Raw genomic sequence first — 117,019 nt, 5'->3', positions numbered from 1 at the left:
GCCTATATTTTGCAAGATCTGTTGCACTCAGTTTTTTTTAAACTTCTGTATGTGACAGAACTACATTAATACGACACAGAACCAAAATTTAGTTGAGAGAAAGTGAAAACTAGTGGAGATATGAATTTTTGAAAATGATCTGCTTCATTCGTTCTGCTACAAAAAACAACAACTTCCTGTTATTAATTTGATTACTGTTACCATTCAGCAACAACTATTTAAATTAATGAATGTTGTCAAGTTTCCTCAGGGTCTCTTGGATGTTCAGGACAAATTTCAACTCAATCAAATGAAAAATAAGCGATTGGTGAGGCTGAGATACACATACACAGACTCACAAAAAAGCTGAAATTTAGCTCTGAGGTTCCATGCATTATTACATTTTATTCCCTCCGTATTCCTGTGATAACGAGTTAATTTCATTTGTTTTCTCAAGATCTTGAGTTATTATCTCGAAATAACAACTGCCGTTTTCCCGAGATAACGGGATAATTTTCTCGAGATCTCAAGATAATGAAACTTTGTTTTTCTGAGATAACGATATAATTAATTTGAGATCTTGAGATAATGACTGTGATATGACAGGCCTGAGATTTCCATCACACACAAGTGGCATGGCGTGCTGACCAATGGGTTTCTTGAACACTACTGTAGGTAAGTCTATTCCTCCGTTTGTTTTGTGCGTTTATGCTTTCTATACTAAATTATTATATATTTGTTTGATTGACTTTTCAAAGCATGTAACAGGGCAGATGTATGCCAAATCATATCAAATGTAATCAGATTCTCTGGTTTTCATCACATCCTCTGCACGTCCAAATGAGGCCACAGTTGTTGTAGTGACAGACTTTAATGTTACTTCCTAACTGGACCACTAGATGACAGATTCATCCCATTTTCTCATTCTGCTCCTCGCTTGTTGAGGGTGCAAAGACATTACAGTGTGACATGGTGAGAAAGTTATCCAATTTTATGAAGGAAATATTTACCACCATAAACAGAGCCACCTGTTATCACAGAATCATGTAATTGCATGAAAACATCAGGTGCACTTTTATTAAAATAACTTGAAGACTTTAAATGTCCTCTTTATTACTAAACTGCCTCGAAACCTGATACTTGTATGATTACTGCGTATTAAATTAGTGTGCACTGCAAAATTTGGAGTAATATGAAATTGTCTGTAGTCACCAGTGATGGGATTTTCTCAGTGAGAAGCTGCAAAGCTTTTGTTCATCGCCTCATCTGAGCTGTTAATGTTGTGAACTCATTAAAGCCCTTCAGGGGGAATTAGCATAATGATGAATATGCATGTGGAACTTTTGTCTGGTTGACAGATATGACAGCTCAGTATCTATCACAAGGCTGAGTGACACACGGACACACGTACAGAATAACAAGTCAACTCGCACGCTGACACGTAGCGCCCACGCGCACACATGTACACACGTACAGTATATGTACACAAGGAGGGAGTTTGGTGACGTTGTTGTGGGCCGAGGCGGTCATCGTCATCCTCATTTTCTGCAACACAATCCTCTATCACATTACTCCAGGTCGTGCAGCTGTCTGACATTCGGCCATATGGTGTGTGTGTGTGTATGTGTGTGTGTGTCAGCGTATGTGAGTGTAAATGACTGAATGTTTGGGAGATGGGGTGATAAAACAGTATCTGTGCATGTAAGGAAGAAGGGAGTCAAGGTCTCTGACGAGGACAGGTGTAGAATGTAGAGGGGGGAGTTCATTCATGGTCACAGAAGAGATCGACTTCATTTAATTCACTTGACCTTTACGACATACGAGCTTTGTAGAGTTCTGTCACCATGGAGGTCCACTGGTGACCTGTCAGAATAACGTTATGGGCAGGCTACAGGTTTAATGTTAGCATGTTACAAACAGAGTGCAGAAGTCCTGGCGTCATCTCCAGGTCGGATGTCAACATTGATGGTGTCCTCTTCATCTGAGCTACAATGTCAGCTAGCTTAGTTAGCCTCTCTTCTTCTTATGAGAAGATGCCGATCAGAGCTGATCAGAGCCGGCCAGTTTGGAGGAGAGTGGCGGGTGCAGATCCAGACCTTCTGGAGGAATAAACACCCGGTCACATCAGATTGTACTTTAATTCAGAGACGTTTACAGGTGTGAGGAGAGCTGAGGGATTGGTTTTAAACTTTTGGGATTGCAGGCAAACTCTGCCATACTGTCTAACTTGCAAAGATGATCGTTTCACCTAAGTGACCTGTTGATTGTGTCTATTTATATATGTATGCATTGATTCTGCATGTTTATTTCAGTCTCGATGTCTGTTATATCTATTCATTGTCTAGCTTTGACTCTAAACATATCTATTATTGACACTGACTTTTCTATTTTCTATGTTTCTATGTTCTAACATTGCAGATCAATGTATTTTTGCAAGTTAGACAGTGTGCAGGGGTTAGTTGTGACTCCTGTTCTATAGTTGTGTGAAGTATTTTTCTGTTTTGGAAAAGAAGAGAGAGAACCGGAGTCTCCGGTGAGTGCTAAGTTTAGTGATTGACCTGATTGCAAACACACCGAAACAGACACGTCTGCATGTCATTGCTTGCTAGCTTAAAGGTGCTATTTGTAAGAAAAGTTGATTTTTTAATCTCGTTCCCGACTCGGCAAAAACTGATGAATTGGGATTGCAGGTCGGCTGGCCACCATCCTGATGTGGCAGTATTTGATGAGTTGTGAGACTCAAAAATCAACCCTTTACAAAAAGCACCCTTAAGGCTAATGTACAGAGAGATATCTGGCTGTTTGGGGCCAGCATAGTAACGCAAATATACACAAATTATCCTGCAGTCAAGCTCATGTCACTGGTGGTGAACACACCATTAAACAACCACCACTGCTGATAAAAATCCATCTGACATGACTAAGTCACAAATGTTCTTGGACAAGATGATGTCAGGTACATGTTAGGTTTAGTTGCATTTATAGACGTCCTTCCTCATTCTATCCCGGAAGTTATAGCAACAGGCGACTGAATGAAATGCACCGTTACCCTGGGGAAACGTGCGATTTCTCTGGGTTTGATCCTTGTCGGAAACATTTGAAACAATGTAATGACATTTAATGCCGAATTCTTACATATTATACCCTTCACACAAAATGAATCAAATGCATCACGGGCATAAATCATGAGCATCCATTTAGAGCGACAGAGAACCTCATCAAATGAATTCAACTGAGACGACAACATCGTCCATTTAGAGTCAAAATCAGAACAATTACAGTGTTTACAGCCTCTATTACCCATGTGATGACGACTTCATGCTAAAGCCACCAGAGGCCCTTTATACACACCCACTCCTAATCCTGAAATACCTGCCTGGCAGCTTTAATTAACTGCTGTAGCACCCTGCCAAGCCAGACCCAGACACCCCCCCTCTGCACTTCCCAGTATCCTCGCCAATGCCTCCATTCCAAATGGAGCTGTAGCTCTATGGTCACAGCGTGCCAGGAAATCAGAGGAGAAAATAGACTCTAAATCACACATTCAGATGTAGCAGTGTAGGTGGAAGGCTTCTTGTACAGCCTGATCCAACATTGAATCATTTTGTCCTCCATCTTCTCATACAGTACCACCTGTGGTTGCGCTGCGCTTTTAAAAGCTACCTGTGTTCTTGAGTACCACCTCCATCTCTCGTCTTTAACAACATCTAAAAGCCAAACTGAGTGGGCGGGGTTCGTCTGCTGCAGAAGCATCTCCCCCCAGGAAACAATAGCCTGACTTTTCTTTTTAATTGTCGTCAACTCTTTAGTGTCATTTTGCAGTTCACACGCAGTGCTTCGACTTAGCTCAAAGAGAAAAGAGGGATGAGAAGAGTGGATTGATGGTATTAATGATGTAGCCACTGTTTCATCACCAAATACTCTGTGAATAATAAATGTTGCATCATCCTGTTTTCATGACTTAACACATACATCTTATTTTGGCTTGATTTAAAGCTGCACTCGTTGAAACCCAAATTAATCATCACGTCAGCTTTATGAATTATATTACATACATACATACATACAAACATACATACATATATATGTATTTTTCAGCTCAGCATCTAGCAGCCTAATATTCTTCCTAATGAGTTGGTGGAGACCAAAACAGAGACAGAAGAGTGAATATCAGCTCCAAATAAATGCCAATGATGCTCCATCTAATGGATGTGTAAATACTTCAGGAAAATGAACTAACAACTCAAGCCACCAAAAATCAGTGAATGTTGCTTTAAAGGGTAACTCTACCAGTTTTACACGGTAAAGTGTGTTTACAAGTATTAGGGAGTACTACTGCATATGTGAAAAAAGTATTTTAAAGCCTTTTGTGGCTCCAGAAGAAGCTGCATGTGATCTGATAAATTGAGTCCTGTGATGTCACTCAGTGGCTGAGATGTATTGTAGGTAATGTAGGCAGAATTTGTGAAATTAAGAAAAATGTGATATCTCTAATTCTGCAGTATCGATTATGATCATTTGCTTTTAAACTGTCCATAATTAGTCCAGCAGTGTTATAGGAGTGCGATGCTAGACCAGTGGACTGCTTTTCAAAACCTGCTGCCTACATTACCCACAATGCAACTTAGCCACTCAGTGACATCCCAGGAGGCAATTTATTGGCAATTACATGCAGCTTCTTCTGGAGCCACAAAAGACTTTTTCACATCCTCAAGACCTGTAAACACACTCTAATGGTTAAAATTGGCAGAGTTTCCTTTTAACCACCAATCAAATGCTACACTAACAACGCCGAAAATAACCTTCGCTGCTTAATGGTGATAACAATGCAACTAGAAAAGAAACTGTTTTCCAAACACTTCAGTCTAGAAAATACAGGTGCTTGAAACCTCCACACTTGAAAATATAACAATTCAAACTAGTCAGTTCTCCCATCATCCCACCTTCGTACACACAAGAAAGACACCTGATTGCAGCGATTGCATCACATAACAGGTGACATGTTTTCACCTGGAGTTCTGAGTGTGTGGATTTTTATGACTCAAAAGAATGAAACCCTTGCATTCCAAGATTAGAAGGAGCCGGCAGGCAGTGGCACACTCAGGATGTTTGAGGGGCAGGGGTGAAAATAAAAATGAAAAGGGCAGCAGCTGTATGTGGTGGGGCACCAGCACGCAGAAAGGGGCACCTTAGAGGGAACCCTAGAGGGCACTTTCGTGGCACTTTTTCGAACATGGGGGCACCAGATGGGGATATCGCGTGGAAAAACAAAGTTATCTACTAGCGAGTGCAAGCAGCCAAAGAGACAGATATTTGTCTCAGGAGTGTGTGTTAGTTATGAGTTAGTGTTGGTGACGTGTGTTGAGCAAGACGATATAGTTCACTGAGCAGTTTAACACAAAACTAGATGAAATCTTGATTTAATTATGCAAAATTACGACTTTATTGACTTGAAAATGATCTTTTAAATTGACAAACATCATATGTGTAGTTCATGGCACAATTCAATTCAAAACATTATTTGCCTCTCTCCATTCACTACCATACAAAGTTTTTCCAAAAAAAGGTCCCATGAGGTGGGGCGTGACTTAGGTGCTCTATACCCAACTGATTGCTAGCAAAGTTGCCATATTGACTTGATAAGCTATTTATATATCAGTGTTGAGGTTGCAGCATGTTCCTGCTGCCCCCTAGTGGCCGAACAATCAGCTACTAAAGGTTGAAATGTCATCTGCAACTGAAGATCACGTCATGTGATTAAAAGAGGGCTAACAGCGACTGAGTTGCCCTGAGCCGAGATTGTTATTGTTGCAAGCAACCCTGTTTGCATGACTCAAGCGTGTATTTGTCAGCCGCGCTTAACTGTTCTTAATCACTGCCGAGGAAGACACAGTAGTGCCCGTTGGAAGCATGGTGAAACATGTTGTTGTTGGTGAATCACTGCATCAGCAACTTGTCTCCCAGATCAAGCTCTAATCCTGCCTCCTTTCCTGTCAATCGCGTTAGAAACACCGAGCATGTGAGTGTCTTTGCATGTGAATGCAGTATGTATGGGGAGGGGGGGGGATCTCTGTTTGTCAATTAATCACACTTCCTGTCTGCTTGTGCTCTCATCACAGGAGCTGGAGCAGGGCCCGAGCAGCAGGGGGTGAATACGTATGCACAGACATGCAAGAGATTGGTGGAGTTTCACAGCATCTGAGGTGGATGGCGCCTTCTCCTTTCAAATATCTATTTTTTTTGCAACCTCGGCCCCCAAATCCTGTCACGGCGTGTCCGTATCCCAGCCAACCATTGGCTCGCCGCTTACCACCCCCACCCCCGTCACATGAAGTTGGAAATAAAAAGCACAACGACTCCGAAGTCTCCTCAGGACAACCACTTTTATTTCTTGTGAGGAAACGTTCAGTGTGTGTTTGTGCTCACGTGCAGTGGGGGCGGTTGCTGCAATTGAGAGGCGGCGGAGGAGGAGGAGTGTGTGTACATATACATGTATAGGTGTGAGTGTACGTGCCCTTATGTGCGTGCTTGAACAGGGTCCAACTCCGAGGCACTTGTTCTTCTGCAGGGTGCTGTGATGTCATCCTCCCACTTCTCCACTGTGTTTTCACACCAGCGTGAGTCACACCGCTCCGGCTCTCTTCGTGGGGAGGTGTGTGTGTGTGTGTATGTGTGTGTGTATGCGTGTTTGTGTGTGTGCACGCACAGTGCCAAATGGGAGGTATTTTGAAGTTGAATTCTGTCTGTGCCTCTGCCTTTTCAAACCTATCTTTAAAGAGTTCTCTGTAAGTTCCTGTACTCTACAAAGGGAGGCTGGGATTGCGAGGATCATAGTGCAGCGGCAGCTTTTGACAGGCAGCTCCGATGTTAATCCTCTGAGAAGCAACCTGCCCCTTTACCACATGCAGAGACGGAGAACAATATATATTCGGTCTCTAGCAGTCTCTTAATAAGAGAAACATATCTCTGAAGGAGTTTGCATGGAGCATGCACAGCGATAACCCAAACTCCCGTGGGACAGACCTGTAGGTCCCTGTAGCTGAGGAGAAACTGAACATGAGAAGACCTGTGGAGAAAGATTTTACTTCTGCAAAGTTGCTTTCACTGCGCAGGGGAAAAATCCAGCTACGTACATTTTTCAAGTAATTTCTCTTTACCCGTTGTCAGACTGAAAGTGAGGGGGGAAATGAAAGAGGATAAAGGTACAATAAGGGGGAAAAGCCAACTTTTACTCAACAGATTAAATATGCTTCCCGTATACAGTTGAATCTGAACCAATAAAACATACACAGAATAAATAGTTAATGAATTATGCATTCTCAGTCTTGTTTTTGCTTTGTTTGTTTGAGCAACTGGCATTCAACTTACTGGATAGGCGTGTACAAATAGACGGATTGCATAGGACTTGTGATGAAGTGGTTTATTTGTCTAGCTCTAACTGCTTCATACCAAGTATGTCTGGGCCACGTGCCCCAGGCTACAGACTCCCAACATATGCACTGGTAAGACTAGAATATCCATAGTTGTTATGATAATATTCCAACCCCAACCAATCATCCATTCTCTAAAGTGTTTATCCTGCTCATAGTATTGGTGTCAACATGACTGACACCATCAGTTTTAATGAATCGGTCACTTATCCCATGAAATATGTCGACATTTATAAGTTGATTAGAAGGATATTTGGTGCAGACATCCTTGGTGCCCAGAAGATGATTCCAAAAGATGATGATGAAAGCGTAAGCATGTCTGAAATGGGTGCACAAGTTCTGAAGACTCAGCAGGATAAGCTACATGGAGTCATTTTTGTTTCATTGGAGTTCTTTTGTTTGCTTTTTACATTTTAAAATAAGTCATCATCTACTTCAGTTGTTTAGGAGAACGCTGCAACGTTGTTTTGCTGTGAAATAGAAAGAAATGTTTTGTGAACTGCCAAACTCCACCTGACTTTCCATCGGCAGGGAGGTAGAGTAGATAATGAATGAATTTTCCTTTGGGCAAACTTATCCTTTAAGCATGACGAATGCTTTTTTTCGGTGTTATTTGTGTTTCTTTTTCAGGTGCAATCAGTGCAATTTATGATCTTATTCTTTAGAGAGTAAAAGATGAAAACAAAGTTGTCCGTCTTTGAGCATGTGCAAGTCACGACTGGACTAAACATCATCAGTTGCTGCTTCTCCTCTGGTCCGTCCTAAAATGTCTGCAATTCAGTCGGCCGAGCAAATCACTCCAGCAGTTTACCCTCACAATAACAATGTGCAACAAAACACTAATTGCACTCACACACACACACACTCCAATCAAGACACAGTGGTCTCCACTTAATGAAAACAAGCGCATCAAATTCTGCCTATTTTCGGAGCACACTGTCTGCATAATGCCCCTTAGCAAAGGAGACAAAAGAGCCAGTGTATGTGAAAACTACTTGTCGCCTTTCTTCATGTCAATCTCTATTAGTGTAGGAGCGCCGCTTGAGTGGAACTTTGTGAATGGGGCCCATTCTTTTCATTCCTCCGCTTCCAGGGGCAACAGAGGGAGGAATTCCTCCACTCTCCCTCTCTGGGTTACAGCGGTCATGTATCCTTTAGGTGGTCGCCCCATGTCTGACTTCACTAGTTGACATCTTAATATAACTCAGACAGAATGCAACAGTCATCCGCTGCAGTGTCGCATCAGATATAATGACATCATGTCTGATGCCTTTAAAAGAGAAGGGGGGAAAGACTGAGCTTCAAAAGCAGCCTTCCTCATTAAGTTTTTTTTTTTCTTTCCCCACAGATTTGCCTATTATACCACCAAGGGAGAGCGTTAAAGATAAAAGTGGAGGTATAGGCCAAGATGCTGCAAGTGCAAATTAAAGGGACACAAGATAATCTGAGACATTTATTAAGTGGGATCTGCAATGTTGTACCAGTTTCATACCACATATTAAATGTAGGCACATTTTGAGAATGTAATGTGTCCATATTGAAAAATTGATAAGTATATTCAAGTCAAATATGAGTAGAAAAACCTTCGATCTTTAAGTTTGCTGTTGAAGTACACCGTTGTCCCACAATGCAATGCACAAAGGAAATGTAGGAGTAACCCACGGGCACTAAATGTTGAAAACAAAGCAATAATAATAATAACAACAATAATATTATTACTTTCCCCAGTAATGAGTGGGGTAAGGGATTACAATTTCCATATCAGTAATTACATAACAGTTACTATGTTAAGTAAGGATGCATTACTGTGGCGCCAGAACACGATTAGTATTTTTGTCCTAGCCAGGTTGTCTGGGTGCGAGGCAGGTCACGTTGGCTACTAGGCCAAAAAGCTGAACGAAGGATGAAGGATGAGGGAGACAGATACTTTCAACAGCTGGAAGTGTTGTCATTGTTTTGAGTTTCTCTCAATCAAAGATGTAAAGAACACTGACGTCTGTTGCAAACTTTGTGTGAGCAGCAAAACGCTTTCAAACGACAAAAACTATAACAAGTAATGTAACTAGTTACTTTTGATACCAAGTAACAAGTGAAGAAATATTACTTTTTAACAGAGTAATATGTAAAAAGTAATTCACTACACTTCCTGAAACTTACCTAAAACTGAAAGCCAAGACAATTTGTATATAGCACACATTGTATACAATTAACAAGTAGAATGGAGTCAAAGGAACAAAATCACGCCGCTCTCTCTCACTTATTCAACCACCTGTGCAGACGTACTGTATAAAGGTGAGTCTAAGAAGGTCCTGGATTTGAACTCGTCCTGGGTCCTCTCTGCGTGGACTTCGCATTCAAGTGCTTGCGTGAGTTCTGCCTGGTGCTCTGGTGTCTTCCCATCTCAGTATTTCTTCGAGATGTGCCCGCAACTTGAGTCTCAACTCCTTCAACCCCAGTCATCCACTGTACACGACCCTCATCCATCTACCTCAAATCTTCATGTCAAATAAAACTGGTTTACATGGCATGATCGTTGTTAGTGAATTGTATCCTAACAGAACTAACATGTTACAATACAATTAGTATCTACATACTGTACATAATTAGCTTGTCGTATGAAACGGGGGACACAGTTTTTGGTTAAACAAAAGACCTGTGTTCCAACTCCAAACTATAAACTGTAACCATGTTTTGTTTTGTTTTTTTGCAGTTCTGTTCTTCACAATGAAAAAGTGACAAAATATCGGATGGACATTGTCTCACAATACAACACACAATGGAAACGGTCCCGGTCTTCTTCTACACAGCTGTTGATCTACAGGTGTGCAAAGGCTTTGCTCTGTGAATCCTCTAAAAATCTGACAATTTCAGTTGAACACTCAGATAAAATGAGCTGGAAAGTTAGTTTTGAGAGCAAGAAATGTCAGCAGCTGGTGAAGTGTCTGTTGCATCATTGACACACACACACATACATAGCCACACACACACACACAAAGACACACATGCTTCTCTCTGCATCAGGAGTCAGTATTTGGAGAGTCTGTGTCTGTGCCTTCATCTTTTAATCTAATACTGTAGTTACAAAAGTTAAGGGAGTTAAGAAAAAAATCCTATTTCATTGTTCCAAGAAACAGGACACTTCTCCAGCAGTAAAAAAAAAACCTCATAATTCCCCCACTAGATCAATTAAGTGTTCTCAAGTTGTCCCTTTTTTCTGCCACCAAAGTAACTGATGCCTCACTGTTTTATTGGCGTAGAAAACAGTAAAGTTTCAGTGTTGTTTATTGTTGTTGATGAGTCTTTTCTACACTTTAATCCATGCTGAATTTCATTCTGTGGCTAACCCAATTAGAATACTTGAGCTAATCCTGGGGGAGCAGTTTTTCACCAGAGAACAATACCAAACCACCCACACAAATATCCGCCCCATGACAGAATGGGGTGGGTAGTGTTAGGACCCATAGAGCTACAGGAATAGAGAGGTTTTAATCACGGTAATCTCTTTTCCTTTGTCTTTATTAGATTGTTATGTAATCCTGGATGACATTTGAGAATAATGGATGCATAGACGGAAAGTGGAAATCAAAGGCAGGCAGAGGTAAATGCGGAGAGATCGAGTAAATGAAGATGAGAATGTGAACTATACTGTCACCTGGAGCAGAATGAATAATTATTGAGAAGAAATGGCAGACAGAGGACAGAGAATACACAGAACAGGAATCTAACTATTCACAGGTGATTATGTAGGAGAGAGAGCGATGAATTCCTGCGACTCCCATACAATTCACCCACTCCTTACATTGGTACCTGCTGAGCAGCTTTAATTAGGGCAGTGCTCTCTCTCTCTTATCTAATTAAAATTTTATGCTGGAATAATTAATGTGTGCGAGCGAAGCAAGCAGGTGGATTTTGCAAAGCTGGGCTTACAGCGTGTAAGTTATAAGCTGTCTTTTCACATACATCCAGCAAATGTGTCTTTGTTGCTGTCTATTTCTAACTGGTTCACTCAAAAAATGCCTTTAAAGGGGCTCCGTGTGACAATTTGTAGCAATTATTTGTAGTATTAATAATCACCTATTATCACCCATATATGAGCGGATTGTAATGTAATGTGATAAATGTGACAATTGTGTTGCCCTTTAAGTTTGTCAGTTTGCTCGTTCTGTCATGAAAACAAAGAGAGTTTGTTTATTTAGTTGCAGTTATCTTTCTCTTCTGATTAAAACATCTTCCCCAGAACTACTTAATGCACCTTTAGGTTGTGTGATGCTGCTGGACTGTGGATTTCTTTGTGAAGGACTCCAATGGTTTTGACTTTATCTACATTCATCAGTGCCTCATCCAGCACAACACAGAAGTTCGACAGAAGTATTAAACTACATATAAAATGTTGTTTCAGATTCTATTAATTAAGTTCAATGCAACGTTTTTCTGTCATGTCGAGTCAATGTGAATAAATTAAATAACAAGATGGGTGATTTATTAAAGGATATAGAAAAACCCATTTGAAGTGCATCACTTCTATATATAATACTTGACTAACTAATACTTGAAAAACACTCATGTGTTTATGTTAATGTTCAAATTAAAGCAACAAAAAGTAACACAGTAATGCAATAATTAATGTAAACATATTGGTGGTTTGGAGAAACTTGCATTGCCAACACTTATTCTGGCTCATTATGATTTTGTTTTCATGAGTAGCACAAAGGGACTTCAACCATCATAAATAGAATAAATAAATAGAATATCATAACTAAATAGGGTAGCTACACTGGTCCAGTTAAATAATGGCCCTGATTCATACAGATGTCTTTCTGAAGATTTATTTGCTCTCTCCCTTGTTGTTTCAGCAGACGCCGTGGAAACTACAACAAAAATAAACCAGGAAAAAAAAGCATACAACTCCCACTCACTGTTAAAGTCTCTCAAGCTAGTGTCCATTAAGCAGTCCGGAACATATTAGCACAACAGAAATGTGCTGGAGTAAAATAAACACAACTTTAAAATGCCTCACTAATGTCCATCTAAGGGCACATTAACAGCATTATACATAAACATGAAACATACAAAGGAAAATTACAGAGTGCGCCTCTTGGACCACATGTGGAATATTGTTACTCTGGAGTCAAATGTTCTCCATCTGCAGCCAAGTTGTTCTGACCCATAATTTGACCCATAAGACATCACTAACCCACAATGCCCTCAACTAGACAGTGATCCTATTAAAATACCTAACATAACAAGCAAAAAAAATGTTAAGTACCCTTTAGACACATTTCTTATCATTTTAAACACCTTATTTATTACATTTTTTACATCACATTTTGGCCACTTTATGAACTTAAATGATTATGATTTTATGACTGAAACATACACAATAAACACATCAGTGAAACTCTCTCTGAGAGTGTTACAAATGATATCCTGAGTCTTTTTTTTTGCTACACCTGTATGTAAACTGTAACAGATAGCCTCGATGATGTAACTCTTCATCAACACGAACACACAAACCTGCAGCACAAACACCAGTTGCTGGAAGAGAAAGCCATCGCCGAGAAGCCAGTCCGATTCTGTTGCCAGAGCAACGCTTTCCCTCTCTCTCCCATCCTTTCACCAGTCCGCTCTTTTCATTCCACCTCCCTCTCATATCGCGAGACTGCGCAGTCGGCTGATCCGACACAACGAGCGCTCCGGTTCGTATCGCGAGAGTGGAGCGGAGAGAGGCGGTGACCTCATCGCCGTCGCGAGGCGGAGCGAGACGCTGTAACTTTGGATGAACTTCTGATTTGAACGGACCGAGAGGCGGTCGGTGGGTCGGTCGGTCGGTCGGCAGGCAGAGTGCGCGGACCACAAACAGCCACAAAGGTGAGGAGCTCCAGAGGTTTTCTGCTCCGAAGTCTCCACATCCGCTGCGTTGAATCTTTGACGGTCTTTGAATGCCGGTGACTGACCAGCGAGAGCGTTATTTTCCCTCTTGAGAAACGCCGACAAGGTGGACATTAATAAAGGTGAGTGCGCTCTCTCCTCTGCTGGTCTGCCCGCTGACACAGGCGACACAACACCGTTAGTTTTGGACGAGCAACCGCCGAGTTGTTGCTTTATTCGATATGTGTGCTTTTCAGCTTTTTTGCCAAACCTTCATGTGATACATTCACGTATTGCAGGTAGCGCCTCGGAGAGGAAAACTACACTAAAAAAAGTTTAGCTAGCGGTCGGATAATGTTGATAACATCGCCGTGTGGCGTACCACAGCTCGTACACCGCCTTCAGTTTAAGCTAATATCTGATTTTGTTAGCTCTATCTCTCCTCATGTCATGTTAGCTGACTAAACATTTGCTTTTTGCTCAACATTTCTCTCCCTGCGCCTCTCCAATGAGACACACCGCCGTTTAAAATTACAACGATTCACCATGTCTCTTAAAGAAACAGGAAACAAGGCAAAATGACCATCAGATAAAGGTAATTGTTGTTTGGATGACTGCTGTGTAATTGGGATGGCTAGCTGCGGTCTGGTTTCCTGTCATCCTCCACCTCGCTGTCCATCGTTTACTTGGTGGATCGGTCAACCAGCCATATTCACATCAGAGACATGTTGTTATACTTCTGGTGGAGGCAGCTCTTTAATGCACAATCGTGAGTGTTGCAATGCAATGTGTTGCCATGCATGCGTTGCTGTCGTGTGTGTGTGGGTTGTTTGGACATTTGCAGCTCTGTGAGGTGTGGATCCACATAGAAATCCTTCATAGAGGTGCGACCGTGTGTTGGCTTCTGCAAGGAAAGTTTAAATATTGTTTCTCTTAAAACCAGGCTTCTAGGTCATTCACATGTTATTGATTATGCAAAATAGATGACTGGAGAAAACAGTGCATACTTGGGAACTTGCAGCAGGGAAATCAAATATGAAGTTAAAGCATAATTTCTCGCAGTGCTCTGTCAATACCAGTCTCATTAATCAAAATGGCCGTCTGTGTAGTGATTTGGGTAGTGATGTAACTCTGCTACATTTAAGTGATGAAGGTGCTATAAAGGCATTCATCAACAAACAATTATACCTCAAACTTTATTTAGTTTTAAGTTAATTGAGACAAGTAAGCCCCGACACTAACAAAAGTTTTCTTACATGCAAGTTTGAGCTTGTGTCCGAGCTCTCCTCTGCCATAATGACACCCTGAGAGGGATTTTTTATTGTTAAGTGGACTCCCTGTTGCTGCTCTGTCTTCTGTTATTGCTGCCATCTCAACCTGTTGAGTCTGTCCTCAGGCTACCAGCTTCAGCCCTGCAGGGGGCTTAGATACACACACACAGAAACACACTGCTTCCTCCTTTGACAAGTCCTAAATGGACACGTCAAAGAGAGCTCATCTCTATTCATCTGGTGGCCGGGCTGGGTCAAATTCTCAACTTGAAACACAACAGCAGCTTTAGAGATATATTCCCCACCAAGAGACAGCATTTCAGCTGCTTTGTCCGCCTTGCTTTGGCTACCTCATTCGCCATGTCAAAACCCCCCAAAACGCTCATGTGATAGCAGTCGAACATTTCATGCCATCAGCCCTCCCTTGTCGGTGCTTGTGAATGCCAAGGCTGAGCAGATCTGGAGGCTGTGTTGCATTTACAATATTAAGTAGGCTATTGAAATTGAGTGTGTAGGTGGAGGCGAACATGTTCTGCAACACATGTAGTTGCCGAATTAAAGGGGAGGTATGAGAGAGGAAAAATGTCAGGGTTGCTGATGGGCAGCTAAAAGATTATCAAAGGGGTTTTGGGTTGTAGAGCAGCTGAAACATCTCTCCAGGTGTTCCCGGATTAAGCAACTGGAGTTGGCTAAAAACTTGTCTTCAACCCTCTCCATTGTTAGTACTGCAGGGGCTCTTACTGGGAGTTTCAATAGAAGATTTTCCTAGGGTGTAAGTTGGTGCTAGCGAGCGAAATCTTAAGGTTTTAATTCATATCAGATGCGCTGTGATCGTGATGTGGCCGCCCTTCCAAAAATTCTGTAATGTGTAGTCTCGGCATATCTGGAACAGAAGTTTTTGGCAGCGCACACGAGAGAAATCTGGCTAAAGCAAAGTCAGGAAAAAGAGGACATTTTAATCTCATAGCAGGCCAGCTTGCACTTTCACTGTCTACATGCAATGCCTTGTGCTGACAGGAGCTGAAAATAGGGTCTTACCTGTTTACGACCTCCCACTCTAGCCTCACCGTTTTCCCCCCTCCCTTACCCGGCTACTTTCTTGCATCTCTGCCTCGTCTTCTCCTTCTTTCTCACTTCTGTCACTAGTTCTTTACTCTCCACCTCCCACGATTCCCTTCTCCCATCCCTGATGGTGCTTTTTCCTCTTGTCTTGCTTCCTTCCTGTTGTCGAAAGCATGCCAGGACTCTGACATTCTCATCATTTCTGTCTACATCCCTCACCTTATCTCTCCTTCTCTCTTTCTCCCGTTCCCCCTCCCTTGTCTTCATTTCTCCTTTTCTCAGTGTTTCTGTTTCCCTCCCCTTGTTCTCCGTCTCCCTGCATGCTGGAGATTGGAATGTGAGTTCCCTCTGTCTAAGGTCTTGGGGTGGGCTGTCTCTTGAGAAATACCAGAGCAATAAATACTCGTTAACAGTGAATAGATCACACTGCAGGGCAGGATGATTTAATAAAACTGCTAGGCCCTGGTAAAACAGGGTTTTTCCTGCACAGAGAATTTAAAGGTGGTCTTCTCCCTCAAATACTGCATACTAATACAGATTTTTACCCTAACCTGAACATAATCACACCTTTCAAAAGTGTTATTATACATGCATCACTGACAACTGTAATTGCAACAGCAGGATCACTCCAGGGTGGCTCCAGGATCATACTGTATGCTAGCTAATTAGCACTGCTCATTGTAAGTTACCTATTCACACTACTAACAAGATATATTTGTATCAGGTCTGACAGTAGACAAAATACATAAAGGAAAGTTTTGATGTAGCATGATTATTTTCATTGTTGATTAATCTGTTCATTATTTCCTTAAAGAAACCAGAAAATATTCACATTTGAAAAGCTGGAATCAGAATTTAAAGAAACAGGAAACAAGGCAAATTATTTATTTTTTTCTTAAAAAGTTACACAAACGGATTATTGAATTATTAAAATAGTTGGTGACTCATTTAGTAGTTGACAGCTAATCGAGTATTCAATTAATTGTTGAAGCTCTAGGTTGACGATGGAAGTGAGAGTCATTGCACAGGTGTTATGGATCAACACCTCAAGTTGGGGATTGCTTGTAGTAAAGGCTGATGTTGAAAACAATAAGATAATAAAAGTTGATTAAAAATGCACTGACTCACATTAATTCAACTTATAAGGTCAATTTACAATTTATTTATATATTAATTTTTACAATCTTTTCATTTAGCTATCTTTGTAAATGGCTAATTGTTAAAGGATAGGTTCTTTCAAAAATTAGAATTCAATCATTATCTTCTCACCGTCATGCTGATGGAAATTCGGGTTAAGTTTAGTAGTCCACCAAACATCTCTGGAGCTTCATAGCGAGACAGCGTTGCAGCATTCTCCTTAACAACCAAAATGGATGGGGACTTGTTTTAAAAGGTAAACAAAGTACATAGAAGGGCTCCATACTGGTTGTCCGGCGTAATCTGAGGCTGTGGAAGCCCCAAGATCCCCAATTGATTTGAAAAGACATTATTCACACCATGGTGGCGCAGCAGAGTCTGTACACCCCGTTTGTAGCTGCTAACGCTTCTAGCTTAGCAGCTACTGTAAAGATTTCTACTTTTAAAAAGGGTGTAAATAATATTTTATCAAGTTAGTTTGAGTCTCAGGACTTTGTGAAACATGGATTACCCCAGACGAACTCAGTTGAGTTACGCTATGAATGTGAAAACAAACTCAGCATATGGAACCGGAGAGCACCACCATATAAAGATAATTAACACCACTAGTGGATTCTCAGCCACCTGTCTTGAATGATAATACTGCCAGATGAACTTGTGACCCTTCTATTAATTCAAGAGATGGCTGAGCATGTCTGGCTATTTTTCTAAGAGTTAAAAATCCAGAAGGTATTTTTAAATATTTTATCCCTAAAGACTGAAGTGCAGCGTTGTTAGAAAGCCTAGGTCTGTGTGCTCTGACACATTTGAAGTTCAAGCCAGCGTATTGTTTTCACTTAGTAAACAGCCCTTGCGGTGTTTTCTCTGATATTCGAAATTGCGTATCTCTTTTGATCTGTGGTCTTTTGCAGAGGATAAATCGGAAACCCTGTTGAGGCTTTCATTCGGCTATTTCGGGGCCTTTCATGACAGCCAGAGAAGGATAGAGAGGGCACAAGAAGAAGTGGTTAATTTTAGCCATTCCACCTGAGGTGAGGGGACTTAAAAGCTAAATTTTCCCCGCATTTTGGATCCTTTCTCTGTCTCCATTTTCTCCCTCTCTGCTGGTGAAATAACTTCTTAATTAGGGCTGTTAGGGTGGATTATAACCCATGAAAGCAGCATGGATTATAAAAAATGCTCAGATTTCAGTTGTGACAGATGAGCAAAAAAAATCTATACAAACATCATGAAACAATGACGAGGCAGGCTAATCCATGCAGAAGTAAACAGAAGGAACATACTGTACAGATGGAGAGCCTTGAGAGTGAAAGAGAGAGCAGTATATAATGAGAACAATGCTTGAATGCTGTCAGCATTAGCTAGGAATCATAATTTTAACAGCAGTACAAGCCAAATGCTAAAACCATAAACTTTAACATAAAGATAAAGAGACTATACTTTCTATGTGTGGCTATTTCAGACAACATCAACATTAGTCTGTTAAGGATGCATCAATCCAATTATTTCTCTCGTGACGCCAAATCTTACACCTCAACTGTGAATGTAATTGTTCCAAATTTCAATTTGAAAGTGATTTAATTTAAGACATTAAATACTTAACTTGAGTTGAACCTTCTGAAGTTTACTTTTTGATCTAGGCTAACTGAGTTGAATGTTGAATGTAAACCCAAAACGTTTTAGATTTATCAATGAAACTGATTGCAATCCTGCTGCAGGGAGAACATCTAGTCGAGGATTTTGCCCTATTTCTGTTTTTTCCGTCATGTGGCCTCCCTAGGCCCCTTTTGAGATGGATGCATTGATCCAGAATAAACCACTGTTTGGTTCAATACATATTACATCTGGTTTTGTGAGTCTGCTCCTGGTCAAGCATTTAGTGTAGGTCTGACATTGCTCAGCTTTAGGTAAAGCTGTAACGATTTGTTGATTAATTACTTAGTCGACCAAAAGTAATTTGTCAACTATTTTGATAACCACAGGTTACAATGTTAATGTTTTTTTACTTGTCTGGTCGGGGGGGAATGGATCAGACATTCACTTGCCCAAAGTCGATTTTTATTTGCCCCTTTATAGAAGGAAAGTTCCATGAAGTGATTCCCCTTTGCCTGCACCATCATATATCATATTTTCAAGTTAAGAGTGGTCCTGTGATTTAGTTGTGATCTGTTATAAATAGTTTGTAGGAATAGGAGAAGAACGCGGCAGCTGTCTGGTCTGAAATGTGAAGTACAGGTCGAACATTTGTTCAGTAATCTGCATCAGAAATGGGTTTGGGTGTGAAATGGATGACTTCCTCATGATGTCTTCAACTCTTCCTCTCTTCGACTCAGTGATGACATTGCAAGAACGCGACTGTGCAAAAGAATTGTAAATCTTATCCCCAAGCATGTATGGGAGCATTGCCGAAATTCCCACCAACTGCCTTGCCATCTGTTTCCAAGTAGACAGCTCTCAAATTTCTGTCTTGCTGGATGACTAAAAGGATGTCGCTACTGTTGGCTGCCCGGGCTGGTATTAGTGATAGAAGTGATTTTCTGACCTTGCTGGATTTGTCAATTGCAGCCGTCTCTCCTGTGCCATTTTGGGAAAATTAGTGTGAGTGTGTGAAGCTGCAACCTGAAATTTATGCAAGCTATTTGACAGGAAATTACATAGCCATTCCAACACTCAAGATGTGATTTGAAAATGATTGTTGTCATCCTGGAACCAGATTGAGTTTCTTGCATGACTTGAGTCTAAGTAGAATTAATCTTTGGTAGCTTCAGCTTATTCTCCATCCATGAATTAATTGAAATATATCACATGCTAGTTGCAAAATCTTGAGACATGGTTAGTATGCTTGTTTCTAAATATTTTTAGAAACAAGCATACTATTTTTTGCGAGTGGTTCAGTTTTTTGTGTCTTGTTTTAGACTTCAATACTCACATCTTTCTTGTAGCAATATGTGATATGAACTTAGATCATGGGCAAAGACATGGCATTTCCCTTTTTGTTTTCTAAGTAGTTAATCTTCATGAAATGTAGACAGTTTGAAGGACTATATAAACTGAAACCCAACCACCTACTTCGTTGAAAGAAACAAAGAACGTAAGCAGTGTCTACCTCTTATCTATGACAGCCAGCTTTCCACCCTGCCTTCGAGTGAAGCTGTTCAGAACAGCTATAAACACAGTATTATGAACAAGTACTGTTTAACCAAAACGTGGCTCTAAATAAACAAAATCTAACAAGCAGCAGCCTTATCTAAATAAGCATTAGACACTTTCTGGTTAGGTCTTTGCTCTCGTGTTTAGTTGCAAATAGACTTTTTTAAAGAAGTACTGTAATCATATGTTAAGAAACTTGCCTTGAGTCACACATTATGCAAAATTGAAGTTGGTGTGACAAAGATGATGAAATTCCTGTTTCAGGATTAATGTTTATAGTGTTAAATCAAACCTTAATCCTTTATTCATTACTTTATTACATCTATGTGTGTTGTGTTCTAAGAATTGGAACTGAACTTGTGCTTGATAGATTTTATATTTGCTATTAAGATAACAGACTGCTTAAAATTTTTAATGTTGCTTTGGTTAACAAGAACAGGAAAGAGGAAACACAACTTTTTTTACAGGCTTGTTGGAATACGGATTTGTTACCCCACATATAGTCAGCCAATACATAATGTTTCCTGACAGTGATCACCAACCTGAAAGACATTCATGTATTGTGACAGAACACAATGCACCATTACATCTAATGCACAAATGATCCTCTACCCATTACCAAACTCCCTTTAGTCATTCTGGGTTGCTCAACATAGTTTGACACAAGATAGGCTGTAACCACAACTCTACATAAGAAACATGACCGAAAGTCATCAGTCTTTACTGCAGAATCCTTGAAGGACTGAGTTCAACACTTTAGCCACATCTGTCAGTGGTTTCCCTAGGTTGTGGAAGGCTTAGGTGCATCTATTTGATGGGGGGGTCCTCCCTCAACCCAAATGTTTTTATGTTTTTCAACATAAAATATGCAATTTTGTTTTAATTCTCTCCACATTGATTTAACTGTACGTTAATTTACCCTAGGTGGTGCTTAAAATGGCCTGGGTGCTACGCCCAAGCCTTAAAATTGCAGGGACAATCCTGTGTGTTGTAGAGAAATTGACATTTTAACATCACATCTTGAGTATATATGTATAACTGATTGGTAAAATGGCACCCTGAGCAAAATCAAACAATCATGCTATCTTGGTAAAAAGTAGCGAAAAAAAAACCGTAATGAAAGATAACAAAGAATGATTTAGACAGTTGCAAAGGACAATTTATTAAGGGATTAAAGCACTTTTATTATGCGACAGGTTTTACCCGAGGAAGCTATTTAATTGGAAGTTTAAAGCATCACAGACCCATCCAGACAGGATTTGTTTTCTCACAGAGATGAATAGTGATTCGAGCTCTAAATGCCCCGCTTTTTTTTGCGTGCTTGTAATTATTATATTTTGTTGCTTTTTTTGGGGACTTTTGGACCTTGAACTGACATAATTGAAGTGAAGGCCAACGAGACATCTTGTTTTTTTGCAACATATATTTGAATTTAAGTGTGTGCTTCATGCTGGTACATCCGCTCTGCATGTAAATTGAATTCTGTGGGTTGCAATGAAACAAACAAACAAAATGAAAAAAGAAACTCTCTACTATAATTTCGCACTGGCTTACATTTTGTCCAGAACAATGTAATTAGCAGGGAACATGGCTAGTTTATATCGTCCATATCCCCCTGGAACATTCGAACCATCCTCATGGGACTGTGTTGGCATCCAAGCATTCTGGTGTCATGAGAGTCCACTCAGTTTGATGCCTGCATTACTCACGGTCAATTATATTACGTAATGCACACAGTTCAGTTTGGGAAATTAACATTCTGCCTTCTGCATGATCTGTACACAAGATTCAAGATTAAATGTATCATTATGCAATCAGGGATTGTATAACAAAATGATGGTCCCTTTATGCTGCTCACAAGAATCGACCTCTGAAAAATGATGATTGAATTGCCACATAATCTTTGTATTGCAGTTTTGCTTTTGTAACTTGATATTTCTACTTTTGTGGTTCCAAGATGGCCAGAGAGTCTGCATTACCATCTTCATATGAATGAAAATTAAGAAGAGTGCACCAAAAATAAGATCGTCCTCTTGACTGACACTTACACTTACTGATTAATATATTCATACAGGATTAGTATGATCAGGCAACCTCAGAGCTTCCTGAAATGAAGACGGAAAATTCCTTCTTGAGGTTTTTCTTTTAAGTCCTTTCATAGTTTGTGTCAGGCTGTGTTTGTAGTTTGCAAAATAGGCTGGTGCAAAGAGCGAAACATGCAGTTTCCTTAACAGATTATTTGCTTTCTCATATGCCGCTGTAGGGAAACCTCCTCTGACGACAGTCACACAAGTAGGGGAAACAGAGGCACCGGATTAAAGGAAGTCGCATCCTGGTCATTGTTCATCTCTGCTGGATAGAGTCGCCTCTCTGATCTGAAGGAAACTTTTACTACTTGAAGTTGGGAAAGCTGTCATCTGTGTGCCGTAAGTTTTCTTTTTTGGTCAAATGAAATCTGTGCCACATGCAGTGTATGAAACTCAAAGTAAGCTTTGAAACTGCTGCCTGTTTCAGTGTGATGATGAAGGAGATATAAGGGATGTTGTGTTCTTCTGTGTCATACCACACATTGCAGATCCACCACGGCGTGAAGAGACGGTTCAGAGGGAAAAATCTGGCTTTAAAGTCAACAGGCTTTAGAGTCGTTTCCCATCCTTGAAATTGATTCATTAAGTGTGCTGTAACTGACAGTCTCTGTGATTTCACTGTCAGTTTGAGTTCTCTCTCCTTGGCTCTAATGCCCCACTGAGCCTCAAAAAAACCCAAAACAGATAATCTTGTGGCCATGTTGATGTTTCGGGTAATGCAGCTGCTTGGGAGGGGTTACTGGAACACACGTTTCAGGCAGATATGTGGTTAAGTACTCATGATTCTTTAAAATGTATCTGTCAAATCTGTCTAAAGCTAATAAGTGGACAGTTTTTTAAGGAAAGCCTCAGTTTTAAAACATTTATAGAAGGTTGTGTAGTTACTATTTCTGCTTTCCTTCAAAAACAATTCTCCTAATCAGGTCTCTATAAATGTGTATAATATTAAAAAAGCGTGATAATGCTGATGACTGTACAGTACCATAATTAAAGTCACCCTGTTATAGATTGATGATCTGGCCAGGTATTGGGTTAACCTCCTGAAAACTTGGTATCGAAGCTCTCTTGTATTTTTCAGTAATATTTTAACTGAATAAGCAACAATCTAAGATAAGTTGCAAAAAAATGTAATTTCGATAGGGATCTGCAAATAAGATGACATTTACTGATAACAGTGGCAGATGTTTATCTGATTTGTCACATCAGTCTTGTGCTGCCACGTTCATCAGCTATTGGCTCGTGACATTCCTGCCGTTAGTTTGTAAGGCTCTGTAAGTATTGAAAAATTCTCCTCATTGAGTGGATAGTTGAATAGCGGGCTAAAAAGGCTTTTGAAGTAGTTTTTAAAAAATCTATTTCATGTGAAAGATGGTTATATTGGGAGTTGTTTCATGAATTTGTGTGATTAAATTTGTGCTCTTTCAAAGGTTGTGAAATGAAGGGACTTTAAAACAGTTATTTTTTATATGGGAGATAACTTTTGGGGATAAAGGGAATATAAAATAGAAATAAAATGAAAGAAACAACAAAAACATGTCTATATTGGCATTCGCTATAGGCTAAATTGTTGATTTAAACACCACGATTGGCCCACATCAGCACATCCATAAATTTCTAAGTTATTATTCAAAAGAAAATAAGTTACCACTCAAAAACTAATGAAGCTAAGCTGCAAGACTACATGGATGTGGCTTGATCACATTTGAATCACAGCCTGGGTTGCTATCTAGCATTGTATGGGCTTCTAATTTACCCCAGCATGCACTGAATGTTTTGCGAGTTTAGTCCCAAGCCGTCTATGACCTTGAACAGAGTAAGCATCAAATAGCTAGACGGATGTTTCTAGCTTGAGCTCAGCCATTGTTAGCTTGCTGAGAATTGATTTTTGTGCTACTTTTCTGTTTAAGAATGGAGAGTGGGTTCATGCAAAGTTATCACAACACCAGAATTTATAACTTTGATACAATAACGGATACTTTCTTTTCTTGTTTCAAATTAAGGAAAAGTTCAGAAAGTCACTGAGCACATACCAACACATTTGTAATAATGGTAACATCTACGCAGGCTTGGGATGAAAAGCTGCATGTTCACTGATGCCATTTCACTAAGAAAAGTTGAATAAGGCTCATTGTACCAAGGAGAAAAGATCCCTGGTGGATCCTCGCAATAAAGACATCTTGCTTGGTTTGTGGGTTCCAAGGAGGTCCTATATTGTGCCAGGGAAGGTAAACACACAAATCCATCTGGATGTACTGAAAGCAGCAGCAGCTTTTGGCCGAACCCTTTACAGTCTTCCTGCTTTGCAGATTGAAGCACTGATGCAAAGCCAGAGATAATACTGATGGTAGTGAATTCCACATTGTCACATTTAGCAGGCGGATATGGTCCTCATTTTGTACCAGTTGTTTGTTTATTTATTTATTTATTTACTTATGTAGTTATTTATACCTCCACCAAGGAGGTTATGTTTTCACCTGTGTGTGTTTGTTTGTTTGTATTTTGGTTGGTTGGTTTGTCAGCAGGATTACACAAAAACTACTGATAGATTTCCATGAATCTTGGATGGCAGATGGGTCTCGGCCGAGAATAGCCCCAATTAACTTTTGGTGCGGCTCTGGATAAAGGGATGGATCCAGGTGCCTTGGCGGAGGTGTGCACTCTACTGAGTGCCATTAAAATGTCTGGCAATACTGAAAAATTCCCATCGCAGATAACTTCAGAATGCTTCACATTGCTCATTTTTTCTGAACCAACAAATCCAAATTGAAAGGCATTGAATATACATTGATATAAAATCATTCTTATCATTATCACAAATGATTGTAACTTTTTAGAAATTCAGAACAAACCAATGTTTGGAATTTTGATTGATAAATAACAAAAGACATGGATATTACATAATTGAAGCTGTTGATGAATTTTGTGTTACTCAACAAATTGATCGACCAATTGATTGACTGGCTAATTGTGTTGATTTCAGTGATATTTCTCAGACAGACATAAACTAGGCTGTAAGTTTGGTCTAGCTCAGCTTGACCTGTAGACAGTTTTGTCTATACCAAAAAATGAGGCCACAATGCCCAAGCTCACAACATCTGGCATGCAGGTGCTGGAAGCGGAAACCAAAACAGGAAAGTGGCCTGTCATGATCCACAGTGCTCACTGCAACCTTTCTGCACGCTGTGCTCATCCAAGAAGGGGAGTGTTTTGGCATGTGAGGTGATGGCCTTGAAAGTCAGAGTAGAGTTTCCATTCTCAGGTTTAATGGATTTCAGGTTCATGGCTTTGTAAAGACCAAATGTTTGGTATCAGTCTTTCACTAGGTTCATCCCATCGCGCTTTAAGCTAAGCCATGAGTGTACAATGGCATGCAGAGGAATGTGTGAGAATGCTGTGTGTACACAATAGGGATGACCTCATTGTTTTCGACTTCATCTAAGCTCAACATGCTGAAGAACAATGAAATCTGCGTGCCACACTACCAAAGCCCCCCTCCCTACACTGTGTATGTGTGTGTTCACGTCCCTATCTCTGAGGTGTGTATTTACCTTCTAGTTTACAGAGGTTCTTAAAATATTTACTCAAGGCTGAACAGGTTAATGATTATTTGGAAAGCAGGATTGGAGCTGTTGGGCTACACACTGGGGCATGTTGTTGCTGTGAAGCCAACTCCAATGGGCTTTGTTCCTGGTGTCAGTTAGTCAATGCAGTTCTGACCTTGCTGAACCTCTCAAGGTTAGAGGGGGAACGTTTTCTCAGAAAATCTCATTAATGCTTTCATTTACAATCACAAAGACTGGCATGCATTATCGCATGTTGTGATTTTTGTCTGTAGACTTAAATGGTTAGAGATGCACAACATTGTCTGGTTTCAGCTCCTCAATTGTAAGGTTAAGCTGCTTTTCTTTGCCCTTTTATCTTCTTTGGGTTTTGGATTGTTTGTCAGAGAAAGTAGGCAACTGGAATTAGAGCTGCGACAAAAATTAATCACCAACTATTTTGATAATCATTGAAGTTATTTTTCAAGCAAATATATCCATCATTTGCTAGTTCCAGATACTTAGATGTAAGATTTGCTGATTTTCTTTCTCATTTATGATAGTTTTGGACTGTTGTTTGACCAAGTATAGACCAAGTGATTAATCGTCAAAATAACTGGAATTATACTGCATACCTCTGCCAAGGCCCAACACCTAAACGTAAATACACCAGATTTTGAAATTCATGAAATGGATGAAAAATGGCTGTCTCTCAATGTTCAAGAAAAGGAGAAACAAGGGCCAAACAAATGGACACGGCGGAAATATAACCTCCTTGGCGGAGGAGAAAATAACTTTAAGTTGCTGGCCTTAAAAGTGAAGAATTCCAGATGTTCACAGCTTTCTAATTCTCACATACCACTTACCTGTTGCCATCCCTCAATCATGCTGAAAAACCTCTCGACTCAGGGAGCAACTGATGGTGACCTTGCCTGTCAGCACATCATCCTTGCAGACTCCTCTCTCCTCCTCTCTCACCTGTTTCCTCTGCATCCCTCCCTATCACCATTAACTCAGACTATTGCTGCCTCGTTACCCAGTCACTCAAATTGAGCGGGCCGCTCTCTGGGCGTTAGACTGCTTTTAAATGGTCATCGGAGGCGTTTTACCACATACCACTTTGATCCATTCCAGTGGCGTTCTGACAACTTCCAACTAATGCCTCCTCTGGGTCTCTCCAGCTGCGAGGAGGAAAGCTCGATCAGTGGTTTATGGATGTGAGACGTGTGGGCTTAAGCAAGCTGCTGTTTTTCATTAGGAAGCAACTGGCGCATGGGAGGAGTTGACTGCCCTAGTGGTGCTTTCTAATGACAGCGGGCCAGTTTAGAAGTAAAGCATCTTCAATGAGGACCCACTGGGTTGTTTTAATGAAGTGACTGCCTGAAGCCTTTTAACATCTTATGAAGTACTTGGGGAAAACAAACACGGTTGAGGAGAGTTTGAAATAGAGGGCCTCACTTCAGCCTGGCTAACATACTGGTGTGAAAGAAGTGGCCTTTTTTGTCCCTGTTGAAGTTAGCTTGAAGCGAGATAATAATGAAACCATCACGAAATAACCATGGGACTGCAGTAACCAGCCTGTCATGAGGATATGACTGCGCCATGAATTCAAATCTATCAAGTTTGTGCCTCTGGGTAGTTATGTCAGTGATGTAGAGATATAATGGAATATCAGGTGACCCGACAGCACGATTGTAGTCTGTTACCGTGATGAGAAGAGTATCAAGAGGGTTGTAGCTCGAAGCACCACTGGTTCTCATCGCTTCCTAGGATGAGATTCAATAATCTAATGTTGCCAGGCAACGGGTGCAATGCCACTTTTGGCAAGTATTGCTTAGTAACAAAAATTGTTTCCAAGGAGTAAAGGCAGAATCACTGGTGGGATCAATGATGGATACTTCCCTGGAATCTAATCAGGCATTTTTAAGAATTTAGAGCAGCAGCACAACTGAAGGGAGGATCTGCACCACACAGGCCAGGCAAAAGATTGTGGGGAAAAAACATAATAAGCCAAATATTGTTGTTAAGCCCTACACTGGACAGTATTCTCCTTATGCATGGGCTTCATCTTAAATTTTTTAGTTTTTTCCAAAGCTGAATCCTCCACAAATATCCCCACAGGTTGTGTCAGCACTGGAGCACTCTTGTTTTACAATGCACCTCTGCCTGCAAATAGCCAATGGTGCACTAGTGGGAGGCGGAGTAGGAGGAGAAGGGGTAGTGTGAACAGGGCCTGCGGGGGTGGTGCTACTGCGTTACATAATATCAGGCGAACCCAGCTGTGCTGTGTTGTTTAGCCCATGGGTGAAGTGGTGCCAGCCAAGCCGACTGATGTGTCCACCTGCGCTCATCGGAGTACGTTCAGAATTAGAGTACAGGTCAACGAACGGACTGATCACATGTCGTGGGCGTGGATCAGAGGCAATTTGAAATGGGCAAAACATGAAACGGCAGCATCGACGTCTCTATTCCGGCACTGTGTTGCCATGGCAGCACAGTTGTTGTGTTGTCAGAAACCTTGGAGTGTAATGATAATGTGGGGTTCCAACAATGGTAATTAGAAACCTTTTTTAACAACTAAAGCTTCCTCCTGTAGTGCTTTCTTATCCCTACAGCCACTTGTCTGTGGAGAAATGCAGCAAGGAGAAATATCCTTTCATCATGTGCTGTAAAAAAAGACAGCTTACACTAGTTAGTACTAATGCACACTATCTTCCTCTCATGTTGGCAATGTGTTACACAGTGATTGTGGACAGGAACTTCTGTGAAGACTGTTACTGTTAATTTCCCCAGCCTGCTGGTGTGATTCTTTTGGCAGACACTGCAAGAAGCTTAAAGCTTGAATAAAGACTGAATAATACACTACAGGTGGCTTTCTATGAAGGGCCTATCACCCTGCAAGCTCTATTTTAAAAAGCCTGTATCAGAGTCACTATCATTAAAAGCTCATCATGTTGCCTCCTCAGACCTCTGTAATTAAAGGAAGAGGCGTCTGCGTTTTATCTTGAAGTCTTTGTCTCTGATGCGGCGTTATAGCGAGACACGCAGGCAAACCGATGTTCTCTCCATACCATTTAATAGAAGTTTGTTTTGAACAAACTCAGGCTGAAACCCACACAAAACCATCAAACTCCTTTACAGATATCAGCCATTAAGGGACTATAACCATTTACAGAAATGTCAGCAGCACCGCTGGCTGTGATCTGTTGATGTTATATAGCAATCTGTGTTGTGTTATATCCAAAGGAAATGTCAAAACTAGAAAATATAAGGTTCAGCTCTTGACGGTTGGTGTACATGTTCATCCTCAGTGAAAAGCTTTGGGTTCATGTATCTTATCTCTGCTGTGCCTGTTGTATTGATGAAATGTAAAAAGGGAAAATGTTCAAATTGCCAGTAGGTTATCACATTTCTGTTATACACTAGGGACCTGGAGTGATTGATTGATTGATAGCTGAAACTGTGTAGCAACAATCTGGTAAGCACAGCCTGAAAACACCCAGTGGAAATGTGTCTTCTTTTGGTGGTTTGGTTCCTCCACCCAGAGTCTGTCAACTCTAACCATTATTTGCCCCTCTGACAGAGTCCGATGGGAACATGGCGGAGATCGGCAGACACTTTCTGTTTTTTCTGTGCAAATCTTTTTTCTTTGCCTCTGCCGCTGTCTGTCTTCGCCCAAAGTCTTCCTCGCAGCTCTGTGTCAGCCCTGAAGTAAATGGGATAAACATGAGAGGTGGGACACGGGCGAGAAAGTGAGATGGCCACACAAATTACATGGAGATACATGGATAGAAACAGGGAACTAGATAGCAAGAAGATTGGTTAGAGATGAAGCAGCAAGTTTGGGATAAGGAGAGGAAGGAAGATAGATTAATCTGTGAAGGGGGGAAAAGGCAGAGGGTAGAGAGAAATACCAGTAGAGCAGTAAAGGTTTTAAAGTGATGAGTATGACTGCGAGGGAGGGAAAGGTGAACCTCAAGAAGATCCAGCCCCCGCACTTAATTGTTTTGTTTTGCCAGGAAAAGCCCCAGATGCCTGTAGTCAGGCAACGGCTTGACCCTTTCTTTGGTTGTGAGCTGCAGGGCTGAGGGCACTGCACAGAAAGCTTAGCAGTGGGCCTTTTATTCAAAAGCCTTTTCTCTTTTGCCCCTTTGGGAGGTTGCAAAGCCTCACATCTGTCAAAGTGTCACCGGGCTTGCTGTCTGCAGCCTTATCCTCCTCCCCTCCCATCCCTTACAACGACGATTACCCAGGAACTCCTGCACACTTTTTCTCACGGCCATTAAACATGCACTTGTCAATCTGCCTCCTCTTGTTGTGACCGACACCCTCACCATGTGTCCTGGAAGATTTTAAGGTCCTGGACAAATGGGACAGATTTGGGTTAAATATTATGTGTTTATTAAGTTTAAACACAGTTAATGGAGACCACGGATAACCTGCATCACCAACCCAAAGAGTTGTCAATTGAAATTAGACCTTGGAATCAGACTCAACAATCAGTTTTCTCCAGAATCACTTTCTCTACCTTTCAAATTTGGCTTAAAGGAAATATTTATCCTGCACATTATGACTGCATAGATTGAAGTTTGTCAGAGCTCAACAGATTTCCCCAGTAAAAAATTATAATAAACTGATAATGGAAGTGAATGATAATTAGTATTTTATTGATCTGTTAAACAGTTGAAGTAAAAACTAGTTAATTTGGGATCATTGCTGTTTAGTCTTATGACGTATGCATGGTTTATTAAACTATAGCTTGACACAGTGTCTAAATTGGCATCTATCATTCATAATATAAGAAAATCAGTGAATATTTGACAACTTTTGTGAAGAGTCACTAGAAGACCCACCTTGTAGAATATGTAAAGATAAGGGATGCATTGCTTTATACCTAATGGGTTTGGCTTGAATTCATTCTAGTGGACCTCTGTTTATGTTTACCTACCGACTACCAAGACTTTTAATTGTGGAACTACACCACCAATCCGAGGGAGCTAGCTCTCTTTCTGTCAAAACATGGAACTTTGTTTATGCAGTCGTTTACAGTTGACCGCTCTCCTATGAAGTTGATCGGCGAGCTGTCCGCCCACAGAATCTGTCAGAAATTCTTTTTGGCTTTGCTTGTTAATGATGCTACCTGGGACTATGTCTGGTGCTTTCAGATTGTTGAGAGTGTCAGCAAAACAAAGACAAGAGTGAGAACAAGACTCTGTGCTAATTGCTGTAAGTACTGGGCTTTTGTCTTCAGATGTCAGGATTAAAAGCGTTAGCGTACACTTTCACGCTCTGTCTTTTGTTTACCTTGATGTTAGAGCTGCAATTTTTTCACAGTCTGGTTTAGGAGCTGCTTTTCCTTGCCAAGCGTATGTGTGTGGTTGGTAAATTGGCACACATCACTGACTAGTGTTGACTCAAATTTCCTGACTTTTGTGTCCTATGAAATAGCACACTTGCAGACAAATGAAGTTAATAATACTTCATAGAATAGAAATCAGATCATATTGTTGAGAAAAATGAATTAGATCCATTTGCAAAAATTAGTGCTCTGGCTGTCAATTACAAACGGCTTCATCTGTTATTATATATACACAAATAAACAAAGCATGTGCCTTCAGTGTACAGAATACCCTGCAGTGTCTGCAGACTGACTGATGGGTTGTTGCAAAATATATCTTGTCCAAATTAGACACACATATGCATAGCTGCAAACTTGTTTCCTTTTTGGCAAAATTCACAATTTTGAATGAAAAAATGCCCCCCTCATGATTTGTGTTTAACCAATTTTTATTTATTGAGTGTCCATGCAAAGGCAGGACCCTCTCAGAGATATTGATATGATATGATATTGATAATATAAAAAGTGAACACTGTTAGTGACTTCCATGTCACTGACTTAGCCTTTACAGCCGCCTGATCGGTGCTGCCAATGTGCTACAGAGATGGGAAAGAAGTGAGATGTCTCACTCCTTAGTAACTTCTGTTATCAGCTCAAAACAATGTGTCTAATTCAGAATTTTATTGATTCAGACTTATTAAAAACAAGTTTCAGTGTCCTTTGGGTACTGTCTCAAGAGGTATATGATGTGCTGCTTTCTATTGTTCCCTGTGCTTCTAATGTGTTTGTGATAATGAAAGTGACACAATGAAAAAAAAACAAAAAGGCAAACTCGTCTCTTGGCAATAGGAAAGAAGTCAAACACCTTTTTCTAGTGGGTTTACTCACTTTTTAAAAACCTACAGATACACTTTAATTTTGGTATAATAGCGGTATAAGAAACCTTGAGTCAAGCCATGATTTGATACTGATAAAGCTTCTCTTTGCTTACAATAGCCATCTAACTTCTGACACTCTCATTTACTTTCTGAATCCCCTCACTTTGATTATTGGCTTGTTTAAGTGACAATATTAGATATTTTCAGTGTGGTGTCAGACTTTTTTACCAAACCGTATTAGCTAGTTTTTAGAGGTTTATCTTACCAACAGGAATCGATATCATTTATGTTTACAGTGGGGAAAAACATGGTGTAAGTCATCTTCAAGTGCTGTGTTTCGTCCAGTGGCAGTGGCATTGCAAAGCGAAGTTCAACCCTATTCTCACAGCTGTCCCCTTTTTCATCCCACCAGAGTTCATAGGCCTGCATGTGACTCAGTAGTTGGTTTATGATAAAAGAGAAATCAAAAAGCCACAATTTCCTTGGAGATACTTTCCTAAGTGTCTAGAGAAATCTAGTCGGGTGAAACAAAGATGTAAGAGTCTTCATGGTGACTTGACTGTGCCATGACGACCCTTACCACTGCTCCTGTTTATTGTGTGAACACTTATAAAGAAAAGAAAAGAAAAGCTGGAGAGAGGAAACTTAAAAAACAGCATGTTTTGTTGTCAGGCTGTTGTGGGCAGGAGTTTTATGAGCTTTGAGGCTGGGGATGTGGTAGCAGTGATTTATAGCTTTCATTATTACGGTTTTACCACACAATTGGATCCCAGTAGACAACACACAGATCTACACACACAGTTGAGATAACTACGTTGCCAGATTGTGGGCAGACAGAGGTGCTGAACACATAGTTTTCTACGGTGCTAGTTTGACCACAAGGATTAGATGTTAATGTTGTTCCAAGTTGGTGTCAGGAGGAAAGGTGCAGGTGGCTTTTAGAGATGCACTTAAACACATGCATACGGACGCACACAGATACACACACTTCCTTGGCTACCTGAATCTTTGATATTTTTGGCTTTTCTTTTTTATGTAGTCGCACTGGAGTCATGGGGGAAGAGCAAAGAGAACGGAAAGATTTTACCAGTTGAACTTGTGAACTCTAAAAGGAAGAGAAGTGTAGTGTCCTCCCAACTTAACATTCTCTTTTCTGCTTCACTTTATCTTATATATTTCTGTGTGTAGCCTTTTTTGGCCTTCAACTCTTCGTTTTACTCAGATTTAGTCTGTCCTTCTGGGTAACACTTTCTGTTTGTCCTCTCTCTTTCTCTTCCTTGTGGACTGGTGTGATTTACAGTCATAGCAGAGGATCTGCTACTTTGGTCATGCTTTTCTTTTTTGCCACATTTTCTCAAGTCTCCTCTGCACAGATGATTCCCAGGCTTCTTCACACACATACAGACTTTTTTTCTCTTTCGCTTTTCCTCTGTCCTTATTTCTTCTCATCTTTTTAGCATGATTGCAGTGATATTTGGCAAACAAAACAACCACGTCGCTGCCATGGCCCTTAACGTTCTCTCTTCAATACTCTTGTGATTAACATTAATTCTCTGCAGAGGCTCCTAGTATGGTGACTTGTGGAAAATTGCACAAAGTTGCATAGACATGGACATATACATCAGTCATAAGCACACACTAATGACTCTTACCCTGATGACAGTAAGTCGGACGCTTTTGTGGCCGTTGGGTGAACTCCTCCTGGCAAGTCGGGAGCTTCACGAATAGCTTGGCCCGTCAAAGCTCACTGGCCGTCGGTGCAAGCAAACACACACGCCAGGTTTTGCTGAATAGCAGCAGCAGCTAAAAGCAGGCCTAATCCAGGCTCCGCTCTGAAGAAAGGTTTAACCGATAAATAGATTTGATACAGCGGCTCCGCCAGGATGTATTCCTGTTTTCCAAAGGGTTGAAGAGTGTGGGAGAGGAAAACTGAAGCTTACGTCCCCATGACTGAGGAATGTGAAAAGCAGGCAGCTGAGACTTGATAGAGAGCTGTGGCCAAAACAATGAAGATAGGTCTAGAATGGGCAGAAAGTGAGGATAGGTGGCAAAGGAACAAAGCTGCTTATGCTGGCTCGAGGTGGCTTTGAAATGGCTTTGAAATCAAATCCACAGAGAATTTGATGCACTTTGAGTTTCTGCAAGTTCTCTGAGCTTCCCCACACACCTTCATGGGGCTTTATACAATACGCTTCTTCACTCCCTCTATTTATCACGTTGTACCACACACTTTGTTGACTCACTCCTGTAATGTGGGTTATTCTCTTAGTAAGGGGTGTGAGATTGGTATTTTTATAGGCCATTAAAAAAAGGTGTTGATTTTACATCAGTGCAGCCGAGTTTTTTTTCCACAGTCTTGTCATCTGTAAAGCATTGCCAGCTGAGGATTAGAGCCCAGGCTTAGGTAGAGTGGGTTACATAAGAAGTACTTAAAAGGTGCTAATTATTCTTCCAGGTTAAATGCTTCTTCTCAACTGGACAGGGAGTGAGAACTAAATGGCACACATGGAAACACTTGAATTTGTGCTTAAGAAATGGGTAACAATGGCAATTTTTTACAAGCATATTTTGGCCGAGCCTAATTCACATCAATTGGATTCTTTGTGAAAGAATACAAAAGCCAATCGTCAGGATCATTAATTCCCTCTTCTCTGTATTGCAAGAGGCTCAGGCTTTCATCATTCTCCATGATTAGACCAGAACAGGAAAAAGTGTGTCATTGTGTGGAAGGTTATTTTCAGTCTCTCATGTCATCTATCTTTTGTTCCTCTGAGCTCCTGACAGCATTCTTTAGAGAAGACTGATATGGTGAAAATATGACACACCCTGGGCCAGCCTGGCAACTGTTGGTAGGGTCCAGATTTATGCCAAAATCTCCTGATGTCTGGAAAAAGAAACTGAACCTTTGCCAAACATAATATAAATATTAAATGTTTAACAAAGCTATTGTCTAAAGTTTTTACACTCCTCAAAGCCATTTTGTGATTGTGGTTTTGTTTCTTTTATCAAAGTCAACAAATCCCCTGAAAACCAAAAACTAACAATGAATTTATCCTAATGCTTGTGAGTGAGTTTATCACTTTTCCTCATTGTTATCCCAAATTGCTAAAAACACACAAAAGAGCCACACAATTTCACTGGGTGACATGTTACTCATTACAGTGAACATGGAAACTGTAGTTGATTTAAAGTCAATCTCACATACATTGTCCAGGTGCCATAAATACTCATTAGAATACCAAATATGTGTTTATTTGCAACTGAAAACAGTCCCAACAAATGTACGATATATTCCTGCCCTTTTAAAAATGCTCCATGTATCTATACACCGATCAGCCAAAACTGTACAAACCACTGATAGGTGAAGTAAATAACATTGATCATCTCTTTACAATGCAAAGTTCTGCGGGGAAACCGTGAGTGAGAATTGAAACAGTTTCAGATATTAAGAATCAATATTTAACTATATATTGGTAATTTTGACAACACTATTCGATAGTCCAGGGATCACGTGAGCTTTGGGCCACGTTGGTACCTTGAGCTGTTTGTCATGACCCTCAACTGTTAAAGAACATCCACATGAATACCAGGACCCAGCCCAAAATGTAATTATTAAGAGATCAATGTTATTCACTTTACATGTCAGTGGTTTTAATGTTTTGGTTGATTGGTGTGTTAGTGTAATCCATCATTAATTGTATGTGTTCTGTAGGACTCACTGCAAAGTGCCACAGACAGGGTAGAGAAGTATTAGGATGGACTGCTGCACTTTTTGTTTTGGTCTTTTTGTGGAGTTTGTTGACATTAAGAAAAATATTCATCAAAGCCAACTTTATCCCTTCAAAAACAAATTTAAAAAGAAATAGGGATCAAATTCCTCTGAATTCTGTGGTGTTTCCAGTGTGGTTCCCAAAAAGGATTTGATTCTCAACTAGGAGAAACCATGACCATCAGTAGCTGACTGGAAAGAGACCCAGCTCCTTAAATCCTCCTGTGCTTTCTTGTGCGTCCTGCCAGACATCTGGACATTGTCTGTTTTACGACCTGCAACTTGAGCTAATGCTCTGTCTAAGTCCAGTATACCACAGCATGATTTGTATTGTCAAGCTGTCTCCTAAAAAAATGTGCCAAAGCACACATTCTTCTTAATCACAGTCTCTTTTTGTTATATTGCGTTTTGTTTTATAGCCAAAGCTAATGGATGGAACAAGCTTCAAATCTACAACAAGGAATGCATTATACTAGCAAAATCGACAGTCGTGTAAACGTTACCTTTATGGACTATTTATCAGATTTAATTTGACATTGATACTTAACTTAAACAAGCACACAAAATCTATCTATCTCCAAGGTAAAGAGGTCAGTGTGTATTTTATACAAGTTGCAAACACAAGCTGTTGTTGAAAAATCCTTGTTGACTTCCCGGGAATCCCCCACAGAGGAGACTTGTTGATCTTTTTTGATATGTTTTAATTTCAAAGTACAGCAATGTGCCCTATGCCTAGCTCCAGGGACTGGTGTAAAAGCATCTGGAGAGGCTTGTGGCTTTGGCCTAAGACATGAAATCTCCTGCCAGCCCCCACTATGGCTTTACCAGCACTGACCTGTTTTGACTTTCTCATTTTCTTCTTTCCTTCTTCTCTCTCTACTCCAAAACCTGAATTTCTCAGACATCTGTCTGCCCTCTCTCTGAAACTCTCTCATAGTATTCGGCAGATTTAAGACGAGCATTGTCTTGATCATCTTAATTGTCTTAAAGCTTGATTTGATTAAGTTTCTTTTAAAGCTCGAATTCCATTGCATTCCTCTAAATAAAGAATTGTTTACAATTATTTATGTTCAATAAATGATTTAAGAATTTAGCAACTTGGGCTGATCCAGATGCTATATGAAGCTTTTACCGTTGCCATGTCGACTGATGTCCAAAACATTATGTGAAGAAGGAGACATGAAAAGACTGAAAAGAGCGAAAAATTAGTATTATGGATTTACCTGTGAATTTAGGAAACAAACCTGTCAAAAACAAGAGTCTTTGGGTTCACATTTAACCAGCTCCCATTTCGCATGAATACACAGAGGCCAGACTTAATAAATGTGTTGAAACAGGGCTCACAATCATTAACTAGTAATATTAACAGAGCATGACTAATGGACCAGTTCCTGTGAGAGTGTGGCCTTGCTAAGCCAATCGAAGTTTGACCACGCAGCAGCAGCCACTGCCAGCGTCCTAGTGGATAAGCGATGGGGTGGAACGAAAGGTTGTCCACTTAGTCACTGTGCTGTATGTCTCATTCCAGCTGGTATGCTCATTTCCATTTCCTATTATCTCCTAAAAATGTGGGTCATGATTGTGTCTGCTGGCGGTCATTTTCTGACCATTAATCAGACTCAGATTTCTAAGCCAGGAGACAACAGAAAAAAAGAATCTTTTGTTTATTTTGTTGATGAATAAGTGGTAAGAATGTATGCCAGTAGTGGAGGCAGTTATTCTTTCTGTGGTTTCCTGAGTTTGTCATCCCTCACATTGCCTTTAATTCTGTCACAGGGCTAAAGCAGCTGTAGTAGCCCAAGTTATCAGCCACAGATCTGTCTAGCAGAGAAGGATGAATGGAGAGTGTGAGATACAGTATAATAGGATGACAGACAGAGGTTTTGAAAGTTGACTCATGCTTGGGTTATGTTTGTCCTTTCATCAACCAAGCAACTGCGGATAGTGGTAGAAGTGGAACTGTTTACATGTGTTCCAGTTTGCATGAGTAGAAGGTTTTCCCTCAAACTGACATGGGTGGACCATTAGCAAGCCTCATTAGGCTGAATGCCAGCAGGCAGAGACAGAAGACGGAGGGGTTCAATGTCCAGTTCAGCAGTCTGCACTAATAGCCTGGCATATAGAGAGATGGCAATGAAGCTGACTAGTTAAGGCTCAGAGGATACAAATGGGTTTGGAGAATAAGTTGAGAATTGGAATATAAAAACAAATTCTTAGTCTATTACGATAGGAAGCAAGAAGTAATGCAGTTTTTTGCCAGCTGCAGCTCATCCTGAATGCTGCCTGTTCAATGGATGGAAGTGGATAGAAAGATCCAAATTTTGTTGGCATTTCAAAAAGGTATGTTATTGAAAGAATAGATAAGTGAAATGCTGTTCTAAATTGCAGTGGCAGAGCTGGCTTCATTAAGCTCTCAAGAACATCAACTCAAGGCCGTACGTATTGTGTTTGTCAGATCTGTCAAACCATAGTGCCAAGATAATTACTGGATTATATATTTGGTGGTAAGCAGAATGTTAAAGTTGGTAGTCGAGAGTACTAATCAAGTCAACTCAAATGAATGAATGAGTGAATGAAATGAAATTCACGGGACCACACAGATGGAATTTATAACAAGTGTCTCTGCAGTGTGCAGAGTTGGCGGCTGCTGGCTCAGTTCTCCAGGAAATCCAGCCAACCTTCACAGAGAGGAAGTGAAATAGATGTGTGTCAGTGTGCAACTACCAGATGACTTGTTTGAGCTGTGAATACACTGCAACTGCACTGGTTAACATTCTTGCTTATAGGTTTTTGGAGTTGACAACAAAATGCATCTTTTTTAATAGATCAGCTCTCATTTCTTAAAGGATCGGTAAAGTTAGCTGGATCTAAGTCGGTTATTTGTCAAAGTTTAGGATATCGCTCCTCAGCCTTTTCAGATACTTGAGGGAATACCTTTCTAGATCACAGTTCAAAATGTGCATTATCAAAAGAAAAGCCAAGGCTGTTGTTGTTTTCTCTGTCTCTGTTATCTTTTTTTCATCAAGACTCTGATCTAAAAGAGGTCATTGTTCTCAGTGGGATTTCTTTCTTTTTAGATAAGAATATCAACAAACCAATATCATAAACCGCATGCAATGGTTTCTCATTTATCACATGCCGTACATTTCAGTAATAACCCCCTCCTGTTTTGAGGTTTTCATCAGGCTGGGTGTATTGCATTGACTGGTTAACTTACATTTTTGTATTATAATTATATTTATTATGATACAATATGCATAGTTTCCAACACAGTTAAAGCACTCATTTATATCCTGGCCTCTAGGAAATGATTGCTCCTTATTCTAAATTGGCATTACTTCACTATGTACAAGGGATTTCCTGATCAAGTAAATCTAAGTCTGATTTAATTTATTCAGCTAAATGATGATTTAATATCTATCAGGCATTTTGGAATAATACCTATCTCTTTTTCAGGGTCTCCTGAGAGCCTATAGCCAGTGTCACCTGTAGTTCCCTGGCATTGAGAAGACACTATTATCGTCAGTGAGTATCCAACTTTCTCAGTCAGGTTTGATGGTTCTGTTGTCCATAAATACATAAGGCAGCACTTAAGTACATATGTCGTCAAGGTAACTGTCCTTGTTTTGCACTTGTTCTTTCAAAGAAAGACCACTCTACTTCTTGAAGTGAATGACCCTGTATTATAGAGCTGTTCCAAGAGAAAGAGCACCAATACTAGTCTGTAATTGTAATCGCCTTTAGTGACTACCATCAAGTTTATAGCGACATGCTTGCCTTTTTACATCCTCAAAATAGTTTTTTTTTTATTTCCATGTCTAAACTTGTACTTCTCTGCAGTTACTTGTTTAACATAACAATTCTTTCATCAAACCACCTGTGACCATGCATGTGCGTATGTGTCCACTGCTGTAATAATAGATTTAAAAGCGACCTCCAGAAGATGACCAACACTCCATTATTTTTTCCGTTAAGAATTAAATTGCATTCCTCCATTTTATAGAGGATTTGTTGTAGCCTGTTATCACTGTGATTGTGTTACAAAGGCAAGACCGTTTATTGTTAAATGTGTTATTACCATTGCCCACAGTCGGGTTGACAGGCCTTAATGCCACCTACAGAAATGGGTTCACTTCAGATATGGAGTTTCTAAATAGACACTAGACAGGTGATGGGTCTAGCAACGCAAATATGGTAGGCAGGACAATATTTGATTAAATTTGAATATAATTCATCATATCATTTAATAGAGTCTGCAAAACTTTGGGAATAATATGGATTGTAAAAATGAGGAGTAATCTGCTTTGAGATAAAAAGTGGTGAGTAGGCGGCCCTTATCTATGAGATTGAAACAGCATGTTTTGTTCCAGTAAATGCTTTGCTTCTCTCTCTGTGTTTCTTTCCCTCTCTCGCTTATTTCTATCTCTCTCACCTCCTCCTCCAGCCAGAAATCCTGCTCTCCTCCCCTCCCACACACACACGTAGACACATAGATACAGGCACTACTATATTCACACAAGTATGAAGTAGAGAGGGGGAGAAAGACTAGGAATGAGAGATAGTGTGGAGAGTGAAAGAAAAACACACCAGGGAAGAGAGACAGTGACAATAATAGTCAGTGGAAGAAAGGAATGTAATGAGGGCGATCAGACAGAAAGGGGAAAAGTGTTTGTGACTTTTTATTAAAAGCTGCCAGAGTACAAAAGTAACAGCAGTGGTCAATAAAGTCAGCGGATGTCTGATAATTTCGGACTCTGGAAGTCAAAAAATGAAATCCAGAATTTTTTGTACACAGATACCATGTAATCTTTTTCATTTTTATGTTGATATGGTACTGGACAAAGCTAAGTCTGTCTTTGCTTATAGTTTATTTTAGATGGATTATGGGTAAGTGTGACCGACATGGCCAACATCTTCTCTAATCATATACTGTAGGTATTTTTATATTACGGTAATGAAATTGTTTAAAATAATTTATTATACTTTTTATTGAAATATAGTTATATATTTATTAAAATAAACAACTACCTTTCATGAGACAAAACACTCTCCTTTAGCTCTTCTTTTCACTCTCTACTTCTGCAGTGGTTGGCAAACCAGCTAGGGGTGCATTACTGCCACCAACCCTCACACTAGCCTTGAATAGCTATAACCTGCCCCAAATGTGTAGCGGACAAATTAAGAGATGACCCCCTCAAGTCAAATCTCTATTGGTGGACACATTTCCACAGTTGCACAGTTTATACCATCATATTGCTCAGACCTAATTGCATTGCTTATTTAACCAATTTTATGCCTCCCATTTAAAGCCTTGGTTCCGCCAAAACATAGATTTTACTCTGCAAAGTCAACAGAGGCCATAATCAGTTTGTCAATGTCAATGGGATACCGTCAATAGGTTAACCGGCGAGAATATTTTTGACCCGTTACACGTCGATCTATAGCTTAATTTGCATACACACACTGTCTGCTAATGGCTTCGCTAGAGCAGTCTGAGGTGAAAAGTGAAGCACGCTGAAAGAAGCTCAGTGTGGGAACATTTCCCCTAGAAATGCAAAAATTTAAATGTTTGATGCTGTACCACATTAGGAATAAGCACACTGCTGCCATGTCCGAGGATGGCTCGCAGCCAAAGATCACATCGCTGCTAGCCGGGGAAAGACAGTGTGCGTGCCAGTTGGATGAGATATATGCTGCCAATCAGTGTGTTAGCGGGTGAGGGATTCAAAGAGTTGAAGCACACGATAGTATAAAATCTTCCAAACTGCAGTATAAAATCTTCCAATCACTCTCACTTAAGAAGACACCCTCAGTGCGAGTGTCGATTCAGATGGCATTGAGTCAGAGTGACAGAGACGAAGCACCATTAATAGTTATATTCCTAACAGAAGGGAAAAGGATTGTTTTTTTGTTTTTTTCACTTTATGTTCAAGAAGTACTTTTAACACTTTTGTAGGAAAGCATGTTTTACATACAGTGGCATGCATTACATTAATTGGACATTGTTTCTCTATGATTGTAGAAGCAACCTCTTTCACCAAAGAACAATGCTGATTATATGAGGATGTCTGGTTGGATGTTGGTGTCAAGGATACACAGTAGCTCCATCTGTATTCAGACTGCAGACCCATTAAATGATGTCTGAATGAAAACGGACTCTCTTTGAACACAACAGCCGCTTCCCATCATATGTTTGCCCTGTTATTTCAGGATTTGTTCTGTTCCTAGTGCCAGTGTCAGTGCTTGTATTACAGGCTTAGATGTGTTTGCATGCAGTGAGACTATACTTTGAGGGCTTGTATCATTACGGATGGTTCCCCGAGCACCGCCTCTGCCAGCTGTGTTTTTATGAGTGAGATGCAAGTAAGGATGGATGGATGAGTTGAAAGAAAAGAGTAAAGGGATAGTTGAATTGATGAACTGACTACTCACTTACTTTCCTTATCCATCGCTCTCATTCCCACTTTCAGTCTCAGCAACTCATCTCCTCCCACATGCTCTCACATTGAGTGAGGAATCAATCCTTCTCACTTCCATTATCTCTCCCTATCTATCTCTATCGCTCTCTCTGCCACTTCATTCTGCCCATCCTCTACCAATCGAATACACTTGCTATAGGCACAAATGAGCGTGTGTCTCTCTAGTCCCACCGCAATCATACCACGTCCTCATTAGGTCTATTCTAGTGGTCCGCCTTATCCTGCTTCATCCCTTTCCCCCTATAATTGGGCAAAAACCTCTGCCTACCTGTCAACAGGAGCCCCAATACAAATGCTGCAATTTACTTCATACTGCAACAGGGTCTATTAGCAGTGTGTAGGTTTTGAAAATGGTCTCAGAGCAACTATGGGTCAATGCTGCTCAGTCTCAATTTCAGTAAATGGGTGTATCCTGGGGAGTCAGATCTCATTCAAACCACCACCACCTTTGGTACCTTAGGATAATGACTGCAGTGCAGAGAAATAGAGTGAACGTTGAAAAAAGAAGCATACATTGTTTCTTTTCAGTCTTTCTAGGTCAAAACAGATGGTTTTCAGGCTCATTATTGCTGTTTCTTCCATCATGACTAATGTAAAAGATTTGACAGGGTTGGTTGTTTGGGGCAGTTCTACAAATGATCCAGTGCAAGGCCATCTATCGAATGTTTTGAGATTGTTCTGGTGGATAAATAAGTGATATGTTAAAATCTTCGAATCAGCCAAAACCAGCCCCAAAACTGTCAAAATCCTGGGCCCCACCCTAGTGATGAGAAGACCCACCCCTGTAGTTTCTTAGCTTTGTAGTCTAATAAACAAAATAAACTTACATGATGTCAAAAAAGGAAATACAGTCTCACACTAAAAAAACTTGCATATACCTTCTGAATTCAAGGTTCTACCTTTAGTCGAAATAAGACTTGTCTAATTTCATCGTTATCATTAAAAATGCATTATTCAAACACAACGAAAACACATTGTTTGTTGTTTCACAGTTTCACCAATCATGAACTCTGGTTGAAAATAAATCGTCCTTTAATCCAGTAGCAGTCGATGTGAAAATATTCTGGCTGTACACGCTGTTTTTCTGGCAGCCTCTCTCGATGCTGCTGGCCTCTTTGTATCACTGGGTTAGCTAGCTAAATGAGAGTTTGTTGCTGAGCAGCAGCTCTCACTCCATATTCAGAGGCTGCAATTAAATAAAAATAAAATGACAAAAATTGCTCATAAAAACAAAAGTCAATGGACTTGGCCAATTGCAGACAGTCGACATATTCATCCAGTCGCCCTACCTTACAGGTGTATTAGGGATATGCATTTACATAGACGAAGTGTTGTGTTTGCATGGCTGATTGAAGCATTCATTGTAAAATCACAACTGATTTTCATTTCCTGAATCAGTCTTAGTACTGTTATTTGCTCCTATTCAAATATTTTCTGTTGTAAATATAAAAAAGCACATTTTTTTAATGCCAAATTTTAGTATGAAGTTAAGGTTCACATTTGTGCAATATCGCCGGTACTTTCTTTGGAGAGAACCCTGCTTTTGGGTGTTAAAATGCAATACACAATTATTTCAGTAATCAAAGAGTGTTGAGAACAAACTAAGAAAAGATAGAGGAAATGTTGATGCAAAAAAGCCCTTACCTTTGAATTTGTTGTGGTTTAATTTTGTACTATTGTTAGATCTTGTGTTTTGGCATGATAACTGGTTTGTGTGGCAGTAGAACCTGCATAGTTAATTACTTTCAGCCTGCATAGACAAATCAACCAGATTGCCAGAAATGTTTGTTTATATTTGTTTATTTATGTAGCATCTTTCTAAGGCAATGTCACAAAGTATTTTACAACAGTAGAAAAAAACATTTGTTTTTTGTGTGACATCCAAGACTGCAGGAAGTCTGAGTAACGTATTAAGGAACCTTTTTGTAAATCTAAAAACGTAAACCTTAAAGTGAAGCTTACATGCTGTGGTTTTTGATTCTTGAGCTATTTAAAAACACTGAGGAAGTGGCAAAGATTTATATCTTGTGAGAAGGTAACAACTAGCAGGACGAAAAAACTGATTATAAAATCTATAGAGACTCTTCACTTAAACTTCTTACAGCTGCAGTTGCATAATTAGCAAAATAGCAGCAGATGTAGGTAGTCCTAATAGAAAAGAGAGCATGTGTTATGAAAGCAGCAGAGTTGAGTTGACACACCCGAAGACTTAAGCAGATAATCTTTCTTTTATTGAGTTACTGCAGAACCAGTTTGTAGGTGGTTTCATTTTTTTTCTTGAAAATCACTCAGACTTCAGTAATGAGTGTGACTGGCTCAGTCATTCCCTGGCGGATCTGCCACTTCCTCCGGGGAAGCAGGAAGTGGCTGAGATGTGTTTCCTGTTGAAATGTGAGACAGCTTCCTTAGCTAAAGAAAAGGCTTGCAAAAGTGGGAAGAGCGTTTCCTTACCATATACATTCACTGCACGTTACAGCCACCTGTGTTAAACTTCACCTACACCTTATTGTCATATTATGTCGTAAATGTGTATTTTGTTGGGCTTTTTTTGTCTGTTAGTTGGTTCTTAAGTGCAGGTCTTGATCTTTGTGGGATTGACCAGGATTGTTTGTTCTACCCATATTAATTTTAGTTAACACTAAATCGTCTACTTTTTAAAATGTTGTTTTTGTAGAGACATTTGCCACCTGAAACACCTGAACAGGAGCTAAATCCCTGGCCTACCACACAGCAAGTTACTTTGCAGCGTTTCAGCCCATTTAACCACCGTTCAGTCCCCTATTTTTTGTTACACTGCAGCCAAATTAATCATATAATGTTCTCAGTTACTTATTTTTCTATTTCTGTTGTCAGACAAGGCAGCATGTATGAAATAGGGATTTAATGGCAAATTTATAAATAACCAGCAGTCATTCTCAAGCTGCTGTGCCGCGGTGCTGATAGAAATCATTCTATGATTGTTGTGTAGTCTGACGAAATCAGCGCAAATACTGCTTAATGATGGCACCTGTGCTGCTTGATGAGTTTTTTTGACATTTAAAATGAGAGATCACAGAGAATGTTAGAGGTTACAGAAAGTTCATCTTAACTTTACTGCAACGCAGCCTGTGACTGACAGGGGAGGCTTGCGTCATTGTTTTAGAAAGGCTCTGTTCTTCCCCGTACACACTAAGCCTGCCTTTCTAAGAATTCATTCACATTGGAGACAACTGAGGAGAAGCTCAGTCAGGGTTTGAAAGGCTGTTCAGTGTGGACAGAGGGCTGAGAGAAAGAGATGCACTTTTAAATTAAAATTTAAGATTGATAGCTCAGGTGGGGAACTGAAAGATTCCTCTGTGGCTTCATTCATATTTTCTTTCTTAATTTCTCATTTTTCATTCTTGTCATTTCTCCACTGATTATCAATGTATCTGTCTATCCTCCTCTGTCTTCTTGCATAGAGTGAGCTGCTTTCACTTCTCAGTCCCACTCACTCCTCTCCTTACTGCAGTGTTGTTCACTGTTGCCCACGCAGAGCTACGCCATTTTGGAAATCTGCAGCTCTTTTCTGATAGCTGTAATCCTTGGCTTTTCTCTCTGTGGCTAAATAAGTCACCCATACAACAAGGCAATGGATAACGAGACACCCTCATTTATTCTGTGGACTTTCATAAGACTGAAAATATACTTGCTACCAGTTAAAAGGGAACATGGCCGTACAAAATTGAAACGCCGCTAGTGAGACCATGCTGAGATGAACTTCCTGCTGGGAAACATGTCATTATCTTCTACATTTCTGTTCGGTCGCTGCCTTTCTCCCTCCATCTCTGATCTTTTGTTTACCACTATTTTGAAATGCATGAAATGGGTCATATAATTTGAGTATGATAGAGTTTCTGCTGCCCGTTACCAGGATTTTATTTGCTCTTTAATTTTGATGACAGGGCTGTGGTTTGGTTTGCTCTCTCACTCTAGTCCTCTCAGTTGTGTTGGCTTCTCATTTCCCTTTAATTTAAAATGTTCCTTTCCTAAACTCGCCACTCTTTAATTGATTTCATCTCATCTTACCCAGCACATCTCCTCTCCGTCCTCTTTCTCAATGCCCTCTCTTCATTCCCTTTCTTTATCTCTCTACAGTGCATCAGCCCCCAGCCACTGTGTTAATTACACCACAGTTCTTTCTCTCTATTATTCACCACACTGCTAGTTCTGTCACCCTCACTGCTGCGCCTGCTTTTGCTACGTTGCCAGCATTTCGCTAGGGTCTGCAGTGGCTGTTGAAATGAGGAGGGGGCGTGTACTGGTGCCCAGTTCAACAACAAATGGCTGCTTAGCGTCATCTGATTGGCACAGATTAGAGGGCTCTTGGTGGTGGTGCGGAGGTGGCTCTTGCAGAGGACCAGGTGGCTTCATTGCTGCTGTCTGAGCACAGCTGACTGAGCCTTTCGCCCAGAATGTGTTCTACTATTTTTATGACATTTTGCTCTATTAAGTGTAATTGAATGGATGAAGTCAGAGAAATGGGCTCGAGTGCTCATACGGAGGCCTAATTTTACCTTTTTAATGGTTTTATTTTTAACATTGCCACCACACTGTTGAAGTCAGATCAGCCAACAAACAGCCTTGACAAGAAAAGATGGGAAAAATAATAACTTTATAAGTGCATTGCAATTCTGTGTTGAAGAGTTTAGCAGTGATGCACAAAATGTCTTCATTGTAATTCAGAGAATTCCCCAAAGCTATTTGTATGTCGGCTGCATACCTTAGTAGCTCACCACTTGTCTCTTTCTGGCAGGGTACTTTTATATACCTTTGTGGAGGCAGATTTTGTTGAAGAACATTTACTGAGCTGACGTGATAGACATGATGTTAATCAGCACAAGCAATTATTGTTTGGTTTAACCAAATTGAATCAACTTGACATGTACATTCTATGCCGAAAACACACATCCTTGTTAAATGGATTTATTTTTCTTCCAGTGCGTTGTATAGTTTTGCTAGTATTAGGGTGAAACCAATTAGGCCTGCATGATATGAGTACAACCTGGGCATTGTGATAACATTGTTTAATATTGCGATGACGATATGGCCTGTGATAAATTAACAAATATTGAAGTGTCAGTACAAGCTCCTCTATCCTTCAGCAGCTGAATTGGCAATTGCCACCAAATTTATAACAACTAAGCTGGATGTAGCTGGAACTTCATCTGATTGGCTGTGAATTCATGGCCCATGTATCGATGGCTACATCAGAGAGGTCAAATGTATCCACATTTTCATATCAAAATAATGACAATACGGTCGGTCAGCACTTATACCATTACAGAGTATCTAATTAGTGCTTGACGAACCCACAAAGTGGATAGTGGATGGATTGGAAACTCTGAGCTAGTAGGACCCTCGTTTGTGAGTGTCTGAGTGCATGTGTGCTCTTCACTGTTCACTTATTTATTGTCTAATGGAGACGCCCAAGAGTGAACAAGGTGTGACAGCATGGGTTTTGCAGCAAATGTCAGCATGTGCCAAGGTGTCTCAGACAGAAGCACTTGCTTGTCAGGCTTGCGCTGCAGAGATTAAAATTATTTTTTCTCAGTTTAGCACGTTAGCCTTTTGCTACTACTTTTAGGCAATTTTTTAATAATTACACTCCAATAATCAATGATGCCTTCAGATTAAAATATACATTACCAATCACTGATTGTTAGCAGTAGAGCTCTGTATTGCATCTGTTCATGAAGGTAATAGCAGGATTAAAGACAGGAAGTGTTTGTGGCAAGAGTCCCTTTAATGGCTGCTGTGATTTAACATGCAAGTCATTTAGGGCGAAGTACTAAGTAAAACCAATACGGCAACATTTAGCAACATAGATTTTTCTCGAATCAAAACGAATAATAGCTCTTGTCGTGAGAAAATTAAGCAGCAGGCAACGACAACTAGTTTCCCCTTAGGCCTGTTGTAATGAGATGTGTAATACCTGCAATTTCATTAAAATGAGGCAAGCAGCAGTAGAACACGCTCCCCATATACAGAGGCTCTGTCCTTGCTGCAGCGGCCCAGGGTTCGAGTCCAGCCTGCGGCCCTTTGCTGCGTGTCATCCCCCCTCTCTCTCTCTCATCCCATTTCCTGTCATCTCTCCTGTCCTGTCCTATGAATAAAGCCAAAAAAAAAATGACTAGCAGAGCAGCAGTGATGGCTTTTCAATTTTTGACAATTTGACCATAATACCACTCCAGTCAAGCCACTTATACCATTTCTTAGACCAAAATGTTGTGAAACTATGTTTTTGGTTATGTAAACCTGGAATTTTGTCAAAACTTTATTTGTATTGACCTCGTTTAGCCAGATTTGTACTTTCAGAATGTTTATGCAAAATTTGTGTTACAGGAATTGTTTGAACTTATGTTGTGCCTTGTCAGTGCATTTAGCAGCCATCTGTCTGTCTCATGGTTGGGTGGGCAGCCTGAACTAAATTTGCTTGTTATTTAATGGGGTTTCCTCAGCAGAATGACACAGAGCTGAAAAATGTGCCTGATAAAATATCCTACCAACTTAACGTTTCAAATACCATGAAATCAGAGCTACAGCAGCCAAAACAATTTAGGGTCAACTAGGGTTTGGCAATGTTTAACGAATTGACATATAATGATGTCCACAGTGAAACAATGCAATGGAAGATGACAGTTTTTTGGGGTGGGGGTTGGTTTACTGTGTTTCTGTATTGGAGGTAGTGTCCCCTGTTGGCATGAGGCAGGATTTGCGTACCAGCTCAACACTGTAGTCACAGAAGCTTCCCATTGTCACTCTGACAGCCACTTGATGAGCTTCCAACACACATCCCCATGCTGGGTTTAAAAGTGTCTTTGTACACGCACCACATGTTCGTTCCCTAGTTGCGTTCAGCCTCTGAAGCTTGAGACAAAGTTAGCTGACTAGCCATACTGAGGAGGCTAAGCTAATAAAACACAAACAAAAATGGCACAATTGAAAGAAATGTACTAACAGCAGCCTGCAGAAAAGAAACACCACTGCCACTATTGTAACCGAGCATCTTGTGTTTGCCAAACAGAACTGGTTTAATAAGGAAATAGAAAAACGGGCCATATCAATGTAGTGCATCAACTACAAAAATAACTTCTTTTTATATTCTTGATGTAACGATGGTAGAGGGTTTAGTTGTTGATGACCGTCAGCCATCAGCGATGGACATGGCACCGGCCATCGGCCCAATCCTAGTGTCAGCTACACTAAAGAGAACTTGTAGAGCAAACATGCCCGACTGCTGACTGCATCTGGCCAGTAAAACACTTTATGCTTGCAGGCCTCCATGTGTTGTTGGCCATGAATGAAAGGCTCCATCTCAAACATGCATAACTAACAGATCTTGGAATGAGTATTGAGGTGATACTTTGAATTGTGAGATAACAGTTACATCACTTATACCAGTCTATAAATATCAGACCAGCCTGCAGGGAAAATCACTCTATCTACCAACCAACCAACCAACCAGCCCCCACCCTCCCCAAATCCTCTCTGCTAGCCATAAATTATAAATCAGCCTGTCACGAATGGAATCGGCTGTATGGACCTGATTCATCAGAGCTCACGCGACCCAGATACCACTGTCCTGTGTGAATGTTTCAAAGCCACAGTAGTTCAGTAGTTCATATGGGCTTTGTTTAGATATGGAGGGATCAACAGTACTTAAAAGTTTAGTTCAATAGTGATTAAACTGGCATTGTCAAAATAACATGAACACTTGTCAGTATTATGCAAACAAGTACAACAACAAAACTCTTCATATCAACCAAAAAGTGTTCTAAGCTAACCATAGAAGGTAATGTGTGATTATTGTACTGGATTGTTGGACAGCTATCCTGTTATCCTGTTATCCTTTGTATATAACATTCACATGTATTTCACGTGTTCTAAATCTTCACTTTATAGATGTATTTGTGTTCACTCAATAAAGGAATGTAGATGTACAGTATAACATGAAAAACATGTCTTTGCACTATAGAGGTACAGAGGAGGGGAAACTGACATTTAGACCCCTGAAACACAGTAGGAGGAAGGCGAGGAAGTGTGTGTTATGTGTGAGGGTGAAACGAGTATTGTTGTCTTACTGTGGAAATGGTTTGTGGCTTTGATTAAACTGTGTCACTGATCCGAGAAGGCAGTCGTGCATGTGATGTTGAGGTAAACTCCTTCTTCCTGTATGCATTCTCAGTATACTAGTCTGTTGACCAGTCGTTTCAGCTGTGTTGCTGCGGTGCAGTGGAAACACACATACACACACGTGCTTGCACTCAAGGGATTTAGGAAGGCCATTGCTATTTGTGTCATTGTTGCAAACTGTGGACCTGAAACCCAAAGTGGCACTTATCCTCAGTCCCTCACTCCTCTAAATCCCTGGTGTGTTTTTTCCACCTCCATTTCCCATCACTCCTATCTCTTTTTTCCCCATCATCCTAGCTGTTAATCCAGAGGGATAAAGTAAGGGCAGTTTGGACACTGTGTTAACATCTAAAAGCTTCAAAAAACTTTTTTTGAAGCGGGTAGGATAAGTATTTTTAACCAAAAACAAATTATCTATGGAAGACAGCGGTTTTGATATTTTAGATACCTGTTACATCGTCTATTTTTCCAGTAATTTAGTCTTCCATCATTGACATACATGGGGTGGACACGATTTGAATACACTTCTCAGTATAAAGCAATACAATTCATCAAGACCACAAACTACAGCCTCCAAACACAACCATTAAGTTCAATCAACACCTTCCTGAAACAGTTTCAACATAAACATAAACTGCATGAAAGTAGGACATGTTGCTTCAGTAGTTCTACCTAGGTGTTCCTAATGAAATGGCAGCCATGTATAATGTGCAGCAAAGAGGTTTCAGTTAATACAGTTTGTGTTCATGGACACAGCATCAGGGATTTTAATGTTATTTGAAATGCAACAAAGAAGAAGAATCTAATGCAAGGCAATATCAAAAACTGCCATCTACACTTTATTGTTAAAGAATATGTCATTTGCAGTGACTTCAAGTGACTTCAATCAAGTGTAAATCTCTTCCTTCACTTGCCAGAAGTAGATTTAAATGTCATTGCTTGATAGATATTGCTTCATCTTCACATCTCATTCATTATGATTCTAATTTTGATAAACTTTATTTCCTAAGATGAAGCAGTTTGAGGTTTTTATTGACTTGCAACATTTTCCTCTTTTTCTTCTTAGGTAATTTGTGTGGACAAGAGACAAAGGCACCTGCAGTCAAAGGAGAGTTATTCAAAAATCGAGGCCTGGTAAGAATATTTTACATTTTTATTAAGCATGTGCATATGCCAGCTTTGGTGAAATGCAAGAGAGAGGATCTCATTAAATCAAGAGACACAATGGAACTAATAAAATGTCAATGGAGTCATGACGAAATGAGTCATAAATATGGAAATGAGATGCTCCATATTTGTGGCTCAGTGCTTCAAAAACATCTGTTTGACTAATGAGACAGTCTGCTGCTAAAATGCAGTTTTGAAACACAGTGGTCATATGGATGACTTTAGTGGACTTGACTTTACAGTTAAGACTACACTCTGTGCAACTCATTGGTGTAGGACAGACCATGCAGACCAGTTTTACTTTTGATACTTTTAGCTGATAATACTGTACTTTTACTTAAGTAGGATTTTGAATGCAGGACTTGTACCTGTTGAGGAGTACTTTTACATTATTGTATTATTACTTTGACTTGAGTAAACGATTTTATACTTCTTCCTCCATTGGGTATTTGTGAGGGAGTTCCTACATGGCATGACCACCATGAAACTCACCACAGTTTAAAATATGTCATTTTTAGTTTTGTCAATTGTTTTGTGTATTGGTCAAATACTGCTTTCTAATGGTTTCGTTCTAATAAACCTTGCGTTGGGTTAGTGACTCAGTTCATTCTCTTGAGCTTTGTCCCACCCCGCCTATTTGAATTATGTTGTATTGATAAGGAGTTACCACAAACTAAGACTGTTTAGTTGTACTCGAAGTGGCATTGAGGTCTTAAAAATGTATGGAAAGGGTCTTAAAAAAGGTCTTAAAAGGTAATCAATTTAACTTCATTAAATTATATTAATGCTAATTAATTAATGCTAGGAGAGGATGACAAAATCAAATATCAGGATATTTATGACCAAATATCTCAATATGATACTGCAACAAAATTGCAGGGTTGACTCGGTAGTTTCACAAAATTGTAACACCATGAGATTTTTGAAAAATTATAAGTAAAGTAATGTGCATATTATAACTAAGTGGATAAAACCAAGTATTAGAACAAGTAGAACAGTCTGGTAAGTTCAGGTAACTTCAGCACTTAAAAGGTAGTGTGATGTCTGTCGTACAGCCCTACCTTTTAAGCTACCTGAACCATGGCAAAATGTATATATATTACATTATCAAGCGACAGTCACATACTCCACAGACACACATGCACACACAAGACTCCTCTCTCATCAGTCAGTCAAATCTCTATGCACATCTCCTCCCACTGCCTCCATTGCCATTCTGTGATAGCTGGGGATAGGGAAGTGTGTGCCGTAGACCGCCTTTGCAATTTCACACACGAGAGGAGAAGACGACAACGGCAGACTTCAGAGCACCCAGAAAGCCCCTTTTACATCTCAGTGAGCCGGAGAGGAGACCCCACCCCACTGACAAGCTCTGCAGAAGGAGAAAAAATCAGCAAAGCACGTTTATCTTTCCACACAATTACAATCTCACTTTGAAAAGCTCTGGGCTGAAACTCTAACACATTGGTCTGCCTGCTGCCTGGCAGCTTTCAAAGAGAATAATGTTTGATTTATTTTTTTCCCTTATCTTCCCTCTGTGTCTTGGCCTGCCATTGTGCATCTACATTCAGACAAGCTGAGATGAAAAGCTGTTTGGCTTTCAAATGGCTGTGGAGCATTTAAGACCACTAGGGCAATACTATTACATTTTGAAACATGTGAGGTAGAAAAACCTGCGTTTCCCTTTTTAATGTTTGTTTTGGGGATCTCGTTTGTGCAGAGCAGTCACTGTTGCGTAATGTATGTGTGAAGTGCAATTCCATGAAAACATCTGAAACTGTCATTACTGTTTTGAAACTTGCTGCAGATAGTTTATTTTCAGTGAAGTTTGAATTTAACAGAAGAGTTTGATACTCTCCCATCTACTCTGACACAAAGTTTAAACCAAGCGCAAACTGAGACACAAATGTCAGTCTGGGAAAGATGACTCGGGTGAGAAAAAAATAATGTGATGCAACATTCCTCATCTTCTGGGTTCTTTGTTTGTGTGTATTTGCGTGTGAGACAGAGAGACACTTGTGGGTGCACATTGAAAGCCTGAGTCATAATCTGGATCTTTTCCCTGTTATTTTGGTCCTAAGGCTCTGTCAGTTACCTGCAGTGGCTTTACACTGCAGGTACACCCACTTGTGAACAAATACATGTACATACACACACACACACGCAGTGTAAATCTTGCCTTAATGGTCACACCTATGCCCAGCAGCATTTGACAGCAGGTGCTTGAGAGGACATGCTGGCAAGGTTTGAGTCAGCGTCCCTCTCTTTCTGATTGTCATTTCCATTTTCCCACCTATGCCTTCTGTTGCACCTCTAGCCGTGTAAGAAGGGGGATCTCTTTTTGAATTTAATCTTGAAAATTCAATTATTTTATGTCCACAGGCTTTTGGTTCCTTCTTCTTGTCTCCTTATGGAGCTCGGGCTGGCTCTGTTTCTGTTGTGGGTTTTTAAAATCCATTGAGACATTGTATGTGTTGACATGACGTAACTTGACTTGACTCACCAGTCGGTGTGGTAATGATCTCTGTCTGGGGAAACAAGTGTTTAATTGTTAATGATTTGCTCTCTAGTTCATATTTTGTTCTTTCTTCTTTTGTTTCTTTAACGTGTTCCTCTCTATAGTCCCCTTCCCCCATATGTCTATCATTAAAAAAACTGTTCTGTGATTGCAAGGTGGAGATCTTCACTAAAGACATGCCTGGGAAAAACTACAATACAGGCTGATTAATCAACGACGAACACTGATTCACTCTGTTATCGTCTAAAAATATAAACCAGTTCCAATTTACAGTACTTCTGAGAATGGAGAGGATAAGGAACACACACACTTCTACAAACACTCACACCCTCTGCTCAACTTTTTGTGCCCTCTCTTTTAAAGACTTTTCTATAACCATGTCTCCTTTCATTGTTTAGCACCAGCTTCTCTCAGTCAGTCAGTTAGTTACAGCGCTGTCTGCTCAGTAATTTACAGGCGTGTATGACTCACTGCGCACTGAAGCAGATTTATAGTCACATACTGTCCATACTGGCACACCTGTGCTGCTTGACAACAACCTTAGACTGTAGCAGCCAGACACATTTTAAACAAGCGTAGGCAGTACTATGGTTTATATATTTTAAAATCACCATAGTAACACTGACGCCCTCATGTTATTGTATTCTGAATTAAACAATTTATTCCTCATCAGTGTTTTTAGTGATACTTTATTTCCCAGGTCTTCTTAGAATTTATTAAAAATGAACTGATATGCAGCTACAAGTTCATATGAAGCTTCTTGGAAAGGTCTGCGTAATTCAGTTTTAATCATAGGGAAAATTGCAATTGCAGTTCAGCTGGAACACTTCAGTTAATTAATTCCACTTAATTGCAAGCAAAGCCTCAAGTCTCTTAGCCAGTGAACAGAAAGTCAGTTCAACATGCAAACGTGTAAAATGCAAAAGAAAACCTTAGTCCCTGCAATTGATATCCAATTACTTTACAACTATAGATAGTTGGCATAGCATGACATAGAAGTCAAATCTACCTGCTGTTACTAAGTTCAAAATATTCTTTTAAATGTCATCTGTAGTGACTGGGCTCATCACAATTACTCAACACACATCACCATGACATCATTGTCTATCACCATGACACCAGTCTGCATAATAACATGAGGTCATATTTACCTCACTGCAATGCTTACTAATTACTTATTCAGACAATCAAAGACAGACAGTGCCTTGATTGAGTCTTCAAAGAGGCTTTTCTATAAAGTTTTGGAATTCTACATGGGAAAGGACAACTTATTATTTTCATTGTTGATAAATCTGTTGATTATTTTCTTGATTAATTGTTGTTGAAAATGGTGAAAAATGTTGATCTGTGTTTTCCCAAAGATGATCAGTTTACTGTCATAGAGGAGCAAAGAAACCAGAAAATAATCACTTTTAAGAAGCTGACATCAGGAATGGCTGATTATTTTAATAGTAAACAAGTAATTGATTAATCAATGAATTGTTACAGCTATAGTGCCAAACACTAATGTCTTTCTGTTTATTGAAAATAATTATATTATTATACATTATTGTACTGTATCAGTACTGCCTGTACAGTGATTTACAGAAAAGCACCAGTACAAAATGAAGTTGCAGTGTTTTAAATGTATTAAAGGATTGGTTCACATTTTCTCAAGTCTGTCTTGAAACAATGCATTGGAATAGTTATCGTTACTCTAACGTAAGACAAAATCTGCAGCGGTGCATAAATGTTTCACAAGGCTTCAGCAGTTTTGAGTTAGTCAAATTGTCTTCCACAGTTAAAGTCTTTTAAGCACAAAAATCCCCCTGCAGGGAACTGGCTGTTGAACTCACTCTCCTATGAATTACCAGATTTGTATCTCTAACATCAGATGCTTGATTGGATGTTACAACAATGCTTTCATGGTTCGGTAATGTCATGCTTATGGTCCCAGACACCATTATCAGTAAGATGCAAATAAGTCCCTCTGTTAACAGTTTCCGGTTGACTGGGCCAGCAGACAACCGCTGCAGCACTTCAGCTGTATTGAGCAGAGATGCTACATATTTACCTCAACAATCGACCTCATTTGGACGCTGCTAAAGGTTACTGAGTATCTGTCAGTGTAATTGGTCCTCTGCGACTGCAGAGAGGCATGCTACGCCACATTCATTCCTTTTAATTCCCAGTCTCCCAACTTAACTGCAGTATGATCCTCTCCACTCTCTTTCTCTGACAGTTTTTCTCATTCTCTCCAACTCTCATTAAAGAGTACTACCCAGTCCTCAGAGGAGAAAGAGAAAGGCACTCTGCAGGTAGTTATTGAGGATACACTCGAGCGTGATGGTCAGAGACATATTTGGCTTATGGTGGAGGGCAATGCAGTTTGCAACTGCACTTAGACCACACTTAGTATCACCATACTTTGCAACTTACACTGTGCTACGTTACTTTTGTGCAGGTCTAAATAGAAAATTCTGGGGGAATCTCTTGCTTGATAAATTTGGGGGGGAATCCTTTGGAGGTATTTTGGTCTTTTTTGGTACAAGAAGCCACTTATGATCAGCCTGTCAGTCAGTGTGATGTTATGCACATTATGCTGTGCTGAGCCTTCTTGTTGGGTGTTGAGGATGAGCATACCACTCGTTCAACAAGGGCTGTTATCAATGGAAAAGCCTTTTAGTCTACAGTATAAGAGAAATTGAGGAAAGAGACTGGGGCTCTCCACTTTTGTCTATAATAGTGAGAGATAATTGTAAAACTGCAGGGTTGTCTTGCTGCCTTGATGTACTCTAAGCAGAGTAACTATGGTATTTGCCAAAATTTGTCACAAGGGACCAAAATCTGGTTGGATGTCAGCGAACTAATTCTTTCCCAGTAAATGTTGAGGAATATCTTTTCCATCTCCACACACAGTTTTCTTCTTTTTGTTTATTTCAATTGTATCACACTGTACCTGTCTGATTACCTTGTTACTGTCTAATCCTATGTGGGACTTTATGCGAGGTAATACAATTTATTAGTACACAGCAACATTTCATACATATTTTCAAAGTTGTGCATTTTAATTTTAATTTACCTGTTTTTGGATATATGATTCTCTTGTGATCTGTAAAAAAAAAAACAGTGTTGAACCACTGGTCTACATTATGTTGGAAACGTACCAGTTTTGCAATGATTTTTGATATTTACAGTGAAGTAAAAGTTGAACAAGCTCATATTATTTCACTGGCATAGAAGAAAACCCCTGTGAGGAACTTCATCCATATTTATGCTCTCTCAGTTGCACTATTCATGATCTCTTTCGAGGGTGAGTTATAATTGTTTAATTAATATCCACCCAAGATGATTGTATGTCTGATTTAATAATACACCAGCTGAGACAATGTAACTGCTCATGAGATTTAAGATACTTCACAATATCTTTTCTTTGTCATTTTTCTAATATCTCTTTCTCTAAGATCTTCAACAGAAAACTGAAAGCCTTCTTTCGCATATCAAATATATTCCCACAACTCGCGCTTATGCAGTATGTGTGTCTGCTCAAAGAAATCTCACCATCAGACACGCATACGGCTGCCAACACCTGGCTGTGAAGGTTTTTTCTTTTGAATTTCTGCCTGTTAGACTTCAAACACTTTAGTTTTAACAGCCAAGCCAAAGACCAGACTAGGATGTCATGCTGCTCAAACTGACCAATCTGAACAACTCACCAACATTGTTAGAGTAGAGAGACTTTAGTGTCATGAGTACTGCCCACAAGGCTGCAGAATGGCACAACAAAGCATCTCAGATCTTTGTTACAGGGTCAGCTCACCCATATCACAAAAAACATTTTCTCCAACAAGTTGTGGCATTGATCCTTGAAAATAGTTTTGGTTTAGTGAGTTATCTTTTTCTGACACAACCCTCTCAGAGTTGTATTTGTGCTGTTCAAAGCATTATAAATGCAATTGAAAAACTCAACAGTAATGTGTTGAATTATGAGACTATTCACAGCAAGATCTGTGGGAAGAGAAGGGAAGGAATCATTTGTCTTGTTTTTTTTCTCTCCCTCTCTCTCTCTCTTTCTCACACATACATACACACACACTCACAGAAACATGCACTTTACAAGTCCTTATCTCCATGGTGATACTAAGTGTGGTCTGGAAGAGAGAGGTAGTGCGCCATTATGGACAAACCAGTAGACAAACACCTACTTGAGCAAACTAAAACTCTTTCCTAAGCTCTTTCATTAATGGCTGGGTGAGATCAGCTGTCATATCATTGGTGACTTAGTAAATGGACCAAATCTGCCTGTACGCTTTAAAGCTACAAACCCTTCCTGTGACTTTCACATATATAAATGTTGATTTTATACTCATTGTTCTGTGTTACATTAATCTCCTGGTTCTTTCATGGGAAATTCCAAACTGTGTGGGCTGTCCAACGTCTCTGACGGCAAGGTCAAGTGTGTCATGGCTCCTTTGATATTGTAGAAAAAAATCCAAACAAGAATGGAAACACCGTTCTGAAGTCTTCTTTTACTTATTGAGGTCTTTAGCTTACACAATTCTCAGGAAGTACCCACAAAAACTCAACAGGAATTAATCTTGTGGCTTTTTTAAAGTCATTTTCCCACAATTTGGCATTCCACTTCTCTGAATTTGTGAGAATGTTAAATGTTAAAATAAAGGTCACCATCAATGTAGCAGAGGCCCGAGACACCTCAACATTTATTCCCTGGTATGGCAATACTACAATTCCCTTATCAAACTAAACTGCATCTTTTCGCTCGACCCTTGCTGCTTGGAAAATGCCTGCATATTATCCAAATGCCTCCCGGTTTGTAACAAAAGCTTTCTGTTGAAAGAAGCCGAAGCTGAGAAGCCCTGATGACATTACAAGGGTTATTTTGAGCGAGTTTCTCTGCAGAGCCAGAGCAGACATCATTCTCAATTCCCACAGGCTGTGTATTACTCCCCATGACTAATAAACTGATCTTGTTGTGTAAAATTGGTAAACTTCCCCTTTGAGGAAAATGTAGCTGTGAATGGAATCGTTAGCTTTTAGTGGTCTAAATAAAATGTGATGGTTTCTCAAAACTGTTGACTACCCAGGCAAGTATAATATCATTTTTATACTTGGTTCTTATTGTCTGTGTTATCAACATGAAATTGCAGGCCTTATTGTTCAAGGTGGAACAATACGCGTTCACTGTGGAACGCGTGATATCGAATATTCTCTCACTTGATTTCTCTCTGTTTCCTTCCGGCTTTCCTTGCTACCTACTGTATCCCCTTTGTCTCTCTGTACTATTTTTCTCAGTTAGTGAGCTGATACCATCCAGTCTGAATTGAACTCTCTTCTGGCATGGTTGCAATGCGGACTGCTTTCTAGACACTTGAGCTGTGGAAGTTCACCATCAACACATTTCTTTTCATCAAGCTTCAGCTCTCTAAAGGTATAGCATTTGAACTTAAAACTTGAACTTTATATTGTATGTACAGATCTTTTTAGCTCTGAGTCTTTGATTTGTAGAAGGTTAAAGGCAGCCATCGTTACAACATCTTATAATTTGTGTATTAGTAAAATTCTACCATTCATTTTATTGGACAGCATTGATTTAAAATCTTTTGTTAACAATTGATTTATTCAACATAGAAACCTATTCATGTCTTCTTTTCATTTGCTCTATTTACAGCACCAAATGTGTCCGTGAGACTCGTCACTTCACTCAGTGGACATTATGTTAACCCTAATCTAAACCCATCAGCATACCTTTCCCTCCCATCTCCCCTCCCCGCACCCTTTCCCATCTCCATCATGACCAGTCTGAAGCGCTCTCAGACAGAGCGCTCGGTCGGGGGCTCAGTGCCGGCTACTGATGAGTTCTATACCCGCCGCTTGCGTCTGCCGAATGGAGGGGCACCACCACCCCGCAGTGAGAGCGCCCACATCTCCTCTTCCTCCACCACCGGCACCAACCCTGGCGTCCCAAAGATGGGCGTCCGGGCTCGTGTGGCTGATTGGCCTCCACGGAAAGATGGGGGAGGAGGGGGTGTTTGGCATATCACTGTCGAAACAGACTCACCCAGCTCTACCAACACCACCAGCTCTTCAGGATCAGGAAGTGGAGATAGAGAAAGACTTGGAGGTGGGGGAGGAGGTGGTGGTGGTGGTGGTGGTGGAGGAGGAAGTGGTGGTAGTGGTAGTGGTGGCAGTGGGGGAGGTGGGGTGTCAGCCGTCACAGCCCACAGCAATCTGTCAGCCAAGCTGGGCCACCTGATAAGCCCACAGGACTCATCCATGCTGCGCAACATCCACAACACACTAAAGAACAAGATGCAGAGCAAGGGAAAGGACAATCGCTTCCTGTCGCCAGATGGATATCTGGGCTCACCTCGCAAAGGCATGAGGCGCATTCGCCAGCGTAGCAACAGTGATATAACTATCAGTGAGCTGGATGGTGATGGCAATGAGGGCTGGTCCTTCTCCGGATGGACACCCATGCACCGTGAGTACGGCAGCACTTCATCCATTGATAAACATGGTGTGTCGGGAGAGAGCTTTTTTGACATGCTAAAGGGATACCAATCCCATGAGGCCCCTGATCAGCGAAGCCCAGCTCCAGAGAGGCTAACGGAACTACTTACCGTGGCCCCAATAAAACAGGCAGCTTTGGACCTGCCAGATGGACCTTTAGGTCCAGCCAGAGGTAGTCCCGCCAGTCGACTGAAGGAACGAGAGAAGCACTTGAAGAGGAGGTCCAAGTCAGAGACAGGTGGAGAGTCAATATTTCGTAAGCTGCGGAGTGTGAAGGTGGAAGGGGACACATCAAGGGCTGGCTCAGATGCTGAAGATGGAGGCAAGGGGGATGAGAGTGGTCCAGCTCCCAAACCCTGGTTGTGCCAAAAAGGCTTTTCCCATTTTGATGTCCAGTCTCTACTATTTGACCTCAACGAGGCGATCCACAGTCGGCAATCTGGGTCCAAACGCAAGAACACCACTACTGGCGCCTCGGCTGCTGCTGCTGCCTCTGCTTCGGCCACATCCTCCCTCTCCTCCAATCAGAGTGGAGTGTATGGGTCACCCTGTGGCTCACAAGAGGAATTGAGCAAGGAGGGAACAGGACACAGTGCCAACCCTGCATTGGACCCTGGTGATGATAAGAGCAATGACCTGGTGCTCAGCTGCCCCTGTTTCAGGAATGAGATCGGTGGAGAGTGTGAGAGGAACATCTCTCCTGCTAAACAGGTAGGTTTTGTGCAAGAATAGAACAACATTTATTTGTTAAATGAAAAATCAAATAAAAAAGTATTTTTATTTGTCTTAATTCCTGAAAAAGATTTTCTGTGGCTCTTCAGTTTTAATCCAAAGATCTGCAATATTGTTTTCTGAACCTTTTGACCATTTTAAAAACATCAAGATTGAAGATCAGTTAGCGGTTGATTATTATTATGTTGAAGATGCATTGAAGATGAAATATAATAATAAGGTTGGCGGCTTACTGTGGTTTTTGTCGTCTTCCATCCTTCAGCAGGGCAGCATAGGCAGTGGGGGGAGCTCAAGCAATTCTTCTGGCAGTACAGAGGAAGGACCTTTGGATTCCACCCTCACTACTCATTTTACCAATGCTGGTGTGGCTGTGTTGGAGGCGCCCAAGGATGGGCCAAGCCAACATGCAGACAGGTCCAAACGATACATTGTGGAGCACGTTGACCTCGGCACCTATTACTACCGAAAGTACTTCTACCTCAGAGGTGAGCAAATTAAGATAGTATTGACTTTTTTGATTTGTAGTTGGTGCCTTTTGACTATCTATTTCTGGTTAAGAAGTCTATATATATATATCGACTATATTTTTAGATCAATAGTTTCCTCTTTTGTAATTTTCTCTTCTCTTTCACTTCATCCCTTTCTATCCATCCCTTCATCCATTCCCGTTCTTCCTCACCCCTAGAACACTGGAACTACTTGGGGGTAGATGAGAACTTGGGCCCAGTGGCAGTGAGTCTGAGGAGGGAGAAGCTGGATGAGCACAAGGACCATGGCCAGCAGTACAACTACAGGGTCATCTTCAGGACGAGTGAGGTACATTGAAATGGACACATAAACCTCATACGCCTTATACTGACATATATTGCGTTTTAATAGCTTGATTTGTTGTTGTGTCATATGATTGGATTCTATCTGTCCATTCACCAGAATATATATCTCTCTAACTGTCCTCCCTGGAGCAATGAATGTTCATGTTCCCAAATGTGTCAATATTTAGTACTCTCTGTACTGCGTGATATCCAAATTGCGTAGGAGTTAACATATAGGATCTGCGCTCGGCCTTGCTTATTGAAAAACCCATCTGGGAGGGGGGGCATAAAAGCTTAATCTCAAGGTTGCCAAACATGGTTCAAGACCTTGCATTCCTCCACCTCCTTTCCTTAACACACTGCCTTAAATCATTGAATGTTTGATTTAATGTATTCTCCCAATTGTTTATCCACAATTCTCAGTCTGCACTTTGATTAGAAATCTGTTGTGAATCCCTGTAGCTTTGCTGCCATCTCTTCCTAAAGGCACACGAGATCCATGTCCTCATTCTCTGAGCTGAACGCCCACCTACCATCTTTGTCAGCCTTCTTCTGTGAAGGACTGAGCCGTGCAATTTCGCAGCTAAACGAGACTAAAATAGCGCTAAAGGTATTTGAGTAGAGGAGGAAAAGCATTGCTCTCGTATTGAAGCGCACCATGAGTAATAGCCCTTCCAATCTCTTGGGATGACGCACGACCTACTGTGCTGTGTTTTCCTCTATTTTCCTCCCTTCTTTTGCCTCCCTCTCTCCCCTCTAGCTGCTATTTTCAGATCAGGGAGCTGGGCAGGTATAGATATATGTATGTCTCTGTGTGGGAGTGAGTGGGATGCATTGATGTCAAAAGGATAAGTCCAGTGTCCACTCAGGACAGCTTTTGTCCTGTCTTAAGTGAGAGTGGTTTTCTTTTGTTAGTTTACCCTTGAGAGTTTTAGTAGCAACATTGGTCCGATTGATCATTATGACACACAAACAAAAAATAGATAGATAATGATTGTTAAGAGCAGCAAGACTATTGGAGATATCTAGCTGCGTTTGGTTGTTCATGATAGATATTCAGGTCCTGGTCCTTCTACAATCCTCTTGATTTATTCATGGACGTCCTCCTCAGGGTTGTTTTAGTCTAAAGCTTCAGAGTCTTTATAGTGGAAACTACAGCGTGCATTCATTTTTCTCACTTAGCCAGATTTTTCTCTGCACATTATTTTCTCAGCACTAGCAGATAACACGGTTTAGCAGAATCCATTTTTTAGCCTGGATTGAGTAGAAAAAAAACATTTATTTTTCGAGTGATCCTGAGCCCACGATCCAGCGACGGCCATGATTATCCTTTTGAAAAGAGCTCTCATGCTGCAAATTGAATTAAATTGCACAGGCCGTTAGGCTTCATCACAGGCTTCCTTGAAGTTTTCCAAACATAGATTCACTCTACTGATGTACTGATGACTGGACAGCTAGTTTTACTTTTGTAGTTATATCACTGCACAGAAGAGAAAAGGAGGGACTAAATCTGGTTCTGTTATAGTGGCCGAGCTTGTGAAGAACTGCAGTGTAAAATGCTCTAAAAATAAAATCAATGTTTCAGACTGTTTAACACATTGTATTCAGTTGTTGTGATTGAACTGATTCAGAGAAATCATCAAGTATTTTATTCCCCAATGATCAATGGAGGAACGATTTGGAAATTACTACTGGCATTGTTCTATTTTAGGCTACTGGTACAATCGTTTCTCCAACAGCACACGTTTTTATAGTATGACAGTGGGTTTGACAGAGGCTTTTTGGCCGTATAATTTCAATAATTAACGATGGAAGCACACAGCTGCAATAGGTTCTAGGGGAGAATGAGGCAGGCAACAGTGTGAGGTAGTAATGTCAAATTATAGTTGATTTTATTCATAACTTGAATTATTTAGTTTGTTGTGGCTGTCTTGTACAAACTCAAACTGTTGCCCTGATCCATTCTTTTCCTACTTCTTTTTCTTCTCCCTCTGGCTGTGCTGTCTTTAGCTGAATACCCTGAGGGGCTCCATCCTGGAAGATGCTGTACCCTCCACATCCAAGCACGGTCTAGCTCGAGGTCTGCCCCTGAAAGAGGTGCTGGAGTACCTGGTGCCTGAACTCAACGCCCACTGCCTGCGCCTGGCACTCAACACACCTAAAGTTACAGAGCAGCTGATGAAGCTGGATGAGCAGGGGGTAAGGAGACAGAGTGAGGAAATTCAGCAGGGCTGGGTGACTTTGACTTATTCCTTTGATTGCTCATATGGGAAGAAATCCTTTTTTTTATGCTTGAATACATTTTGTAAAAAGACAGTATTGTCGTCATCATTCCTCCGAAATTGTATCCGTTCAACATAATCGTTCATTCTGTGAACGAGAGATAGTCTCCTGTACTATTATTTTTATTTAGTGTATAATGATTCATTTAACGTGTAGGTGTTGTTTGTACAAAAGGGGGATGTCTCATCGTGGAGCAGAATTAATATTATTGATTTTATTATTTTATATTTGCTTTATTTATCCATTCACTCGAAGAGACTATTATTTTTGGTTCAAGTGAAGAAATATGGACACACACACACACACACACACACACACACACACACACACACACACACACACACACACACACACACCTCGACCTTAAAAGGAGAAAAATACAAAACAAGCTCTTTGATACTCTTGCTCCCTGATGCAATCATCAAAAGCTGAACCTCTGAAAATGTCAACATGATTTATCCGGAAAATGGCATCACGATCACTGCAGAACAACCCAAGGTGGTTATTCTTCAAATGCCAACATGAGTTCTCCCCAAAATGTCAACATGGTTACTCTGACATGATTTCTACACAGCGATATACGTGTGTCTCCCCTGTTCATTGCAACAATCTCTGTTTTCTTCGTAGTTGAGTTTCCAGCGGAAAGTGGGGGTGATGTACTGCATGGCAGGTCAGAGCAGCGAGGAGGAGATGTACAACAACGAATCAGCTGGTCAAGCGCTGGAGGAGTTCCTTCACCTGCTGGGGGAGAGGGTTAGACTTAAAGGCTTCACCAAGTACCGGGCCCAGCTGGACACCAAGAGTACGTACATGCTAAGGATGTGCAATGCGAGAAGTAAATGAAACAGAGTTTGTAATGTCTAATGTAAGGAAAGTATTTTGGCTTTATTTCACTACTTTGCCACCAGTGTTTGCAATTCTTAGTCTTCAAAATGTCATAGTGTGTGGAAGTGCTGCATGTATAGTTCATATGTAGTGTTTATAAATGGCACTCCGGTTGTTTGAAACACCTTTGCTGTTGAGACTTCTGCTCCTCCTGTCTACCCTTGAGTCTCAGTCTGATTTAATCCCTCTGGCTTCCTTTAAGTGCTTCTTCTGTGTCCGCTCTGTGCACTGCCTCAAAGACAAAAGTTCCTTTAATTTCAGACATGTGACAGGTGGCCTTTGGTGTCATATTATTCTATTGGGGAAACTGATACACTGTGTAATCTCTTCTTCTCTCCTCTGTATTGGCTATAGAGAAGCTTGGTGTCTACATCATGTCTGCTTTCTGAGCCTAAGTTTTGATGTATAACTCCATTATATCCACAAATCAATTCAAAGTCATCCCTCATAATGCTCCGTGACACTGAAACTCTCCCAGTCACTGTGTGTAGGACATCTATTGCAACCCTCAGTTAGCCTCTAATAAATTAAATGCAGCCAGGCAAAGCACTCCCTATAGAATGAGTGTAATTTATTGAGGTAATCTAGCTAGGTTAAGATTGGTCTTTTAAACACCTTGTGAGAGTTTTGTTCTGTGAATAGAGCACATCGATAGAATGAGTAGGTGGTTATTAACATGCAGTTGCTCTCTTAAGGGCCAGAGCCTGTTGAGCTCAGGCAACACTGGGCCATCTGATGAGGAGGAAGATGAGGAACATGAAGACGAAGCTTGGTTGTAGTCTGCTGAAGGAATTTCCACAAAACTTAGACGGAGGATGGGTCTCGACCCAGAATAGACCCCATTAACTTTTGGTGCCAATCTGGATAGAGGGATGGAACTTTTTCTCACTTTCTTTAACATTGTGCGACAGGCTGTTTTTTTACAAGCCCCCAAGAAGAGCGCCAGTCTTTAAAGCCAAGTGGAGGCCAAACAGTGTAATTTCATGTCACGTGAAGCACAGGGTCCAAAAACACTTTGTCCTGTACGCTTACATTGAGAAAGAAACAGCTGTAAATTAGTGGATAATTTTTTTTTTTCTTTTGGCATCATAACCACTATGAAATGACTCGTTTCACTGGCATAATTTGATACATTTGGTCCAATAACATTTGGATAGTGAAGAAGAGCGTTACGATTGAATTGATTGATTCCTATTCAGATTAGCTGGGGGATAAACCGGAAGTTAGCTGGCTCAGCCAGACGTCTCTAGTGTGCACGCTCTATGGGCCCCGTGATGCGGAAAGATTTGGATAGTTCTACACCTGGGAAGTCGAGCTTTTTAGGCCTTATGCACCACTGAACAGCTTTCATTGGAAGGAACGGGGCTCCGCCTCTGAGGCTGTATCCATATTTAACCACAGTTAGATTCATGGTTTTCTGACATTTTTGTTAATTCCTCAGGGAATATTGCAAGGATCTTGATGAAATACTGGCCGTATTTAGGTGGCTGGTATAGAGTATGGAGTACAATTTGATGCGGTGCCTCGATCTGATAATGAAATTAATTTTGGTTAAGCAGTTATGGGTGGTTTAAAATTCAGAGTGACAGGGCTACTGAGTTTGATGCTGGATTAAGCTTGATTGAATAAAAGGGGGCTGTTGGGCCTTGGCGTGGGTGTGCACTTTACTGAGTGCTATTCTAGTACAAATTAAATGTTTGGTTATAAATCAATACTGATAGGTCATTGTGAAGCTGCAGTTTTAGAATGCTTTAAACTGGAATATAAATGCTTTTTTCCAAGTCTGGATGTGCACCAAGAAACTGAAAACACCTAAACATATTCCTATGCATGAGAAATTCACATGTAATTGTGTCCCCCTCAGCTGACTCGACGGGTACCCACTCCTTGTACACCACTTACAAGGACTACGAGATCATGTTCCATGTGTCTACCATGCTGCCCTACACACCCAACAATAAGCAACAGGTATGTTACGCCTTCATGTTACAAACAATTTGCAAGTTTCTATTTATGAAGAAAATGGTCATCTAGGGCAGACTGACATACAATCATGCATATTTATGTTTCAGTTTGACATTCAATATCTAACACAGTCTTTTCCCGCTGTCTTTGTGCTTTTCCAGCTACTGCGGAAGCGTCATATTGGGAATGACATCGTCACGATTGTGTTCCAGGAACCCGGCGCTCTCCCCTTCACCCCCAAAAACATTCGCTCTCACTTCCAGCACGTCTTTGTGATTGTACGTGCTCATAACCCGTGTTCTGAGAACAGCTCCTACAGGTGAGATACACTCACACAAAATGCCGTTCAGCCCAGTTTAACCTACAGTACATGAGGTATTTCCAGGCTTAGGTTACATAAAACAAATATGCTGTCACAGGACATGATGGTAGAGGATGGTGAGCTTTAAAAGCCAGTACAGTACTTTGGTCGACAAGCTTGGCAGGAGAGTGTGCGCGCGTGTGTGTGTGTGTGTACATAACAAAAAATAGAAAAGCCTATCATCAGAACAATTATTGAGCTGAAGCTTTTGAAATCACTAAACAGAATTTAGTGGTTCATGCTGATTTCTGCGAGGTGGTAAAATGGAATTGGAAAGAAAAGTAGACTGCCGGATTGTCAATTTTATGGTATTTTTTATTACCAGCACTGTTACATAAAAAACAATTACCTTTTTTTATATATATATATATATATAAAAAAATAATTTTGACTTTAGTTTTTTCTATGCCTGTGACTTTTTTCCTCATGAATCTCTTTCCAACACTGCTGAAACAATAATGCTCTTATCTGTTACCTCGAAAAATTCTACATCTCTCATTGCCTTTGCAGTTCCATCACTCCATCACAGAGTAGGCAGTGACTGTTGAGAGCCCTCTCTGCGGCTCACGATTTATTACCACATTGTAAGAGATGTGTAATATGTAATACAAAGTGCCAGCCTGGAATAATTTTTAAGAAGTAATGAATATTCTGCCTTTGCTCTGTTTCCTCTTAAAACCTGTTCAGCTGTGAAGGACATTTCATTCTCTGTTTATTCTCACCTCTGTCTTGTTATCTAGCTTTCTGTCATTCTCTCTTATCTTGCTCTCTATGACTCTTCCTCTCTCTTCCACTGATGGCTGTTTTAATTGCTGTTTGAGCACATTGTGTGAGGTCTTAATTGTCCCCCGTGGGGCTACTTCATTACTGAGCAACACACATACGAACAAAAAGCCCAGCAAAAGGGTGAATATAGAGCAAATACTATTCACGTGCCTTTTGTGATTCACTAATTTGAATTAAGTTTCTGAAGTGAACACTAATTTTACACACACAAAATAGGTGAAACATCAGGTTTCAGATGTAAATTAAGATTCACAGACACCACAGGGAATTTGACCATGAGTCATACTGTAAAATCTATTAAGTAAAGGATGCTTTGAAGCTTTGGTGTGTTTACTCTCTCTTCCAGAAGACATTCACATACACACAGGGTAGGGAAATATAGCACACTTCATGGTTCTATTCAGTATGGCTCTGCCCTCTAAAGCAGTGGTTCCTAAACATTTTAAGAACCATGGCACCCCAAAGGACATATTATATTACATTATATACTATAATATTATTTTATGGCATGTTATATCATATTATATTATAGGAGATAGCAAGAAGCTGCAATATATGATTTTTTTTTACCATATGATACAGCCAATATATAGTATATGATATTACTTAATATATCAATGTTAAGATAAATAATTTTGGCCCATTCTTAGTCACTCTAATACTGTTAGTATCTAGTATAATTGCCTTTAATTCCAAGCAACTTTACAAAAACAACCTTTATGGCCACAGTCAAAATGGTTTTCAATTTCTGGGCTAGTACACTTGGCCAAGTCTAAAGTGCTGACTGCTTGCATATGCTTAGTTGATGTATGTGTTGTGAAGGTCTTTTTTCACATAGAGACATCACCACAGTTATGTCACTATTACTAAACCAGACAGACTAACTTTACGTAGTATGAGGTAACTGTGACTGTATGACAGAGCAGACGGTGATGCCCAGTGAACACATTTCTTATGATGTCAAAAATGACTCACTTCCTTGGGTTAAACCTTAAGTCTGATTATTACCGCGTCCAATGAGGTTATGTTTTCACTTGTATCCATTTTGGTGCAGATCCAGATAAAGGGATGAATCCAGGAATTTTTCTCACTTTTTTAACATTTTGTGATAGGGTGTTTTTCCACAATTTCTCAGGAATTAATATATATTGATCTTAATGATAGAAAATAGGCGTATTTAGGTGGCTGGCATCTGTGAGTTATGCCCTGTACTGAGTGCCATTCTAGTTCATTTTCTGTTATGACAGTTTCATGTGATGTGGAGGTGCTTATGAATCTTCTCTGTGCAGTTTTCTATACCTTACAAGTGTTATGACAGTGACAGGAAATAGAAAACACTAATTCCTGTAATCATTAACTACAGGGTCTGTAGGTAGTAGCTTTATAAAATAATATAAATTCACCAACTTGAATTTCCATCGAAATCCAGAATGATGTACAGGAGTGGGAAAAGAGAAAAGAGAGCAAGAAAGTGTAGCTGGTAAATGTTCATTGATAAAATTAGTATTGAAACGGTTTTGAATATCCAGAATTGATATGCATTGAAAAATAGATATTTTTGACAACATTAAAATGTGTTTTTTGCAATAACGATAGTTTTATTTCTTTTGACACAAGCTCCTCATCTGCCATGTTGCAAGCTTTGACTCTTAACTCATCATTTACAATATGTCATGCAACATGAAGTAATTCATCCAATCAGCATATTCATCTAGTTGGCTACATCCCTCTTTTGGTTTGTTTACATACCCCAGATCTGCTAGTGTATGTGAGGTTATGTGACGTTTGGAAACGGAAGTAAGAGGACATTTGCCTGAAAAGTACATTGTGGACAACTTCAAGATCATGATCATGATCTATAATTGTAATATCGCCCACCTTTAATACAGTCTATATTTTCTCACATTCATTCCTCGATCTCTTACCTCTCTTCTGATGGTGAGAGCACAATTTTGCATGTGCCAAGGCTGTTATACAAACCTAAATACTGTAAAACATAAATGGACTAGTTGTCACAAGTAGACAAAAACATGATATATGTACCTCCCCCACACCCACACACAATACACCTCTGAGCCACCCACTTCAATAGGTATTGACATGTTCTTTTTCTTGCCTTGGCTCAGTGGGCAGCAGGTCATGGATACTGGAAGAGCGGAGCTGCCCACACACTGGATATTTATAAGACCACAAATCACTGAAACCACAGGAATGTGCTCTTTCATTTTTACTGACAAACCTCCTGCCACGCGGATCACAAAGCAGTCACAAAGCCCAGCAGTCCCCATTGCATTACATCCTCCTTTCCTTCTCTCTCTGGCTTTCTCACCCTCACCCTCTTCTCGCTCGATCTGTCTTTTTTTCCTCATTCAGTTTTTTTTTTTAATGCTCTTTTGTGTCTTGTTATCTGGCTTTCCTCTTTCCCTCCATCACATCTATCTGTCCTGCATGAGTCAGAGGTCAGGTTGACTGACTCACAGGTGTTTGAGATCAGTACAAGTGCTTTTAGGACTCCAGCGTAATGTATTGAGTGATGTTTGTAGTGATGGAGAAGAATAAGAATAAAAGGTCATGTGGTATTTTAATTATTTGTTCAGCCTGCTTATAACCACTTCAGCTGATCCTCTGCAAACCCCTTTATGATGCATTTGTCATCTATAGAAAAGCAGGCCAACATTGCATAAATATTATGTCACTTACTTTGTGTATTGGCTGTCAGTTTAAACATTGCATGTTCTGATTTTCAAATGACTCCCCTTTTAGCTCTATTTTGGTCTTCACCTATTCCTGAGAAACCTAACTTGTTTATCTGCTTCATGCTCCACTATGTTCACCAGGAAGTCTAACTTGTCTGTCAGTCTTTTGGTTCTGGGCAGTCGGTACAGTGGTTTTTTTTTGCTTCTGCTAAAAATAGCTTCCTCCTTCAGTTGGAAATTATGTTGATGAGAGCACAGAGAGTGAACCAAAACAGTAAATTTGCATGCCAGAAAACCAAAACAATGAGCTGAAACTCCATAGAGATGACAATTAACTGTTAAATCTGTTGAACCCTAAAGATATTGATTGTAGTTGCTTTAACTAGAACATAGAAAGTAGGACTTGCTTTTAAAACAGGTGGGGATAAGCATTTAAATCAACCCTCTGATTTAATTACAAGTCAAATATATTGGATAGGATTTTTAGTTCTCCAGAACTCCTTAATTGGGGGGAGTGAAGTGTGTCAACATATGGGGTGAACAGTTCCTCAAAAAATCCGAAGAGAATCGATTATTTGTACTCGCTTACATACAGCATGTGCTGCATGTTATGCTTGATTTTTAAAAAAGGCTCCTTAGTTGCACAGTAATGTACTATAATGCTTTCAACCTCTTTGGACAAAATCGATTTTGTCCACTTTTTCTAATATGACATAAATGTAGAAGAAACCTAACAGATAAATAGATAAACAAAGGCAATTCATAAAAAAGTGAGTACCTCAAACTGACAGTGTGATGCAATTTTTATTCAGCAGTTGGAATCATTCACTGTGAAGATAGAAATGAGGGAAGTAAGGTTCAAATTGAAAATACGCAGCAGTTAAATAACAACCGACAAATTCCTACCCACAATACCTGTAGGGACGTTCATGTTGTTGCATGTTTGTATGACCCTCCACCTACACATGTGCACACACACACTACCTTCTTCTGTCGTTCTTGTTTTAGTATGTGAGAGTTGAGTACATATGCCATGTGGGAAGTGCAAGCAACATTTTGACATAGTAGTAACTACTGAGGCTACTCCCACCATTCATTTATCAACAGTGTACTCTAGGAGTCTGTGTGTTCACTCTAAGAGGCAATTTCAACCAGAAAAACATATTTCTTCTCTTACCTCTGTCTGCCACAAACAGGGAAAGGTGGGAAATGAGGTGTCAACAATTTGACGGTTATTATAATTGAACACCACACGTCTCCGGTGAGGCCGGGGTGTCACTGAGGTATGTTTAGAAATATGTGGGTGGCATATTGACTTTGGTTGCTTATTAGACAAAGCGATTACTCCTGGTGTCACTGGGTGCCAATGCATGTCAGCAGGGAGGCATGTGGGACGAGGGCTCCCACTTCCTGTGCTACTCTTGTCAGCTAGTAATTATCACCTGAGAGAGGATCTGTGATTGAGCTCTTTTGGTCAAAAAGTTGAGATTAGGACATGAGATTCATTGTTTTTTTGGGTTGTTTCAGGGCACTGTTACCCTTTTTTTTGTCGACCGCTACAGACGGAGACATTCCACAGACCAGGTTGTAAGTCTGTTTGTCTCACATGACAGAAAAAAAATGCTGTGTTTTTCCAGTCGGCAATCATTTCCCTGTCTTTTTTGGAGACTCCCACACAGTCCTACTTTCTCAGCCACATTTTCCTTTTCCCTCACTCTGGGTTTTCTGGGGCTTTGGGCAGGAGATTTGGAATAGCAGTCTCCCCTCATCCTCCTCCTCAACTCTGCTTCCTCTCCTTCCTCCCCATGGCTGCTCAGCTGAGTTCCTGACATACCAGACGGGGCAAACAGCCTCAGATGGCCATTCCAGGGACTTAATGAAAGGAAAAGGGGGATGAGGAGTAGGGAGGCAGGGAGCAGAGAAAACAGGGAGGTATAGGACATGTAAATAAGGTACATGCTACAGTAATGGGAACAGGCAAATACTCGTAGCCTTTACACGATGGCACATTTGTTATGAACAGCAGTCAGATTTTCAAGGACAGTTATTTTGGAAGTCAAGAATAGTGTCTTTAATGTTCTCATAATCAGTAAGTGAACAGCATGAGGCTTTATATCAAACATTAACTTCTGGCAGTACTTTGTAATAATAAATGCGTCAAGCTTGAATGTGTTGTGACATTTTAAGTAGATTTACTGTGTAATAAAACACAGAATGTAAGCCATATGATCTATGATGTCGGAACCAAATACCCGACCTAAATTGGTCAGATTCTTGGTCAATACTCAACCAACTGATTTGTTAAAATGGAAACAGACAACATTCCCCCCACTAGCATTTCCAAGTGGTATTATTATTGGCACCACTGTAGCAAAGATAACTAGATCACTGTCAATTTTCCTCATTGTAACAACTTCCAACGAAACACAAGTTTATTTATTCAGTTTGTCCCTAAAGGAGATGTGAAAGCCGATAAAATGTTGCCAAGCTGAGGTTTATTGGGAACCAATTGAAACAACAATGATGTCATTATTCTAAAGCCATTACATTGTGCAACATTTACCGCATAATTACCTGTTAAAGCAAAAAACATCTCTATTGCCACTTTAAACATCAATTCTTCTCTTCACTCATTTCCTTGGTGTGCTCCTCTCCCTGTAGTGTGGCAGTCACCCGTTCCAAAGACGTGCCCTCCTTCGGCCCCCTCATCCCAGAGGGCGTGACCTTTCCCAAGTCTTCTGTGTTCCGGGACTTCCTGCTGGCCAAGGTCATCAATGCGGAGAATGCAGCCCACAAGTCGCACAAGTTCCGCGCCATGGCCACCCGAACACGCCAGGAGTATCTGCGCGACCTGGCTGAGCGCCACACCACCAGCACACCCATCGACCCCTCAGGAAAGTTCCCTTTCATCTCGCTGGCTCACAAGAAAAAAGAGAAGAGTAGGCCGTACGGCGGGGCGGAGCTGCGCAGCCTGGGGGCAACGACCTGGCCGGTCCACGTTGAGGATCACGGGACCGGAGGGGAACTGGAAGCCCTTCTGGCCATCTCCAATGACTTTCTCATCCTGTTGGACCAGGAGGGCAAGGCTGTGGTGTTCAACTGTGCCACTAAGGACGTGATTGGCTGGACACTGAGCAGCCCTGCGTCTTTGCGGATTTTCTACGAACGTGGAGACAGTGTGTCTCTGAGGAGTATCAGTAATAACACTGAGGATTTCAAGGAGGTTGTTAAACGTTTAGAGGTGAGAGGACACACAGTAATACATTACATATGTGTTAGATGCGTTCAACATGCTCACACAATTAAATTATAAAACCGCTTCTTGCTGAATTATGTTTAATAAGTAGATATTTTCTGTATTCTCACATTTGTATCAGTCATTGACAATTGTGGGTCTCCCTGCCCTCTGCTGTCATAGCTGAGGTCATGGCAACCACACATTAAGAATCAAATTAGGCCAGTTGGTGCCAAGTTTATTTCCCACGAGAGCTGACATAATGTGGTTTGTCAGTGTCAGCATAATGATGTTTTGGTCCCTGTAACCAAATGAGTGTCACAACTCTGTTGTTGTAAGGAGTCTCTGAATACCACCAAAGGATGGCAGAAGTGACAAACCAAATTGATGCTGTCGTCTGCCATTGATCATTTACCTGGCCCACTCACCGTCTCACCAATTATTTATTGTTGGCTGGCAGTCTGCAAGAATGACAACATTTTTTTGTTTACATGCCAAAGCTGTTTTCTTATTACTGGTCTCAGCTTATTGGGGGAGTTTCAGAAACACCTCTGGACAACATACTCCTAATGGCTCCTACACCTACACAGACAGTGAAGTGGTGCTAGCTCTTCCTTAGCTGTTTCCATGGAAACTGGTTGGAAAAAAAGGTGTTTTCTTATGTAATCATCAGTGCTTTAGAATACATTCATTTCCCTAGCCTGTCCCTACGTTCAAACTGTGTGTGTGTGCATGTGTGTGTTTGATGGTTTTTATAATGTATTTATGTAACCTGGATTGAGTCCACCATCTTTGATTTGCACACATGCATACTAACATATCGGAACACACACACACACACACACACACACACACACAGACTCACACTGTTATTTGGCTCAGGACTCAGAAATGTATCACTTTCATGTTGCATTTCATGCATCTGGCGTTAATCTTCAATCATTTGGACTACCTCGATGCCAGAGAGAAGAAGGGAAGTGGCCTTGGGCCACCCGCTTTTGGAACTCGTCTCCCCCTCTCTCTTTCTTCTCTCTCTGCTCTTTTTTTTCTCCTCTTGTTTGCTCCTTATCATTGCCTTTTTTCTTGTACTCTCTTCTCCCACGCACACATTCAAAAACATCAGAGAGCATCATAACAATTCCTATCAGGTGCTAGTCTGCAGCATGATTTATTCACGCTTCCCTGTGAGTTTGACTTCTATAGAGCTTTTACTAACATCCTGTTCAGACGGAGAAATGCAAGGTGCCCTGAAGCCGCCAGGCACTTCACGAGAGGGAGATAGAAGGATGACTTGTGACCGACCACAATGAAAAAGTCATCTACAATGAGGATTGGTTTTACCATATCCTTTGTCAACTCATTGGTTGCCCTTTGCAGTTTGACAGGTGATCCGGGCGGTTTCTCCTTTAACATTTAACTATTTTCACATAAGTCCCTGAGAAAAAGGGGCGCAGATGGTTTGCAGCGCAGCCCACCCGGCCTGAATGCCAAGAGTCGCATCCTTCCATGAAAAAACATGAAAAAGTTCAAAAGTGTTTCTCCTAAGCAAAGCATCTCTGTGTGAACACAGCCTAAAGTGTCACAGCAAGAGACACCTGCTTTCATTTCTGTCATCTGTTGAGTGTGTGCATGTGTGTGTGTGAATGCATGAGCGCGCACATCTAGTGAGGTTTGTACCACTTATGCTGGAGCACTAATTCATCTTTATTTATGGACATAAATCTCACAGGGATTACTCAAGTTGTCTTAAAAAATCTCCTCTTCAACTTAAAGGGGGAAGAATGTGTACACATGCACTGACATGTTTACACACATTTGCAGACCTACACATTTACAACCTTAGATAATCCCCTTACTTGTCCTCCTATTCTATTTGAAGATTTGTCTGAGGGTGTGAAGATAAGTTTGCCTGTCTTTTCATTTTAACTGTCTCTTTTTCTGTGCATTTTTTTCTTATCACCTCTTTACCTGTTTGGTTCTCATCATCTCTCCCCTGATCATTCCTGTCACTGCATCTCTCATCTGTACTTTTGTGCATCTCTCTGCCCTCCCCATGTCCAGTTCCTGACTAAGGGCTGCGAGACATCAGAGATGACGCTTCGTCGAAACGGCCTGGGGCAGCTGGGCTTCCACGTCAACTATGAAGGCATCGTGGCTGAGGTATCTGTCAGCTCATAACTCAAATGTTTTTCTGAAAGTGTACTCTTAAACAGTGTAGTTCATTGAGATACAATGTGTGTTTACATTGCAGATATGAGCATGCCTTACTAGTTGTAGTCTACCTGTTAACAGGATGATATACCCTTTGCTTTTTTGTTATGCCTCTGCGCTGGCGAAAGCCATGGCTGGATGCATTATATTTCGGGGTTGTCCATCTGTCAGTTCGTCCCATTCTTGTGAACTCCATGTCTCAGAAACGCCTTGAGGGAATTTCTTCAAATTTGGCACAAATGTCCACTTGGACTTGAGGTTGAACCGATTTTTAGAATTCAATGGTCAAAGGCCATCACTCAAAAATTCATACGAACATTTTACACAAATGTCTAATAGGATAAAACAATGAAGTAATGACAACTTCACTGTGACATCATGTTGTTCTGCAAAAAATGTTCTGGCCATTATTAAACGATGAACTCAAGAACAGCAACTTGACTGGTGTGGGGAGGCATAAAACCGCGTGGTAACTTCTTGATGGAGTTGTTCCTAGTTGCAGCTTTAAAGTTTTTATTGGTAACGATGGGAGACTTTGGAGATCATTTGTCAGACAGTATAGGAGAGGAAATTTGTCTCTGTCTCTTTCATAATCGGTCATCAGTACAACAGAATTTTATAAACCTTACATATCAAACAAAATGGGGCTGAAAAATACCTATATTTTAAATGAAAATGATTCTTAAAATAATAATGGGCATTCTAATAATTTAGTTTACACTGAGATGTAAACCTCAGAAATCTTTGTTTCCTCTGTCTGGATTACAAATGATTAGCATCTACTATACAAGTAGCCATACTGTTAATACATTTTCATGTTACCCAAAATCACACAAAAGGAAAGCAAAGAAGAATTTTTTTTTTTAAATGAAGAAAACTACATTACTTTCTGTCTAGGATTAACTGTTTCATCTCTCCACTGCAGCTGCAATTCAATAAAACTTTTTTATTGAATAGGTGGAGCCGTATGGTTATGCCTGGCAGGCAGGACTGAGACAAGGAAGCCGATTGGTAGAAATCTGCAAAGTTGCTGTGGCAACACTGACCCATGAGCAGATGATTGACCTCCTACGGACCTCAGTGACAGTGCGTGTTGTCATCATCCCACCACATGATGACGCCACTCCACGCAGGTATGTGGAGATGGGATGTTGTTTGTTTGCCTTAAATTCTTTATGCCAACCACTTGTTTGTTTATATATTAGTTTGTTTATCTGGAGAGACGGCACACACAGTTGTTGTTCTGTGGTGCTTCAGGAGTCAAGTTATTAAATTTCTGATGAAGTTTCAATCACTTGAGTCTTTCTATATAACTCATAAGCGCCAGTATCAGGCCAAACAATGGTTAAAAAAAAGAAGAAGCAGTTTTAACGATAAGAAAATGTTGATGACTCATCCTGCAATAATTTCATGATGCTGCCACAGATGTATTTGAAGGATGCCACCAGGGGGGGACCAGACGTCACAAATTACTGTAAAAAGACACAACTTTAAAACTTGTTTACTAAAGAACTTTATAGCTTGTACAAAAACACTTTATCCACCGAATTAGGTGAAACTGGATCTTCTTTTTTTGTCTGGTTTTCCCTCGGCTGCCCTCTGGCTTTTCTGCGTCAACTCTGGATAGATAGCTTTACTTGCTAAATACTGCTAACTGGCAACTACTCAATGAACACCTCCAGCGATGGAGGCCAGTTACAGTACTGAGGTGATTTAGAGATGGACAGATCCCTGGAGCTTTGTTAAGAAATTAATCTGTAGCTAACTGCTGCTTATCAATATCAGCAACAAGTCCCTCCCTAGCTGCCTGTTCTTACAGGAAACATGAACTATGCTGAGGCAAATACACTCCACTCACTGATTCATGGGAACCAGATAAAATACTAGTGCATGTGATACTTAAGATTTGAGATTTGTCACTTTTTATTTCCAACCTTGTTAATCCTTGCAAAGAAAAGAAAATAAGTTATGTGAAGCTTCGCTGACGCAGACATAGACAACACTTGATTCTCAAACCAAACATCCTTCCTCCCGTCTGTAGGGGCTGTTCAGAGCTCTATCGGATGCCCGTGTCAGATTACAAGGGCAGCAGCAGCGATAGTGGCTCCTTCGAGTACAAGTTCCCCTTCCGTAGTAACAACAACAAGTGGCAGAGGACGTCCAGCAGCCCTCAGCAATCACTGACCGCCTCACCACAGCCCCACACACCCAACCGGGCCATCAGCCTGGGTAGCTCAGTGGGGAAGACCCTGTCAGCTGAGAGGCTAGAGAGGGGCGCAGTCATCCCACGCAGTGTCAGCAGTGATGGCCGACCCCTGGACCCCAAAAGGTTGGAGCTCTTTGGATTTATAAATATGGATTTTTTGAATGTAATATTCATGTTAGAGGGCGAATACATGAGGAGTATGGTAGTATTTGTTTGAGTTATTTTTGATGTTGAGATGAAACAAAAAAATCGTTGCAAATTCTGCAAGCTAGTGTGTCAACAAAGCACCCAAAGGGCAGCTGTCGAGTGTGTAGCTGATTTTTAAGCAGAAGCTTTTAAGTATTCATGTATTTTTGTCATCCAGCAACGTGGCAATCAATGGAATTTCCTCTGAAGGAACAACCTAGAACATTTTGTTCTTACAATGTCTTGCTGTGTTTATTTCATCTTCCTTTAGTTCCCTCAATTTCCACACAACCGTAAATTCTTACAGTTCCTGTGTGTGCATATGTGATTGTTCATTTACCAGGATGTCTCCAGGCAGTGAGAGCTATAGCCTGGCCTCCTCCCTGGCGTTGGGACGTTCCCCTCACAATCGCAGCTCTCCCAGCAACCTGTCTTGTTCCAGTGACGCCTCCGGAAGCTCTGCTCACTGGAGACAGAAGTCCATGCCTGAACAGTAAGGAAGAGGGGGGAAAGGGGTTGTGTATAGATGACAGGGTATTTTTAATGCAAATTATGATGCATCAAATCAGAGAAGCGTAGCAAGAGCAGCAAATCTCTCCCAATTTTCATGTTTTTTATGCAATTGTTATTGATAGAACATGTTGTCTATTAACTGTTAACTGTCTCAGTTTTATCTTTAGAAAACAATTAGAGACAATAACTCCACTTATCTTGGAACACATTTTACATTTAGGAAGCTTTAATTTTATCCTAAAATAGCAAAAGTTGGCTTAAGATTGGATTCATTTGACAGTTGTAACAGTGTCTGACGTTGGTGTAGGAGAATGAAATGATAGCATTTGAGTGTCTTTATGTATGATAATGCTCTTGACAGAAGGTCTTTATTTTTTAATTTTTTTTACTTCCACCCACTACCGCCTGTGGGAAAATGTATTGTGTTTCAAAATCTGTCATTCCGTCTATTCTAGCTCTGCATTTTTAGTCAGTGGAGAAACACATTTAGCTGATTAAGGGTAAAAAAAAAAAGAAAGGAAAAAAAGCTGAATATAAAAAGACAAAGTGTTCTGATTTCATGCTTGTGTGCTCGTTCACCAGGTTTGTAAGCAATCGCCACTCGCCAATGTCTGCTGAGAGACGAGAGGTGGTCGGAGAGGGCAGCTCCAGTGGGAAGTCCACTCCTAATTGGTCGAGAATGGAGGAAGGGGGAAGTGGTGAACGAGGGTCAACAGGTGAATATGACTGTGTTCGAAATCAAATATTAATGTACTGCCTACTACATATACTGCTCGCTCCTGTTAAATGAAGTAGAGGCTATCATATATATCATCTATATTACTGGACTCATTACATAACATTAGCTACTGTTGCTCTCTGTTAGCATAGGGGAGAGAGACACTGAGACAAGGCAATCCACAGGCTTGTATAGGCAACCGAGGGAGACGGGGAAGGTTTCATTTTTCACATTACAATCCTCTCATATATAGCCAATAAAAAAGTGATTTACACGTGTAAATTGCTGCAAATTGTTACACAGAGCCCCTTTAAGATTAAAGATGGATTGTCGTTATACTCTAACGAGATGCAGAAGAGGAGGCTGCTGAGACGGCAACTGCAAATGAGAAGATCCAAGAGGAGGTTTTGTTTCTGGCTATGAACTTTATCTTCTAGTTTACCAGTTTACCTAAAGAAGCGCTTAACTATAATAATGGAAAATAAACAGAATAAATACAATACAGTAGACAGAAATGTTGATGAAGTCATCTGCTGCATTTGTTGAAGTGAGTGTGGGATAAGAGAGGTATTTATGCTGACCAGAGGGACAGTTAGCCAGTCGGCTGGCCAGCTACCCCCGCTTGCACTTGCGAAGCTACTCAACTCTGAAAACAAACAAGCACATTTTAGATTCACCATCAATTTTCGTAAAACTGCCCATATTTGAAATCTACACAGTTGATTTCTCACCTAAGATATTCAGATATATATATGCAGTGTGGTGCTTGAACTGTCTGCCTCACAATCTGCCATCAGACAGTCTGAGAAGATGCATTGCATATTGGGGCAGCTGAGTATGTGCACTAAGCTCATGGCGCATCCTTAGAAATTCTTGCTAATGTAGAATTCATCCAAGCCTTTCTGGCATACGCAAAATCCACTATGCAGTTGAAACACAGCCTATATCTTGTGAAGAAATAATTGATTTAATACAGTGAAGGTGCAGCGGCTTAATAGTCATAGTAGATTCTAATGTTTCCTGCAATGTAAATGTACTGTATGTTTTCATATGGGAGGAATGTGAGGGCACTTGACTGTTGAATAGCGTGGGAGGAAGCGGCAGCACAGGAAAATAATCATCCATATTTATCCGTTCTGCTAAATGCTTTGAAATGGCAGGTATGTGTGTGTATTGTATAGACTTCCTCATCTGTTCATGACAGGTTTTTGGCACTGCTCCTTCCAGAGCTGAGATACGAACTCTGACAGCATCCACACTGTCTATAAACAGCATTCCCTTGCCCTCCTCTTCCTCCTTCTCTTCTGCAGGCTGTGAATTATTTTGCCTTAACAGAGAATGTCTTAATGTCTCTGCAAATATTTCACTTTTTCATGTCACGTTTCACGGTTTAATAAAGGAGAAAAAGAAAGGGGAGAAATTCCTTTCTTTCCTCTTGACATAGTTGGCCAACCTTCTCTTTGTGTGCCTTTTCTTCCTTCCTTCCCTCCCTTCCTACAGTCAGTTCCTCATTCTCTGCGGCCGCTTATGTTTGCCTCTCATTCATCTTTTGATCCTCTTGTACACTGGCTTTCATTTAATTACGATAATTCTCCCATGCACTGTTTTTAGGAGTTTTCTTCTTGTTTACCACTTGGCCTCTGAGAGCCGCAAAGACCACATGCTCCTCTACTGCTCCTCTACTGCTCCTCTGATTCCCAGCAGGATGTTGCTCTGGTAGACTGTTGACCAGCCTACATTTCAGCCGTGCCCTCAACCTGTTCTGCTTGCCACAATCACAGAGAAAGGACCTAGTCTCTCATTTTGTGGTTGTTTATAGCACTTATGTCTTTATTGGTCAGGGTGGAACAATGCAGGCCGGGCCAAGTGTCCAGCCCTTCACAGGCTACTTTGCTGTCTCTGTGGTTTAGGGTTCTGTCCTTTTCCTCTTCCTCCCAATTTTACCCCCTTGACCCGTTCAGCAATGATGATGTGGCTGTGCTCTGTCCAGAAATAACACGAGTCATGCAGAGGGCAGGATACTCGCTCTTGCTCTTAGTTTGTGTCACACACTGAAACATCAAATTACCATAGCCCTTAATGTAGCCTATATAGGGTGTTGCATTCCTGTAATTATTGCATCAGGTTTTCCTGTTGCTTCTACCATTTTGAACTGCATATGCTCCATTTTCTTTTGTAATCTTGTGGCAGGTTTATGATGAATTCATGCATTGGGTGGTGAGATGCAGATAATTTCTGTTTGTCCTGACTTTTCTTCCCATGCACAATCTTCCATAGAGCAATACACAAGACTCCTTTTTTGTATTTCTTGTAGTTATTGTTTTTGAAGGACCCCAGGTAGTCTAGCGACTACTCTGTGGAAGCTAATGTGATCTTGTTAAAGAATAAAGCATGCACAGCAATATCAACTACCCTAACAGTGTTTCTAGTCCAGTAAAGCCCACAGGAGGGCACACATTAAACCAAGGTGATTGGAAATCGTGCTTTTGGTTTATCACATTTCAAAGCAAGACATCTAGTTGACCAATCACATCTCTAAAAACTCTTGAGAAACAAAACAATATATCACACACATGCACAGGCACTCACAGAAGCAGGCATGCACACGTGCAGCCATCTCTAATTAGTGCACAGAGCCCTATGGGCTGCAGCGTAATGAATATTCTAAGTGAGATATAGAGGAGTTCACTACATTACCAGATTCACCCCAGCAGATGTTATGATACTTCCCTTAACTCTCCCTCTCATGGTGCTGTGGTCATTAGCTGCCCGCTCTGTGTATCTTGTTGCATAACATCTAGACAATTATACAACAGTCCCATTTATACCCCGAGTTTCGCTTCAGGCCACATACACACATTCCCTCACGTGGCACAGCTTGTCCAGAACAAACAAAGCCAGCAGGGACTGTCTGGGGACACATTTCTGTTTGATGTGCGTTGCTTTTGATGACAAATGATCTGTGTTTCTGTTCATGGACACGGCAGATGCAGAATGAAAACAATGTCAGCGCTATGGGCCTCCTGGAAGCATGAGTGCTGTAGTAGCAAAATACACACAAGTGAGCAGAGAGGAGAACAAGTTCTCTGTTGAATCATCAGCAAATCATTTGTTTGTCCCGCAGGGTCTGTGCATGTGTTTGTCACTAACCCGAGCTGTGCTCATTGGAATGTGTCTTGCAGAGGCCCCAGCCTCCAAGTCTGGTCCCGGCTACTCAGGAGCTCCCCGCATCCAGAGGCAGGAGCAGGTCATCCACATCTCACCGAAGAAGGGCAGCCAGGTCAGACTGTACATCTTTCTTACACTGTTTACTTACACCATCAGAACTCTGACAGTACAATTTAAATGCTCTGTAACCTTTCTTTTTTACACATTTTTAGGCCCAGATTTGTTTGTTCGCTTTTTCTGAACCTCTGTTAGTATGCGGTTTAAAGTGCATTCTGTAATGTTCATTCACTGATGTTTTCATCGCAAGATGACTGATTATTTGCTGAAACACTGACGTTTTTACTAACATGGAAACCTCCCTCTGTCATATCCTCTCGCTCTTCCACTTCCTGTTTCTTCTGGCAGTCTGACGGACCTTACTCCGGACACTCGAGCAGTAATACTCTATCCAGCACAGCTTCCAGCGGTGGCCACAGCGACAGCGATAAATGGTACGAAATGGGAGCGGGTGGAGGCTCCAGTGGTGACCAGGGTGAAACTGAGCCCAATGGCCTGGGAGGAGGTGGCTACCTCCAGGGGGCGTCAGCCGACAGCGGCATTGACACAAGCTCTTATGGAGCCTCTCACCACTCTCACCCCCATTCTCATCATGGCAGCACCACCTCCCTATTGGCTCCCAGTGGAGGCAGAGAGAGCAGGGAGCGGTCAGTATCTCCATGGCACAGCCCCACCGAGGGAGGCCGCAGGATGCTGGAGAGATCACCTGCTGCCGCTGAGTCCCCGGGACCTCCAGCAGAAAGGAGTATGGACGGGACAGGCCGAACCCCACCTACTCATCTCCTCGTTAGAGACAGCAGCACGTACAGTCTGAGTGAAGCTGGATCGCACTCGAGGTCTGTCTGTGTGTTTATGTGGTGACACTGAAATGTTTGTTTGAGAGGGAGGAGGATGTAGTGTGTACTGTTACTTTATAAGGGAGTGGTTACAAACCTGAGGGTCTGGTGTAAGATCAGTCTGAGTGGTCAAAGCTACTACAAGGAACTTTCATTATTTGTTAATTCTGGCTGTAGACGAAAGATGACAAGGGTTAAACAAGGTAAACTTTGTTTTAGTGCCACAACGTACCGCTGTGACACCCTTCAGGTCATTCTCAGCACTGTGCAATGAAAATTTTTAATTTTATGACTTATCCAACCCCTATATGTCGGAATCCAACCTACTGACAGTCATTTAGAACAACTATAATAACTATTAAGAAATAGCATATCTACTCGCTGACAGTCTAGTTTGCTTATTTCAGTCATACAGAGGGATATGTATCAAAATTAAACTGTTTCATAACAACTTAATGGTGCGTTTCTGCTTTTTTATTATTCTGACTATTCGAAAAAGAAAAATGATTGAGCTCTTTAGAAATCTATAAAACTATTTAAAATACACTATCTGAGAAAGGGTTCACTCTTTGGAGTTACTGCTCACATTTCAAAAACATTAGTGGCCGGTGATGAGTGGTTATGGGTTGGTGCTGCTTGGCTATTCAGGGTTCCAAGCCAACAAGGTTTGGAACTGGTGCTTTATATTGGGGTTAGACCATTATCGGATCCGATAATCAGCATTTTACTGATTTTAAGTGTCTGTGTTTTGTTTGTTCGATTGCTAATAATATAAATGAATTTATATAATGTCCTGCTTTGGCTCTGATACAGCTGCCTCCCTCTATTTGTCATCGCCACTCTGTGGTCTCACGAAGTCTCACGCCCACAACACTATTGTGATTGGTTAGCATTGGATCAGTCCGTGATCAGACATACGCAAATGCAGGCGTATGGAACCGGTCAAAGTTCACCAAATTTAAACTCCAGGCAAAGCCAATATGCGGATTTGCTTTGCCATCTGATGCGAAGGGTTTTTTGGCTCCTGTGCTCGCCCCAAGACTTTCATTTTTAAAAGCAAATTCCAAATATTGGTTATTGGCCTCCGTGACAATAATCTGTTATGCTATCTGGCCTGAAAACAACCCTATTATTCGATCCCTATTTGCGATCTTGTGGAGTTCAAGCAAAAAGTTTGGATTACAATCAGTGTTTCTCACCAAAACACATTGTGTGTATCATAACAAACTCAAACATCGCCAAGTTCTTGCTCAAACACTTGTCACTCGTCTTAAAGAGCTGTTTACCCTGAAATAAACACAATCTTCCCTGAGGTTGAGGGAATCAGCATCTGTAGCAGAAGGCAAACACGATCAGTGAGACGCTTCAAAGGAATACTTATTTATTTTGTCACCTTGATTGGACAAGCAGTTGACCAAAAGCCATGCAGCCAATAGCATACACCCTAAATTATGCTAAAGACACTCAAAACCAGTTGCAAACAGCTGTGAGAGCATTTCAATCAGCACAGATTTATAATTAATAAAGCAAAACATTTTTAAAAAATCGCAAGAAAGTTGCATCTGACAGCTTTAACCAATTTCAATTTTGATTTCAAGTCTGACCTCTTCCACTTTGTCCTGTGTAATCATTGCAGTATTTGCCTGATCTGTGCAGCATGTTTCCATTTCACATCACTCAAGCTGATTTTTTTCGCCCAAGAAGAACACATACTAGACCACGTCCCTCTCAAGAAGTCTTTCCAGGAAACGAAGCGCAGGAGTAATTTTAACTCCCTCTTATCTTTCCACATTAGGCCTCAAATTTGGAACACGTGTCCAACTTTTCACAGCTGAACTCTCATGTCTGGAGCTAAGATAACTCCAGTTTCTCTCTCTTCCTATTTGAGCGAGCCTTAATTCACCCGTTCAGATAGAGTTACAGTTCATGACCCGGGTATCATCTGTCCAGCATTTAAGGCACATTTGTATTCTGGCGTAGTGGCAGCGGGGGGATGAGAGGGGCCTCTGAAATGAGTTTGACAAGGTTGGCTTGACCGCAGGTGATACTTTGATAAAAATGTTGCATCTAAATCTCAGTAATGTATGTCCACCCTAGAAATTCCTAGATGATTAGAGTGTCCTCTTAATTACTTACTTATGCTTGACCAAATTTGATTTCTTAAATGTAGATCCTCCTCTCTAAACACTCCAAAAATCCTGTCATTGCCTTAAGATAGTTTCCAAACTCAGGATTATGCTGCAACTTGTGTATATCTTACATCAGTGCAATGCCAGAGAAGTAACCCCTCTGCTTCTCCTTCTTCCATCAGCGCCAGGCACTCAGGCCACAGCTCCCCAAGAGAGGAGTCCTCCTCTTCAGCCACCTCCCCTTCATCCCAGTCTTCGGCGTCCCCTGGGCCCAAGAGCTTCTACCCCCGCCAGGGAGCTCAGTCCAAGTACCTGATTGGCTGGAGGAAGCCCGGTTCCACCATTAATTCTGTCGACTTTGGAGACACACGCAAGTAAGGATTAGGAAAAAATAAAGTTGATCTTTCATTGTGGTTTCAGATCCAACAGTGTACTGCACACTGCGAACTGCACACAGTTATACACATCCTTTAAGTTGTTTGGTATTAATGATGCCACCAGAGTGTGTGGGGATTAAAATGCATTGCTCAGAGGTGCAATAGGCCCTCCAAAACTATGTCATCTAAACATTAATTTTCTCCAGTGATTTGGTCCTGGCTGGTGCTGGTCGGTGTGGTTTTCTGGCAGTATACCTGTTCACTGAATTACTGTGACATCACGCTAACAAAAAAGGTTACTTCCTTATTAGGCAACTGGCGGTTAGTTTGCTTTTCAGAGATATGTGAATATTTTTCTGTTTCTCTCGTCATTTTCAGTCTTAACTGTAACATTTTAAGATATAGTTAAACAAGATGTTCTGACCTAGTTTTTGCTCTGCTCATTTTATGCACCATGTTGCTTTCCTAGAATCGTTGATATAACAAATCAATCCCAGTTAGACTAATTGCTGGTTTCAGTAAACTCAAGATGTCATTTTCTGTAATCTGCAACCAGACAAGGTCTCCAACCTAACATTAGTGCACTTGTTGTAATAATATGAAAGCTTTAAGCATGCATTTTAGATGAATGAGATGTAAACACATTGAAATAACATCATGAAAAAAGAAGAATTTGTTTTTCTACCTGGTAGTGCGTTATGATCGGTTTTATATTGCTTCCTTCAGAAGTTCATTTTATTTAGTTTATATATTGGGGTGTCTCAAAAAAGAGCATTTCTAGCTTTATCATGATTGTATTTATTGTAGAGCTGCTATGTAAAGACAGCCACCCACTGTACTTTTCTATTAATGCCTTTTGGTTGTGATAATATGTGTATTACTTGATTACCCCCTTGTGGTTGAAGAAGATATTACACTAAAGCTTTAACAGTGATCATTAACTGAATGCAACATGTCAATGAAAGGCTGTATTGTGGAAGCTGAATGACCACAAATTTGTATCACCTACCAGTATTATTATTGCACTATAGCGACATTAATAGAGCTGCATGCATGATTTATCTCATGATTGTGGTTCTTTAATCTCCTTCTGTCTGTGTGTTTTTTAGGAAGTCACCAGGAGAAGGAGGAGTGGAGGTTGTGCCAACCCCAGCAGCCAGGCCCTCTCTTCGGGACATGCACTCGCCCCAGCCTCATGCCAAATCTACTATGGAGGAAGATGTGAAGAGACACAGCACCCCAGACAGCCCTCCACCACCACGCAGACATAAGGAAAAGGTGAATTTGCAGGCATGTTTGTCAATCTTGTCAGAAGAATATCGATATCTTAAAATCCATGAACTGCTGCTGGCAAGGTTCCTACAGCTTTTAGATTTCAGTGACTCTTTCTGTTGAGTAACAGATTATGCAATACTGGTATCCTCATTTAAAGCTTGCTAGATAAAGCCTGGTTGGACAAGGCTAAATCAAATAATTAGAATTCTGCTTTCGACACAATACCCTCTGAATGTGCATCCTCAGGCAATAATTGACAGCATCTATTTGTAATTATTGCATTAAAAATATCTGGCAAATGCTAAGTGTGTCTTCATTTATACAGATATTTTACAGAACCTTTTTTTTTTTCTTCTGAAGTGCCTATTTTTTTTAAAGTCTGCACTGTGCATCAGTGTGGACATGTACAATGGAGCATTTAGGCAACGATGTTGGTTTGGGTAATGAGCATGCACCTGAAACAGATCCTGTGTTTTAGCAATATTTACAATAACACTTCTTTATCACTTCCACCCACGACTCCTGTGCAGCACGGACAGAAATCTCCACCAGGCCAGCCTCCCAGCCACCGTCGCTCCCTCCATCGTACCCTCTCAGATGAGAGTATCTATCGTGGCCAGCGCCTTCCTTGCCTGAGCGACACAGTGACTGAACCGGCACTCGGTGCTGATGTTCTCTTCAGCTGCTCCACCCTCCCACGCTCACCCACCACACGTGGTGTTCCCCTCCGACGACCCTCCTATAAGCTGGGAGTCAAGCTCCACGGTAAGATCGACAGTAATGTTTTTAGGTTCTCTTTCTCTACTCTACTTTTTGTAGCCATGGTTCTGTATATTGTGTCATCACTTTATTCGTGGAGTAAACATAAAGGTACATCCACAGTGAGTCATGTTAGTTGATTTGGCTCAAGTTCCACAAGTGTATCTCCTGCCCTTTTGATTTAAAACACAGAGTAGTCATAGAAATAGTGATGGAAATTAATTTTACATGCACTACTTTCTCAAACTTAATTCTGGTTCATAGGTGATCTTTCGGCGTCTGACACATCATTGGTGGATTTGGTCGAGCGTCATCGTGGACCCCTCCCTCCGGAGCTGATGCCTCTGCCATCTTCAGACAGGGACAACCTGGAATGGACACACCTGGTGGACGTTGCTAATACCTTTGAGACAGAAAGAAACACACATTACGGTATTATCAGATATCAATCGGAAGTGCACGCGTCTCTCCTTTTATGTGATTTATCTTCGCTAAAATAAGCTTGACTTTAAGAAATTCTGTGTGTTATGACCCCTGAAATAAAGGTAAAAATAACATCAGCTTGGCATTAAGGTTGAGTCAGTCCATTTCCATGTCTCTCGTCTTCCAGTCCAGAGAAGTTTTGTCTTTGGAGATGCAAACCACCGAAGCAGCGGCGCCTCCAGTCCCCAGCAACCACACATAGAGCTGCAGCCTGTTCCATTGTCACGGCCCTCATCGAGGTAACACCGTACGCCTATACTCTTTATATTTTTTTTCCTACACATCATGCACTATTAATGTCTGACAGAGAATGTGATACATGGCCAGAAAAGGTTCTCACACAAGAAATATGCAGGGAACACAAGTGGCCTCAGGACTTCAGCTTCATCATCTTTGCAACCACTTGGGAAAAAGTAAAAGTGAGACTGTTGCTTTACTTTACTACCTCATCTGTAAAGCTTATCATAGTTAACTACTGCTAAATAAGACAATTAATCAATTAATGTTTGCTCAGGGTTTTTTAACTTTAATTTGTATTAAATATTCATGCTCTTTGGGGTCAGATTATACAATTTTTTACACCAAATAAGCAATATGGGCAATTGACTCCTTCTGACTTCCTTTGCCTGCAAACGTTTCTTTCTTTCTTCCTTGTGTGTCGCATTTGACATCAGAAACATGCCACAAACAGGGAGCAGTAGAAAGCTGCATGGAGGCCAGTGACAATGTTATGGTGGTTACTTTTTAATATATTTTCCTGTGATATATACAAGTCTATTTTCTATTTATGCTTCCTGACTTCCAAAACCTGCATTTTTTTGTTCTTTATGTGTTTTACTTACTATGTTTAACATTGTGCACATAAAGAAATATCCCAAGACCAATTTTTTGTATAATAAAACCTACTGAGCAATAAACCTGATTCAGATTCTGACTCTAGTTCTGAGGTGAACATAAACCCATGCGCAGGCACAGAGAACAAATGTAGTGCAGAATGTCTGTCAACGTCCTGCAGCGAGTTTTGAGGTTGAATATAACTAAATTTAATTTTCCATTCTCTATTACTAAGTGTATTAACAATACCTATTAATCGCATGTGTTTGTTTCTTTTCCACAGTGAGGGTCACATAGGGCTGGAGAGGAAGGTAACTAAACTGGAGGCCATGGTGAAGATGCTGCAGGAGGATCTGAAGAAGGTGGGAGAGTAAACACAAACATGTGCACATACATTTAGACAGTAGGCGTTTTGTGAACTTGTCAGAAAATTAAAATTCAAACATGTCCATGTAGAGAAGAGGTCTGGAACATTATAATGTCTAGTAGTGCCCGATTTTAATAATCACCACAGTCTTATATATGAGACATACTTATTTTGAACTGCCCGTGGGAATAAGTCCTGTGTGTGTGTGTGTGTGTGTGTGTGTGTGTGTGTGTGTGTGTGTGTGTGTGTGTGTGTGTGTGTGTGTGTGTGTGTGTGTGTGTGTGTGTGTGTGTGTGTGTGTGTGTGTGTGTGTGTGTGTGTGTGTGTGTGTGACTTGAGTCACAATGCTTATTATCCACAGATTTGATTGTCTGAGTAGATCACATCAGTTGATTTACAATGCTTGGAATAAGTCTGTGAGTTTCCTGGGCCATTAAACCAGTGCTGTAAAGGCAGTTAAATATACATGCCGTGTTAAAGTTTAATGATAATTTACGGCATCTGGGTCTGGACCCAGACTGTGTCCCACCTAATAGGGACCTCAGGGCAATGGAGAGGAATGGCAGTTTCTCAAGGGGGACATATTTTTGTTATTTTACTAACAAGGGAATGGCTTCACCCCTCATCCCCACTCAAATTGCTGCAATGTGTGGTTTACATCCTCGACTCTCTGTTGTGCTCAAAGACAATTTTCTGGCTCCCCTTTTCTCTATTCAAGTGCCAGTAGGGATGAAAAATGAAAGGCTTTAGTTAATTTGCATACAGTGGATGTAAATAAAATATTTTGTCTTCAATAGAAAACACAGAGTCAGCAGTGGAGAGCTGCCACTGTTGTTTTGGTTCCGCTCTGTTAACTGCTGACTCAGATTTCACTGGAGTCACTCAAACTACTATTTTTTACTCCTTCGCATCACCTCTAACTCGTTAGAATCACTTGACTCAGATGGTTTCCATCCACTTTTACAGTTCCAGTTTGTGTCTACATTTTAATTATATCCTGTGTTCCCAGGCAAAAGGCTCAAAAACAACAGTTTTTTTGCTTTAGGTGCATGTGTGTATGTTGCATTTGATCCAAGCTAATTCTTTCTGGTTCCTTAAAGCAAACTTATGCTCCAATTATCATGTTCGTCTGCTCCTAAAAGTATCCTTTATACTCAAATCAGTTTGATAAACAAAAGATTTTGGCAGAGGAAGGTCAGGAACAAGGATTAGCTAGCTAGTGATGTTAACTTGGGAGTACATTTCCCAATTTGCTTACAGAAAACATTCCTCACACCATTATGCCACTAGCTCCAGCATAATCCAGGCCGGATGGATCCATATTGTCATAACTTGGCGCCTAGGCCATGACCAATTTGGGAATGGACACAATAGTCTAGTAACATCAGAAGTATGCAAGTGATGTAACGAGTGTTAGGAATGTAAGATGTGAGGAAAAAATAAATAAAATCAGAAAAACCACAGGTGCTCCAAATCTGGCTGGTTGCTGCAACTTTCTCCTCTGGTACCTTCAAAGACCCTTAGGAAAACAAAGTAACTTGTCCACAACACCTGCATGTCAACAGGCAGAGTCGTAACCATATTCACATCAAAGTCTACTTGTAAAATCATCATCAGTTTTGCTGATCATTAGCAGCTGCTCCATTTCCTTGTTCTTAGCTGACGGAACAGGAAGCTTAAAGCTCCTCTGCTGCTGTACTCCTCTGTCCCTTTTAAAAGATGTAGTTTTGAGCTGCTAGTTACAGGCCTGTTAACGAGTCTGACCTTTAAACAGTGAAGAGTTTTCACCCACAAAAATGCTGCGGTCTGGTTGAGATTTATTTCTTACGCAATTCCTAGTAAATTCTCTGCTGCCTGTGAAATACTGGGGAGTGTTAAGCTGTCTGCAGTTCTTATTTTTAAAGTAGCAGGAGAAAAAATTTGACACCAGGAAAACTAATATGCCTCAACAACCCTCAAGCCAGTAGCAATCAGTTTGTAGCTGATTGACAGCACCAAGCCAAACTCTCCATAGTCTGAGTGCTGTTTTTTTTTTTTTTTTTTTTCTGTCTAGATATTAGTGCTCATGCACCCAGCTAGTGCTTTTGGCAGATTCAACTGTTAAAATGTACCCACAAAGCCCTTCAGTCCTGTTAAGTTGTGACTCACTGTCTGCAGGCCTGAGATGTTTGTGTAAAAACCAAACAGAGAGTTAATTATATTTATACGGAGAGTTGTTTGGTGCTGTTTAGTGATTTTGTTCTTGTAATCATAAGACACTCATCCCATTACTTTTCTGCCAAAGTAAATTCTCACTAACTGGTTTAATTTATTAATTTAATTTGACCTTTTCTCTTTACAGGAGCGTGAGGAGAAGGTAAGACTTCAGGCTCAGATCAAGAGGCTGTGGGAGGACAACCAGAGGCTGCAGGAGGAGTCCCAAACCTCAGCTGCCAAGCTCAAGAAGTTTACCGAGTGGGTCTTCAACACCATCGACATGAACTGACCTGCACACATTCAACTCGCACACACGCACACACACATAAGCACACACAGTCTGGACGGAGAGGCAGGGGGGGATCGACAAAGACTGACGTGAAAGGCTTGTTGTTGAACCCTCCGAACATCTTCTATTGGCTTCAAATATCGTCGACCAGTCCCCGCAGACCCTCTGATGATCTTCTCAGGATGAGACTCAAGACAATTGGGTGTCGTTTATCAGATTATGAAGGACTGACCTCTACTCTCCAACGGGACCATGAGAGATTTTCGGAATCAATCTTTCGCTCATCTTGCAGGGCCAATATCTCTTTTTTTCGCAAAATTGCCAACAAAGAGGAAGCTCTTTCTGAAGAGAAGCTAGTTTTGCCTCTTCCCCCGCCTTTTGTCTTTTTAAGGACAACCTACCATAAATATCTGGCCTTGAATTTTCAAATACTTTTCTCCAATGTTGCCCAGCTTCTCTGAAAGGTGCCAAATCACAGCGACCACAGCAGAAGGTAGCAGAGACATCCACGTCTCTGAAAATGCCACGCAAAGTCAGATAGATACGCACACAAGCACAGAATGAATCTGAAGCCACCACAACACCGGACACAGGAGGGGGTTCACATTTCCTTCACATGTAAATGGAGAGTGAAGAAATGTAGTGTTTGCTTACCAACATGGAAGCAGGTCGATCTGCCTCTGAACTGGAAGGAAACTTGGATTTGTACAGTTTTTTTGTTGTTTTTTTTTTCCATTTCTTCTCCTCTGTCACTCAGATCTGGATTACAGCATCCTGTCTGTCTCTACAGCACAAACCAACACCTGACAAAGGAGTATATTTATAAGCCATCGGCATGTGGTGCCATAAAAACATGACTGATAATCCAGAGTGCTTTGGTCCATCCCAATTGTATGTGTCTTAAAAGCAATAGGAAGAAGTCAGGACGCCGGTCTCTCACCAAAAAAGGGAGAGTTTGCACTGGAAAGATGTGGGAAAAGAAAGTTAAATGGAGACGACGCCAGTCCTCTGTCTGCTTCCGTCTGCTGTGAAAGCAGTGAACATCTTGCTTTGGGAGAGGAGAAAGGGAGGACTCCGCTTACCAGTCCACTGTCGGGAACACAGAGCCAGCTGATGATAAATGACAGACATTTTTTCGGGAAGGGAAAAGTGAAGGTTTTTTCCCCCCCCAGGTTAATTTATTTCCTTGTATTATAATTCCAATAAATAAGTTGTTCTATCCGTACAGTACAACTGACATCAGTGTTTAGTTCCTCAAGAAAAAGGTCACTAGCTATATTATTTAAATGGCTTTCTTTCTTAATTCTGGCTAAAGCCTGACTATATGCTTTTTATTCTGTATTATGTTGTATTTTGTGGTGCCCGAGCCTGCTGTCGTGTTGCTTACAGTGCCCTCTAGTGGTGACCAGTGGAAAATGTCATGATTATTAAATGTGCTGCCAGTCACTCTGTATTTTTCCTCTTCAGCAATCAGCCAGACATCGACCGGGGAGGCCACACAAAACAAAGAACACAGTAAGGAAAATCACAAGCCAGCTCTGAGAGACAATCAAAAGGTTGATTTATTTTGATAAAGGGAGCAGACTTTAGGTGTATGTATGTGGGTGAATATGCGTGTTAACTTTGAACATCTGTAGTTTTTCCTCAGGTTCAGTGTTTGTCGGGAATGTGAGGATCTTTTGAGAAAGTAATCTGACAAAAATGACCTGTCTTTAGATTTAAATTCCCACGATAAGAGGGAGCTGCAGTACCAAGTGGCAGTGTGTGTGTGCGCGTGTGTGTGTGTTGTCGTCGTGTGAATGTACATCAGTCTATCCAGCCGTGCCTACACTAGTCACTTATTTTGGTCATTTACTCCCAGGCAGAGCAGGGACGTGCCTTTGAAACAGCACCTGGGGAACACATGAAAGGGGAAAGGCTCTTCTTCATCCTGAAAAATAACTACACACACACATTCACCTTACACACTTATGCTAATCAGCCTCATACTCACTGTTGTGTTTGTGCTGGGAAATCTGCTGCTTCAGCCTTTCTCTCTTGTCCGTATGAATACTTTTACTAAACACAATCAGGCTGGCCGGCCTTCCAGTGCAGGGACGAGAGTGTGTGAAGAAGTGTGTGAATACTTGTCTGTGTGCGTGCCTTTTGCATCCAGTTTCATGCAGTATATCTTTCAGTGCAGCTGGCCCCTCGCAATAAGAGTTTATTGGAAGAAAAATTCACCCAAATTACAAAAAGCTAATCACGACACAGGCGGGAGCCACAAAGCCGACACGACTACAAGAGTATCGGGGTTACTTCAGGTCGCTAACTTCAGCATTTGTACATGGTGTGAGCCTTAATTCCCCTGTCCTTTTTGATGAAAAAAAAAAACACTCGCAGTTTTTGAATCTCTTCAAGTAAAATTTGCATTTAAAATGATGCAATTAAAATCCTGCAGCGTACTGCACAAAACGGCACCCGGTCTGAATGTAAAGAGAATCTAAACAAGCCTAAATAAATGTGATGTTTACTATATCTGACATTCAGCTCTGCAGTCTTGCAGTGAGATGAGTGGACTCTTAACAAAAAGATGTACAGGTTCTGGTTCTGTTTTAGGAATCTCTTGTCAGTCTGTATGGACGGTAACAGCACACAGTGAGCAGTCAGTCAGCTGAAGTGTTTTTCTTGGTGAGATGATTTGGTTGTTTTTTAACGGTTTAAAGGAGAAGTTCACCCAAACACGAACATGCAGTCATTATCTACTTAACCCTGCATGCAGGTGGAAAGTCAGGTGAAGTTTCCTAATTCACAAAATATTTCTGGGGCTTCACAGCAAAGCAGCGTTGCAGTGTTCCCCGAGGCTTCCGTAGACTTGGATTAAGTATTTCAGTTGTTTTTTCATGATCTAAAACAAGTTCCCACCGACATCAGTTGTTCAGGAGAACGCTGCAACGCTGTTTTGCTGTGAAGCTCCAGAAATGTTTTGAGGGCTACGAAACTTCACTTGACTTTCCATCAGCGTGAGAGTGAGCAGAAAATGACGGAATTCAGATTTTTTGGGTGAACTCATCCTTTAACATCTTGGCCAGTTGTAAAAAGCAGTCTAGTATTCATCCAATAATGTGAAGTCCGCAGAATATACACAAAAGACGAGTCTTAGAGGCAGAAATGCTCCCGATCCAGGAAGTTTTGACTGTAAATTGTTTGTCGATGCTTAAATCATGACTAATGTTTTATTGTACATGGAAAGTGCTCTAGTTTTTTGTATTTCAAATGAAGTATGGCCAAAATGACAAGCTGTGCAGTGCAGATGTTTTGCTCGCATCTTTAAAAGTGTGCATCAAGTTGGATGTTAGATACAGTTATCAACCTTATTCAAACACACACATGCACACATACACACACACACACACACACACACACACGCACACACACCAGTCCAGTTACTCCAGTGTGAATGTTGAGTTGTTTTACTGTGCAGATAGTTTCTTTCTTTCCTCGGCTTTTGTTTTCTGGTGCTTTTCAGAAGGACATGGGAAATGTTCAGATGTTCAAATGTTCCATTTTGTAATATCTTTTATTTTTAAGAACCTTTGCACAGTGTTTTATAAAAAAAAGATTGTGTTTACAGGTTATTGGATAAGAAGGGTAAGGACATCCACTCCTGTGCAATCTTGTCTAGATGTTGCTCCGTAGTTTTCCTGCCAGTGCAGTTCCTGACAAACAGAGGAAGGTGCTCCACTTTATTCGCTTCACCCTTCTTTTCCTTAAGCATCACTGATCAGACGAGAAGCGGGTGCATGTTGATTGTACTGAAGGGATGTTGGTTGTCAGTCGAACACAGCGTGCGTGCGAGGTCAGTGATTGCAGCAGGGCAGGAAGGTTTCACAAAGCTTACACAGCTGTGTTGGAAGAACAAACTGAACAGTGAAGCGATCAGCTCTGACCGGAGATAAAGCACACCGTTTCAATAGGACCAAGTTTTAACAGGATTAAAGATACTGTTTACATCCCGGATCCATTGTCTTTGTAAAATGTAAAGGTATGAAAAAGACATTTGCAGTGATCACAGTATTAAAGTTTCTGAAATAAATAAATGCCGTATCGACTTGTGGTGCTGTTGTTTGTGTTTCTGCCTTTTCCTCTGAATTGTGTTGATCTCTTGATCTCTCTCTTGACCGTAGCTCACCATTTTTATATATTATATCTATACATGTATATAGATATTTGATAAACTAGTTTTTGAGATCTTAAAATCATCAACATGATCAGTAATTCATTGAAAAAGCTATTGTATACAACATGGCACCTGTTTGAGAAGTGCAGTAAGTATAGAGATGTTTTATTGAACAGATTCAAGATGGCCGCTTCCTTGTTGCAACAAGATACTCACCATGTTCATTTGTTCAGGAAGTTATGATGAGATTAAGATTAGTATTTTTACTAAACTAAAAACTGTATTTTATTTAGTCCTTTTAAGTCCCGAAATCATTGTTTATTTAACATTTCATAATGTTTTCATGGTATTAGGTTGAAATTGGGTAATCAATATATAGCTTTATATGCATAGCCTTCCCATAAATGAAATTTTAAAAGTATAATGGATCAATATGTCTTAATGACCTACTCAACTCTTATTCTCTTACTCTTGTTTTATTAAGAAGTGTTCGCCTGAACTGTTAAAGCAGAGTTGATTTGGTACAACAAGCCTGTTTCAATTGTAAAAAGAAATAAAGCAAAGGAAAAATAAAATGTGCGTCGTTTTACACGGTCACACAAGGTAAAAGTCCGGCCCCTTGGCACTTTACTTTTTCAAATCTGGCCCTTCGAAAAAAAGTAGATGAATAGGCCTGATGTGTAATATACAAGTATGTATAGATGTGACCTATACATGTAATTTGAATGCAGTATATACATATGTAAATAATGTTACATGTTTAAAAATGATTAATGCTAGCAATTAAAAATGTATTTATTTTTAAAGGAAGAGCAAAGAGAGACGAGCCAGAAGTTTTCTTTATTTTTAGCTCTTTGTTTTTGTCTTGGCTGATATCCATGGTGACCATGTATCCAAAAGAGTCATTTTTATGACCTTTTCTTTGATACCATCTCATTCATCTTGGCAATTAAAAGTAGGGTTTTTGATTTACATACATTTACCTTTCACCATTTCATTTTCCAGAGGGATAAAAATGTAATGTATATTTTTGCCAATTTGTTGTAATGACAGGTTGAAAAAAAAAAGTTTTAATGGGTTTTTATGGTACATAATATGTACAACAGTTTTAGCTGTCTGTAATGTACACAGTGTATTATAGATATATGAGCTCTGGTTGAAAGTTAAAAGAAAAAAATGTGTGCAAAGTGCATTAATACAGCCAAAATGGGTTAGGGTTAAACACCTTCCATTAAAAAATATAACATAAAAGAAAATATATATAACATGTTCTGATCATTTGTCATAATGTTTCTCTGTCCCTCTCACAGTAACTCAGAGTGGAAGTGGAATGACTTCCTCCTGCAGAGCTGCTGTGTGATTGTATCTAGCAGTGAGTAACTGGAGTGAGGAGAGGGTCGAGGTCTCAGATTTGGACTGTGTCTGCCTCGGGCTCCGATTGTTCCCCTTTTGTACTGATTCACCTGATTGCGCTTTAACTGCTCTCACAGCCGGAGCAGAAACCACCTCGCCTGGGTTTTCTTCTGCCCTCATCACACTGCAGCTGGTCAGCACTGCTGGGAGAGATGGCTGGGAATGATAGTAACGTAATTCAGCTTTTGTTTCTTTCTAGATAACACAAAATATAGATCCTCTTAATTTAAAAGATGAATCACACTGTCACTGCACAGCAGACAGAAACAAAACCTCAGTGGATGAAAAGCTCAGCCCAAGTCACTCCACCACTGTCTGACCTAGCATTTCCAGGTTGTGAGATAAAGTGTGATTTGGCGTGCCATAAACACAAATCCCAGGCCTGTAATAACCAGAAATTTCACATAAAAGATTCAAGGTTATCTGTATTACGCGTGCCGTAATAATTCAGTCCTGTCTAAAGGCTTTTCGATTGCCAACATACGCAGGATTGTAGACTAGATAATCTGATTTGCTTTTGTGAAGCATCAATAACTCCCTGCACAGATTCCCCTGGACTAAATGCTTTCACAGCTCAAGTAGAATGAGGCTTTAATGGTGTGCAAGTGCTTAAGAACACCATCGGACTAATCTGTGTACAGTGCAGCTGATAGACAGACACTTGTTGGTCGATTGACCTGTGTTGCTTCAGTCTGTCCAACTGCGGCGGTGTTCAGGGCCGTTTGAGGCTAGCGCGCCTGTGACTGCAGTGTCAGTACAGAGGAGGGGGGGGATGTAATGCGGAGGAGGCCACGGATTAGTCATCTTTGGTACAGGTGGAAAATGTGGGGGATGAGTCACCTGGGGTTCCTTTCAAGGATTCGCTACAGAGAGAAGTGTACTATGGCTAAATTGGAGTGTGATCACGGGGAGCTGGAGCCTGATGTGTTTTTGTGCCTGTAAGAGCTCATTTGTAAAGAGCTAACTGTGTAACAGCGGGTTTATAAATGAGACCACCATTCAGTATCTGTGAGGTTCAGGGGGGATCCAGGTTGGGGGAATAAAAAGAAAAGAAAGGGAAAAATCTGTTGAGATCCGGTCTGATCCGTTTAGAGGAAGAAACCAATAAGCTTTCCTCATAAACACAATAAAGCTGCACAGGTATGAAAAATATAAGTATAAAAGTATAAAAAGTTCCCACGTTTTAGTGCATTTTTGCAGTTTTTAGCTGCAGCTAAAGACATAAAGTCTTTGCCGGGATCAAATGTTCAAACGTACCTTACTGACCATTCTACAAAACAACTAGATTACATGTTTGTGACCCGGGAGGTGGACTGGACGGTGGTGGAGTTACGTGCTAGAAAGCTGCCAAGCCAGCGACCTGCAGTGCATGACTGCGTTTCAACATTTGTAAGTCTGAAATCGTTTGATATTTCTGAAAAGGGACCTTTGCATTTCAACATTTGTAAGCGTGACAGCACTGGATATTTTTAAGGACACCTTGGAATCATTTCCAGTCGCGTCCTTGGTAAAAGGGTTTACAATCCAGCAGACACAAACACACCTGTGCCAGATGTACCAGGCCACCAGGCAAATAAACGTAAAACCTCTCCTCTCGTCTATATCGGCTCTGGAAAGAAATATCTGGTGTTCTTTCTTTTAGATACTCAACTTTGTTTAAGAGCTAACTGCTGTGTGTGTTTTTTCCGCCATTTGGTGTTTAGCAGGCAGTGTGCAGTTGGTTGGTCAGACCCCTTTCAGCATTATAAAAAAAGGAAAATGCCGATGAGAGAGTTGAGACTGAACAAAACCTAATCGTAGGCGAGGAAACAAAATCAGTGAGCTGAAAGACACTGAAATGTTCCACAGAACAGAAGAGAACTGCAGAGGAAGGTGATCATCGTCTGTGGGTTCACCGCTTTTCATACGGCACACATCATTTATTCATAGTTAATACATGAATATTGAATTGTGTAGCTTTAACATATAATTGGCTTCATTTATAGTATGAAGCACTTTCCTTCAAAGCACTGTTCAATTTTCCTGTCATCATGTGGACAACCCACTGTACTTTACGGGTCGCAGCCACTCGATGACGACAATTGTCAGACGATAGAGCAAAGCACAATGTAATTGGTTGGTCCATCCCATCCAAAGCATAAGAGTCTCTGTCTTTCAGCTGCTGTTTCTTTGTGCAACACAAATGTTTGGTAGCCTTTGCCCTCTAGTTAGTAGCAAAAACCCTTCTACACACAAATACAAATGCTTCAACAAAACAACTTTTCTGCTGTCGCCTTCAAGAGCTGGAACGTATCAGATTTAAAGCCACCGAGTTGAATGAGCAAATCTCTTCTGTGCCCCAATCAGCAGCTAGGTTTCTATCCAAATGCAGCACGAATTTTGAGAAAATCGGCAAAAGAAAACGCAACTGAATGCTCGTTTACGTCCACAACAGTGATGACATCGAGAGTCGGTTCGTTGAGATATACAGTAGGTGGTGCCATTAATCCACTGTGGAAGCAGAGGGCGCAATGATGACCACGTAGAAAACACTGTAGAAAATATGACAGAAATGAAACATTTCCGTTTGTTTCATGTCTTTTTATGAGGAAGGTTGCATTTTATCGTTTGTAGCGATAAGGAGTTACATTTTGCCACTTTTTTAAGTCTCTTCAGCGAAGAAAAGGCTTCAGCCTGAGCTGAAACAGCTCATCGGTCGTGAGTTACATGTTTTCTACGTCAAAACTGTTTTTGAGGTGATTCCATCTAACATTAGGTGCATTTAACTTTTTAGCCACCTCATTTTTGTGAATTTGATGATGTTTTTTCCAATTTTGACATTTCCATTGACCTTCTTGCGTGTGATGTTTCAAAATGCGCACAGAGATTCGCTGATGAAAACGTGGCGAGCCGTCGTGTCGACGATGCATCTGACCCAAAACTGCTGAGATGAACGGCCTAAAAGCAACTCTCAAAGTGCATCAGAATAATTAAAAACAAAGCTCACTGCACACAGCTGCTGCATCCTCTCGCCTCTGCTGCCATGTGACTGTAAAAAAGAATGAAACGTCTGTTCACCAGAAGCATGTGGCCATCTCTCGACTTTCTCTTCCTCCGGTGTCACGTACGGACCCTTGATGCTTTTATCCCACACTCTCCAGCAGCCCACACAACGCCTTCATGTCTCCGTGCAGCTCTTAGCTCTTATCAAGGAACTCGAGGAGGGAGACGGAGAACGTCGAGGTGTTTTGTTCTTCAGAGGCACAGCTTTGTTGTTTGCCATCGTTAGAGATGCGAACATTCCCCTTATGCTTGTTAAGGCGATCTGTCGATTTACACAATACCTGTCAGTCTGTGTGACTGTCTGTGACAGTTGTGTGTATTCAGCAGACTGTACCCGTGACACACACACACACACACACTCTCACACATCTTTGGCATCTCCACTGTTTCTATTTTCATCTCAGTTTTTATGAGATGTGAAGCATCGCAGGAAGCTCTAATTAGACAATTAACAAAGGCTTGGACTGCCTCGTGAAAATGTGCTTCACACAGTTGATACTGGAATCGTTCCAAATGCTTTCTGCAGCTTTTAATGTGATAAAATGGCCACAAATTGTTTAAATCTGGTGGAAAACAGAGGTGAAGAGGGAAGATAAAACCATCCAGAACACATGCCAACAAAACTTACTAGCTTAGCTTAGGTAGCCAGCCTCTTGTCCATGAGTAGATGCTGCTTCTATCATAGTTTAGGTTTTAAGTTGAGTCATTTCCTGTTTTACTTTGTAGGTTATATGCTTGTTTGTCACGTTTTACTTGACACTTCCTGTTTTTGTCTTTTTCCCCACCTCTTTTTCCTGCTTCCCTGTGTTTCATTAGTTAGCAGTCAGCGGCCCGCCCCATTTCATAACATGAGTATTAAAAACACAGTATTCCATGATGAAATGGTGACAAAATGGCAGAAAACCGCAACTGCAGATGTTTTTTCATGCTTTCACCTGTCAAAACATTACTTTCATTTCACAGCAGATGCCAATATCTCTCGACACCAGAGATCCTGATTTGAACAGCTATGAGCTTCTATGCCCGCCCTAGCACCTACGACAGCCAATGAGTGATTATGTAGACAAATGACTCACTTTCTCTTCTTTCTCCTCTCTCCTGAGCCACTTACACACCAATAAAGCTTTAAAAAAGCCTTAAACTTGGAATTTATGCAAGTTTATGTAGTTTTATGCATTTTGCTCTTTGAGTATACTGTTTTTGCACCTAAGCACTTGTTTTTTGCTCATCTATATGCCCGAAGTTAGTGTAAATGAGGAAGTAAAGAACTACAGTATAATGACTTTACTGCTCCTGTTACTCGACAGGGGTATTTTGAGGCCAAGAAATGGCATTTTTTTTGGCCACAGCAGATACTTCCTCTAGGATAATTTTACATACATTTCCAGGAATGAGAAGGGGTTTATTAGGGTGTTTATGTTGCATCCAGGAGCCATTTCCCAAGTTAGGAAGTCGTTCTTCTGACGTCGGTTGGAGTTAGGGTACTACATGGAAGTCATAAAGAAGTTTCATCGCTCAGAGCGTTTAAACAACACGTTGAAAGCTGTTTCCAGTACTTGAGTGAAAAGGAAGAGCAAAGGTAATGATACAATGACAATATATCACTTTGGTAAAAGTTTCGGCAGAAAGAAAATCATCTTGATTTTTGGCGCTTTGAGCACCACAAGCCGAATGCCATCTAGTTCCATTATATTCCAGAGAGGGCCGACATGTGTACGGCTGATATTTCCAAAACTCGGACACACACACCCAAACGATCTAGACAGATGAATAGCACTACAGGTGAGAGGAAAACTTTTATTTTTGATTTTGGAATAAACTGCCTCTTTAAATCACAATCCTTTGCACTGAAAGGAGCCAGGTCAGATGGTTTAAGCGTCTGATGAGGATGCCCCCTGGATGCCCTGTGGAGTGCTTTCAGGCACTTCCAACTGGAAGGATTTCCTCGAGGCAGACCCAGAACACACGGTGGGATTATATATCCCATCTGGCCTGGAAATGCCTTGGGATCCCCCTGGAGAGGAGGAGCTGGAGGAAGAAGTCAGGGAGAGAGGTATCTCAGGGCTATTTTGCTTGGCCTAATGTTGCTTGATATTAATGTACCACTGTGACCCTGACAGGCAAAGGAAAATGGATGGATTCTCAACATTTATATCTTCATGTAAACGTTCTTTGGATTGGTGAGAGTCAGGTCCGTGTCAACCTTGTGCAGATTCACTTTGGAGACGAGCCACACAGCTTAACTCAGATTTGTCGGAGTTATAAAAGAGGAGATGATGCACTATATTGAATTTTATCACCACATGGCTCATATAGTAGATGATGGTTGAAGTATTTCCAGCACCTTCCTACACACACTGTCACATATTTCAAGCCCTAAGTATTTCTCCCATATAATCTCTCAGGAACTCTGTTACAGTACAGTACAGTATATATAGACAGACATATGGGCTATATTAATCCAAGGTTTTTTATGATAGGTTGTGTCAGGATGATTTCTATTGCTCATCTGTGAAAGTTGACTAGAAATTGGCTAAAAAAATGTAGCCTTCTTAAGTTTCCGTTGGAAGTACAGCCTTTTCTGTGATTTTTTCTATTCAATAGCAGAGATAGAAATACTTAAGTACAATATTTTTTTAGTTGCAGTCCCTTCTCAAAATACTGAAAAGATCAACACACAGACACACAAAAAAATCCTTTTTTATGGATGTTCAAGCAGTTCTACAATATACTTTTTACAGCTCTTGCCCACAACTGGTGCAAAGTGTGCTAACACACAGATCTACTCCCTAAACCTGTGGTTGATTTCAGAAGACTTGGTTTGAGGATTTATTTGCATCTTGAATTGCCGTTTTTTCATTACATCTGCCGGCCTGGCTCTACTCGGTTTCACTCGGCGCCGCAGGGATTTACATTACCACCACAACTGTGCTACCTGCTTGAAGGTGTGTCTAAAACCAATGACGCACTTGTCCAGATCCTTGCAGTACTACCGAAGAATCACCACTAACAAAGTGGCTCCACTAATTCAGTTACAAACATGTTTCATTTCCTATAACTTCTTCACAGTAAGAGCCCCCCTGCTATTTATGCATTTAAAAGCTTTTATTATGAAGCAGCATTACAGGAAGCATTGAGTGTTCACCAGCAGTAACTAAACATGACTCCTGAACCAGCGCACAGTAAACACGATGAAACAGTAAAACACAGGGGATGTTTGAAAGTACAAACAGGACGAGAGAAACTAAAGATATTCAGTGAGAAGCTACAGCTAAAGTACTGAGAGCTGAACACAGACATGACTCTCTCAGGTTTCCTGCACAGACATGAGTTGAGTATCGATTTGCAATACACACTTGTAAAACTGGTGATGGAAAAGCAGATCGGCGCGGCTCGTTTTGACTCGGCGCGGCCAAAAGCGCTGGTGGAGAAACGCCATAGAAGTGAGGTTGCAGAGTGCAACCAACTAAATACCCCTCACCTCAACCCTCCCAACTGGTGCCGCTAAAGACGGGAAAGGCCGTCTTTAGAGCCGGCTGCTGTAGAAACATGGCGGTGCTACTGTACATTAGCAGACTCCATGGAAGGCTCCCCTGTAAATATAACAGGCTCATTTTACTGACAACACAACAGTTGTTAGTTTCAGGTGATTATACGCTCACTGAAACATAATTATGAGAATGATATTCCATCTCTGCCAAAATAATCCCCCGAAATCCCCCTGAATGTTACACACCGGACCTGTATGTTAGAACGAGAGCCCAGTGAGGGTCCGTGAGCTGTGTATGGATGTGTGTGTGCAATAAAAGGGCAGCAAATGTGGGGCAACCACACACACACACACACACACACACACACACCAAACACACACACAAACTTCCCACTGGGATCTTCTCTTCCTGTTTACTGTTGCTCAATAATTCAGCTGGTCCAAAGTGGAGGCTATAGTTTCCATCCATGTGTGTGTGTGTGTGTGTGTGTGTCAATCTGTCAGGCCTGAGTGGTCCATTAGTATCACCGTTGTTTTTGACGACAGTTAGCTGGTAAGTGCACGTATTGATTTGTGAGCATATTCACGTCCATTTTTCCATTTGCACACTAAACAGCAGATGAAAGCGAGAAAGCGGAGAAAGAGAGAAACGACGGGCGTTTGAAGCCCGCCGTCACTTCACTCCCTGTCCCAGTAATACTCTATTGAATTAGGGCAGCAAATATTTTTAGTCTCCGCCACCAGCAGTGAGAATATACTGCCTGAATTAGTGTAAACAAGCTGTGTGTCGACATGCTTCCACACACACACACACACACCCTCACAGTGAGGGAGTGTAACCCCTCCTGACTACAGTAAGCACCCAGTTTCCTCCCGTAGTCCATCATTGCGTCAGATGCTTTGATGTGCCTCGGTGCTCGGCCAAAAGTCCCCATCAGCCGAGAGTTTATCTGCCAGGGCCGCGGCTCCCTGGTTCGGAGCCGTTAGACCTGAATCTGTTCAATTTGAGAAATTAGGAGAGATTACACTGAGTGAAGAGGAGGCAAGAGGGGTGGACGTGGGGGGTGTTTACTGGCTTTATTGCACGAGGAGGAGAGTGAGCATGTACCGTACAGCTTGTGAGTGTTTTCACTGCAGTTTTAAAGAACCTTTCGATATTCATTGGAGATGCAAAACCACAAAAGTATGAAGGCTGTGGAGGATTGTTGTCATATACCTGTTCACCAACAAAGACCATGAAGTTAGTGGATTTTAAAGTTGATTGCATGTCATGGCGATGTAAAAGGGATTGATTAAGTGTAAGGGGAGAGAGTAGAGAGTTAGAAGGATGGAGATAGGACTGGTGTCGGGTGGAGAAGGGAACCCGGGGGAGTTGAGGCTCTGGATGGGGGAAGCGCCTCTTCGTGCGTCCAGATTTGTTTTTCCCAGATGAGTTGTAGTACTTTTAAAAAGCTGTAACGTGTTGCAAAAGCTCAAGGTTAACATAAATGCAAGACAGTGATGAAAATAACCACCAGCCGAAGCAGCAGAACCCTCAATATTCATTCATTAGATCATTTTTAATCACCACACACTGGGTAAATATGTACAGGACCTCTTCCCATCCGCCCATTGCTAAACTCAGTTTGATACCGGCTGTGTTGGTACAGAACTGGGGAGCTCTGAGGTGCCAGATAAGGCTTTTAATATTAAAAATCAGTATTAGCTGTGACCCTGACAAAGGCTGCTTGCTAACAGGATATAAAGTCAGTGACAGCCACAGTGTTTGCCTCAGGGCTGCCAGACAAATTTATTCTCACCTGCAGTGGGAGGCACCGTTTCAACCGCTAAATAACCAGAGGCAAGGACCAAAACATGACGGGATGTAATAATACACAGTCACAGGATATGACTAGGGGGCAGTGGCTCAGGAGCTGGAGTGTCTCATCCAGTAATCTGAAGGTTGCTGGTTCCATTCTCTGGCTCCCCCGGCTGCACGTCGAAGCATCTTTGAGAAGGACACGAAAGCCCAAATTGCTCCTGATGAGCAGGTTGGCACCATGCGTAGCAGCCTCTGCCATCAGTGAGTGAAAGGGTGAATGTGTTGTAAAGCACTTTGAGTGGTCAGTAAACTGGAAAAGCCTGAGATTGTGTAATTTGAGTTATTTTTCAGCTGAAAGGGTTGAATGCGTGCAGTATTTCATAAGAAAAATAGCTGCATTTTTGCTAAAAATCACAGAAAACAGCAGAAATGCGTGTTCGCACTCACTTTTATCCATTTAATGATCTTATGACCAGCAAGCTTTGATTTGAGACCCCAAAGATTGTAACCTCTGTTATGTTATTGACCAAATTAGACACATCCACTTAAATTTATCATTTTTAATAGACCTTACTCAGACATTTTGGCTGATATAGACTGACATTTTGATATTAGAATAGCTAATTCTATAAATTCTTTGTTTTTGATTATTTGAACTGGTCACATTTCATTGATCTCTTGGTGTGCATTAGTTTTGAATCCAATGTATTTTTTTTTTTTACTATACCGTGTCACCCTTAAAGCACTTTGAATTGCATACTGATCGATCGATTGATTGAAATGTGTTCCTTATTATCACTATCAGTCACTGCAGCCTTTCTGTCAGAATGATCCCTCATGATGAGGAAGTCACTCCATCTGAAATACCTTTATGCTTTTAAATTTGCACAACATGATATCAGGCTGTTGCTGGACGAACAGGAAAGAGTTGTCCTCACATTGTAAGTCATGTACTGTAACAGCAAACACACACACACACACACACACACACACACACATACACACACACACACATACACACACGCACACACACCAGGAACGACTGCATATTAGTGGTAGAAAGAGCAGCAGCTGCCTCTGATCCCACATCCTCTCTCTCCCTCTCTCTCTCTTTCTGTGTCTCTCTCTCTCTTTCTCTGTCTCTCTCCATCACTCTCTCTCTCTCTCTCTCTCTCTCTCTATCACTCTCTCTCTCTGTGTGTCTCTCTCTCTGTGTCTCTCTCCCCCTCTCTCTCCACTGTGCAGCGCTCTGGTGGGTCGGTGAAGCCGCGTTTTGGCTCCGGAGCTCCGAGCGAGAAGAGAAGCCAGCGCGGAGGTAAGGAGGAGGGATGGAGGGGCGAAGAAAGAGGGGATTAGACAGAGAGAGAGAGAGAGGTGATGAATGAATTAATACATGGAGAGAGAGAGAGAGACAGAGAGAGAGGAACATGTTTAAATTCAGATGCTTTAACGCGCTCCACACTGTCAGTGCTGCGATGTTGCTCTGAGTGATGCGCAGAGGTGCTGCTGGATGTTGTCACACAACTGTATACTGGGTATGTCGGAGACGTGTGTGTGTGTGTGTGTGTGTGTGTGTGCATGTGCATGTGCGCGCGCGTGCATGTGTGTTGCAGCTGTTAATCCCACCTGTGATTGAAAGGAGCGCGCACTCAGCCGCTAAGTTAAGTGACACTCGAAGGGCACTGCGCTGCTGTACATCAATTAAGATGTGTGTGTGTGTGTGTGTGTGTGTGTGTGTGTGTGTGTGTGTGTGTGTGTAACACATTGAGGTGCGGTGTGTACAGTTTAATATCTCAGTGTTCACTGTGTCTATATGCATTTGGGAATTTGGTGAGAACCTGCTGTGCTACTGGACCAATGAGAAGCACAAGTGTGAGTGTGTTTGTTAGTGTGCGTGTGTGTGTGTGTTAGTGTGTGTGTGTGTGTGTGTGTGTGACACTGACATTGACATTGAGGTGTGGTGTGTACAGTTTAATATCTCAAGTGTTCACTGTGTCTATGCGTTTGGGAAATTGGTGAGAACCTGCTGTGCTACTGTCTGCAACTGGACGGATGAAAACCACAAGTGTGTGTGTGTGTGTGTGTGTGTGTGTGTGTCAGAGGGAGTCTATATTAGGCTGCAGCGCTGCTGGCTCCGTGTGTTTGGGGAGTGGAGCGGTCCTGTGAGGATAGAGAGACCACAGACAGCTGTTGGAGAGAGGGGGGGGGGGATAGTATACGTCTATGATCTCATGTAGATGAGATCAAACCTAAGCTCTCTAAACTTATATTATGTTGGATGTTTCTGGTGATTATTATTATGAAGTTATTGTACAGTAACATGAAGTCTGGTCGTGTTTAATTTACAGATCATCATGCCTTGTTCTGTCTGATAAAACTCAGATTTTATGGTGGAAAGCACAGGAACACCACTGCTTAGTTACTTTTGGTTTTTCTCTCAAGGTTTGGACTTTACTGACTTCCTTACATCCACAAAGCAAGATCCATTTAAAGGAATGGCTTTCCCAGTTTTGTTGTGACAGAACTTGATCGGCCCCCACAGGCCCCTGACCTCAACCCCATTTAGCAACTTTGGGATGGAGTGGACTGTGAGCTGGACCTTATCACTCAACATCAAAGTCGGACCTGTTGTGGCTGAATGGGAGCAGAGACTGATATGATGGATGTTCAGTATCCACATACTTTGTAGCACTGTTCCCTGGGATACTTTATCAAACATTCTTTGATTTCCATGAGCTACGGGATATGGCCTTTATGAAACTTTAGCCCCATTGAAGCTGTGAATCTTGCAGGGGGGAACAGTTTTGTTCCGCCTCTGATCCGCCAGCGGAGGTAGTAACAGAGATGAGACGAGGTATGTGTGAATGGAAAAGCCAGCAGTGCAGGACAGGGGTGTGACGGTCTGATGGCGCTCAGTCCGACAACTAAACAGATCCTTCGCTCGTGAAAATAAAGAGAAATGTCCCACACTTTAATGCACAAAGCAACGTTACAGGACCAAAGAACAGCAGGCCGTGTCATCAGTGTGACTCTTTGTCACATTTCCAACAGCGCCTGTCCCCGACAGTGAGAGCCAGGCAGTTCCCACTGCTGACTGGCGGTGACTATGCAACGTGATTTCGAGAAAAAAGACTTTAACTCACCATGTGTTTGTCGCCTGTCACTATTGTGTTGTTTTAGTCCCACCCTCCAGACCGAGCCTTCACTGAACTTCCCCCTGGAAAACAGCATCCCTCCCCGCAAGTGAGAACCAGACAGGGTCCGCTATTTACTGATGGTGATTATGTGATGTAATTTAGCAAAAAACTTCTCTTTGTCACTTTCTGCAATGCATGGTGGGTCAGGATCTCAATTACAACACATTATAACTCCATCCATGTGATTGTAAGCAGTTGGCGGATACATTTTTTAGATTTACAGGTGGAAACACGTTAAAAAAAAACACAGATCTCAATGTTGTGATGTGTACCTCATGCGTCTTTTGGTATGTCGGCATGCTGTATGTAATGCCACACTGGAGCGGCTTAATGCCGGGAGGCAACCGCCATTCCGACATTAGCCCTAATTGTCGGAATGGCAACACCGACATTTTTTGCCTCCTAAGTTCGGAATGGTGGTATTTATTTCTTTTTTAAATGTCTTGCCATTCCGACACATCTTTTAAAAGGGTTAGGGTTATGGTTTGCGGATAATGGTTAAACTTTGTCGGAATGCCGTGACGTTCGCATGTCGGAATAGTGGTATGTTGGAATGGTGACATGTAGGAATGGCGGTATGTCGGACTTTTGGGATGTCGGAATTTTGGGATGTCGGAATGCCAGCATGTACTGTAACCCTTAATGCCGGCGCTGCTTGGTTCAGTGTGAAATACAAAGGCGGTGTAGAGGCAAGCCTTAATTCATCGTTATTGAGGAGTCTATTATCAGTGTGATAAGGGCTTTCAAGTAACAGTTTATTGGGTTGTCACTAGGGTCGGGCCGATGGATGATGCCATCGACCGCTGAGCCTTGACCATCTTAACATTGTGATCAGACAGCACAAAAAAAAAAAAAGTGTGTCCTCTCCGAGTTGCTGTAAGACTTTTCTTGCTCTTTATACTACTGCACTAGAGCGCTGCTTCAAGATGTGCTGCTAGATGGGCCACTGACCCGGGGAGTGAGTCATCAGTCAAGACATTTGTCCTTGTTGCTCTTCTGCATGACACAGGAATAAAGACAAAGTAAAAGTGAACTTAAAACAATGATCATTCACCCTGAAAGCCAACCTGTTTAACTTCCACTTGTATGGACACAGCAGATAAACAAAGAAGAACATGGCGATCCTTCACAATACTGCACTGAAGGATTTTATCCAGAAATACAAGACACAGTTTTTGGAAATCAAGAGATAACCGAAAGAAAAACATGACTATAATTTTTTATAACCGTCTCCAATTATTATTCTAAATTAACCTGATTACAGCGAGAGCCTTTGTTCGTATCACATGCTGTGCTGACACAGAGTCAGACTTCTTGCTGTTTCTTAAGTCTCTGTCATTGTTTTCCCTGTGGACCCTCCACAGTGCAACACACACACTTCACCACCCATCCTCTACGCCCCAGGCGAGACTTGATGAGGATGTGTGGATGTTTTACACTGTGGGACAGCTGTTAAATAAAGGACACCATATATATCCAGCAGCCAGCCATCTTTATGCACAGGGGAATAACGATAAAGGTTCTGTTGCAGAAAAGGAACAACCAATCCCTGCATTCAATTTAAAACTGTGATGTGAAGGTAATTTGTGTGATTAATGTGAAGATTTATGCAGCTGGAAAACTGAATCAGTTTACAGTTTAATGTGTCACATTAAATGCACATTTCTGCCACTAGGGGTGAAAAACAATGAAAACAAGTAGTGTAGTTTGATGATGTGAAGCAGTATAGGATCATGGGATTTGCTGTTTTCAAAGTTAAGATTGATTTGTATTTGAAGTTATGTGACCTTGTTATGGTTTGAGTTTGTGGTTTTGTCATTTCCTGTTTTATTTTGAAGTTCTCTCCTCATGGGTCATGTTTTGCTTTTCATTTCCTCCCTTTGTCTGTTTTTCCACCCTTGTCACTGCTCGCCTGTGTTCTATTAGTTAATCACACCTTGTGTATTTAAGTCCCTGTCTTCCCCTCTGTCTCTGTCTTTGTCCGTTCTGTTCACTAAATCTGAGCATGGTAAACACTTTTGAGAAAGCAGGCTTCTTGATTCTTCCCTGGAGAGGAACTATAAACTATTAGAATGGGAATACTCAAGGAAATATCTCAAGATTACGCTCAAGTGTTGTACAAAAGTAAATGTACTCCGAAATCTGAATCTTGAAATCTGTCAAAAAGAAAATACTCTTCCTCAGTTGTCGTGAAGTGTCCTACTCACCATCAGGTATCAGAAAACATCAGATCAGAGCAGATCAGACATTACCTCAAAGTGTTTCCCTTTGTCTCTCAAGGTGACCACACCTCACACCGAAATGTATTTAAAGCAATTAGGGCGACTACAGCGTCTGGAACAGAGAGGGCGAAACGCTCCTCTGAATCATTAAATCACTGTGTAATCCAGGCTGATCAGATGAGCGTATTCAACCTGAACATTTCATTTATATGCAAAATCACAGCGAATGTTGGAGCTATTGATCACAGGCCAGCAGGGCTACATGTGATTCAGGCAGGACTGTGAACTTGCACATTACTGGGAAACAGATTAGGCTCTTGGAATACCTGTAACCAGATGGTGTTCCTATAATTAAGACGGCAGCTTGAGAGCCATTGATTCAGATAATGCGTTCAATTCGTCTCCCATTTGGATGTTCCTTTCTTTGCGCGTAGCAGCCCTCCGAGGTTCAAGCGCGCGCACTCCGCTTGTATGTTCCCTCGCAAACAGCTGGCTGATGAGAGTATTGATCTGAAGAGCCAGTTGACATGGAGCTAAATGTCTGTGCCAATAGCAAAGACACACATGCACACACTGTGCATACACGCAGCGATAAGCACTGCTCTACTTTGAGTTTACAGCCAGCCAGCAGCAGAAGTTAGTGCTGAAAACTAGAGCACATTGTCTGTGCAGCCATCCAAAAGTTCACTGCTGATTTTGTCACGTGTATTCACTGTAAACTTAAATAATGACGGGGTGTCATGTAGAATAACTGTGATGATGTCATGGTCCGAGATTTTAGCTCAGTTATTTCTCTTTTATTTTGAAGATTCTCTCCTCACGCGTCATATTTTACTTTCCACTTCCTGTGTTTGTCATTTTCCCATCCTTTCTCTGTGTACACCTGTGTTTTATTAGTTAGTCAAAAAACCTTTTTCGCCGCCTGCTTTTTCATTTCCTTACCTTTTGTTTTTCTTTTTTGTTTTCTTTTTATTTTGTTTAATTGTGCAGTAACAAACACGGTGATGCCACTCCAGGAGAAAGAAAGTGTATAAAGGAAAAAAACAAAATGAACAAAGATAATTATGAAAAGAAAAGAAAGCAAACAAAGAACAAACACACCAAAACATCAGGAAGGTGAGTTCAAGACCAACATTGGGACTAACACCCATGACTGAATAACAGACAGACTCAAGTGGTTTATGATTCATGTGAAGAGGTGTTGGTGTACAACATGGATTTACATGAAAAGAAAAATGAAGCACAGAAGAAGGTGGAGTGGAGTTGAGCTTTTAGTTCACCGGCAAATTTAAAGTTTTCAAAAAGGGGTGCCCAGGTATCAAGGAATTCTGTGCCGGCTCTCGTTAAATGGTTATTTGTTCCATTGAAAGGTTTTCTGCCAACAGATCAAGACATTGTCAGGATCAAGCTTTTGTTTCTTAACCTGCCTACATTTGGGTCCTCTCCTTATTTTGTCAAAGTTTTACAAATATATTTAAATGTTTTCTCTCTCAGTGTTAACTGGCTGTCTTATAACTTCTAAAACTGCAAATTGTAGTTCTTTTTATTAGTGTTTTTTTTTTGTGTGTACAGATTTAGAATTAATTAGTTAACTTGTGAACTTTAGCACTGATGTGGAGCTTTATGTATTTTTGACAGGATCAGGCTACTGTAGCTGTTTTTCCTCCTGCTTCTGGTATTTACGCTAAGTTAGCCAAGTAGAGTGTCCTTAAACCCCGAAATGAATTAGTGTCTTTGGGTTTTTGTGTTGATGCCTGAAATAAGGTTCATGGCCAACACAAAAGATTTTCAAATTTTGTTCTATGACATAAAATACATCAGTGAATACCCCATTCATGAATTTTAAAGCATTTTTTAAAAGGCAGTTGCTAACACGAACACAGAGACTCATCTCCTCGCTGGTCCGACTGTACAGGTGGATCATTTTATAGTAAAGTGTATAGTATAGTGTAGTATGAAGATTAGTGTTGGTGACGTTGAAGTCATGCAACCGCAATGTTGTTCATTTATCGGCTGACGTTAGCTTTTTGCTTCAGGCGATTATATTCATGCTAAAAAAATCATAAAAGTGGTGTTCTTATTTTCCAAAATCTGAACCGATGGGAAAATCCCATAGGCTTTTTGTCGAGGGAACCAGGGCGACCCTAACCTCTGGGTTAGCCTACAAAAATACATCATCCCTGCTGCACTCTATTACGTTCTGACCCCTGCTACTAGCTTATACTTAAAGTAATAGTAGATATATTGACTTGTTCTTTACACATAGGCATGATGAGAGTAGTATCAATCTTCACATCAAACTCTGAATGTTGAAATATTCTTTTTAAACAAAGGATCAGTGAACAACAAAAGCTATGTCCTAATTATCCTGCAGCTGTCACTTCTAGGCTCGCTGTAAATCTGCTTCATTCCAACTCAACAAAGCGGGCGCTGCCTCGGGGCCCCAGAGCCCCAGAGGCCCCCAGAGCCAGTGTTTAACAGTGCAGTAATTGGTTTGTGGTAACATGATCAATCATAACCTCGCCTTGCACTACAGGAATTTGAGGGCCGTGTGCTTTATGACCGTCATTATTTCAGTTGCTGTTGATAGTATATATGATACACTTATTATTATACTTAGTTTAATCAGACTGCATCTGACGGGGTCTTTATCAAAGCACAGAGTGAGGGAGGCCCAGCAGCTTAAGAAGAATAAGGAGAGTTTTATTGGATTCATACATTATGCCCCTTACATTTTGTTGGCTTAAATGTAGACTTTTAAAAAAATAATAATTATACCATCATATTTGAGGTTTGCACCTTACATTATGATGACTTTTCAGATTGTTTGTGTTGTTTTTTTTCCTTCCTAGTGTCTCTCTGTATCAATTTATCCTTAGTTTTTGTGTTTTGGACTTGGTAACTTCAAATGTGAACTGCATTTCCCATGTGCACTTGCATGGTAAAGCACAGGTGTGTGCTATTTAATTATAAGTTCAACCACCTTCACTGGGCACAAGTTCACTCATTATCACAACTGTACCACAAAACCCATAATTCCTAAGTTGCTCACTATGTTTTTTGTAGATAAAGTAGTTGACAGAAATTATGAATCATTGAACGACTATGATTATTTTGTATGAATCATGATGCCGCTCAGAGTCAGTACAGTCAATTCTAACTTAGATTTAGGTATCGAAGGCGTCAGGCTCCAGTGGTTTATATCTGTATTCATTACAAATGCAACAAAAAGAAGCCTTTGCAACTTATAAGCCATTAAAATGCAAATACTTAGCATTTTATTTTGGTGTGGTTTGTAATCAAATATGGGAGCGGGGCGTGTCCGTTTCATTTCAGTCAAGTAAGGAATTATTTTTCCTCAGACTTCCCATACAACCATATTTTGCACATTCAGCCATTAAGGAAACCAGCTGACTGAAGATGAATGTGCTTTGATGAGGAAATGAAAGAGTTTCTTCTTCCATTAAGGATCGACTAAATGGAGAGAGAACTGGTCCCAGGTCAGGTTGGGATGTATGCCGTAGTGATGGTAGTTCAGTTTGACTTGGAGAGAGAAGGAGATGGAGGGATGTAGGAGGTTGAGACCAAAGTCATCATCCGTTTCTTTTAACAACTCCTGTGTTTTCCATTTTACTCCTCTCTTCTTCTTGCTTCCTCCCTTTTACTGTCCTGATTTTCTTCTATCCACTCGCTCATATTATTTCTCTCCTTCTTCCTCCTTTGCGCTTCTTCTTCTCCTCCTTCTTCTCTCGATCCATCTCAGCTGACTTGTCCTCAGGTGTCAATATTTTGACAGCTTTCAGACAACCATAATAGAGCAGGCCTGAGTTATGGGACGCCAGTTGTGTGTGTGTGTTTGTGTGTACATACAGCATGGAGCCACACTTTATTCTATTGGTGTTTCTGTGAAGTAAAATGTTGTTATTCTTTCTTAATCCTCTTAATTCATATCTACAGTTTTGTTTATGCACTCTGTGAGCAATTAATTTGAATAATTTATGCTTTCTCTGTGCATTTGTGTTAATTTAGTGTAGATACCCTGAATTAATTTAGTTTTTGTTTTTCAAACAAATAACACAGCATTAATAAATATGCAGGGAGAAGAAAAACATTGCTCATTTCAGTGTATGATTTCCAAAACTTTAGAAGACGCATAATGCGTTTCTGCCTGCTATACTTAAACACATTGCATTAGCAAAACAGGAGCAGGAAGAAGAAAAACTTATATTACCTGCACAAGGCTGTAACACAAATGGTAGAATAAACTGCACACCACGGATATGTGACAATACTGTGCTTATGATCTAGTAAGGTTTGGGTACAAAAAACCTGGTTAGGGTTAGGAAAAGATAATCTTTTTTGCTTAAAGGGGCACTCTGTAGTTTGTTGAGAAAAGATTCAAACTCAGAATTCTAATATTTACGAGGTAATGAGGTAATTATACAAACTCAGGAATATTTATCTTTTCCATAACTGAATAAACAAGCTCAGAGGAAAATAAGGTCCCCAGAACTCTGTTTGAAGCTAGAAAGATGGCAGGGTCCGCCACATATAATTAAAGTAACACAGTATGAAATGATGTTGTCCTTTTTAAGGTCAGTTTGTTTATTCAGTTTATTCAGTCATGAAAACAAAGAGTTTGTTTATGTAGTTTGTTTAAGCATAAAAATCTGTCAAATGAAGATCTTTTTCTTCTGATTAGAATTATTTTCACAAAACTACATAGTGCACCTTTTAAAATATCCGTTTTGGTCGCTTCAGACACAACTGGAAATTGTTCCGAGGTCTCCTCAAAAATATCCAGTAGTGTCACATGTACAAATGTTGAAACCCAGTCTTGAACTGTGGTCACTGGCTAGGCAAGTCATAAACATGTGATGTGATGTGATGTGATGTGATATGACATGAATAAATGCGATGTCCAATGTTTTATCCTGACAGCTGGGCCGAATGTAAAGTGTTCAACACGTTAGGCTCCATGATTTCCCTCTTTCAGGTCT

General features: G+C 40.9%; 1 protein-coding gene across 4 annotated transcripts; it reads left to right on the top strand.

Annotated features, from left to right (window-relative positions):
* Positions 1–13,052: 13,052 nt before the first annotated feature.
* On the top strand, positions 13,053–96,785 carry sipa1l1 (signal-induced proliferation-associated 1 like 1). 4 transcript variants are annotated; one of them, XM_084378156.1, is made up of 28 exons: positions 13,053–13,420; positions 22,161–22,323; positions 38,965–39,033; positions 51,208–51,275; positions 59,119–59,254; positions 59,495–61,047; positions 61,331–61,553; positions 61,754–61,884; positions 63,891–64,079; positions 64,791–64,965; positions 66,913–67,016; positions 67,175–67,332; positions 73,518–74,097; positions 76,153–76,251; positions 77,260–77,435; positions 78,344–78,631; positions 79,038–79,187; positions 79,790–79,923; positions 83,108–83,205; positions 83,499–83,584; positions 83,750–83,986; positions 86,298–86,489; positions 87,602–87,770; positions 88,298–88,532; positions 88,791–88,958; positions 89,137–89,248; positions 90,127–90,205; positions 92,552–96,785. In XM_084378156.1, the coding sequence occupies exons 6-28, from the start codon at positions 59,617–59,619 to the stop codon at positions 92,693–92,695; spliced, it is 5,358 nt and encodes a 1,785-aa protein (XP_084234282.1). In that variant the 5' UTR covers positions 13,053–13,420; positions 22,161–22,323; positions 38,965–39,033; positions 51,208–51,275; positions 59,119–59,254; positions 59,495–59,616; the 3' UTR covers positions 92,696–96,785. The 4 variants fall into 4 exon arrangements, with proteins under 4 accessions (XP_084234282.1, XP_084234280.1, XP_084234279.1 ...); XM_084378154.1 differs by having other exon boundaries at positions 59,123–59,254; positions 83,499–83,986; XM_084378153.1 differs by having other exon boundaries at positions 83,499–83,986.
* The last annotated feature ends 20,234 nt before the right edge of the window (positions 96,786–117,019 follow it).

The sequence above is a fragment of the Pagrus pagrus genome, assembly GCF_965226575.1.
Source record: "Pagrus pagrus genome assembly, chromosome: 16".
In the NCBI taxonomy this organism is placed as follows: domain Eukaryota; kingdom Metazoa; phylum Chordata; class Actinopteri; order Spariformes; family Sparidae; genus Pagrus; species Pagrus pagrus.
This window is presented reverse-complemented; position numbering and strand designations above follow the sequence as displayed.

Bases quoted from the DNA above. Each gene is read 5' to 3' on its own strand.
- sipa1l1 (XM_084378155.1), top strand. From the start codon at position 59,617: ATGACCAGTCTGAAGCGCTCTCAGACAGAGCGCTCGGTCGGGGGCTCA. The intron at 77,436-78,343 runs GTATGTGGAGAT...TCCCGTCTGTAG, and splicing joins GATGACGCCACTCCACGCAG to GGGCTGTTCAGAGCTCTATC. The intron at 86,490-87,601 runs GTAAGGATTAGG...TGTGTTTTTTAG, and splicing joins GACTTTGGAGACACACGCAA to GAAGTCACCAGGAGAAGGAG.